Source organism: Spermophilus citellus (genome assembly GCF_964194105.1).
Source record: "Spermophilus citellus genome assembly, chromosome: 10".
NCBI lineage: Eukaryota > Metazoa > Chordata > Mammalia > Rodentia > Sciuridae > Spermophilus > Spermophilus citellus.
The window spans coordinates 8513197-8657375 of NC_138197.1; the positions used below are offsets into that span (position 1 = coordinate 8513197).

A 144179-nucleotide genomic window follows, 5' to 3' on the forward strand; every position below is an offset into this window, starting at 1 on the left:
GGAATTTCTTTCATGTGCTTTCAACTAACAGAATTTAACTAAACCAAACCTTCAGACTTGTCTGCTAATATTGATTGTGTTAATCAACCAAACCCAAAAGTTTGGGGAAGGAGAGGTCACACGTAGTACTTACTATTAAAATCAAATGAGGGAAAGAAAAGTCCAAGTAACAAGGAAATGGAATTAAAAGGATTTTTTATACTAGTAAAAGCAAACATTCTGCACTTCTGTAACCAAATTCATTTCCAGAAATTTCATTACCACGGAATAGGTAGGACATGAAAGTGTTTCAAAATACAAAATACCTTTATATCATACCTTTTCCTTCGTTTCTTTGTCTCCTGCTGGGCTGAGTGGTGCTGGAGTTCCCACCTTGGGTCTCTCAGGAGGTAGGCAAGCATTTTACCACTAAGCTACACCCTACCCTTCAGGGAGGGCCCTTCCTCTCACCTAGCTTACCTTTGAAGTGGCCTGCAGCTCACCTGTGTGAGAGGCACAGCCTCTCCCAGGATGACTGATGAATACAGGGCCCTCCCACAGCTGCTGCTCCTTTGAGACACTTGTTTCCCACTCCTGTCTTTCCTCTGCTTCTGTTTTAGCCCAGACCTTGGAGACAGCTTCATGCCCTTCCTGGAGGAAAGGTGCCATTTAACCAGCCATGGCTAATGACCACCTTAATACTGGGTCCACACAGATCCATCCTTATGTAGGAAAAGCCCCTCTCCTGAACCAGAGGAGTCCCAGATTCACCAGAGTGATCTCATCATTTCCCTCTGAACAGAAGTATGTGAACAGAACTACCATCTTCTCAGTGGCCCAGAACAGAACCTGGCTTATAAGTGTTGTCTGCCCTTCCTCCCCTGTGCTATGATTTCCAATCAATTATTCATTCTGATTTCATCCAGCAATCTCGTTTGCCTGTAGTTGGCCAAATTTTCTCAGACTCATGTTGGAGTGCCAGGATTTTTGCCGTATCTTTTTAACTGGGTCTCCTTTTCATTTCTTTTTAAAGACCCTCTATAATTAGTTCATTTCTGAAGGCAGATTGACCTTGAAAAATTATAATGCTGGTGGTGTTCATTTGCTAAAAACCTTCAAATGTTTCCCGTGTTCTTAAGATAAAATTTAAGTCCTGCATGACTTGCCCTGCTAACATGAGCCTAGATTATATTTATTTTATATTACACAATATTGTGTGTGTGTGTGTGTGTGTGTGTGTGTGTGTGTGTGTATATAAAACTATGGCAACTTAATAATAAGAAATATTAATTGAATTTCAACTATGGGCAAAAGACTTAGACATTTCTCAAAGAAAAAATATAAATGGCCAATTAACACAGGTAAATGTGTTCCAGAACTTTATTTATCAGGGAAATGCAATTTATTATGAAATTGATCATTTAACTTCTCTATCACCCAGATATTCCAAGCCTAGGTAAATTTAACCAAGAGAAACACAAAATATATAAAACACAGTAGCAGACTAAAACTGAGTGAGATTTTGTACAAAAACGTGTCCACAAGAAAATGTATGTAAAAATCTTCATAGCAGTTTTTTTTTCATAGCAACCAAAACTTGTGAATGGATAAATGAGTTTTTTTAAAAAATAATGGGTTAATATTCAGTAGGAAAAAAAAACTAATAATTCCTTGTAACATTATGTAAGAATCTTATAAATATTTTGCTGTGTCAAATAAGTCAGGAACAAAGGAGTATATATTGAAAGATTTCCCTTACATGAAGTCTGGGCAAGAGAACTAACTAAGCAATGCTGAGTGTTTGGTGTGTGCAGAGGTAGTGACAGAAATCACTTGGGTATGTTTGAAATGTTTTACATATTGACCCAGTGTGAATGATATACATGTATCAAACTGCAAATCACACATTTTAAAATCCACACATTTCACAACATATTAGTTATGCTTCAATTATTTTTCTTTTCTTTGTATTATCCAAAATATATTATTACAAAGTTCAATGTATTTATTTCTATCACTCACCAAATTAAATACAAATATCCATAAAAATTTTTTAAATAAAATAATTTATTGTCTTACTTTTTAAGCAAATTTCAGTTATCAGTTTATATTAATACACTTCAGTTAATTCTTATTAATTTGGGGGAGGTAGTGAGAATTTAACCCCAGGTCTTGTGCATGCTAGACAATCTCTCTACCTCTGAGTTACATTCCTAGGCCTATTATGTTATTTTAATAAGTTTATTACATCTTAACTGAGTAAAAACAAACCAACTCTGGTAAGCCCAGAGGTTATTACTTTCTACATGACTTTGAAGAAGCCTCCAAAGAGCAGGTAATATCACCTGCCTTGGCTCAACAACTAGTTCTGATCCTTTCCCTTTCCCTTCCTGATTGACAGAAGCTGACAGAAAAGATTAGCCTCATGCTGCATAAAAGGACCCACACAGGAAACTTCTGCCAGTTAGAGATTTCTTCCAAATTTTTTTACTGTTTACTACAAAATGGGATTGGCTGCCCCAGCCTCAGCCCTCTGATTCCTTAGGAGGCTTCTAAAATAAACTCAACTTGAAGCCCAAAAGCACTTTTCATCTGCGGCCCTGAAGAGCAAATTTAACAACCTGCAGCTCTTAAGAAATTGTTTTCTGATGCAGGCGCCTCCTGAAATAGCTGGTGTCTCTTATCACAGATGATTACCTTTGGAAGAACAGTAGCAAACTAAAACTGAGTGAGATTTAAAACAATATGAAGTGGTTTCACATAAAAAAAATGTTATATTGATTATTCAAAGAAAATAAAGCTTTTCATGCTTGCCTGAATCCAGAGCCTCAAAAACACCATATCTTTTGTTCCATCTTACATACACCAGGATACAGACATCTTCACAACCTTTTAAAATTCCATTCTCCATAATAATAGGCTTTTCATCCAAGACTGACATGGAAATTCCAATAGAAGGTTGGAAATTGAATATTTCCACTTTTCAGTCTCAATAGGGGAAGAAGAGAAATGTGAGCCCACATCTGTTCATAAATTTTGATATTTGGATGATTTCATGATGAAACAAACATGGCATCAAAACTTACTATCTAGAAATGGAATTCTTCCTCACAAATGCAGAGCATATTAGCTTTTCATAAATGTAGGCTTTCACACACACACACATACACACACAAAAACAGGAAACAGATGAACTATGTAAATCATTTAAATAAAAATATACCACGGTGTATGCACAGTTCCTTATGATAGTGTCCATAAAACATTCTCCGGAAAGTGCAGTTGATCTCTCAATAACACAAGCCAGATGCTGGTCAGATGCTAGATATATCCGGACTTACCCCAAATGTGACAGTGCTGTTACTGTGGGCAAGCTCGAATTACTGCCCTCTACACTGTATTTAACCTAGGCTTATACATTTACAAGTAATGGCACTCTGTGTTTTCAAAAATGCATGGATAGAAAACCTCAGCATACTTTGCTTGGCACAGCCCACTGGCACATGTGGGCTGATGAGTTTCTCCAGGGATAAGCAGTGGTAAACTGAGGCCACAATTAGAACGAGATTATAATGTGATAAAATGTGTAATGATTACCTTTTCAAAAGTGGATTCTGGGTCAAAGTTCAAGACTTGTGAATATAAACGTTCTCTTCTTGTTTACTACCTTTTACAAGATCAAGATCAAGACATCAAAAATCCTGTGACTCTTTCCTAGAATCATTACCCTATTTTAGTGAATCTGAGATTCTAAACTAATTTGGAAGCCAGGTTTATACTTTATGTTCAAGATCAAAGTCTTCATTGTCTGAAGTTAGATCGTTTTTATTTTTTAAGGAATACATATTTTGCCTTGCAGTTTATGTTAATACAAACTTATTAACCAAAAGTCTAAAGGGAAAGAGATGATTTTTTTTTAATTATGTCAATTTTAACAATTAACACTGGGAAGTAATTAAGAGTCCAACCAGTAAAATGAGGTTACATACATGAGACATTGTTGTTTGCCCCCAAATTACAAAAAAAAAAAAACAAAAAAAACTACCACGCGGCCTGCGCAGTGGTTTCATTAATGAGGTTCTAGGCATTAAGTTAGTTAGAAGAGATCGAAATAAAACACACAAACCAGTTACCTTATTTATATTGCTAGGTCCCAGACGGCTCGCCTCCCTGGTTCCCGCCTCTAGCCGCCCAGCAGGGCAGTGAGGGTTACTCTGGGCTAGCAGGAGAGAGAGAGAGAGCGAACACGCCTGGGAGTAGCTTTTTATTTGGGGAACAAGAGATTCAGGGGAGAATTCCATCCAATGAAGGTTGAGGGGGGGGCTGCACTCCAAGGTCAGGGTCAGTGATTGGGTCTCCGGGGTCAGTGGTCAGGCACACCCCCACACGGATGGGCTCTCTCATCAGGAAAGGGTTGGGAAAGCTCTGACACAGCCAGAGCGCCTCAGGCCCTTAACGGGAGTCACCCAATCACGTGTCAGAATGGCTCTCCACAAAAACTGTTTTCTTACTAAAAGAAAGAAGAAGTGTAAATAAATGAGGATTCAGATAACACTTTTCTAAAGACAGAAGTTACATTTCTAGTTATAAGCAAAGCACAAGGACATAGCCAGGATTCTCACTGCAATTCCAGATTGTAAGAATCACAACGACTCCTCACTAATGGACCATACTTTGAAAAAATGAAGCCATAGAACATTTTTACTGGAGTGAAACTTCAAAAAAGATGTCTCATTGTGTAATGTTTTGTTTTTCATCTGTTTCTTTATAACCCCAGATTCTCCCAAAATGCCTCTTCTTTTCATAACCACATGTCTAAGAGCAAATCTTGAGGATTTGTCTCAAAGGAGGAGAAAAGGTTAGACCAACTTTACAATAATATGATTCATGTTGAAGATGCCACAGAAAAGAATCTTCTAAAATGCTTCTGGAATAATAATTCTACATTTATTTCTGTTTTAAAAACTAGCGTCAAGTAAAACAGCTGACAGATAAGTCCCTCAATCTGTTCAATCATCCCTTGGGAAATCCGAGTACATGAACCTATCAGAGGTTTTAGGAAGTCCTGCAGCACAAGAACATTTAGTATGCCAAGCATTTAGCACGGAGTCTCCCAACTCTCCAGACACTGGAGCACTTAGAGATGTGGCAGTGTACTTGAGGAATTGCTGAGAACGATAAAGTGGAAATGGGAAAAAAAAAAAAAAAACTTTTCCGATGAAGTCTCTGTGTTAAAATGTCAGTGTGTCATGGCCACCACACAATCATGAACTCCACCAAAACCTTTCAAATTTACTGTTTCATAAACATCTGTGGACTACAAAGGGCACACAGTGAGCTCACCCATTTTCAAGAATAAGCAACTTACATCCTCTAAACTGAAGTGAGGGTTCCTGATCCGGGCAGAGTGATGTGAACAACTCCAGGGTCACTCAGACCCACCATGTGTGGACCAGCTGCACGAGGACTCTGAAAATAAATGGTGGCAGGTGGCTCAGGGAAGAAGAGCAGAACCCAAAGCAGTCAGGGGGGAGCTTCTTTTTCTTCCCTTTTTCTTGCCTTTGAATCAGCCCATGTTTTAGGGCAGGGCACCCGGTATGCACAGGAAGAATTCCAAGAGAAATCCCTCCTTTTTGTCTCTGTACTGGGAAGTGAAGGCTCTACAAGGCAGAGAAGAAGGGGGGAAGGCATTGACCTTTTCTGGTTTCTCTCTCAGCTTTGACCCCAGCAAGCCCCACTCCCAAATCTGTAACCTGTGGTGGCTGGGACAGTGGCAGCCAGGCAAGGGCCTAAAGCTCTGAGAAAGAGCTTTGTGCATCTGAAGAGAACTGTGCATCCAAAATCCATGGAGGAAAATGCCCCTTTTCTTCTCTTATCCTCCTGCCACTTGCTTCTGGAGGCAGAAAGAGTCTCAGGACATACAGGGTACAGTGAGGACACCAACCAGAAAGCCAAGAAGGAGGGACCCTAGAAGTAAGACAGTCTGAAGGAGATTATGGGGAAGAGAGAACTCAAGAAAGGAGATCCCCCAAAGTTTTATATGAACCTCTAAGTTCATTTTTCTTAGGGAACACCTCTAAGAAAAATGGTAGATTGGACCCTAAAGAGTGTTCCTGAATTGTTCTGAGCACTGACCCATTAGGGAGGCCACCACCCAAGTCTGAGACTGTTCACCAAGTGTCCAGCATTGCCAGGGTGAGCTGAACAACACAGCAGAGGATTGGAAAACCACACTGACCTTTGACCCACAGTCCACACAAGACAAGTCAGAAACTGCACCCAGAACTAACTGGGTCAGTGGCCTACCAAAACAAATAGACTAGGAACAAAGCAATCTCCACAAGAATTACTCCAGACTCAGACTCATAACTCAATATTTAAAATGTCTAGCATTCAATCCAAAATTAGTCAACATATAAAAGACCCAGGGAATTCTGACCAAAAAAAAAGGGGAGAAAATAAATACCAGTAATACCAGTAGACATCATGAACCCAATTTGAACCAGATGTTGAATTTCCAAAGTCTTTAAAGAAGCTACTATATATATATATATATATATATATATATATATATATATATATATTGCTCAAAAAGGTAACAATAAACAATCTTAAAGCAAATGGAAAGATATAAAGCCTCATCAGAGACAGAGGTGTTATGAGGAGAACCAAATATAACTGAAAAACAAAACTGCTAATTCTGAAGTCTAATTTAAAAAAAAAATGAATGGGCTTCACAGCAGAATGGAGACATGAAATGAAAGAGTGAACTTGGAGCTAACTCAATAGAATTATCAATTTGAACAAGAGAGAAAAAGTTTGAAAAAAATAAATAAATAGAGTCTCAGGAGCCTGTGGATACTACCAGAAGCACTATCATTTATATGGTTGGAGTTCTAGAAAGGTATGAGGAAGATTATGGGGCAATTGACAATTTTTTACACTGGTATGGAAGTCAGGCCCTGAACTCCTGGGCTCAGAGATCCTCCTGCCTCAACTTCCCTCTCTAATCACTATTTTTTTCATTTATTTATTTTTCTTAGGTGATGCCTCAAACATTCTAGGCAAGGGCTCTGCCTCTGAGCCACACCTTAGTCCTGATGTATTTTAAGTAACATTTTATACCTTTCAACAATATTCCTTGTTTCAATAATTTTTAGCCAAGTGAATGCACTTTCTCTTACTGAAGGTTCCAAGTTTATTTCTCCAACCCTTTACTTGCATTGGGCTGTATTACTTGCTTTGGCAAGTAATTGTTCCAAGCCGAGACCCAAAGAGGCCTTTTATGTTTCCACTTGTGCTCACTTTTCCTGTAGGAAAACATTGCCAGGGTTATTCAACCAGGCCTGAGATGGAGATGAGGGGCATACAGAAGAGAAAATCCCACAGAACTAAGCCCAGTGGACCACCGACCCATGAGGTTAAATTAATGGAACTTAAAGGCATTGTGATTTTTATGTCATCTTTTATATGAGAGTGCCTGGGTTTTTTTTTTTGGGGAGGAGGGTGTTGTTGTAAAGCACAAGTTGATTGACCTCTCAACCCTAATAGGACCTAGTCTTAGAGTAACAGTTATGAGAATCAGGACACCTCATATGGTGATCCAACAAAAGGGATGAAAGAAATCAAATTCCAGTAAGTGAAGCACAGAGAGACAAGATGATAGGTGACTGGGAGGGAGAGAGGAACGGCTTTGGGGCAGTGGAAAGGGGCCTCCAGAGAGATGACCCGCTGTTTCTCTTGAGTTGGCCATCTAGGGAGCTCAGTGATAAGTGTTATGGTAAAGTTACAGTAAGGTTTTCATCATTTCCTCTAAGTGCTTTCTGACATTTCTTATCTTCATTTTCATACTATTAACATCATTCCTTTGGACTATCTAACTCATCTGAAGTGGATGTGACCTACCATACACATATCAGTGTATACTTTTAGATCCTGAAATATTGCCTTTAGGATTGTACTTCATGATCATGATCAACATACTCACTTGGGTATTCCAATAACAGGGGTGCCATATGTGGGCTGCTCCTTGCCTTTTTTATAAATGGCTAATGGCATCAATTTTTATGAAATTTTATTCACTGTACTGCAGATTATCTTAACAACTCTGGAAAAAAAAGTGACTCCCAAGTGATGCCCAATGACTAAGGGGTGAAAATTTGAACCTCTGTGGTTGTTCCTGTTAAGTCTTATGCAATACCATGATTGATTTTTAGATATGACAGATGGAAAGTTTTCTGCCAAACTTCCTAAAACACTCCTTTAACAGCTGAAGGATATCAGAAGTTGAAGTAATAAAAAAATGTTTATTTTTATTATGCTTTATAACTCTGGGTCTTAAGTAAAAAGTGAACCAAGTTTCATTGTTTTATTTGGAAAGATCTTGAATTTGTAAAAGTCACTTTTCTATCCAGTGTATACTAGGCTAAATCATCATTGCCAATCATTCCAGCTTGTTCTCAGTGTGATCTTAAAATACTATTATTTACAGTACATAGTATCCAGATTATATTATACATAGACTAAACAATATTTAAAAAATGTTAAGTTAATCCTCATACTCTTTCAAAATTCTTTCAAAACTTTTCAAAGTTACTATTAGAAAGTAACTTAAGTTTTAACTTTGTCAGAGTTTGACCTTAAAAAAGAAAATTGTATTTGGATTGGGCCAAGGGTACATTCCTGTAATCCCAGTGGCTTGGGAAGCTGAGGCAGGAGGAATTGAAAATTCAAGGCCAGCCTCAACAACTAAGTGAAGCCGTAAGCAATTTAGCAAGACCCTGTCTCAAAACAATAAAAATAAAAAGAGTTGGGTATGTGGCTCAGTGGTTAAGCATCCCTGGGTTCGATCTGGAAATACTGGAAATACTTTCATCAGACATAATTATATTGGAAAAGAAAGTTTCATATTTATATTAAATTTAACCAAAAATTATATTTACATACACTTTGAGAGTAACCTCATTTAAGAGGAAAACTCATTTGGTTGCACATTAGAATCACTGAAGTAATAGTAGACTGAATTGGACATTACTTTCCTATGTTCATATGCGGACACACTACCAGTGTAACTTCACACCATGTACAACCCCAAGAATGAGAAGTTATACTAAAAAAAAATACTGAAGCACTTTTAAAAATATCTTTTCCTAGGCCCTACCCTGAGAGATTCTGGCTTAATTGGTCAAGACTAGAAAAGGGTGTCAATATAGATATTTTTAAAAACCTCTCCAGGAGATTTTAATGTGCAGTCTGATTTGAAAACCCTTGATCTTATAAATCAATGTGGTATGACACCTAGGTAAGATGATGAAGTCGTAACTTTATCTCTACAAATATAATGATCATATCAAAGGAGGCCACCAAGGCCACTGCAGTAGCCAGGTGCTTCTGTGTCCTACTCAGGTGGCACCCTGTCAAGTATGATACTGACTGAGGAGAGAGAAGCAGGGAGACCTAAGGACATGGTGGTGACATGGTTGCAAAAGCCAGAAATGTTTATCTTGAAGAGTAGATTTAGGAAAATTATAATCCATGCAAAAGCCAGAAATGTTTATCTTGAAGAGTAGATTTAGGAAAATTATAATCCATGGCTAACAGAAGAAAAGGAACTGAATTTGGTCTATGTTCCTTTATGAGGCAAAACTTGGGACCCAATGGAAGTTAGGAAGGCACCTGATACTGGCAAGAGCATTCTGAGAAGAAAAGCCTTCTAAGCTCAGATGAGAAATCGTCAAAATACTCACGCTGAGATCAAGTGTTCTGAGATGGACATGGAGAGGGAGGCTGGACTACATGATCTTTTTCTTTAACATTGCAAAAATAATCTGAAAGAGCATTTTTAAGCTTTACAGAACTTGGTAAATCATCAACTTAGGGTTGGTCTTGCTGAACAGGTTTGTAAATTAAAGAAGTACCATTATGAAAAGCTTGCTCATCACATAGGGAACATGAGCCAGGAGGATACTGACAAAATTATGCTTAGTAAAAATTTAGAGTCAGCTTTTACAAAAATTGCAACAGCCTAAAACTATCATTTAAAGACAATAAGGTAAAATTTAATTTAATAGCTTTTTATACTTGACTCAACAAAAACAAAAAAGTAAGTACTGTAAAGTCAAGTTCTGGCTACCCAGCTTCTAATATTAAGCATAACGAGATTTTCCCTGATAAACTGCAAATTGTGCGAAGTAAAATAAAGTTGCCCATCCTCCACCAAAAGTAATTGGATATGAGATTGTATTAAAAATATGAAACATGAGTAACCCTTCTCTTTGTTTCTGGACCACTTACATCTAGCTTTAGATGCCATGTTGAATTCAGATCTGACCACACCCCCATGGACCCATTGACAAAGCTATGTGTCTGATGTTAGCACTGTAAATTCAGCAAGCCATGCCTAGGCACAAGGAGTGTCCAAGGTGTGCAGACAAAGACTAGCAAGGAGTATGAAGTTTCTAAGTGTGGAAAAGATGATGGGGTGAGGCATAGGAGGATAAAGGGAAGAAGGGAATGACTATGACTTCTGCTGTTAAGTACTTCTAATCCCATATTGAAAGGCTTTCATTTTTTATATGATTTCCCCAATGCACAATTATAAACTTTAAGTAGAAGTCACAAAAGACAGATTTCAACAGTTACCCCCAAACAAATAGAGTTTCCTATTGGACATAAGACTCATATGTTCATATATGGATACATTACCAGGGAAACTCTGTATCATGTACAACCACAAGAATGAGAACCTAATTAGAATAAGTTATACTACATGTATGTACACTATGTCAAAATACACTCTACTATCCTGTATATCTAAAAAGAACAAATTTTAAAAATAAATTTAAAAAAGAGTTTTCTGCTTGCCTGTCTCTCTCTCTGGATTGGAATATAAGATGGCGTCCAAGTCATGTTTAAAACTTCAGGTACAATGATGGGAACCTACCAAGCACTTGATAAGCATTTGCTAAAGGAAGTTTTCAAGAGGAATCTGAACAGCCAATAACAAGGGATAGTGAAAGGGGATTTGTTTAAGGGCAGGGCAGGACAGAGCTTGGACTACCTAGCTTTTTTAATGTAATTTTTCATTTATATATGACAGCAGAATGCATTTCAATTCTTATTACATATATACAGCTCAATTTTTCATATATCTGGTTGTATAACAGTATATTCACACCAATTCATGTCTTCATACCTGTACCTTGAATAGTAATGATCATCACATTCCACCATCATTAATTACCCCATGCCCCCTCCCTTCCTCTCCAACCCCTCAGCCCTATCTAGAGTTCATCTATTCCTCCCATGCTCCAGCTCCCTACCTCACTATGAATCAGCCTCCTTATATCAAAGAAAACATTTGGCATTAGGTTTTTGGGGATTGGCTAACTTCACTTAGCATTATCTTCTCTAATTCCATCCATTTTCCTGTAAATGCCATGATTTTATTCTCTTTTATTGCTGAGTAATATTCCATTGTGTATATATGCCACATGTTTTTTATCCATTCATTTATTGAAGGGCATCTAGGTTGGTTCCACAGTTTTGCTATTGTGAATTGTGCTTCTATAAACTTTGATGTGGCTGTATTCCTGTAGCATGCTGTTTTTAAGTCCTTTGGGTATAGATTGACGAGAGGGACAGCTGGGAGGACCACTTCAATCCTCAGATTCTCTAGTTGATAATACAAATTAAATCATGAAATCCTAAGAACCCTAAGATTTTATTATTTGAATATGAATGTGTTTCTCAATCTATCTTCTATGAAAAGCTCAGATGTTCCTCAAATATTGACAGAGTTGCATCCCAATAAACCCATCACAAATTGAAATCCTAAGTTGAAAACACATTCAGTTCGGCTAACCTACTTAGGATCATAGTTTGCAAGCACAACCTCTGGAAAGGATTTGTTCTTTACCCTTGAGATGCTGGCTAGGAGTTGTGGCTTCCTGCTGCTGCTCAACAGAGCATATCGCACTGCTTGTCATTAGCCTGGCAAAAGAAAAAAATTCAAAGTTCAAAGTAGAGTTCAATGTATATTACTGAATGCATATTGCTTTTCTACATCAGAAAGTTAAAGAAATATCATTAAGTTGAATTATCTTCAGCTGTGGACTGTCCCTATGTGTCTTCTTATATCTGTAATTGTTATATTAGCTTAAAATAAGTTAAAATAACAAGCTTATGGCTTAACCTAAAACTTCATTTTTCACACAAATCTGTGTGGGCCTGGAAACTCTGAAGGGAAACATCTTCCAAATAGCGACTCAGAGATCCGGGCCTCTCAAGATACGGGCTTTAAGGGTCTGTGAAATGGGCTTTTAAGTGGTTGACTTCATGAATGATGAATATCACTTCTGTTCATTGGCCACTGGTCAAAGGAAGTCAGATGGCCCCCACCTTACTGAGCTGGTCAGGAAATGTGAAGCACATGTAAATCTCACCTAAGATTAAGATCCACGGTTATAAGCATCCAAGAGTGGATACCAAGTAATTATGTCACAGAGACAAGCACTGCTTTTGTAATTCTTGTTCTTTCCTAACCATAAAAAGAAAAAAGTGTAATCCTTGGTTAATATTTGCAAGAAAGTCTGTTGGAGGATGAAACTGTCTGAAATGTAGTGTAGACACTCTGACGTCCAAAAATAATAACCTGACGTTGAAGCCAAAACAAATGCCCCAAATTAGTAGATGAAACCCTTCTCACCTATGCCAACGTGGATGTAGGTGTACCTCCATTCTTCATGTTTTTACTTGAAATTATAAAATTTAAACCCTGTCATTTATCCAATTTCTAAGATTCTACAGAACAGGTGTTAAAAAGAGGTTTGGTGGAAATCCACAGGCCACACCCAGTGAGCAACGCAATCTGTAACCAGGGAGCTACCAAGCGCCAGTGTAAACACAAGACAGGGCCACACCTTCCCTGGCATTTGAAAACCCACACTCTTTCCATATTACTGTTTGAGAAATGTTTTCTAGTTTAAAGCTAAGATAAAATACAGAATGTTGTTTTTAACTCACTGTGTAGACATAACATAAACAATGTGGTGTGTTAAGCACTCAGAGAAAGAGGACCCATTAGAGATGCAGTGAAGACAAGGATTTCTGTTCAGTTACTGATTGCTGTGTAACAGCACATGGAAGCTTGCTGACTTCAAACTATGCTGTCCTTATCTCTCATAGCTCTATGGGCTCACTGGGCTCAGCTGGGTGGCTCGCGTTTGGGTCTCATGTTTGAGGGTGGGCAGACTATATTCACCAGAAGGTTAGATCAGGTCATTATCTACTTACTTCATCCAGATGGTGGGCCCGAGTGTGGGAGCTCCTCTTTAGTGGCTGGACCCTTGGGTGTGGCCCTCCCATGCTGCAGGGGCTCATAGCAGCACAGCAGCTGGGTTCAGAGGGAGTGCCCAAGAGATGTTCCAAGAGCTCAGAGCCAGGAAGCCTCCGTTAGTGAAGGAGGAGGTTATACAGAGTCGTTTTGACTGCAGTATTTAATTCCAGAGGGCCCACAGGGAACTAGACACTGGAGGAAGCTTGGGAGGTGTGGTTCCTGGAAGACGGTGTTTGGACACTTGCTGTTCCTGACACCAAATCATTTCACTAAAACATAATTTCCATTTCCTCTCCTCTGGGCTTATAGAAGATCAATAGGGAATCTGACCTGGGACCACATGAAAAAGGAGGATTCAGTCAAGCAGCCAGAGCACAAGATGCCCCATGGAAAGGGAAGAGTGGGTCAGGGAGAATGTGTGCTGAACGTCTGAATTTTTAAAAGCTGGCAAAAATTAGAACTACCTTAGTGAACTTCCTGTTCCTGTTTCCTGATGGTCAATAACATCAGGAGAAACACATTTCACTAATCCTGAAAAAGTCAATAACAGAAATTATAACATTCAGTATCCGAATCACCCCCCCCCCTTTTTTTTTGGCCACAGGATTCTTGTCCTCAGTGAGCAATCACCAGTCCTGTGCTGATTCTGAAGTAAAAAATGATTGTGATTTTTTCCCCCTGACTCATGGCAATTAAAAGGTAATTGTTTTTATGATAGAACCTGTGGAAGTGTTCTAGTACTTTGTAAGTTGTTTGGTCTACTGCAAACCAATTGCTTTTTGGGTTATAATTAGACCTACCTGTATGTTTATTTCATTATTAGATATGTTTGTATCTTACATTTACATGAAACAAGCCATTTCATCAGAATTAACTGGAAATATGCTAGCTACTGCTTATTTCAGAACAAGGGGTTACGATTCCTCCTTCTAAAATGTATGATACTGCACGAATTTTAAAAAGAATTTCTAAAACTATCCAATCTTTATCCTTTTTACAGGTACTAGCCTTTAAGAAAATTTTTAAAAGCATTATTTGAAAAAAATAAATATCCTGCATTTTGTTTAAAATTTAGACTCTATTAGTATCCATTTTGACCACAAGGTGGGGCTATGATGTCACAATTTGGCAATATTTATAAAATATATTAATTATGCAAAGAGATAAAAATAATTTAATTTAAAAAGATAATTTAGTATAGAAAGACAATTTTTGAAATATGCATTATTGTGAATTATTTAATTGTCTAATCATTAATTATCAGCAGCAAAAAATGCTTTCAACGTGTCCATTTCTCATTAAGCTTTGTCATACACAAAACTGTAGTGAGCAAGTATGGAATTATGTATCACCCTGTGATGTCCTTAGGGATTACATTCCCAAAAGAAGCCACCAAATTTCAGACCAATATTAATAAGAATGTCTTTAGAAATCATTTTTCTAAAATTATTGGATGATTAAACACATAGGTTCATTATTCCCACAATACATAAATTTTTATCTTCCTAGTTGCCTTAATTCTGTTTTGTAATCTAATATTTACATTCATATACATTCACATCTTACACTTACATGAAACAAGCCATTTCATCAGAAATAACTGGAAATATGCCAGCTACTCCTTATTTGGAGGAGAATTTGAAACAAACTGTTTCTTTGTTTATGTCATGATCTTTCTCATTTCATTTGTTACAATCATTTTGAAGGTGACTACTTGTGTGTTTTACATTGTGAAGTATGCAGAAATCCATTTCTAATTTTGAAAAGAATCTAGCATTCAGATTTTTAGCCATACACTTTACAGTGAAGACAGATCAGCTTGCCAAACTAATCACTGTCAAATTATTTTCAAATAAATGCATATTATCACCACCTTAGTCACACCTGTCATCAATGAAACCACTTTCAGAAATAACTGTTTTCTAATCTAGGTAACTCTATTAAGAAGGAAACAAATATATTAAAGCTAACTCTTAAATTTTTTTAAATAAAAAGTTGTCAGGGAAATTTAAGATTTTGAAGTCCACAAATCCTAAGTCTATATTTTCACCCTTACAATCATTCTATTCATTTTGTCAAAATAATTTACACAGTACTTTGCATTTTAAAAACGTATCCACATGTATAGTTTTCTATTCTCTTCATTACTTATTCTTCATCTTATTCTAAAATTCATTGCTTTTGTTAAAAACTTTCATACGTTTCTATTTTTCACCCCAATGGCCTTTTTTCTTAACAGTTATTGTAACAGAAGCCTGTAATTGCTATTTTCTAAGAGAACTGGAAAGCTGGTATTTGACAAAGCTAGTGTTCACAAAGTCTTGAAGACATTAATTTTCCGAACAGTCAACACCGGATCCAAGAGAGGGATTTACAGAATCTCAACTGTGAATAGAATTTTAAAATTCTATGTGACTTTTCTGCAACTTGAAAAGATCTGCTGTATAAATTATTCCATATTCCAGATGAATGGCAGTTCCCCCGAATACCATATAACATGGGAATTAGGACTAAGGTAGCAGGAAAACTGGTAAGTGCATAAGGAGGCAGGAAAACAGGAGGAGGGCATACAGAGTCATCACTAAGATGGATAGCTGGGTTCACACATGTAGAGCTTCCCGTGTTTTTATTCCATAGGGGGCATTCACCTCCTAGGGAAATTACCAATAAATGACTATGTTTTTCAAAGATAAAGCAAAATGGAGAAGAGACTGGATTATTACTGGAGTATCCACGCTAGGAAAAAAATATTCATGTGGATTCCTTTTTATTAAGAATTAGAAAGATGGGGCTGGGATTATGGCTCAGCGGTAGAGCACTCGCCTAGCATAGGCAGGACCCGGGTTCCATCCCCAGCACCACATAAAAATAAAGGCATTGTGTTGTGTCCATGGACACCTAAAAGATAAATATTAAAAAAAAAGAATTAGCAAGAAAATGGGGCTGGAGGTGTAGTTCAAGTTCAACGGCAGGCTCTGTGGAGGTCCTGGGTTCAATTCTAAGCACCAAGGATGAAAAAAGGTACGATTAGGAAAAGTGCCAGAATGGTGAGTACATACAGCCCTCTCTGCTCATGTAACCCCCCCAAAAATGAATGATTACTAATGACATTCATAAACTTCCACTTTTTCAAACCTAATTGTGCAACTTCCTCCATTTTCTTTTTCCTGTTTTTCCTTCATGGAACAATTAATACCCAAACACATTTCCATAATAAAAAATTTCAATGATACAGAAATACAAAATGAAAAAAAGCATAAATGCTACTTCCTCCTCTATGATCTCACACTACTATTCAGAATATGTCCTTTTCTAGAAAAGATTCTTTCCTAGAGATATCTGAGTGTGGGTTACATACATATAATTTTTTTGGAAGGTTTTGTTTTAATACCCTGCAAAGTGAGTGAATCTTACCATAGAAATGGTTCCTGCTAGAGTCATCTACTGTTTCCAGAAGCTACAGTTTTCTCTTTCCAAACCTACTAGTTTCCCATTTTTCAAATTCTCTGATCTACTGATAGGAGTTTTCCTCATTGTCCTTCACTAACTATGAATCTTCCTTTTGTAAAAAGTACTTTTTTAAAATATTATTTCAGGGAATCTGTGGTAAGAGCAAAGATAGAAAAATGTGCTCAGTCCACAGCCCTGATCCAATTTCTGGAAACAGGGCATGAGATGACAATAATTACAGTAGGTGGCCACCCACCACACCCCTCCTGAAAAGCACCTGGTAGGCATCTCTCCTCGAAATGCACCCAAAGACATGAGGGCTTGTGCTTAAGGGACTCCACCTGCTTTGCCTCTAGGGTCACTAGTGACTGCTTGGGGTCCATGACACATCATTTGCTATCCTGGAAGTACAATTATGTAATTCACAAAGTATCATGCAAATCATTACCTAAATGTTTCCTCACCTTGTTGATGGGTGGGGATTTACTTTAGGTATTAAGGGACACCAAAGAAGAGAACAGAGATAGACCACAGCTTGCTGATTTCCCAAGTCCATCTCCCAGCAACAAAAGCATTCAGGTGATCCCTTTATGTGTGCTCAGTGCCTGGAACACAAATGAGCCCACAGGAGACACAAAAGCACCACCAAATAAATACTTAAATATGGAACAATCATGTGGCCTTTATTTCCTCACTTGTAAAATGAGTCACATCCAATCCCTAGTTACTATGATACCAAGATTTTACAATTAATTTATAATCCAATTAATAGAATCTTGATGTTTATATTTTCAAAGCTACAAAACAAACTGAAAAAAATGACAGTCTTTGTATCCAGATATTATTTCAGACTATTCCATCATTTATTCACTTCTAAAGATAAATCACCAATAATAAAGAAAACAACAAATTCTCATTTTAAATAATTTTATTTTTCAAAATTTTCTAACACATGGTGTTAGAAAACTGAATTTTGGCACCATGATTAAAAACTTCAAGTTTAACCTTTAAATTAAAAACAGTAGCTACAAGAAGGACATTTACACCTCACTCAGAGAAATGGTAATAAATGAAGTCAACAAATTTGGAAGGGGGTTAGAGTAAGGTAGAGAAGAACTCACAGATTAAAAAGGATAAAACAGAGATCACAGTTAGAAGGAAAAAAATGAATAACCCTCCCCAAAAAGATTAAGAAGAGAGACAAAGGGAAAAAGGGAAGAAGCCAGGCTCACTAACTTTATTTTCCTGATAAAAAATTCAAGTACTTAAAAAGTTTTATAAAAATCATAAAATGCGACTAGTCTCAAAAATTTTTTTTCTTTTTCTTTACCATTTTCTACATTAAAAAAATGAAACTAACAAAAACTCTGTTTTGACATAAGGACACTTGCGGATTTTAGATCTGGTGTCTACTTAATATTGCCCACTTTAGATGGTCCATGGGAAGGAATATGGGGTTTAATTTCTAATACAAATGTAAAATCATCTAATGCTCTAGAAAAAAAATGTTTCTAATGGATTTGCTCTTTGGTTGTATTTCCACTGTTTTTTGAGAAAAACATTGTTATTTTCTTTGTATCATCCCATAACTACTAGAGCAAGGACCTGAATAGGTGGTCAAGAAAGAACTTACATAATTGCACCCAAATTTAGTTAGAATCAGTTTCCCCAGGTTTCAAAACCCAGGTTTTCAAAACTTTCCATTCATATCCATTCGTTCTACATTTCCCTTACATGTTGATAAATAAAATTCTTCTCAGGCTCCTCTTAAATAAGAAAACATTATTAGGATTATTTGTTACTTGTACATTTGTACCTGAATATTTTATCAACTTGAAACACAAATCCAGAAAATTGTCATTATTCTCAGAGACAGTAAAGCATAGAAATAAATATTTTCTTTTACTTTTTTTTCTTTTTTTTTCTTCTTCAATCTGTGTTTTAAGGCTCAGAGCAGACATTAAGAAACATCAAACAACTCTTTACAAAAAGTGTTTTGAATGTTTGGCCCAAAGTGAAGTTGTTCTGTTGAAGTTATTTAAATATTCCTCTCATCTTCTCAAGCACAACTTCAAAGATGTGTTCGTGCCAGTCATCCATTCCAGAAGAAAATTCAATTCAATAAAAAGTAAATAACTTAGGGATCTATAAATGACACTGCAATGTATCTTGTTCCATTTTTAACAGGAAGTCCTTCATGCAAATGGGTAAGTCTCCCAGGGTGCATGAAGCTCCAACCCTTTCGAGGTGATTCAATAGAACAGTTGTATCTTAGAAATTTGCATCCACCTCCCTGAAATGTAAAAAAAAAAAAAGAAGTATCTGCTTATTATTTTCAATTTTTAACCAGCGTTAAAATTTCAAATTATGCCATCTTAGCAGAATCTTAAAAAGAAACAGGTAAATCCCTCTTGATAACACCATATGTAGTTAGAAAACTCTACAGATGAGTCATACTTGCCTGAAAATCTTCTCCCACATTATTGAGAGCAATATTGATAGTAAACGTTGAAGCGTCATGGTGGGGACGTAGAGACCGCTGTCTATCCGGGGAGAATTTTACTACGAAATTCAATAGTGCAAACCCCTAAAAAAGCAAAGTCAGTCAGGAGATATGTTTAACAATAAAAACATAAAAAAAGCTTATTCATGTAGAATGTGGCAGGGAGCATGCAGGAGGCGTGGGAGGATAACTACCTTTGTATAATAGCCTGCAAAGACCTTCAGTGTAACAGGTGCAATAAACTCCCGGATAAAATGAAGCCATACATTCTCCAGATCAATTTGCTTCATGTGGATATCATCAGTCGGGACATTTTCATAACCGCCAGATATACGGCTATCCTGGAAACAGCATTGACGCACACCATAAAGGGGAGCCCGTGTGTAATTCACATTACCATTATCTTGGTATTTTTTTATAAACACAGCTCATAATAGACAATAAAAATAACAGTTGCTCAGTTGTAGTGTACCATCTGCTTTAATTATAAAATGGTCAAAATTACTCAGATAATACAGCTTTGCAAATGTATTGGTGATGAAGCAAATTATTGCAGAGTCACTAGACCCCTTTCCTACCATATTAAATGTATACGTGAGGTTTAATGATACAATTACTAAAACAGACTTTTCAAAGCCTCAAATTGGCTCTAAAAAATGACTTTGTATTATGACTCTCTGAGGTCCTAGCTGCCTGATGGGCATGCATTCCGCATATATGTGTCCCCTGGATTATAAACTACCGGAAAACAGGTTTTCCCCGCTGTGACCCTTGCTTTCGTTTTATGAAATCCCAAATCTTTCAGTGATTTTCTTCCATTATCCCTCAACACACTGACTTCAAGTTCCTCCTAATATTTCAGACTTTTCTCTCCCTCATCAAGTAAGTAGCTGGGGTGATGTTAACTGGGTGGAGGTAGTGATATTCCAGAGTAACTCATTACAATCCCTGGCCTCTGAGGGTTTTCAGGGGAAAAGCAACACATGGAACCCACACCCGTAAAATTCACTGCCAAGTCTTCACACATGAACATAAATGCAAAGCAGGATTACACTGAGGGCATTCAAAACAATCCTCCTTTCCATGTTTACCAACCAAAAAAAAAAAAGTTTGCATTAGCATTTTCACTGCAGGGAATAAAAGGTGATCTTAGAGAAGAAAGACACCAGTCATTACAGACATGTCTTACCTAATGCAACTCCAGCATAGGGACACTGGCCCTTACAGACCACACTCTGCAATTACATGCATAAATGAGAAACTGGGGCCCAGACAGATAACTGACTTCTTAGGTGTTAAAGGATCAGCTGTCCTCAAGACAGACTGAAAAGAGCATTCTCCTGATGGCCTGGCCCGCTCAGTTAGGCCAAGGACACAGTTAGAATATATCCCTTCTGAACTTGAATATCTACCCCGACCTTCCCCAAACAGACACACATTCTAGCTCTTTGTGTGAAACAGTAACTTACATGATGTTTCCCCCCAGACCACTGGCCATAGTGCTCCATTTCTTCCACCAATTCATCACAGGCTTTTTCAGAAAATATGGGGAACCAAAAGACATCTGGACAAGGCTATAAAACATGGCGCCACCATTAGAAGACATAATAATATCTGTGTCTTAAAACGTTTAAACAACTCTTTGATATGTATAAAATTTTAAGCATTTAAATGACAAGAAAATATCGTCATAGTTTAATTTTTCTTTCTCTAGATACATAAGATAATGGCATATCTCGGAAATGAGGATAGCTTATACTTGGAGAATAAGGTATGAGCAATAATTTTGAACACATCTAAAAGAGAGTTCATCTTTAAAAAGTTCTCTCAGAGAAAAATCTCTTAGAAAGAGAGCCCAATGTCTTTCAAAGTTAAACGTTTATTGAAAGAATTCCATACCAGAGATCTTTCAATGATTCCTTATTTTGAGAGGTATCATAAAGCCAGAAAATTTAGGACCATTTTTTTTCCAAAAGTGTTATCTTAAAATATATTGTTAAATCTCAATTTTCACATCTGTAGGATTCCAAGGCTGCAGAGCTGCCAATAAGCTATGTGAATTTTACCCAAAGGCCAGTTTCTCTAATTTCACAATTTCCACTAAAGTAATATTACACTAGAAATGCTTTCTTCTGGAAAATACAGCAAAATGCTCTATACGTCATAGTAGCTATTAATACAAACCTGTTCAACTATGTTTTCTGTGAAAATTTTTGGATAATCACGGTTTATATACTTTTCCTTCCAGTCCTATCAAAAAAAGAATTGTACATATTAACACAAATATCTTTTTCACAAATACTTCACTGGCAAATAAAAATTATGTACTTTTTATAAATTAAACAACTTAGAAATGGCTGTGTATATTCAACAGAACAGGAATTTTCAGAAACTAAGTTTATATTTCAATTTTTGCCTAATTCTGTATGTGCTCACATCATTCCAGGAAACTTTTTTTTTTAACTTATTAGTTTCATGCTTCAGAATATTAAGACTTTAATAATTTTACAATGACTAGTTTTAGGAATGATTAAATGTGTGGCATTTAAAAATTAAAAATAGGGCTAGAGGTTCAGCTCTATGGTTGAGCACATGCTTAGCATGCTTAAGGCCTGGGGTTCAATCCTCAGGACCAAAAAAAAAGGATAAAATAAGGAACAAAATTGTACCAATAAATAATAGCAAAAAACCATTAGTGAATTAATTAACTAGGGTCTCATTCAACTAACAAGGTTAAGAATTAGGTCCTTATATTGAAAATGGTTCCTCTTCATCTAATTCAGAAATTTTATTCTCTTTGACCAATCTCTGGCATAATTGAGAAAGTTTATGATGAAATATGGAGTGAATTAGGTAACTCCTCAATATCTTCTTAAATGCATTTAGACACTTGAAAAATTTTTAATTTTCTTTTTTATAAAGTACAAATATGGGAAGTCACAGCATAAGCAGAGACTCTAAATAATTCTAATAAAAACATGTTTCCAAAAATATTTATATTAAATATATCTCTGAGGCTGGATTTTGGCAGAGCAGATGATTTATATCATGCTAATTTTATATGCCATTCTTCATTTTGTATGTTTATATGGAGCCTGTTTTTGATGTGGAGAAGCCAAAGCTATCTTCAAATTCTTTAAGGAATGTCATTTATACATAGTGTAAAAATATGATGATCTATTTTCTGTATTATTTCATTATTTCTCTAATATTTATTCATTTTTTAATTCTAAAATTTGAGAAAAATTAAATATAAATAGTCAAACATGAAATTTAAATTTTGTTCCTATGCATCATTTTTTTAAAAATTTCTTTAAAGTTTATGGAAAACAAAATCCCCAAGAATTTTACATTTGGGCATTAATAATAACGTTTCGTTTTAGGCAAACTTTCAAGTCATTGAACAAATTGTGATTGTACTAATTTCTTAGGAATTCTGATGATGGGTCAATCACTAATTATTTTGTCATGAGACAGCACTCAGCATATCCACAATTAGACTAATGTTTCAAAAAAACAAAGAAAGCCATAGAAAGAAAAGTCATTGCTGTTCAGTTCTGACATTTTCATCCTATCCTCTCCAGAGACTGGAACTCTTACACAGAGGTGCAATTCAGGATATAATTTAGGGCATCTTACCAGGAAGCTAACCTGCTATCTGAGGAGCCAAATAATTCTACACTCAAAACATTAAGAGATTCAATAAAATATGAATTCTACCCTCACATAAAATAGACCTCTTTTCAATTCTATTCCCATGAATGATAAAGACATACAGCTAAAACGGGGCAAAAGTACTTTAAAAATACCAAAATGTCAAAAAACATTCTTTCTCTATTCAGGAGAGTATAAATTTACCATTTCTGGAACTCTCCCACAAAATAAAAGACAGTTTTCATCAGGTGAAGTGAGTCTTGGTAACTGAAAACTTTTACTATTGCCAGGAGGAAAATCTTCAAAACAGCAGAGTAAGAGAACATGTCCCTTGAATAAATGTGTGGAGCTTACGAAAAGAAAGAAATCATTATAAAGCAAAAACAGAAGCTTTTTACTATCTGATGAAATCTTTAAGAAAACAAGAACAGACTTTAGAAAGTAAATCCTTTCTTCAACTTAAGACTTTCTTTTACGTTGAAAGAGCTTACTCCTCAATTTTCTCTGGCTCTCTCAGGTGTACATTCACAAAACTGTCAAAACGGATTAACAAAATCATGAGATACTGTGTATTTTCCTTAGCTAATTCTTGAATTTTCTTCCTGAAAATCAGAATATTATACAGAAACTATTTGTCAACTTTTCTCTGAAATGGTGATTAAAGATTGTATAGAACTTTTGAATATATAAAACAGAAAATATGAGAAACCAAAGAAACTGATAATTAAATTCCTCAAGCCTAAAATAGATCTTTATGACACAAGTTCTTGGTAAAGTTTAGATCTACTCTATAGATCATTAAATAAAATTAACTATTTCATTTTTTAAACGCCTCTTATCACATTTTCGTATTATTAGCCAACTAGTTTATGTCCAGTTAGACTTACAGGAGAATAAGTAATAAAAGAAGTTGAATATGAAACACATACCACAGGATTTTCAAACATCTGCCAGAGGTCATTGTTATAATGGGAAGTGTTGTAATTAGCAGTGGATAGTAGTCATCCAAATTCAAGTCTATTAGAAATGTACATAAACACACCCTATATGCCAAAAAATAGGAGTGTTAATCTTAGAGGAAGGAACAAAATATAAGTTTAACCATAGAAAAATATATAGTATGGTATATTAATTTCAACTTTTATAATTTCATTCATAAACATGCATTTTATTTTTCAAGTAAAACGTGCATGATTTAAAATAAAAGAAAGAAAATTTGGATTATAATTCAGACACCACACAAAACTAACAGATAGCACTGACACTCAACTGAAAAAAGGAAGATGAATGGATTGTTTTTATGCCTTTCTCTTTGATCCTAGATGGAGACATCGGGGAAAAAAATTCCTGTTTGAAAGCAGAAATATTTTTGAGACAACAAAATGCAATGGGTTAGACCTTCTTTTGGCTTCTTTCCCTTTCAAAGAAGACAGTGTTACATTTTTAAACAAGAATTAAAAATGTCATTAGTGCATCAGTGTATTTCATTCTTTTGTTGTTCTAATGTTTAAAGACAGAACACAAAACTTAGTCATGCATTATAAAGGCAGCTAAAAAAAAAGGGCGTTTCATATCCTTGCCATAAACCAAATAAACATGGCAAACACAACTTATGCAAGGACATTGATTTTTATACCTGTTTTAGTGGTAAAAGGGTTAGCGATCAATAAAATAAATCAAGAAGAGCTCCCAAGTCTCATTTCTTTAATCAAGATGCACTGTATATCCACCTCTACCTCTTCTCCCTGTCACCCACCAAAATAAAACCCAAAAGAACGAGTGCAAAAAACTTGGGTTTAACTTTTTCAACTGTCAACTATAAAATATAAATCAGCTCAAAGATCCAAGTGTTAACTTCCAATATCCTGCTCAAAATCACACAGATCATACACACACACACACACACACACACACACACACACACACACATTCAGATTAGTAACCCATGAACACCAACATTATATAAAGCTAAATGCAAAGAAGGTTCTTAAATAAACTTTAATTCTATGCAATTTACCATATTTAATATTAATTACATAAACAAAAAAATAAATAAAAATAACACCTTTGGGGGGCTGAGCATTTGGAATGTTTCCGGAGTAGGGGAGTCTTTTTCCCTTTGTAAAGTCTAAGATGAAGAGAAACATTGGGTAAGTTGACTGCACACCCACTTTCTTGGGTATTCTTTGGTTAAAAAAAAAAAAAAAAAGCGGCTCTTGATGAAAAGCTGACATTCTGACATGTCCTTCACAGACAACATGCAGAACAAGCAAAGCTTATAGCGCACACAAAGAAACATGTCCAGCCTTTTCTTTCCATTTTTTGGGGGGCGGGGAGTCAAACACACATCCAAGCTCATTTCTAAGCAAAATTCATTAGAGACATATTTAAGACAAAGGAAAAAATAAATAAGATGCCATTCCGGGATGCGCTGTTGAGTGAAACCAGCCAAATGTGAGCACAAAATACAATCACAGGTACTGAGAATATTCAATAATAACAAGGCACATAGATTTTTAGGAAAAACAAACAAATTCAAACAAATCATGCTTTGTTAAAATAAGAAAAAAATACTTGCCAACTTTTCTGATTTTTCTTAAACCACAAATACTTATATAAATTAGGGACTAAGGTATATCTCGATCATTTCTAAAATAGGAAATTATATAAATTCATTTTTAAATGTCCTGAAAAGGCAAGCTATTACATATAATTGTTTAATATTTATACTGACATTGTATTTGTAGAACAGCAATGTATCATTAATTTTTGACATCAGATTAAATATTCTACTTATTTCGACCTTTTTTCTAATTCTGTGATAAGGAACCTCTTTTGTTGATGTTGTTCTTTTTAATTATACATGACAATGGAGTCTATTTTGATATGTTTGCACAAATATGAAATACATCTTATTCTAATCGAGATCCAGTTTTGGTTTGTACATGGTGTGGAGTTTCACTGTGGTGTATTCATGTATGTACAAAGGACACTTATGTCAGATTCATTCCACTGTCTTTCGAAGAATATGAGGTTGAGAACTACAGAATACACCCAGCTAGAAAAAAATGCAGGCACCACCTTCTAAACATCTTAAATATGTAATGATTATTTCATCTAATAAACCTTATTTAACTAATTTTAACTAGGATGAATGAAAGCTATAAAACTTCAATTACAAGAGAAGATGTATTCTTAAGACCAAAGCTGATCCATAAAAATTCCATCTTCATTATTAAATCTTGCTGTGATGGGTATGAGTTAGCCTCAATTAAAATTTTCAAACCACTTCTACAGGTTAATGTTTAAAAATAATACCTCCAAACTACTCTCAACTTTTTCAATGCAGTACCAAAAAAATTGGCTAGTACTTACAAATTAGAGAGGGAAAAAAGGTATGAAAACACAACTGGCCAAGCAAGTTGTCTCATGAAAACATTCAAGCAAGCAGCCACTTGTGCATCTTACCATTTCTCTAGCATTTCGGCAAAGAGCCATAACAGGATCTAGTTTATCACGAACAAAATAATTCCTTTCATTCATCTCTGAACGGAGCGTTTTTCCTTTAATTAAGTACACATTAGCCATGTATGGGACATTCCATATTCCTCTGAAAGTAAAAAAGACACTCCAAAATACCAGATACAAAAATATTTACATTTTTCTTATGTTTTTAAAACAAATGCTTTGTGTGCATTTAGATTTTGCATATATAAGTTATACAATCAACACACAAACACATTTATTGATACTTAACATACATTAAAGATTACTTGGTAGACATACGTTTTATGAGATTGAAGAGACAAATGACTCTCTAACTTCAATTTAAATAGGGTGATATCTGCTTGGCATTTTTGTCTGTTGGGTCACAGCTATGGCAGTAGGATCATAATATTTTGTTTTATAGAATGTTTCTATTTGTGATTGAAAAGTTTGATAGAGAAACAGACACAAAGAGCAGTGGTGTGCTAGAGCTTGCTCACACTGGCCCCTAGAGCTGACCGTTAGTTCCAAGTCAATGGTTTGTGATTTCACTTCGCAAACTTGACATCAGACAGGACAGTAGTATTTATACCATGGAAATGGAAAACACTAACATTGGGTAATTCCCCCATTCCCGAGAGCCAGCTGTTACTGACACACCATGGAGTAGAGCCTAAAATTCCCCTAAATTATATTCTCTTGAAGAATAGTAAACTGTGTCAAATCTTTTGAGAAAAAGGAAGATGTGAAGAAATACAGCTGAAGTCTGTGAGTGTTGGGAGTCTCTCCCATGTCATTCTTTCCAACACCTACCTCCTCACCCTGGACATGACTCATTTCCTAGGAATGAAATAAGAATAGTTTTGCCTGAAGGACTCTGCCTGCTGCTTTTAGAAAAGAGAAAGGGAAGATCTTGACCCAGAAGATGGAATTGGACATTCAAGAAATAGAATTTGTCTTATTAGATCAGCCTGAAATAAAATGATCTCAAGAGGTATGCAATATGTTAGCTGAATTCAGAAATTAACCATGGCTGGAGTGTGCAGTGTCTCTGTCTGAAGGGAAAGTGCAAATACACATATGTACATCCTGAGTCATCATTCCTTCTCCCAGTTCCTAGACAGGAAGTACCCTATAACATGAACTGGATCAAATACCTCTGCCAGATTCTTACACTTGAGACCACAATGACAGGAAGATGACACAGAAAATCACCAGTGTCTGCAGCAAAAACAATGGCATACAACCAGAAACCACTGACATGAACTCTCTACTCTGTGTCTGTTTCCCTTCAGCTGTCCCCATGAGTCATATCAGACACATGCATATAGATCATCTCAGAGTCAGTATAAGTACTTTGAAGCAATAAACTATGATCTTAATACAGTTTTCTTAACATTTTCATGCTTTTTAATTACAGCAAGCAAAAGCCTTTATATCATCCAAAATTAAAGTTTTTATACCAATTAATATTTTCACAAGCAAAACATCTTTTCATACAAATCTTTCCAAACAAAAAGGTAGCCTTTTTAAAAATAGCTCTTCTTTTTAATTATGAAAATGTTTCTCCTTTTCATTTGGTCTGACATGTTTAAAAGTAAGGCAAAATGCAAAACATCTCAGTCCACCGTCTGTATGGAAAAAAAAAATATGGCATTCTTCTCTGTATTGGTTTAAACCCATTTCAATTGTGATAATTTTTAGTTAAAAAAAATATCAACCAGCGTCCCTGAAATAAATACCATTCATGGAAACATTCTGCAGCATGTATATTCTTGCCAGTACTTAGAAATGGAAATTAGATATTGGTGAAGAAGGCTGGTAGAAGATGAACTATTTCACATTAATCTCTCTCTCTCTGTGTGTGTGTGTGTGTGTGTGTAGGAGTATTAGAAAGTTTTGGTTTTCTGTGTTCTTGTTGTGTGCTTATATATAAAATTTAGAAGCTTATATATGAATTTTTAAAAGTTGTGTAAAAGTCAAAGAAACTCTTAATCACAATTATTAAATAAATCAACTAAACTAAATTCCCTTTCCAATACTAAAGAGTATTACTCTGATATCTATCATAAGATACACACATTAACCATACATTGTCTCTTAGTATATCTTTAATAATGACTCTGTTCCTTTAAAGATTCAGAAATTCTAAAACAACTTTTTAAGATATTAAGTTTTACATGAATATTTCAGAATCCCAAGTGGTCCTCAAATTTCCATTAAACAAACAGCAAAAAAAAATGATACGTAAAAAATCTGAAGTACGTTAACACGTCCATATTTCTAGACTATAGTATTATACGATAGAAGAGTAAATCAAGTAACATACACTCTGTTCCCTTGAACGATGTCCACGTAATCCTCAGATCGGGCGTAATAGCCATCAGGACTCAAAGCTCCCCAGAAGTTGGACCACAGCTTTCCATGACGTGTGACAAGGGGAGCGATGATCTTTCTAAAGGGAGATCAATCAATATCATTACCTATTGTTAAATTGCCACGGGTTACATGTTCTGAGCTTAACATGACACATAACACAATAAAGACCATTTAACATACATGTGGCTCACCTGAAATAAAAAATAAAATAAAAAGAGAAATTTCTTCCCAATATCTTTTCTTACATGGGTACCTGCTAGTTTTCAAACACAGTTTATCAAAAAGTGCAGCAAAAAAGGAAAATGTCATTTAAAATGTTGATAAAAATAATAAAAATTACTTTTAAAGGACTTTACATCCTAGAAACTACCTTATTCATATGGCTATTATTATATTTTTATTCCAGCATTTCAGAAATCATACTAATTGAGGTCAAATATTTTCCTTCTTATTAGGCAGACAGAGAAGCCCCTGGGGCATTCAGGTATCCAATAAATATTTGTTGAATAAAAAAAAGGAGGATGGGCTGAGACATTTGTACATAGTCCAGTTTTCCTAAAATTAAGTCCCAAATTACTTTTAGGTATGTTTCCATTTTTCGTGACTTTTAAAATGGGTTGTGGTTATTATAAGGCAACTCTGGCAACATGGAACATTTTTTCTGGTCCTTTATTTCAGAAAATAAAATAGAGGGTGACTGCCTGCAAAGGCCTGAGCATCCCCCTACAAAACTCATGCTGAAACTTAACCAGCACTGTGATGATGGTGCTCAGAGGAGGACTTTAAGAAGTAGTGAGGTCAAGGGTGCACCACTCCATGAATGAATGAAGGCCCTGGTCTTGGGAGTGCATTAGCTATAAATGGGGAGGGGGGGGAAGTCTGTGCTCTGTGTCCTCCCTCTCTCTCTCTCTCCCTCTCAAGCTCCTTCACCATGGGATGTCTTCTATCATGTTACAAAGGAGCAAGAAGGTCCTCAACAGATATAGCCCCTATGTCTTGGACTTCACAGCTCCAAGGCTGTGAGCCAAATAAACATGCATTATTTATAATTCGCCTAGTCTCTGGTATTTTGTTACAGCAGCAGGAAATGAATTAAAACACTACCCTAGTGTTCCCTTTCTCTACATAACAGGAAAGTGGTCCCTTTGAGACAAGTACACTTTAGGAGTTTAAAATGTACAAGCTTTTCATCTAGGGAAACTTAATTACAATGTTAATGTTTCCCAAAAAAGAAAACAAAACCTGAAGTTCCTCTAGAATTACTATCTATTTATTTAGTTATTTACTTTGGTACTGGTGAATAAACCCAGGAGTGCTCTACTACTGAGCTTTATCCCCAGTCCTTTTTTAAAGTTTATTTGGAGACAGAGTGTAGCTAAATTGCCCAGGGTGGCCCCAAACTGGCAATCCTCCTTCCCCAGCCTCCTGAGCTGTTGAGATTACAGCTGAGGACCATCAAATCCAGCCCCAATTACTTGTTAAATGCAGTGGTGCTTTATAAGAAAAGCTCACACAACTCCTCCAAGAAATTTTGGGGGCAACCATTCCCCACATAAAACCTCTTTCACAATACTCCAACCTTGTGATGATTAGTTGGGCTCTTTCTCTTACATGCACAAAAGTGAAATAAAATAAACATACACTGCTCAGTGTGGTGGCACAGGTCTTTCTGTAATTCCCATTACTCTGAAGGCTGAGGCAGGAGGGTTGCAAATTCAAGGCCAGTTGCAGCAACTTAGCAAAGTAAAATTTTTAAATTTTAAACAAGGATGGGAGATATAATTCAGTGATAGAGCACTTGCCTAGCATGTGAGAGGCCCTGGATTCAAATCCCATTATGACAAGCAATAATAATATTAAAATAATAAATTGTACATAATCACACAAAACAAAAATGTTGTTTTATTTTTCCCAGTTTTTTTTAATATTTAATTTTTAGTTGTAGTTATTTACATGTGGTGCTGAGGATCAAACCCAGGGCTCTACTGCTGAGCCACAAACCCAGCCCCAAATTTGTACAATCTTAATTTGTCAAATATACATCAATAAAATTAGGAAAAAGAAAAAAAAGAAGTTTATGGTGTATAGAAAACAATGTGATTTTCTCAGTCTACTAAACACAATCAGGCACATCCACAGTGATGGGGAATATTATCATTTTAATAATATAGTGATATCAAATCTTAGTACCTGTTTTGTTCAATCAAAACTTTTAAAGTCTTTGGATTTGTCAAGACGACATCTGCATCCAAACTAAAATAATAATCACACTTTTCATCCTGACGGCAAAAATCCCTGAAGTTGAAAATGAAAAGAGAGTTAGATAAAATAAATGTCTCTTGGTTGAAATATGTTAACATTGCATTTACACACAACATAAGGCTTCTCCAACACATTTTCCAATCAGAATTTAATTTTAAAATGGCCAACTTATTAACACAGACATTCACAGGTGAGTAAAAACTAAAACTGTAGGTCTGGCAAAATACATTTTAAGCCACTGAATTTTTTAAGGCATAAAACATCCAGTCCCAATGGTAATGTGCAGTTTAGTATCTAATGCTTTCTAATATTAGAGAAAATAATTTACCCCAATGGGTTTATCCTTATAATATTCTTTTCTCACCAATCAAAATATGTTCAGCATGTTCATGCACACACACACACACATGCACGCATACACACATGCACATATGAAATTTTGCATCACCCAGTTTTAAGTGAATCTTGTGATTTAAGTGTACGACACTTTAGTTATCAATACTTTTTAAACTTGATCTTCATGGAATTCTTTCTATGATGGTTACTCCCTATGTGCTTATCAGGAGGCCCTGAATGTGCTATCTGATTTTCTAGCTGGTCTCTAGTGTTATCAGCAGGAATTCCAAAGAACAAACTGCTCATGATACTACCAACACATGTGAATTCCCCATGTGATGGCTTTGGCATTTGGGGTTATCTCCTTCTTAGTTCTCAGTTCTGCCCCCTTACTGCTGGTCCCTCTTATCTGCTCTTAATGCTGTGTATCTCCATACTAGATTTTTTTTCTAAACAATTATCAGCCAGGACACCAGACAAGAAGATCTGTATTAATTATGAGAGAGAGAAAAAGAGAGAAAAAGAATAAGTTCCCAATGTGTATGCCAGACATTCTCCAATGGATGAACCATTAGTACTAGCATCTCTCTGTTTTTTTTTGTTTTGTTTTGTTTTGTTTTTTTTAGGGTTCTCTTTTCCTGCCTTTCCTGTCACCTCAAGCCTAGACAGAATCCATAACTCTGCCCCTGAGCTTCCACAGCATAAAGCCTAAGGGCCAGTATCAGACAGGAATATCTCCTGATGGGAAGGCGCCATGTCTTCATCTTATTATATTTGAGAATTCCTGATTCAGTAATTTTCACTGAATAAATGGTTGCTCTTACTCTGCCAGAGTAAGTATTAAAAGAAGTATTGAAAGAGCTAAAGAAAGGACCTATGATAGGTCTACTGAGGACTCTACTCCTGTCTAGATCATGAGCAATTGGAAAGTGGGACCCTCCTTTTCCCCCACAATTGAAAACATGGTTTTATCACATACAACCTTCATTGTCAAATGCAACAGGCATTGCCAAACAATTCATACTCTTCATTTATCTGAGCTTTTTCCTTTTTAATCTTGATCTGAAGTTCAGTTCATAGCTTAATTAAATATGTCAGCTCCTGTCATTAGAAGAAAACTGCCAGTAGCTCTGGTGGCTTTTTACACATAAATACACTCAAACTCAGAAGTCTAATAGGAGACTCCTGCTACTGTGTCCGTAGCACATGCACAAATATCTGACACTCCCATGGTTAGAAGATTAATTTGGAGAAACAATTGATTTTTCTTAAAGTTTCTTTAGTAAAATAATTTTACTTTTTAACGTAAATGTAATAAGACATACATTCCCATGTTTCTGGCTTCAGCTTGACTCAGATTTTCTTCTGGTCCTACTATTTTTATAGTGCTGATTTCATGTTTTGCTTTATCAAAAAACACTTTGATATCCTTTTCATGGTAAACTTCCTGTAACATATTTTAAAAATGAAAAATCAGAAAATAAGACAAGAAGATGGCTGAACTATGCATATGTAGAGAATGCTTCCAGAGTCATATATTCTAATAACTCACAATTCAGTTGCACAAGTTGATAACCATATTAAATATGCTATACTTCCTTATCCCCTAAATATCATATGAAGAATCTAAAATATTTATATATCAATATTCTCAAAGAAGAAGATACTTAAAAGATTTTAAGTGTCTACTCCCAAACAAGTCCTTACATAAATATTTAAATTCCCACACTGCATAAATACCTTAATCTTGTGTAATAAAAAATGTTTTTAACTCAAGAAGGAAAAAATAGCTTGCAGCCAGAAAATCGTAGATGTGTGTTCTAAAATATTCAGAAATGTCATTTAAATCTAATGATATTAATCTATCATATAATTACATTTTATAAAATAAAATGTTATAATATTCTTTGAAGCAGAGATAATAATTGTCTCAGCAAAACCTTATTGAAAATATAAATAATGGGAAAACCACTAATTTAGAAGTTATTTATTTAGTGTGATGCAAACATGCTAAAATTTGGATAAGAATATCTATATCCCTACAAAATTTTATTTTGTGGAAAGCTGATATTTTTCACAGCTTGTTAAAATCACTTATCACATAAAATCTACAATGTTCATCTTAAATAAAAGATTAAAAACTCCTGCCATCAAGGACTTTAAAAGCCCTATGAAAGCAGAGAAAATATACCAATACCTAAAAATAAAACATTTTCATGTAAGAACATACATTATAACACACGTCACAAGCAAATATTCAATCTTGCACACTTTTAAACTCATTGAAGCTGGCTTTCTGACAATTTAAAATTTTCTCTGGAAAAAATAAATGGATGGCTGACATGTAAATTGGGAAGAAAGACCAATGATAAACAAAAAGCATTGTGATAGAGAGGGAAATGGATTACTTCACAGCTATTGAGTTTTTCTACATGATGTTCAATACTGACTTTTAATAGGAAGGAGATAAATACATGGGACAATAACTGACAAAAATGTCTTTAAGCTTAGATTATATGTGGGAGGTATTTGGGAGGCTCTGGATATTTTTGAAGGAAATGACAATATCAACATCCCTTGGGAAAGAGCAGGCCATTGTGAGATTAATCAAAACCATACTCTATCTAGAATCTGTTTTGAGTTCTGATGTTAGGTAGTATCCCATGTTAAAAGTTAATTCTATAAAAGCAAGCAACAGAATTAATCAAAATGCAAAGCAACGTAAGGCCTTCTGACATATTCTTCATTATATATTAAGCTCAGCCACACAAAAATGGAATAACAATCAGCCATTTTCTCAAACATTGGCAGTTTTCTGTAGCTCAGTACTTTAAAATCCTTAGGTCCTAAAGAGAGAGAGCAGTAACTACTGCGGGGGGCGGGGGGGGGAAGAATTCCAATTTATTTAGAGCAATAAATTTTGTTAGACACACATAACAAATACTTCCCAAATAATTTCAAAATAAAATATCTATTCATCAAATACTTACTTTGTTATGAATGAAGAGTTTAAGTGCCTCTTTTGGGAAATCTAGTGTCAACAGTGTGTCCAGAAATCGAGGTAGAAAAGGGGTTGGTTGCTCGATAAAGACACCTATTGTTACATTTGGATAGACCTTTGTTTTACAGCAAACAAAAACAAATAGTTATTAATGTGGTTTTATTTTAAACTTTATTAAAATCTTATTCAGTAACACAGAAAAAATACTAGAATTTCAGTTCAAGATAATGTGCTAACTTTGAACTGCCCTGGGTGCTGGGGTTGTGGCTCAGTGGTAGAGCACTTGCCTTACACATGTGAGGCACTGGGATGATCCTCAGCACCACATATAAATAAATAAAGGTATTATGTCCATCTACAACTAAAAGAACTATAAATAAAAATAATTGCCTTATGGTAGTTCTCTCTCACTGGGGAAAAAGTCTCTGTCAAAATAATTTATCTGAAGCACATGCTGTATTTAAAGAGGAGACTATCCTATCTGCTGCACACATACAATTATGGATACAGTCTACTCTTCTGGTCAGTAATGGCCCTTCAAGAAACTTCTTCATATCTGAAGCTATTTTGATTCTGCATCTAAGCAGCCAGAATGGGGATTGCATTTTCCGTTTTGTTCACATGGCTCAAAATCAGACACTTAATCTGTAGCTCAAATAAATCAATCATGGAGGGCTTTATTTCTAACCTCGAATGTTCCCTTTTGTTTCATTCCACTAACAGGTTTTTACATTCTTTCATTGTTATATTAAATATGAGGAAAGCTATTTTTCTTTCATTAGTATATTTTATCTTAATGCATTCTATTTTAAACATTTTCTTAGATCCTCTTTAGGTATGTTTTAGTATACTGTTTATCCTTCATTCATCATACGAAAATTTCTCAAGTACCTATTGTATATGTTAGTATTTGTGATGGGCAACATTTAGAAAAAGGAACAAAAGTTCCTGGTTTGAAAAACTTACATCTAGATGGGGAAAGAGGAACCCAGTCAATCACCATGTACCGGTGCTAATACCAGAATGGTACGAAGGCTTCTTTATAACATCTTTTAAAAACTATGTCTTAAAGTTGGAAGTTAAGCATTACAGGATTTTTATTTCCATTTTTATTATTTTCTCCTGTCTTGGGGATTGAGCCCAGGGACTCAGGGACGCTAGGCAAGTGCTCTAGAACTGACTTACTTACCCAGCCTAAAGAATACAGATTTTCTTTTAATACCATATGTGTTGTGTCCTTATATGCATGTCTGTATTATAACAATATTTGCTGGCACAGAAGTACCTTGTACACTTTAGACTTCTTTTGTCTATTAACTTGTTAACTCATCAAACCTTTAATCCAGTGATTTATCAACACACCAAGATATTTATTATTAAATGAATAAATACAGAAAAACTAAAAACATCTACCCTCTAAGAGTTCTCTATATAATGAGGGGAATAAGTAAAATGTAGATCCCAACCCTCTCATCAAAAGTAGATCATACCTCTCTCATGCATTTTGTTCAATTTCATAACGGCCTTCGAGGTTATTTATTATCCCAAATTTACACGAGGAAAATGGGATTTGGAAAAGTTAAATATTCAGAACACATAAATTAGTAAAGAGCTGAGCTTCTACACATTACAGCTCAATTAATCTGTTTATTTTTATATAATAATGATGACAATAGTTCAGTTTATTAAAATTATATAAAATGTACACTTAAAATGTTATTTTATATATTTCTCATATAGATGCATCATAAATTTGTGTAAAATTTCATTTAACCTTCTTACCAACCCTCTGGGATGACCACAATTACTTTTACATACAAAGAAATTGCCTGTGGCTCGTACTTAAAATTATGCTACACTTGGGAACTTAGCTTCCCACACACAATTTTAATTTGTATACACTACTGTATAATACTACACATAAAATGCACAGATTTTTTGTTTTGCATTTAGAAATAGTTTTTCCTTCTAGTATATTTAAACAGGCTGTCAGAAACAACAGCATAAGAATCAAGTGACCTACTTCTACATGAAAAAAAATTAAAAATAAAAATATTAATATAAATATTTTCTGTCTTTGCACCAGAAACTGTACACAAAAGGAAACAAAACAGATAAAAAGCATTAATTCTTCTTCCAAAGAACATTACTTTCTGCAAAATAGATCAAGACAAATTTTTAAACATCTTCATGATGCAGCCTCATTCAGAAATATCCTGGCAGTCTTTCCAGATAGGAAACATTCAGTTTGTGATTTGAAAGACTGGCCAAAAAGTTTTATTTTCAAGTAAAACAGGGTTTTATTCAGAAGCTCCTAAATGTAGACAAGTTAGTCTTTATCCTCCCTTCAGACGGTGAATTAAATAGAAATTATTTAATTCAGAAGCCTGAGTACATTAAACTGAAAATATTCTGTGTTTGCACAGACCCATGAAGTATCAGAAGTATATTCCCGGGAGTTTTCTATTGGCTTATATTGCTTTTACTTAGTGGGCATGCTGGAGATGGTCAATAAACCTAGGTTGAATGAAGGGGAAAATCAGCCTTAATGGTAAAATCACTCTGTAGAATCCAATTGTTCATGCTCATAATATTCTTCCAAGTTACTAGAGCAATTTTGTGAAAGAATAATGTTAGTACAGGATGTTCTAAAATTGCTCTGTCAAATGATAGAACAAGGGATAAAAATGTGTTATGGTCAAATAATAAACTTTTTCCAATTGCTTGGATATAAGCAATAAATTATAGCTACAATTCACTGTGAAATATCCACAAGTAACACCAAGCTTGGTGTATAGTATGACATCCAGGTAAAACTGTGCATGATATTCGGGGCATGGTGGCACACGCCTACAATCCCAGAGTTCAGAAGGCTGAGGTAGGAGGACAGCAAGTTCAAGGACAGCACCAGCAACTAAGCAAGGCCCTCAGAAACTTAGTGAGGGCCTGTCTTAAAATAAAAAAATAAAAAGGTCTGGGGTGTGGCTCACCGGTAAAATGCCTCTGTGTTCAATCCTCGGTACCAAACAACCAAAACAAAAAAACAAACACAAAAACTATGAAGCATCAGTAGCACAGAGCCTAGAGCTCCGTTACCTAAATTCACATCCATGCTTCATATTTGTCCCTATGCAAGTTACTTGTTACTTTTATGTACTTCAATTTTCTCATCTGTAAAAATGAATCACTAGTACTACTTTAGGCATTTACGGTGTTTAAATGAGTTAGTTTGTAAAATACCTAGAACAGTCCTTAGTTAGATAATCATGTTATTTTTGACATGATCAAATCTAAAACTCATGCACAGATAGAATTAATCAATAAAAATTCCAAAGCAGTGTAACTCAATGCTTTGACCATACCAACAAACTAAAATAACACAAGAGCAACTAATCATTAGTTTAGGTATTAAAAATCAAGTCCCTTTTGCTGAGTTCAGCTATTACCTGACTTTGTCTTCAAAAACAGTTCAGGAACACTAATCAAGAAATTTTCTGAATCACTGTGGCTTAACATTATAAGCCCATTACCTACTATACAATCAAAACTACATAATAATTTGCCTTTTTTCCCCTACAAATCACTGCATTTTCGCACAATGCACTTTTTATTACTCCTTTTCACAGTCCATTCTACTTACGTCAACTGCAGATAAGTCAATTGTATCAAATTCACAATGAGTGCAGCCACTATCCTGTGTCCATGAATTAGGCACATAGTTTCCAAAATAATTCAGGAGAATCTAGTAAAGGATAGGAAATGAGATGAAAAAAGTTAAGTCTTACCCATCAAAGTGCTTTCATTCTATAGTCATCTAACTTCAAAGAGTGTTTTCTGCACTAGGTACATGTCTTTAGTTACTCTATCAATATTTATCACTTAGCGTGCACAATAAACAGTAATTTTGTCAGACTGAACCATTAGGCAGGGCAGGCTATGTCTAGAAATGTCAAGATATGGTACAAATCATGAAGGTCATTTTAGTTCATATAAGGAACAATAATGGAAAAGATAAAATAAAAATATGTCAAACAATGAAATATGGCTTTAAATAACAAATTAAACTTATTAGCAAAAACACAATGAGTCATGTGAATGGTAAGTTAGTAAAAAGGTAAATATGTTTAAAGAGCTAGCACAGAAACCCATTCACAGGGGCAAAGGGACCTCTTACCAGACTTCTGGGCACTGTTTCAGAAAAAAATTAAAACAGATCATATCAACATGTACAATCAGAACAATGTGAAATTATACCCCATCTATGTATGATATATCAAAGTGCATAAATGCATTCTACTGTCATGTATAACTAATTAAAACAAATTTAAAAATTTTTAAAATAGATCCTATCAACAAATCCCATCAACAATAAAGTAAGGCACTGTGGATTAAAAGAGATCAGTCAACAAGTCCTATCAATAATAAATTAAATTATGGCTTCCTGTATTGACATCATTTTACCTGTAAAATCTGTGATTTTGTGTTTGTATGCAATTTTTTTTTTCTGGGGAGGTGGGACTGAGGGAAGTGAATGGGGTAGAGAAGGAAACAGACTAAAAGATGTTTTTAGGGCTCAGAGAAAATCTTTTAGGGGAAATTATGATAATACATAAATAATAAACAAAGTTACTTCTCCTTATATAATTTCATACCAGTAGTGGCAGAATTTTTTATAAATTTATAGATTTTTTTTTTACCTCCAGCCAGTGAAGCTATGATAGAACTCTGGCTGTAATTTCATACTACTGTTAAAACATCTAAATCCTCATTATGTTTGTATGATAATTAATTTTTCATTTGAAAAGCAACATAAAATCAAATGAAAAATATCTATGTATTAAACACAAAGGCTAAAAAAAAACCCAGAGCAATGCCAACTAGATTTTTCTAACTTCCTGAGATCCTAAAAGTGATCCTAGTTGAAGTAATGAGTCCAGAGCCAATTTCACAGATTCCTCCCAAATATTTGGGATTCTGTCCAAACACTTCTATTGAACTGAACCTTCGACATAAATGCTGCTAAAGTAAATACACTGTGAATAAAAAGGGGAAAATCTTTGTGCTGTAGATTACTATAGATACAGCCTCAATTAATCTCTGCAGTAAAATCAGAAGACATGGACAAGTAACTCATTCACATTTCTTTGGGATTACACGATAATTTGGAAAACAAATTACCAAGCAGGAAATATGTAGTCATTCACTAATGACATTTCAAGAGTTAGTGTGGTCATTCTACTATGTTTCTCTAACAAAAACAGAAAGAAAAGTGTACTGTTGACTGTCAATGACAAATGGAAACATTAGTTTAACTACTCGTGTCCTATAAAATATGATGGTTTGGGAGAAAGACAACAGATTTATGTGAAGATAGGTCTATTATTGAGCATTATTTTCAAAAGAGATTTTAAAAAGCAAGCATGAAATATATAGTTTTATTAAAATATCCGGGGACAGAATTTTTTATGGGAAGGACCCCATATATACTTGGATATATTTAAAATCCCTGTCACATATAAAGAATGACACTTTCCCTATCTCAGACACTTCAGAAAAACTTTTATGCACACATTATTGATCAGCCTGCTGGAATCCCTATGTGAATATGAAATGATCAATAGTTTTTAAGAGATGAGAGCATAAAAAGGCACTGCCTTGAGTTTTCTGAATTAAAATTTGATTTTGTAACTTGTCTATTCTCTGCTGGGTACTTTATCTTGTTTCACAGGTAATTAAGATTTCTAGAAGCAGTCTTTTTGAATGGAAACCTCCCTCTTTCGGGTCTCTCGCCACACAGGCTGAGGTTACCCACCATCAATTCAGCCACCCTAATTCACATCTGTTTTCTTCATAAAAACTGCAGACATTTCTGCTGGCAGCTCTGAGGGGCAGACAACTGTTTATGCACTTGGGCTGCTCTGGGCACTCCCGGCTACGAGGTGGTAGTATTTTACTGGCTCTTCTTTCACAATACCAAAATATTTCCAGGCGCATGATGTCATGGTCATTGGCAGAGAGACTTTTCCAGACAAGTTCTTTCCTTTTTTGCTTCTTTGCTTTCTTCTTCTTAAAAAGCCATGCATTATTCAAGGTCACAGTGGTCCAAGCACTGTGGTTTTTATTCATAAAATTAAGTTCACTATCTTTATTGCACATCAAATTAGTTGCAGAAATGACTTGCTGTCATGTGCAAAGCAGGTGATTTGATCTTGCCCTGTTTACCTCATCTGTATGTAAATGTACTACCCACTTCATGATGATTACCTTTAGATGTGTATTATCTGATTTTAGATGGCAAGTCTTAAACATCGTATGGCATCTTATTAACAATATATGAGCTTCAGGGAAAAAAATGTAAAGTTTCAAACTAAAGTCATCAATTTGAGAAACATCAATTTATATTTGATTGTACCTAGAAAGGCACAAACCTATTTAGAATAAATACATAAATGTGTTTCAAATAAAATCTAAATTTAAAAAGCCACAAAATTGTTTAGACACTATTATAAAAAACGAATAAAAACATGAACACTCATGCATAGCCACCAAGAGGGCACAGAAAGCAACTACATCTGAAAATAGTTGGAGCGTAGTAGATTACAGGTGATTTTTAAAATTACTTATAATTTTTAAATTATTTTTAAAACATCAGATTTAGAGAAAGAAAGAAAAAATTCATTTTCATATACATTGGTACTATCTCATTTATAGAATACATTTTTAAATTAAATATGGCTTAAATTATTATTTAGTTCAATATTATGGATCAAACTATTGACACCATAATCATACTTTACTAAAAAGTAAAGCCAACATAAAAATTCAATGAAAAATTCTTTCACCTTTTGTGACAGTGAAATAAAGTTTTCAGTAGCCTGTTTGTACCTGCATTTTATTTTTAACACACTTGTATGAAATAAAATATTGTTTGTCAAATGCTTATTTATGCAACTTTTTGTCAAGTTTCTATATTATACCAAACATAGTTTTTAAATGAAACCTAGTTCATGTTTTGTTGTCAAGTAGAATTATTAGAAAATATACTGGACAGGCTGGGTGTGGGGTGCACCCCTTCAACCCCAGGTACTGGGCAGCTGGGGCAGGAGGACCACTAGTGCAGAGCCAGCCTGGAAACTCATCAAAACCCTGTCTCAAAGGAAACAATAGGGAAGGGCTGTGGGTATGACTCCAGGACAGGGCATTTGCCCAGTGTGCACGAGGCCCCAGGTTCTACACCCAGTACCCAAAACTAGATGAGTTGATGACAGAGAAAATACAATAGGATCCCCCACAGAGCTTGAAATGCTGGAAATACTAATCACCCAAACTGAAACTGTTTCCAGAATTCCTAAAAAATCTTGGTCATAGATCTTTCTAAACAATGGAGAAGCACTGTTCCTGTGCTTGTGACAAGCCACTTTTATATAGCTTTTGACTGGTAGCACCTTTCTGGAAATTTTGAAGGAATTGAGACACACCAAAATCATTGAGCATCAGGTCTTGAGCATAATCACTAAATTCTGAGGACCGAGTTTACTCTTTAAAGACACTTAAATCTGACTAAGATATCACTTCCCCAAGAAGGAACAGAACGCTCATCATGGGAAAGGGTGGGTTGTAACAGCCCTTTCCTAACTGGCCCTGAAGTTACAATGAAGATTCCAACAGACATTACACAGACAGTAAAGGACTCCGTAAACAGAATTTATCCCATTTGTCAAATTTTCTCAAATTTTATGACATTTTTGCCTGGGTGGGGGGAACTTTCTTATCACCCCCAAGAATAATGCTAGGCCATTGAGATGGTTTATTGACTCCATCATTCAGTCAAAATCTGCAGAAAGGCTTAATATATGTTACTTGTGGCTGGACCTGGGAGAGACAAAAGTGAATGGCTAATATGATTTCTGTGATTCCTAGGCTAAAGGCCCCATAAGAACAAGAGACAGGAACACTGTTAAATCCCATGTCTGTCCAGTGTCTGGTGTACACTGTGATGAAAGAAGCAGTGTCGGGTGTTTCAGAAGCACACAGCAAGCATGGAGAGCTGAGACCAAGCTGACACCTAATGAATGAACAGGAGGATGTCACAAGTAGGGAGTCAGGAGCAGAGGATTCCGGAATAGGTGGGAGAATGGATTTGGTGGCCTCCTAAGCAGGAGAACAAGAAAGGGCCTACTATGACAAGATCAGATATGCTACTCAGACCTACATCCACAAAAGAGCCCTCTGCAGAGAGGGATGTGGTGGGGCTTCTGCTTCAGCAGAATGTTCTAGTTTCAGGTTGTTGGGGTCAGGAGGCATTGTACAACTAGTTGCTCCAGGTTGCCAATGGCCTGAACCAGGGAAGTTGCTATGGGCACTGAGAAAATAAGATAAAAACACTATGTGCAAGAATTCGACCAGGGAGCTCCAGGCATGGGAATCAACACAAAAACCAGATTCTGATTCTGGTTGACCAGCCCAGATGAAAGGAGGCTTGAGCTCTGAGTATACATGGAATCTACCAATGAGCATTCAGACCAGAGCCCTGGAAGAACAGGAGGGGGAGTGAGGATTGAAAAACTGTCAGCATTAAGAGAGAATTTGCTGACGGGGAGGGAAGCAAAATACTCAGGAACATGTATAGAGCAGAAAAGGAAAATCTTGGACTGACACCTATGGGCATCGACTAAAGGAGCACAGGGAAAGAATTCACACCCCCACACACATATGTGCACGCACACACTCACACACATGTGCTTGCACTCACACACACTCACACTCACCCATTCATGCACACGCACACACACACTCACACTCACACGATGTAAAACTGTCATAATGTACATTAGAAAAAGAAAGCGACTAAAGAGGAAAGAACAGGAAATTAGTAGACAGAGCAGAGCATCATGGGAAAGTGCTTCAGGTTGGACCCAAGAGGATCCACATTCTCAGAGGCTGACTTCCGGTGAAGAGAGCTCCAGGACTCAATGGCTTGCCACAGCCGACCAGGACAGGAGCATTTCCCCTTGTGGTGTGATGGGAACAGGGCAGAGGGGACAGTGGTCATGTGCTTCTAAGAAGTCTAGAGGAGAGGAGAGAAGAAGGAGAGGAAGAAGAGGAGGAGAGAAGATGCCAGGAGCAGGGTGGAAGGCAGTGTATGTTACGTGGGGTAGGGGGGTGGGGGGTTACTTCAACTTGGTTTTCTTTCCCCCATTTATTTGTTTTATTTATAGGAAGGAAAGATTTGAGGGTGATTAAAACTGAGGACTAGAGAACAGAGCTTCGAAAACTTATTATGAAACAGAAAAGAGAGTCCACAGGGAAGACTGCTCCATAGGACAGTGGAATGGACAAAGGGCAGAGGGGAATCGTCAACTAGAGGAGCAGATCCACACCTTCCATTCTGAGGGAAGAGAAGCTTCCTTCAATTTCCTGCCACTTGTGTAGCTGCTGTGGGCATTGGGCCCCTCCCTCCTCTGAAAAGGCAGGCTACACCCCACCTCTCTTCCCACAAGGCAAATCAACCTGTGGATCTCTTTTCCAGGTATTGTGAGTAAGCCAGGACCTCAGCATGTCCAGCACTACATTTAGTACAGAATTTATATGTTTTTCTCAGAGCAATTGATGTTCCACTTTGGTTGGACACATGCAAACTTTTCACCCATATATTTTGTGGTCAATAACATTTTCAGCAAGCTCAATTATATGTATTTGAAAAAGAAAAACATGCTAAGTTTCATTAGCCAAATTATATCTGTCATTAACTTTGGTATAAAATGAGTGCAAGAGGAAACTTCCAAGTTACATCTCGATCTTAACAGTGTTATTAACTTTAAAAATATTAAATCATGGGAAACAAATGATCCTCAATGGCCTGAGCAATTCCTGATCAGAGGATATGGAATGATGGAGAGATGGAACTCCTCTAGAGCTAGCTCTTCCAGCATTATTAAACAGAACACTTTCATTCAATGTGCTGTAGATAGAATAAAAGGTTGTCACCCTGTTGAGGAGAAACCTTCCATTTAGTTGATTAAATCAGATAATATACTGTATAAAAGACAAAGCCAATCAATTGTTAACATCAAAATACAGTTTTTGATTTTTTTTTAAAGATGATGACATACCACATACATCTCCATAGTCCACCTCCTAAAAACTACAGAGCAATCACCGCAACTCACCTTGGTGGGTCCATTTCCATTAATCACTGCTGGTAATGTTTCATAAAATGTATTCTTAACTCTGGTTTTTCTATCTTCAAATTTTAAAACAACTTCATCTGAGTTAAAAAGAGAACAGAGGTTTAGTGACATTCAATGTGTGCGCTTGTGTGTGTTACAAAACTTGCTGTAGATAAGACACACCATATGTTGTGACGCTTAGAAATGGTGCCCACCCCATGTCAGCAGATCCCCACAAAGAAGGAGGATGATGACAGAGATGCACACCCGTTCCAGGGCACCTCACTCCCTCTGACAAAATGAGCGTGGTGCTAAGCCTTGGGCTGTGCAGAGGAAACAAAGCATCTTCACAGTGCTCCCCCAAATGACCCTTTGATAAGAAAGGGAGCAGCCCATTCATCTGCAGAACGGGCCCCATGCCTACTTTGTAGGGTTACTGCAAAGAAACGATAAAGTGTGTGGAGACTAGAAAGCTTCCTGCCTTAAGTAAGGTTTTCACTGGCCAGCATTGGTAGTTTTTCCAGTTTTTGAAAAATCAGATTTCATACAATCATCCAGAGAGACACAAGAAACAGAGGAAGGGAAGCTAGGTTTTGGTTTCAGGTTCCTTTTGTGTTTCAGATTCCCATCTCCTGAGAATGCCAAACTCAGGCTTTCCATTCCCAGAATCGTTTTACAGTATGAACTGTGCTGAATTACAATCTATTTTTAATTTTTTAAAGTATGAATGAATCAATGGATTGAGATACTTTGATTTTAAAAGGTATTCATTAATTATTTTAATGTGTTAATGTATTTTTATCAAGACATATCTCCAGGTAAACACACACAGGTAGATTTGCATGAGCAAGTGTGTACATGGGTACGTACACACACACATACACACACACACACACACACACACACACACACATGCACACACTCTTCCACAGCCTAGTTATATAGGTTTCACTGGTTACCCAGCAGCTCAGTCCAAAGGAGCTACTCTAATACTTCCAAGTAGTTCACAGTACAAAGAATTTAAACTGAAAAATGTGTGATAATGAGGTGTAATTAATTCATAAATATATTTGCAATTCCCAGAGGGTAAGAGATTAAATTTCAAGTTATCTAGGACCAGAAGCTTATATTTTCACACTAGTTTTAGGAAATGATTTCAATGGAATGTTTCGAACTTTATCCAGCTAAGTTCAAATTAAATATTTTTTAAAGGTTGTAATATGTACACCGCAGACCTTAGTCCCCACCCCAAAATGGATATCACAAAGGGAAGGCAGTGCAAAATATAGGTGTCTGTTTTCAGACGTAGGAATCCAGCATTTAGAAAGCATACCTACGGCTCCATTTAAGGTCTGGAAAATTCTGCACTTATGATCCAACGTGATGTTAATAGCTTCCTAAAAATTAAGAATAGAAATATTATTGAAAATCACAAGAAAAACAGCAAATACTCTCATGTTAGTATAGTTTGCTCTTTGGGGAATTTATGTCTTAAAATGCTCATGCTGACTGTCTAATGAAAATGTTGAAATGACTGAACCATTTAGCTGAGACAGAGAGTACTAAGTGCAAATCACTGGTATACAGTTTTAAATCAAATTCGTTTCCCAATGACAACACCACAGATACATAATTCCAGAAATGTTAAAAAATTATATTCATTACATATATATATATATATATATATATATATATATATATATATAAATTATGAAACATTAGCTTGTGTTATGTACATATGGGAAAGCATATTCTTGAATCAGTTTGCATCAAACTGTAATTTAAGTCGATTTCCAGAGTGGCAAAAGCCCACAGAAGATTAACTATTGTCCCAGTGATCTCCCCAACAGCAGACTCAGAACACAGTGCGGCATTTTGCTTGAAATAAAGAGCAAAATTCCCTTCCTGTGTCATGAGCAGCTACATAAATATGTTCTGATCATAGAAAAGTATGAGAAAGTATTTTGTGGGACTTCTAAAAGGCTACTAGGAGAGTTGATGAAACTGAAATTACCCGTATTTTACTCTTCTGCCTTTTCACTGCCCAGAATATGGATGCGATGGCTGGTGCTCCACTTGGCATTTTGGATAAGGAGGTTACATTGAAAAATCAGAGATAAAGGCTCCCAGTTGAGCAGCAAAGAGCTACCTTGACACCATAAAGGCACCCAGACAGTCTTGTGCTCCCTACCTTTTAATTTTTTTAATATGACAGAGGGAAAAATATCAACACATAGATAAAACATTTATCTTATTTAGGCCACTGCTAATTTAAATTGTTTTCTTTGTGACAGTTATTCTTTTTTTTTAAGGTACTGAAGATTGAGCCCAAGGGCATTTAACCACTGAGCCACATCCCCAATGCTTTTTATGTTTTATTTAGAGACACGGTGTCACTAAATTGCTTAGGGCCTCACTAAATTGATCAGGCTGGCCTTGAACTTGTGATCCTCCTGCCTCAGCTTCCTGAGCTGCTGGGATTATAGGCGTGCCCCACCATGCCCAGTGTGACAATTATTTTTACTAAAAAAGGGCATAAGACTCTGTCTACACCATAGCCTTGTGGATGCTCAGGCCCTAACCTTTCTGGGACTTCACTTTTATCTCTTTATTCAAGGTTCCATAGTCTCAAAAATTCTACAGACTGAAATTGGCTATAAAGCTCCCTGGGGTTGCAGCCAAAGGATCACACCAATCAACCATATCTGTGGGGACAACCCACTCTGGACCACCAACCGCTCAACATAGATTAGGGCTCTGTCTTCAGTGTTTCCCCTACACCCTCAATCTCCATGTTTCAAGTCTTGCAGGGAGGTCCCTGTCATTCCTAGTATCACAACTAACTATAAAATTAAAAACTGTCCTTTAAGTGGTTTTCTTCACATGCCATTTCAAAGCATTAAAAAAAAGTGTTATTTTACAAATTTAGTAAACTGAGTACATTAAGTCAATATTGCTATTAAATGAAAGAGAGAACAAATCTTGATTTTGGTATTCAGGAAACCCAAGATCCACTTCCTACAGTTACTCTGTGGCCTGTTTCTCCCTGGGTGAAGTGTGGATACACAGTCTGGCTTCTCACTGACTGAGGAACAAAGAAGCTCATAGGAATACAAAGAGACCTTTGAAAGGCTAAAAGATTGACAAACAAGAATGTACTATATTTTTTTAACATTTCAAAAGTACATTGGCATCCAATACCTTCAAAGTATCTGTGGCAAAAAAAAAAAAAATAGAGTACAGCTAAATATAAAAGAATAAAAGAATACACAGTCCTAATTCTTTGTGTAATAAATGACAGCTATCTGAAAATTTTACAAAAGCATTCTCCCAAGAGTCTCTGGAACTTTATTACTGCCTCTTTAAATCTCCAGCCTCAGAAGCTGTAATGACATAATTCACTCTGCTACTGAGAGGCAGCCAGGGACTTGGTAGGCCCCCAGTGGAGGGGCAGCTGTAATGCTGAGAGAGGCCTCCCTTTTGTTTCTTTTATCAGGTTGTTTCAATATGTGTTTCAATAAACTACACAGAAAAGCAAAAGTTTGTATTTTCACTTTTCTTCTCGGTGACCCACCCACATTGGACAAGGTTGCTGACTTGGCCTCAAAGGGGAGGCAAAAGGACAGCTTAGCTGGTACTTTTCCAGGTGGGAGGACCTGGAAAGGCTCAGGCACTAGTTGTTTGCTTCCTTGACTTTGTTTTTAAAATATGTAATTGGCAAGAACATGTTGCAATTCAGTTTTCCAATTGCCATTCTGTCCATAAAAGTCCTTTGTTTCTGACCACTCCATATTAACAAGGCAACCAAAGCAACAGGATGTAACGAACAATAAAATGCAATAGACATAGCAACCAAAACAATAAAAAGGGAATCAGGAAGAAAGGAACGGGTGGACGATTAGTTACCCTGTTCAGTGGATCAATGTATATTTTTGTGTAAAAGAGCTGATCATCGTCATTATCCTGGAGATTCCACTGTTGAACTATACGGTTGACGGATGGAGCATAGCCAATAAATCCTGCAACAGAGCAGAAACGGAGAATGGAGAACTGCAAGCCCAAAACCTATGCTGTGTTAATCCCACTGAACAGCTGCAAAGAACTGAAGCCCTGAGGTTTAACCTTAGGATGGAGGTTCACAGATCATCACAAAACAAACAGGAGTTCCTGAGTGTCCTTTGCTTATACATCAGTGACAAAAGCCAAGTTCCTGACCAGTTAAAGAACAGAAAATCATCAGACGCTTTATAAATAATCACATTCCCCATATTCATTGACACAAAAGGGGAACTAACTTTTTCCAGTGCTACTAAGGGAAAATGACAAAACTAGGAATAGAACGAGATGGAAAAATTTTCTCTGTGACCTTCTAAAATGCTCTTCTTAGAGCCCCTGCAGAGGACCCACTGTTTCTGAAAGAAGAAAGTCTCCAAGACAGTGGTTTTAATGTCCATGCCAGGGATGCTAATGCAATCAAAGGAATGTAGGACTTGTCACTGATTGCAAAAATCCCAAAGAAATTTTATATCTAGGAATTTGGGGTAATTTTTCCATTACTTGACCGACTCATTACTGTGCCTGCTAAAACATTTTCTGGCTAGGTTTTTATGTCATAGTCTGGAAAAAAGGAAGTCTAAAATTGGATTGTTCCCCTTGGCCCTTGAGCATGAGCATTAACTACTCCAATAACATTTGTCTGAAAAAGCCATAGACAACAGGATCAGCTTTCCCATTTGATCCACCCCTGAATTTCAGAACTGCAGCCAAGTTGCTGTGTTTTATTGACACACAATACTTTTTAAAAGGGACCGGTGCTACTCCTCTGAATCGAAAGGAGATGTAATTTTTATTATTAAAATTAAAATTCTCTCACAGGAATAAAGGAATTCAAAGAAATAGGTTCAGGAATATTACAGTTACCTAGAGAAGAAAAGGCAAAATGAAAAAGTGGCAAAACCACCACTGGTTTCTCGTTTTTTGTTATTCCTGCCAAATGAAAAAATTCTAAAATTTTTAGAATAGATAATGTGTGTTTTAATTTCTACAAGTCTGTGGAGAGAAGTATACCAAATAGGGGCACATAACATTTTCCAATGGTTTATATGGTTGATTTTGAAGCATCATGTTTCCTTATTATTTTTACAAAGCGGAATATCCTCAAATAAAAAGAAATAATATATATTTTCATAATATGTGCTATATACCTTATATGATTATATTTTATTATTAAAACTACTTTTATTAGAGGAGGAAATATTATTTACAAGAGGAGGAATTCCATCAAAATAGAAGATCAATGGAGTAGAGAAAGGGAATTGAGGAGAAGGAAGGGCAGGTGGGACAAGGAAAGACAAGGGCATGACCTAACTTTTTCATGTACATACATGAATATAGCAAAGAGAATCTCAACGATTATGTATACCCATAAGGCACAGGTTAAAAAAAACTATTAAAAATCTTATAAAAATAATTGACAAATCTACAAATATATCCCATATCCCTTAAATAACTCTCAATATATCACCCATGAAATGAGACAAACTTATTTAACATATTTATATTTTCTATCATCTAATAATTTTGACTACAAAAAGCTTAAGGCTGATTCTTTGGTATCCCTTAACAATGATTTTGTCACTTAAAAACTATGTCAGCAACACATATGCAAATCACCCAAAAAGTTCCCTTTTCTCAATATGGCTTGCAATTCACATCCAACTGAACTCTCCAAGAAGTCCTTGGTCCTATTTGGTATGTCTTCTGCCCATATATTTATATTAAACTCCATCTAAGAGAAACATATTTTAAAGTCAACATTATCTGAGGTCAATTTATTTTTATTTGTTAAGGGAGGGTGTGATAATGTGTGTTTTAATTCATGTTGGCATAGATAATACAACACTCTAAGTATACCCAGATGTTCAATGAAGAATCACATGATTACTGATTATAGGACAAATCACTTATTTACTCTGATATATTTCAAAAATAATCAAATTAAACAATGCCCACTTTTAAAAGCTACATGATGATTATAGATTGAAAATGAACCTTTTCCCAAGAAATGAAACTTACTAAACCTATTATACTAGAGCCAAAAAATTCTCAGTAAAATTAGAATCAGATTTGGATCTCTGTTGTTTTTTTTTTCTGAACAACCAAATGTCTTTAGGGAAAGTTCCTCAACTCATTAAGTTCCAAGTTGTTAATTCTGCAAACAAAATAACCATTCAAAAATTATTTCAACGTTCCCGTAGTGGTATACTTGTGGCTCAATTAAGTTTGTATAGGTGTTTCACATTTGCAATGATGGAAAAAATGGATTAAATTTGGACATAAGTTTCCTCACTTATGCAGAAATTGTAACATCTACACTGCCTAATATTGTCAAGAGTATCAAATATCATAATCTATGGGAAAAGCCTTTGTCAAGTCTAAAATGTGCTGTGGATTTTACACTGATATTTTTATAACAGTCATAAGATGACAGTTATTTAAAACTTCATGTCTACATTTTTTTTAAATGATGATACATCAGTACCTAAAATTTATTCAGATTGGCATTAAACATTTTCCCCAGGTGTCACCCACCTCCAGCATTCAGGTAGCGCTTCCCAAAGTGCACCACAGGATACTTGTCTGCCAGTCTCTTATCTGGCCAGAGAATTCCATCTGCTGCAAAGACTACTTTGTGGTTTGTCTTTTGAAACTTTTTTAGAACTTCTTCTGGACCACCAGCAAATACAACATCGAAGCTATTCAATGAAAGAAAAAATGAGTTTTAAAATACATATGCTGGAATTTAGGTATATAAACACCAAGAAAAGGTCCTTAATAAAAATCAGGATTTAGAATCCAACACAAGATTAATTAACCAGCTATTTACAGAGCACATCAAAAAATTTCCCCAGACTTAAACTACATGGATTGTATTGAATTTTAGTGTTTACTATATATTAGCCAAATAGAATTTCAAATAAAAGACAGTTTTTGCAGTGATAGTCTTGATATTATTTAATAATCACCACCAAAATAAAAAGCTCTAAAATGGTATTGAAATGTTAGAAATTATTACATGTTGTCTAAATTAATAATACAGACATAATCTTTTAACAACGTTGCTACTTTAACTACCTAATATTTCAATTCAATCTGTACTAATCCACTATCATTTATGAATAAATATCATGAATATACACTTAATATTTCAGTTATTATATATACTGCAATCTTAAAAAAATTGTTCTGACCAGCATATTTTTTACAGCTCAATAAACTTGAAAAAATGTGGTAATTGATAATATAATTTAACTTTTATTTATGAATGGATTTATTTCTCATCATTTATTCAAAGAATCACAATGATCAATGTAAAAGCCATTGTCTAAAATATTTCTGCTCTGTGGTATGTTCCCTATTCACTACAACCTCAAAACCTTTGCATTTTTTTAAATATCAGTGTATCACAAGGACACACATTTTCAAAGATTATAATTTAATGACTTATCCCAGGTGGCAAGAAATCCAAGGGAACAAATGCTCCCAAATCCAGCTCAAGGTCTTCCTCAGAGTCAATATTCCAGATGGATTCATTCTCAAGGAGCTAGCTAATATGCTTGGCTAATAGTTAGGAATGACATAATACTAAGTAAATTATAACATTACATATGAATAATTCTATCAAAATAAAACACACTATTGTTTATCTCTTGGATAAAAAAAAATTAAACACATTAGCGGGGAGTATTCCAAATGACCTCCATTATACATTCTCAGGCCCGTGTTTTAATAGTGGAATCTACCAAATGTAAGACATATGGCCATCCTGCTTAGAAGCTATGGTGAAGCTCCATGTGGCCTCATGACCTATTCAGTTCAAGGGAATACAGGTAGAACTTGGATAGACAGTCTCAGGTCCTATGTTTTAAAAAGGAAGTTGCTTGCTTCAACTTGCTGCCCTCCCCTCTTTGTGGAGAGCCAGAGTTCATAAGTGAAAAAAATACCCTGACCTATACACCCTCACTATATATTCAATTCTAACTCTAGGAAAAAAAAAGAAAGAGAAAAAGCAAGAAAGGGAGTTAAAAATGTAGAGAATATACAACTAAATTTTGTTGTTTTGTTGCTTCATTTACGTAATATTTAAAATAATAACAGCATTGGGATCAGAGGTACAGATTATTTCTTTTTATTTCAAACTATTCTGGAGGAATAAAGTTTATCATTTGTTTTTACTTTAGCTATGAAAATCATCATTTCAAAATTAAAATATCTACATATGAGTATGTAGAAACAGATAGATATATACACAGACACATTGGTACATACTTTTTTTTTTCCTTCCAGGATCAAGAGGCAAGAAAGTACATATTAAACAGCCTTATCACAACATCACTCACAGCACACAGTTTGAAGTCTGCCAGTTGAGTTTCTAAAGCCAGTGTTACCACTTGCTCTAAGAGTAACAGTGAATAACTTACTGAAACTCCCTATGATTTAGTTCCTTTATTTATAAAATGGAGCAGAAGTAGTATCGATCTCATCAATCACTTGTAAAAAGAGATTAAAAACTAACAACAAACCCTGGATGTTGTAAGCATCAATGTTATCCAAAACTAAGACCATTATTAACTAAAAAAGAATGTTCCTATCACAGGAGAGGCAGAGGATACCTAATTTTTAAGTTTATGCCAACCTGAAAGTTAAAATAATTTAATTTTTACCCAGAGGCAGGTATTTTTTAAAATATAAAGTTGTTCTGATTAAAACCTCAAAATAAGTATTCCATTCCCATTTATCAAAAAACAATAATAACAACTGAATTAATTTGATTTAAAAAAGAAAATAATAAATTTCTTCTCCTTTTCTTCTAAGCACAATGGATTTCTTCAGTTCTGTGTTTGTAAATACAGGTACTTTCCTCCAAACTACTAGCTGTTGATAACTCTTTTAAATATTGAATATTAAGACATAAGAGTAGTTTTTATTTTGGCTGTGAGTGCTGTCTCTCTGAGATAGACACTGCCATAGACCTCCAAAGAAAAGAGGAACCCAATCTATTTTTTGGAAATGGGGTGGAGCAGGTATGCTTAGAGAATCTTATGATCAAAGGCTTACACCAGATTAATTCAGAAAATTTTCAGGTAGCATCACTTATTTAAACACTATAAATGCAATTTTGGAAAGTGAATACTAAATCTTTGAAATCCCAGTAAACAGTACAGACCTATTCACACTGTATGGCAACTATAAAGGTCAACATCCTGTCATGGAGGAGTTGTGGCAATTTTCATATGAATAATTAATTCATAAGTATGAATTAATTTAAAACATGCAATTATTTTAAAGAAAACAGTGAAGGGAAAATTATTTTCATATAATTCAAGTAAATTTTGATTGTATAAAAATATAAAGTTGTTGAAATTTTTCCCTTTTCAATCTAGTAGCACTGTTCCTTTGTGTTTGAGTACTTTAGAAACTTTTTTTTTTTGGAATCTATTTAAAACTTCTCAAAGGGCAAGAAAGTTTTTCTACTTAAAATCATTTTGGCCACAAAAACTCAAATTTTGTTTTCAACAAAGAATGCACAAAGGTCATAAAAATAATTCTCATAGGAACTCAGTCCACTTAAATATGAATAAAATAAAACTTTCCACAGTTAACTATGGTAAATATTCCTGAGTCCTGCAAAAGCCATAGATTCCACATTACGTGGTCATATTGAGTCCCGCACCAGACATGTCAGAGCCCCATCTCCAACAGGTCATTGAGACTGACACGGGTTTGCCCTTCTGTGTTCCCTGGTTCTATGGTGCCATCAGCCACTGGATCCCCAGATTGAAAACGTTCATGTAGCCTTGACTCCTCCCTCTCTCAGCCTGTCATTAAATCTTCTGCCAAACACTAGTGATTCCATCTCCTTAATCTTTTTAACATTCAGATCCTCTACAGCATCACTAGAAGGCACTGGCCTAGACTCATTAAGACATCCTATGGGTTGCCACATCACCCATCTCCACATCACCCACTTCTAATTAGGACTGTCTGACATCCTCCCCACAGTGCCCGTCCCCAGACCCAATTAGTGGTTTTCAACTATGATCTAAGGCAGGAGTCAGCAAATATTCACTCCATCTCTCACCTTTTACAGAAAATAGTTTAGCTCTGAAGGCTACATGGTCTCCGTCAAACATGGTAACCCTGCGCTGTGGTGCAAGAGCAGCCACAGACTGTATGTAAATGAACAAGCAGGGCTGGGTTCCCAGAACACTGGTGTATAAAGCAGGCAATGAATTAATATGCAGAATATACCAAGAATCCAACAAACTTAACCACCCCCAATAACCCAATCAACAAATGTGCAAAAGAACTGAACATAGAACTTCTTAAAAGAATAAACACAAATGGCCAACAAATATATGAAAAAATGTTCAACATCTCTAGCAATCAGGGAAATGCAAAGCAAAACGACACTGAGATTTCATCTCACTCCCATCAGAATGGCAATGATCAAAAATACAAACAACAACAAATGCTGGCAAGGTTGTGGGGGAGAAAGGAACCCGTGTATGTTTTTGGGGGGCCTGCACACTAATACACCCACTCTGGAAAGCAGTATGGAGATTCCTCAAAGCACCAGGAATGGAACCACCATATAACCCAGGTATCCCACTCCTGGGTGTTTTCCCAAAAGATCTAAAATTGGCATTCTACAGCAATAGAGCCACATCAATATTTGTAGCAGCACAATTCACAATAGTTAGATTATGAAATGAACCCAGATGCCTGTCAATAGATGAATGGATTAAGAAATTGTGGTGTGTGTGTGTGTGTGTGTGTGTGTGTGTGTATGTGTAAATATATATAAACATATGGCTGAGTTCTATTCAACCATAAAAAAGAATGAAATTGTGGCGTTTGCTGGTAAATGGATGAAAATGGAAAGTGAAATTAGCCAAACTCAGAAACTTAAAAGTCAGATGTTTCCTCTCATATGCAGAAGCTAGAATAAAATAAAAGGGAAGATAAGGATAATAAATATCAATTAAAAGACAAGCAAAAGGAAGTCTAGCAGAACAGAGAAAGGAGAATGGGAGAGGGCAAAGAAGCTGGGAAGGAAAGGGGAGGATTATGAACTGAAATCAATTTCCATGCACGTGTGAGTTTGTCAGGATGAAGCCAACTATACAGCTCTAATTAAAAAAAAAAAGGCAATAGGATGAACCACAGTTTATTGACCCGTAGAGTGAAATCTAAGTGAATCATATGAGTCATATGATGTGTCACCTGCACCTTTCCTCATGATGGCACCTCCTCTTAGTACCTATTTTCTCAACTGGGTCCAAAGCAACACATTTCAGGGTCCTTTCCCAGGACACCTCCTCTACAAAGCTCTCCTTGATGACCATACTGGAAAACACCATTTCCCTCCTCTTAACACCCACAGCTCTTCTCCTCTCCGCCTTCACCACAGTTATTGTTTTCTGTTCTTCATGCTAAGAATGCTTACCTCAAATTAGACTACATGTTTCTCCTTCAAATGCTAGATCCATGTCTTTTTTATTCTATATATCTCCTTGGCCTTGGATTTTGAAGATAGTCAATAAATACTTGTTGTACAAATTAATGAATTAGTGAATGAATGAATCACTCCAAGTCTCAACAAGAAGCAAAACCTACCATGCAGCCGGAAAAACAAAGCAACAGAAGTCTCCCCTAATTGTGACTTATTCTTTCCCAATCCAATATTTTCATTATCATCACTAACATAAACTTAAATAAAAGTTATAATCATCCAAACTATTAGCAGTTAGTGTCTGAAAGCTTAAATAAAGTCTCATAAACTGAAGCTTTAGAAGGGGTAACAACAACAACAACAACAACAACAACAAAAAAATTCTGTTGTCACATCTTCACTTCAAATATGTGTCTGTATTTCCAGAGACAAAATTAACACCACAAACCAACACCAAGGTGCCACACTTTAACAGCCCCTAGGCACACACACACAATCAACCCATTTAAAATATCCACCCACAGGTACTTGCAGAATAAATTATGATCAAATCACAGTAGAAAATTATCACATAAATTTTAGCCACTTTGGAGATAAGAAAAGGGAGCTAGTTGGGGGAATATTTTAAAAACCAAATATTGTTTGGTAAATTTTCCTCCTAATGACATATAATTCCATTTACATTTCACTTCATGAGGTCGGGCAGAGGCAGGGTCAGTGAAGACTGCCTAGTTGGAAGGTCGCTTCCCACAAACCGTGTTTTGGAAAGTTGCAGCCAAGTGCTGGACAAACCTCTGGCAGGGAGAGAAGTCAGGGAGAGAGGAGTGACAAAGACGTTAGTGGGCTCGCTCCAGCGGCAGCTCTGGGGGGGGGGGGCACAAGGCTTCACTTGCTTCTGCACCAGTCTCTTTATTTGGGAAATGATGAGATTAATTAAAAGAAAACTCCCCTCCAGTTCTAAAATAATAACGAAGCTTATCTCTGAAACATTAACCTTTTGAATGCTGATATACATTTAGTGCATAAGTGTTCCATGAATCAATAAAGAAATAAATCTTTTTTTTTAATTCCTTACACTTAGTGTGACCCAGCTGGGATGTGCCAAATACAACACACACAAAACTGTTGAGCAAAGCATGTACCCAGAGGGTTGGATTCCATTTCAGTCGGTGCCCCCAGCCACAGCAGCTAGTACTATATTTTGCACATATAGGTGCTTAATGAATACATGTTTACTAAGAAGAGCAAAAATTGAAGGGTAGACCCACTCACTATTAGATAGAGTGGAGTGAAGGCAGGGGAGAGGATATAGGTGTAGGAAAGATAGCAGAATGAATGACATTATTGCCTTATGTACATATATAACTATACAACCAGTGGAATTCTACATCATGTATAACCAGAAGAATGAGAAGTTATACTTCAAAATGCATGATGTATCAAAGTGCATTCTACTGTCTTGTATAACTAATAAAAACAAATTTTTAAAAATTTAAAAATATGAAGAGTAGACAGTCTGCTTTGGGAATACATACAGAGCAATCACACGTGAGATGAGCTAGGACAATCAACCAAGACTGATATGATCACCAAAACCCCTTTGTGTTTTTAAGTGCTTCTTCCTCATTCCTACCTATGTGGCACTAATGCGCCCACTCAAACCTCAGCAGATATCATCAATAAAAACCCAGAATCACTCCTTTCCCACTTCATTCCTAAGCACATTGTACTCTCTCCCCAATGACCAAGAAGACGGTGTAATATATTTGAGTGACAGCTGACGATTTAAATCTGTCAAAAAAGAAAGAATGAAACAGTATAGAAACAGGAACCTCGACGTGTTTTGGCTTTCTTTCATGCTAACATAATGAAATATTGTCCCTCATTAATGACTGGTTTCTCAGTGCCTGCACACTCCACCTGCCTCACAGCCCAGGAGGAAGAGCCTGTTAAATAAATCTACCATTAAAATTATAGACATCATATTGGAAGGTTTTGCTTCTATATAAATTGTGTAACACAAAACAAAGGTGGAAATAGTAGGTACATATTAACTTGAATTATGAGAAGTATAAAATGTTACTAGAAAACAAATACAATAGATCTTGTTACTTTTAGAATAATATGCATAAATTACACTTCTATAACAATAACAACAGCTGGTTGCAGTGGCACACACCAGTAACCCCAGCAACTCTGGAGGCTGAGGCAGGAGGATCTCAAGGCCAGCCTCAGTAACTTAGTGAAGCTGTAAGCAACTTACTGAGTGTCTTCCTCAAAATAAAAATCAAAAGGGCTGGTAATGTAGTTCAGTGGTAAAGGACACCCCTAGGTTCATTTCCCAGTACCAAATAATAATAACAAGAAAATCAGAAAAATAATCTTCTAACAAACAATTCACCAACTTATCCGTTAAAACATGATCTTGGCATAATTTACTAAAGTAAATGATGCTAAAGTTAAGATGATGCCAACATTCAGGTTGTTTTAAAAACACACATCCTGAGGTTTGTTCGGTCTTGGTGGCTGAGGAGGTGTGACACAAGTGAGAACTCCCTGGGAATCTGCACATGGCTCTTTCTCTACAGTGCTATGGTCAATGCCCAGATCACATTTTGTGCTCAATACGTGCACACTGAGTGCCTAGAGAAAAAGTGGCTCCATGAACTCACTTTTTCTATAAATAATGCTCAGTGAGAAGCCAAAAGAAACAAACACTAGTTGACATAAGAAGGACCAGAAGAGGAAACAGCATCCTTTTCACAGTTTCTGTTTAATAGTCAATTTTTAATCACTTTAATCCTTACAAAGATTCAAATGTCTTTCTGACTTTAGAATTCACTTTATTTTTCCAATAAATAAAAGAAAAAAAGGTTGAAAAAAAGTTTGGAAATACTCATCATATTTCTCCCCTTCAAAAGGTCTGTTTCTCCTTGTGAAGCAACTCACTGTTATCCCTTGCTATGGTGCCCAGAAAATACATAAATACATAAATAAACCAGCTTCACAGTGTGGAGCAAACAACTAAATTCAGCCTAGAGGATCAGTGATAGGGCACAAGGTAGCACAGCACAGACTGGTGTGATTAGATTGCTCCTCCATTTTTTAGACACAGTTTATTTATCTTGGACCAACCTCCCATACCACAGCCACCAAGGAAACTACTAAAATAATGACTTCACTTTAGATCATTTTAATCATATATATCAGCATTCATGGTGTAGCACTGACTTCCATTCTACTTTTTTTTTTTTTTTGGTGGTGGTACCAGGGATTGACCCCAAAGGCCCTTAACTCCTGAGCCATGCCCTCAGGTAAGTTGCTTAGGGCATTGCTTAATTGTTGAGGCTGATTTTGAACTTTCCATCCTCCTGCCTCAGCCTCCAGAGCCAATGAGATTACAAGTGTGTGCCACTGTGCCCTACCCATTCAATTTTTCTTAAGTTTAGTTTGCCTTACATTCTCTTTAATTGGCAATAGCCAATCCCTTTATCTTATGTCAAAGGCTTAATCATGTTTAAACAAATACATGGATGAACTGGAAGGTTTCTACCTACCAAAATATTTTAAGCAAATGCTTTCACAAAAGAAAATACTCCTTTTTCATAAGGCCAATAACTACCACCAAATATATCTTGTGAATAATACATATACTGAGGGTCTTTAAAACCGAGCACATTTGAGTGCTGATTAATTGAGATATACACATTACTGCCCATGAAATTCTGCCCTGTCCCTAATTCAAACTCAAGTAACGGCATGGACGTTATTTCTAACTATTTTTCTTCAACATAATTTTCTTAGTTTAAAAGAAATTTTCTCAAGTCTATAAGAATAAAAGTGTCAACATTTTTACTAAATGACCTTATCTGACACTCAAAAATCTGGTAGAATGGTTCCACCATGTGCTTACATTAGGGCGTGGGATGCTGCTGGCTTCTAGTTCAGCACAGCAAGCATTATGTGAGGATATTCAGTGAGTATGAAAGTTACTCCCAAGAACACCACTTTTTGTTACAGTTTAGTTTATGCACTGTCTCTACGAAAGAAAGAAACAACATGTGGTCCCCATAGAAAAATTAAAGCTGCTCACCTGTCTTCATTGTGAACACAGTAAAAGAAATACATGCTTTATAAGGCAATTCTAAAAGTAACACAAAGTACCTTATCATAAATGCTCTTCCAGAGATATAAAGGTATTATAAAACCATCTAGGATAATTTCTCTTCCTAAGGGAATCTGCAGCTATCAAGTAACAATATTTATCCTCCAAATTTTCATTAGTTTGCTTCAAAAAAACAATTTTTGTCCTTTAAAAGCCACTAAATGCATTGCACATGTCCATAGTTGCTCTAACCAAGAGATCATCAAACCATACAAATTGCAAATAAACACATGTACTCACATACACACAGACACATACACACACACACACACACACAAAAAAAAACTTTAAATAACTTTTTAAAAAATATTGGAGGCAATTTCATATGTAGAGATCTTCAAGTTTAGTTTTCTTTTGAAAAGAATCCAAAACCTTGACAAATATTAATTTTTATCTAAATTAAATATGATAAATCTTATTCTGTAGAGTGAGTTTTTTAAAAGATCCAGCCTCTTATTTTAGATGTTCCAAAATTTAATTCAGAATATACATTCTCGTGACGCAACTTCATAAAACTGTTTCTAATTTAATGCATAAATGCTACCTAAATGAGGACAAGGGACCCTTATCACATATTAGAAATGTTCTAAAATTGAATAGTAATGATGATTATACAACTTTGTTAAGTATACCAAAATCACTAAATTTTACATTTAAAATACACAAGTCATGATATAAAGATTATTTTAAAGGCCTATGTAAACAAATAATTGCATCAATCTGTGCATTTTTATATAGTAGTGCCTTATGCTTTTACAAAACTAACTATTATAATTGAATCATCCTTTTAAAAAATCACATGAAAAATAGGTGTTTGTTTGCTTAAGATGAATGTATCTTGAATTCTGACCCTTCATCAAAAAATGAGCAATTTTTAAAAAATAGAATAGGCAATGGATTTAAAATAATTTATAAAGAGCTGAATTCAATTCTCCTGGGCCCAGTACACAATACCGACATAATGTTCAATTATATTCAACACATTGTATACAATGCTTTTTTAAAAGAGGAAAAATATACCCTAAAATGACAGCAGCTATTCCGCCCCTCTGTGCCCTCTTGGCTACTTTCCCCTGTACCCTTGGCTGAGCCACAAGATGGGTGATGGTGGAGAAAACCTTAATGACTCCTTTTGGACAAGGACTTAGCCGAGTTGGGCCTTGGTCTTTCCAGCTGGCTGGCTGTTCTCAGAGGTGTGAGACATGGCTTCCGTCTGGCTCACTGATCAATCTCAAACACTAAGAGTACCTTGAAGACACTGGCCTTCTATTAAAATACAACCATTCTTTCTGTCCAGCTGGGTTTAAATATCATCTAAATACACAAATCCAACATCCAGCTGGCTCTAGATCACAGGAGACCCAAGTCTCCTTAGAAACAAACTGGCCTCACTTCACCAGTTCCCCAAGGCAAAAGCTTGGATTGGCAGGAGAAGGAGGGGATGATAGGGGAGGGGAAGAGGATAGGATTCTTTTGAAAACCCATGAAGAGGTTGAGGATCTGAAATCATTATTGGCTCCTATGTGGAAGCTTTCACAAGGAGAATCTGCTTCACAGTCAAAACCCAAATGTACATTTGGAAACTTCAAGCTAACTGATCTAGTTATTGGAAATCTATGGTAATTTTAAACCAGAATATACCCAATATTTAATCTAAACAGTTTTTATGATGAATTACTTTATTTTATTTTTATTAGGGAAAAGTACATAACAACAGACAATGTAGAAAAATTCCCAGTACACAAGCTCAGCCCACAGGGTTTCCAAGGTATGCCATGCCAAAGCACATCTTGCCCAAAAAGGTAAACATGAGCAGAACGTAATTTCTTGCCTGGGAGACATCAGGAAAATTCCAAAGATACAAGTATTATGGATTCTTTCCAAGTTTTCAGGTGCTGATGGTATGGAAACTTCATTATTTCAACTTTCATGTTCACATTTGTGTCTCTTATTTACATCCTTATATTTTAAAAAGCTCTCTTATTTTCATCGGCAAATAAGAGTCCTTTTAACTTTTTTCAAAATAAAAGATATAAAAAGTCCTTTCTAAGTTAAAGAGGAAAATACAAAGGGATTTAAAAATGAGTGATCAGTAACCCAAAACATAAAAATAAAAATAAAAAAAACAAAGAATGTGAGAAAGAAAAGTGACAACTTGAAAGAGTCATGACAAGTTGATCTTTTTTTTTAATATAAGAAGAAGCTAAGAGAAGATTGCAGATACTCCAAATTATTCAGGACAGTGGATTATACAAAAAGCAGTACTTATGGGCTAGGGGGATACAGTATTTATACTCTAGGGGGATAGCTTGGTGTTAAAGCATCCTTTGAATGCAAACCGAGGGCTGATTCCCAGCACCAAAACAAAAAGATATTTATACATTGAGAAGGTTCTTCTCTCACAACAACACCGGCATTCTTGCATTTCACTTATGTTTATAACTTCACATCATATTTTTTCCACCCCAGGGTAATCAGAATCGGTTGAGCCACCCTTCTTAACAGAAAAGTTCAACATGACCTTTACTTCTTCACTAAAACATGAATTTCACAAAAGCATTAGCCTATACCATGTTTTCTCATTAGTGTCCATAGCAACTCTTTTTTTTTAAATGCTAAGGATTAAACCCTGAGCCTGTGCATGCTAGGAAAGCATTCTATCATTGAGCTGCATCCCCAGTCCTCTGTATTTTTCATTTTGAGATAGGATTTCACTAAGTCTCCCAGGATGGCCAAATTTATGCTCCTCCTGCTTCAGGCTCCCACGGTGCTGGGATTATAGGCGTGCGCCATTTCACCTAGTGTAAATCCTCACTTTAAACATATTACACGATTATGTCAGACCATGGTTTTATAACTATGAGAAAAATCTAGTTTTTAAAACAATGATTCCTCATCAATAAGATAATTTAATGCATAATAACACATAGATATAAATCTCAACCTTTTAAAAAAAATTTAATATAGACTGAAAAATCCACAGGGTGTGTCTCTTGCCATTCAGTGAACAGGATCACCAGATCATCTTGACTGGCATATTGTTCCATGACTTCTTTCATTAATCTCACTTTTTGGCCCCCTCCAATACTATTAATGCCATCTCCCCCTCTCCACTCTTCTCCTTGACCAAGGACCTATCAAAGAAATCAACACTTCAACCCTAAGCAAAACTCAGATTAAATTATGACAACACCATAAAAAACTTAAAATCATCGCCAACTTTACAGTCCTACACCATAACCCACTCTCCACGTGTCACATTAAATCATGATGCCAGAAAAAAAGAAATTAATGACTGGATCAGTCATACTTCTTTAATATTATCCACCCCAAAAATGCCATTCCCAATTTTATCATTTCAAAAGTTGAGTCTACTGCATTCAGCTGGACTGAGGAAATATTTCTTGTATCTTATTATTCTTTGTTCAGCATAAAATTAAAAAGAAAATGAAGAGACCTTCCATATCAGTTTTTTTCAATCTGGTAGGAAATGTGTAAGATCAAGACTGAAACCCTCTGAAGCCCAGGGTTCTCCTTGACTGGCCCTGAAGCAATTTCCTACCAAACCAAAATGGATTGTTCAGGGAAATGCAGAGGCCATCAAATAACCGGGCACTTTCTTTACCTTTTAAATCTTCAAATGTCTTCGTTCTTGTTAAGAATTTATCAATGCAAGAAACTGCCTGCACACAATTAACTGGAGCTACACCTGTACCCTTGATCTTCACTATGCACCTGTACCTTTGATCTTCACTGTATACCTGCACCCTTAGTGCTATACCTGTACCTCTGACATTCACTATACTCTGTACCCTTGATCTTCACTGTGCACCTGTACCCTTAGAACTACACCTGTACCCTTGACCTTCACTGGCACATGAGTCTCCACAGGGCCTCCTGAGTTGGAAACACACTGTTGACACACCTGGCCCTGAGGCAACAGGAGCATAAGATGTGTCCCTCCTGTCATACACAGTTTTATCTTTTGTTTCCTCAAAACAGTGTCTGAAGGTGCTAAAATATTGATGTATTAGGAGACTAGGGGAACATAACTGAGGAGAACATAACTAAAAATAAAGACAAATGAAAAAGGAAAACTAAAAATAAATAAATACCATGAGTTGTCACTGTCCTTAACACAAAGCCAAATATAAATCTGTTGGCAAAGCAAGCCAGTGGACTCCCAGCCTCAAATCATTTCATCATTTCATTTCATCTCTACCTATAATCAGGAATGGGAGGAATATTCCACCCATGAAAACTCAAACTCATGTGGATCTGGATTCAAATGATTTTTAATCTAGCAGAATTATTGTTTTTTACTTGATTGGTTTCACAACCCTTCTGGAGGCTCTGATGCTGCAATAGCAACTGCCCTGGCCACACCTGAGGGTCATACAGTGCAGTGTCAGGCCATGCAGCATGAGCCCGACCTCAGGGTGCTCCAGAATCGCACCAGAATCCGTGGACAGCTGGACAAAGCACAGAATTTGTTATTCAGCTGTTCTGAGGTGGCCTGAGTGTTTCCTTTCTAACTAGTTCCCAGGTGAGGAGGGTACTGTGGTTTGAAGTCCACACTTTGAAAATCACTGCATTACAAAATGGGAAGCCAGCAGAAAGGGCATGAACTCCAGAGCCAGTCAAATAGGGCTGTGGTCTAAGACCTCACAGGTTGTAGCTGTGGACCTTGGAGCAAGTTCTCTTTGCCCATAAATAAATATGTACCTTACATTGTTCATATAATGACTAAGAAGGTACCATATGGAAAGTTCCTGGCCAGGTGCCTTGCACATAACAGTCTATTTTGTCAGCCCAGTCTGAAGCCAAAAGATCCTCCTAAAAGACTTCAGAAATGTTTTATCCTAATTCTTCTTTGACTTCAGTGAATGTCACTATATTTCTCGTCTCTCTTAACATACTTTGAACATATTTTCATTGATCCTTTATTAAGCACCTGCACCTCTGACCTTCATTGTACTCTGTCCCCTTGTTACCACCCTGTCTCTTTCCCTGCAAATTCCACCTCTTGACTAGCTGCTGTGCATCACCATCAGTACCTTCTACTCCAGAGGCTGCCTAAGGAATACGACCTTTTATTGAATTACATGTAAGTATAGCTCAGTTTCTCCCCAGGCCAAAGCAATTTTTCCCCTCCTTTTATTTTTTTTTAATTTCCTGCCTAGATACTTGCTCATTCTCCTTTTATTTGGAGAAAATATCTGGCTAGCAGATCCTTCTATCAAATGAATAAATCAGTAAAAATACTAAGACCCTCCCTCCTCGGTTTAATAGTTCTATCAACCTCCTCAAGTCTCCTCTGATCACATATGAGTAAAATGTCCCCTAGAGATGTCTTCTAAATGTATTTAGTGTTCCCAAATTCCTCTAAAACAGATACAGAAACAAAACAAGAAAGGAAAAGTAACTCTTAGTGATGGACAAGACAGGTCTCCCCTCCCACAGCCATGCTTCCAATTCCCTGTAAAGAAACCACCTCTGTGGACAACCCATAAGAGAAAAAAATTATTCAGTCACCAAAGAACACTACTGTCTAATCTTTGCACAGCCCCGCAAAATAAATTATTTATATATGCATATATAGATACACATTTACATATTCTTTGTGTTTTTTAGAACATGCTTATATCAAATATTAGCAAATATTAACAAATTCATTGTCTGCATGGCAAATATTAGTAAGGCCAAAATATATCTTTCAATGTGCATAGAAATAGCAACGATGCAGACAAATTTCATCTTCCTTGAAGGGATTACAGATTTTGTTGTTGACATGAAAAATGTACTTTGGACACATATTCCACCACCTCTATAAAGTAAAAATATACTATACCTTCACAGTATAATTGAAATATTTGGCTGAGTGCATAAATCGGTGAAATCCATCACTTTCTTTTGTTGCTACAGTTATGACTAATAATTTATCTGCAAAGACAGAAGGAAATAATGTAAGTAGGTTTACCAAGAGTTTAAATGCTAACACTTTACAACTCAATATAGTGATTAGAAACTTCATTAACCAATGGGAATATTCTGGTATGTTATTCTACGTAAGATGAAACACAGGGCTATTGAAAACCAGGCAATTCAAATTCAATTCAAATGACTAGCCCCTCAATGACAAATTATATTAATGGTAAAGAAAAATTTCATTAGTGTTGGAGGAAAAGCATGTCCTCAATGGATTATTTAAACATTAAGAAGAAAACAAAAAGTCCACTATATGCACATTTAAAGAATCTGTTAACAGTAAGACCCTTAGATACTATCTAATCCCCCAGCTTCACTGTCACCTGTAAATCTTCCCAGATTTATGACACACATCACTGAGGTGCACCAGACAATTACAGTTTGCTATAGACATGTGGCAAACAAAGAAAAGATCTAATCATAAGACGGATCCAAGTCCACAACAAATCTGAAGTAAGTATTTAAAAACACAGTCTTAATTTTTCCTTCTTAACCATGAATTCTTTACAAGTCTCAAAAGGCACAAAATTTGCATCTTTTATTTATTGTTTATTTTTTTCCTTTAAAGAATTAGTAGATATGCAGTTTTGAGTTACTACGTTATAAAAGATTATTACTTTCAACCTAATATCTCTCCTTAGCAGAAGCAGGTAGATTTAAGGAGCTAGTTCTTAATATCTACAGAAGCCACTAAAAATAAGGCCTATCAGGAAAGGCATGTTGGGAATGCATAAAAGAAACAAAAACAACAGCAAATGCCAAATGGGCTGCGATACCATTTTTTTTCCCTCAGTCTAAAGATTTAGGAGGATCCCTGGACTAAGAAAGGCAAAGCTGCCGCATGCAATGGCATATGCCTGTAATTCCAGTTGCTCTGGAGGCTGAGGCAGGAGGAGCACAAGTTCAAGGTCAGCCTCAGCAACTTAATGAGATCCTGTCTCAAAATTTCAAAAAGTAAAAAGGGCTTAGGATTGAAGATGTAGCTCAGTGGTAGAGCATCCCTGGGATCATGCCCAGCCCTACAAATATTTAAAAGAAAAACAAAACTAATCTCTTCAATATTCTAAGCAGTGAGTTATACCCTTTGATTTTCCCCGTCCATTACGGAATATTCAGAAACTCTTACATAACCCCTAAGCAATAGAAAGTCATTGGTCAATATTAATTGCATCATATAGTCAGTTAAAATAATTATATAGGAACCAAGGTAATTCCTCAACAAGTTTTGAAAATAACTAAAACAATACAACATAAATAACTACAATATACATAAAGAAATAATAAATTCAGCTGGGCACAGTGGCACACGCCTATAATCCCAGTGACTCTGGAGGCTGAAGCAGAAGGACCTCAAGTTCAAAGCCAGCCAAAACAATTTAATGAGGCCCTAAGCAACTCAGTGAGACCCTGTCTCTAAATAAAACACAAAAAGGGCTAGGGATGTGGCTCAGTGGTTAGGCACCCAGGGTTCAATCCCTGGTAGCCAAAAAAAAAAAAAAAAGAAAAGAAAAGAAAAGGAATAGTAAATTCAAACATACACTTGTCAAACAAATAAGAAAAGCATTTCAATGAAAATAAATATCCACATTCTTAGGTTTCTTTCAAAAAAGAGGTGATCACTTAAATAATTTTCAACATAGGAAATAAATATTCCAAGAAAAATAAAGCCATTTTCATTGTCAAGTACATATTTTAAATACTTTCAAATAACCCATTGTTTTTACAAAAAAAATCAAATTATCCTTTATAGAGTTCCCAACAAGCCTTAACAGATTAAAAGAATTTGACATGGTACCAGTCATAATAATTTTAAATTAAGAAATACCATATTTTATGAGAGGAAGGAGCGTATTTTAAAGGTCTCTTTTCTCTGTAATAAAAGACTATTTAAAGATAACTTTTTATTTATTTTTTTCTACATAAATCATAAGAATTAACTACATGCTTAGATTTTTTTTACTGGATAGAGTTTTACATTAATCATTTCCAGTATAAAATTAATGGCAAGAATTTCATCATCCTTAATAGGAAAGTAATGTTGGCCAGACTGTGATATGACAAAAATGTCACCAAATTCAATGACTCAGAAGGCAAAGCTTAAACTTAAAGAGTCTGACAGTGTCTAGCAATCCTATGCCAAATAAGGGCTCTGTCACTTGAGAACTGTTGCTAATTACACACGAAGAACAAAACAAAAAGACTATGCAATTGTGTCAAAGAAAGGAACATTTAATGACACCGTATATGAGCTGACCCCTCGCCTGCATCTCTGCACATCATCTTTCTCATCTTCTCATGAGAAATAATCTTACTCAGCTGAAGAAGGTGCTGAGATGCTCCACTCTCAACTTCTTATCAGTCAATTCAGAGCCCACTTCTTTTAAAAACAAAATCAACCTAAACTTGAATCTTGCTTAGGTTCCAAAATAACTTACAATTCAAATTTACTAGAAATAAAGGGACAGACCATGATGAGTAACAGAAAAGAGATGCCACCAATAAAATCCAGAACATGAGAATTTCTACAGGATAAATGACATATAGAATCAATGGCCAAAGGGGAAAAGGGAAGGAAAACCTGTATTCACTTACAACTAAGAGACATTTCAGCTCTTTAAAAATCATGAACTGTAACTGAGCCCTGACTTGGGAAAACTTAAATATTTACTGATAACCTGAAATAATTTATTTTTAGTAGGCTGAAGGCATTTACATTTTTAAAAGTCATATTCAGACATGCATACTTAAGTATTTACCCAATGAAAAGGTATAGTAGCCGTGATCTGTTTTACAACTTCATGGCAAATAAGCAACAATGAAGGAAGAAAACAAAGATTAAACAAGATTGGCTGCACAGGATGACTGCTGGAACTGATTTAGTTTCGTGCATGTCTGCAAGTTCCTATAATTAAAAAGCAAAGAGTTCAACTTCTATGTGAAATTTCTCATCTTCCAAACATAAAATTGGAAGAAAAATATGTATTACAATTTTGTTAATAGTCTGAATCACCTAAGTAAAAGGAAAGATGAAATGCACAAAGAAATTGTTAGAACCAAACAAGATTATAATTTAAACAAGTATAATTAATACCTTACTGGATCCATCCTCTACAAAAGAAGATAAAGCAATGTGACCAACGAAAGAAAGGGGTTTCAGAGTAAGAACCTACCAACCTCTATTACCGTCATCTTAAGAATAATAGCTGTGGAGAATGGTGACTTGAGTCATGGTCTCTCTGCCTGCCTTGTGGCTGTGTTGTGCTGGGAACTTCCTGGGTGCAAAGGTGCAGGTAAAGCTGGCCCAGTTGCTAGAATGACACCCAGCCCAAGAAGGCTCCATGCAAAGGGCAGAGATGCATCAGTCTGGACCTTGAACTCAGGCACCAACTTGTGGGACGTAGAATTCTGAGCATAGCAAGAAAACCCAAATGTCTCACCAGTTCTGCATCCTTCAGATGGACTGCTTTGATGAAACCTTCCCCAAAATAACCTTTTGATGAAATCTATATACTAAATGTGCTGCACTAGTTCCTAGTCATTATCCTCCATCAGAGGTTAATGACCCACTTAACCCCAGCTTTTTCTATGTGTGTCTGTTTGTCTCTTCTCAAACCTGCTTCACCCCTTGTCTGGTGTTTTCCTTAATTAACAGCTGCAGCTGAGAGATGGGGCCATGGCAACCTGGCTCCTGGCCTCAAAGAACAGGCAAATGAAGCACAACTGTAATGGTTACCTCTGGCATTGCCTTTTGACTCTATGAGAAATGGATCAATATAGATTGCATGGGAAAGAAATACATGAAAACAGTGGAGTGGATTTGAAGAATTACTTACCAAATGCAAACCACTTCACAATGCACTATATCTTATTAACTCACTACAGGCTTCAGTGGAGATGGGCATGTGTTGTTAGAACCATTTCTTTTTCCTCCTCCAAACAGTTGCTGCTATTAGGGGAGAGTTTATCAATACCCAGTGGTGATCTAACTTCCCTTTTCATAAATGAACTATGAGTATAAAACACAAAGTCATTTTGCTGGCACATCCTGTCACCAGATGCTGAAATCCACTGTTTTAATGATGGCATCCCATTAAGTAGCTCAGCACTAGCCCACCTGCCTTTGATACCTATCTTTCTAAGTAGCTTTACACACAGACCTTGATTTTTAATTTGCAAAAATCAAGAATAATACTCCTATCACAGAGCTCCGAGAACACTGCTTTCACTTTACAACTAATTTATCTTGTATTAAGACACACCCTTCATCTGTAAAGGTTAATGGTTCTCAATTTTCTACTAAAGGAACATGCTTTCTGAGTAGTGATTACAAAGGGGTGGGGGGCAGCAAGATTTTGCTATAAAAGATCAAATAGTAACTATTTAGGCCTATGGGCAACATAGAGTTTCCATCACTTTTCTACTTACTTCTTTCTCTTTTTTATTCTTTACATGAGATAGTGAATGACACACTCTCCAGAATCTCATTATCTTTTTCTACTCAAAAGATGCACAAGTAAGATACTTTGTAGCTGATCTGAAAACTCCAGTAAGTTATAATTCCATCTCTTTCTTTAACAGAGATCCAACTAAGGTTTATTTTGGTTTGGGGTTTTTAAGCAGACTTAAGAGCTGAGCGGTAGAGCACCCCTTGGTTCAATCCCCAGTACCACAAGGAGGAGGAGGAGGAGGAGGAGGAGGAGGAGGAGGAGGAGGAGGAGGAGGAGGAGGAGGAGGATTTTTGCATTTCTCAGCAAGCCATAATTCTAAACCCATGACAATTATCACTTGCCTAGGCATCTACCATAACCTCCCAAGCCCATTTTGCCCACTCTAATCATATCTCTACAAAATTATCACAGAGGTCTTTTCAGAACACCTAAATATCTGGTCAAGGCACCCTGCTACTAAACACCCTCAAATGGATTTCCACTGATTGATCTTAGGACAGAAGCCAAAACTCCATTACCACAATGGGGTCCCTGATGACCTCTCTCCTCTCCAATCTCATCCACTTCCTCTTTTCCCTTTGCTCTCTCTGCTCCAACCACACTGAACTTTCTTTCTTTTTTTCTTTTCCCAACATTGTCTGCTTCTTTCCACCCAAGAGAAGAGTAAGCACAAGACCATCAACTAATGTCCCTCCCTCATCTCTGGACGGGAGCCACACATACTTGAAATTCTTAACCATAAACCAAATCTTAGACATCTGACCCTCCCCGACTTACAGGAATAGGTCATTACTCATTGCACAGTACTCTCTACCTCTCCTCCAGAGCATTTACCAGAAACTGTAATTACAAAGTAATCTGTACAGTTAATATTTAAGGCTAAAATTTCTATTTCCAACTAGATTTCAGAACGGCAGGATGCCTTTTTTCTCACTATTAGTTTTCCAGAGTACTTAGCATAGTTCTCACAGTATTCAGCACACAGTAATGTCTTTGCATTTTTTTCTTTTTAATTTTTAAAGTGATACATAAAAGCATAAAACTTTACATCTGGATGGGGTGTCATGCAATGTTTGGATATGAGCATATATTGTGTATGTTCAGGTTTTTCAATGATGAATTCAGGAACAAGTGATAATAAAATCTCATGTGTATGTGTGTATAAAACAAGGGAGTTTAAAAATTCATATAATTAGTATTTTTATCTTAGACTCAGTGATGAGGAGGTAAAGATTTAAATTAGTCAATAATTTAGCCAAAGTTATCTAACAAGCTACTAGCAGAACCAGTTGTTATCCTTCAAAGTGCATTTTTTCCCAATATATCAGGTGGACTTACTTCGTGGCAAAAGGTCAAGAGGCTAGAAACAAACTTTGAGATTTATTCTGTGTGTGAAGTACAAAGACAGCAAACCTGAGACTTCTGTCTTCAGAAAGACCTGCTCACAGGGTTGGTCCTTGGCTGGCATCTGGACAGTCAGATCTGAGATTCTTACCAGATGGCTCTCCAATGGGAAGAGCTTCCCCTTTTCTAAGATAAGAATGGCTCTCTGCGCCTTAACAGTACAAACAATGCAGTTCATGCTAAACAACTGCTTTTCTTCTGGGAGTTTGGCAATGGGGTACACAAGTTGCCTGTGTGGCCAATTCTCATTGAAAACTGTGGGCACCAATTCTCTACTGAGTTTCTCTGATAGACAGCATTTCACACATGTTGTCACAAGTAGTAACTGGGGAAATTAAGCACATGCTGTTCAACTCCACCAGGAAAGGACTATTGGCAGCTTATCTCTGGCTTTTCCAGACCTCTCTCATGTACCTTTTCCCTTGTCTGTTTTGCTTTGTATCCTTGTGCTGCAATATAGAGACAGGAGTACAATGAATGCTGAATTCTATCAGCCCCAGCACATCACTGAATCCAGGCATGTCTGGAGGATTCCTGATGTACTGTTAGCAACAGGCAGCAAGGTTCATCTCAAAGAGGCACTTCAGGGCTAACTGGATATGTACGTGATACAAGGTTGGGCACGAGTTCTGGACTCAGAAGCCATGCTAGAAAGATATAGAGAGGAATCAAACAGATTCAAGAAAAGGAATTTTTGACCCAGATGTAAATCACATTCTGCTCCTCCACTGAAGGCATCTCCTCCACTGAAAGCATCTCAACCCATTTTGTCCCTGTTGTCCTAGATGAGAAACACTTAGAAAGATTATATGATAAATTTTAAATAACATTTGAATATCTACATGTTTCCAGAGTTGAAATCTTGGTACCTAATGGGTTAAAGTGAATTATAACTCCTGGGAGAAAACAAGACTTGTCCAGGATCCTACAGCTAGATGGCAACCAATTTAGAATGAACTCGAGATTCACAACCACTAAAAAAATACGGTTTTCCTAGGGCTTTCTGTACAAATGTGTTGTTTTATTAAATGCTTTGAGTCACTCAAAGCATTCTGACAAATAAACTGAAACCATGCAGTCTAGGTGGCAAGGGAACAAATTTTATTTTGTGGAATTGTTGAAAGAAATTCAAGACAAAAATTCCTCAAGAGCAATTCATGTCATAATTTCACCAAGGAGAAACCCTATAAGGATGTGTCAGAGTGATTGCAGAGAAGTCCCTAGCATTTTTTAATGAAAGGGGGGAGAAAAGGGAAAGCTTAAAGAAACAAAAATAACAACTTCCTATGCACAGGGCACCTTTGCACTTGCTAATGTTCAACTGGATGCCTGGGCTTCCAGAGCTGGCTTTGGACAATGGACAGACAAACAGAACATGAAGAGAGATGATGGTGTGTCAGCAGGGAGACCAGCCTTCCCCGTGTGCCAGGGCTGAGCAGGTTCTCAGAACACTCAGTTTCATGACTAGGGGAGTCCTGGGCAGACCAGGGGGAGGTTGTCACAAAACGACACAGCAGTGGGCCTAGGGGACAAGAATCTCCAGTGTTTCCAGAAACGCTGCAGGATGAGGGATCCTGGAGGAGGCAAAGTTGAGCAACCAGCTCAACACCAGCTAACAAGGGAAACAGGGCCCAATTAAGGCTACAGAAGTGACAGACATCTAGAAGACCATGGAGACCATCTCCAACCTCACAAAAACTTCAAACTGTAAAACACTCCTAAAAACCTTTAAATAAAAACTGAACATACGCTAATATTAAAGACTTTGTTTTAGATTTCCTGATTTGGGGGGAGATGGTACCATATTTTCTGGTGTTATATGCACATGTTTATTCTGTCTATGGGCAACCACACACTGAATGGGAGACAAATTTCATGTCAGAGGTAAAAGCAAGGTTAATATTATGATCAAGAATTCCTAGTAGCTAGCAACCCTCACAGTGCTATGAAAGGCATTTAGGAGAAACATAAAAGTAGATCCTCGTATTACAAAAAGTCAGAAGGTATTTGTAACCAATAAAATTTGAATAATTATTAGGCAAAAGTGAAACTTCAAAATAAGAGATTCAGTTTCTCATAGTATAAGATATAATTTTTAACGTAAAATATCATGGGCTTTTTCACAACCATAGTAATCACAGCAAACATCTATAAAGGAAATTATAACATGAATACCCTGATAGAGTACAGTGACCAATTTAAATAAATTAAATAAATTTATTCTCTCCTCAATTCAAAAATTATCTACACACTTTAGAAAGTCATTAATATAGACATATAAACCATATAATTTAATCTTCAAAAAATATGCTTTATTCAGAAGCACCACGCAATAACTCTCTTCAGTAATGGCTCACTGTCCCTAGCCACCCCTCTTTGCTCTCAACAACTATGATACTTAACTATTAAGGACTCAATACAAACATCATAAACAAGACAGATGAGTACGAAAGAGACCCGTTCCTCCACCTCCATATCATCCCCTCCCAGAAACATAGAGATAAAACACAAAGACTGCACTGCAGCAAAGAACTGTCCACAAAGTTCCAGCAAATTCCTCCCAGAGTTCCAAAGCGGGACATAAGATCCAAGCAACCAAGAATGCTCATGCCAAGGAAGGTTTCAATGGGAGTCAGAAAAACCTGAGTTAAAATTTAACATATAATATGTATGGGCCTCACTTGAACACAAATTCAAAAACAAGCCAACACCTGAGACAGTTGTTGGTCTGCCAAACCAAAGGCAGAACCAAGCGATCCTAACAGGAGAGGTGGTTCCCACTGTCATCTCCATAGACTGTGAAAAGTATGGGAACCTGGCACACTATACTGAAGAGACATTTGACAATATGGAGTTTGGCCAGCACAGTAATAGATCTGGCAATCACATCATATACTGAATAGTTAAAGAAAATTTCTCTATGGGGTGTGTGGGCGGGGGGAGAGGGGAGCAGATATGCTACCTTCCAACCAACTCATCACATTTGAAGGAAAAAAAATGAGCTTTCCCATATGATTTTAGAAAAGAGAGTTGGCTGGGGTGTTGGGAGGGGAAATAATTAAGGGAAGGCAAATTTTGTATCCATACCAAGTACAATAAAAAAACAGCCAAGATGAATGGGATGTCCTGGCAAAAGCAGTATGTTTCCTTTTTCATAAACATTAAAGCACAGAAGACCACTTTCCAGAACTTATGACTTGGAGCACACATTTGATCCCTCCATATATTTTGAAATTTCTATACTAGATATAATTTTAATGTCAAAGGGAAAAAAAAAAGGATCTACCACCTTCACAGACAGAACGGAATTCATTCTGCTAAATTCCAAAGGTTCAAAGATGTCAGCCAATAGAAAGATGTATCAGTAATGAGAACCTTATTCCACCGAGATGGGGTAACCCATCTGTTGGCCAAATGCTTTATCAGAAACTGTGAACTCCCTGCCAGAAATCTGGTAGCAAGGTTATGTAGCTTGTTGAAGCACACTTGATCTATTACTGATTATTCTACATTTTGCACAGGCACTAAAGTACTTCCTATGCTCATATGCAAAGAGCACCACCAGTCACATTAGGAACCAGGACACCTGCCCTTTCACACACAGATAAGAAAAGTTGCTCTGCCACCTGCAGTAGGACTTATGCTGAGCAAGCTGCTTTCTAAGGGAAAGTTCTAGGGGTGATGGGCTTCAACCAAGATAACCTTCACTTCTCCTTAATGGAAAGAGAAAAATCTTTCTGTACAAGTCTACCTAACCTAAAGGAATGGAAAACAATGAATCTGAGAAGAAAAATCAAAAGCAGATGTAAAAAAAGTATAGTGTGGCTGAAATGGAATAAAAGAAAAGTCGTAGCTTGCATTTATCATCTTCAGTTATAGGGAAACACACTTTCTTACACTCCACACTGCCCTGAACACATCAGAAAATTGTTTTGTAAAAGGTGACATTGTTCATTTTTTCTACCTTGCATAAAATTTAAATTGGGTGGTAGTCCTTCCTAAGCTCAACTTAAAGCTTTATGGTGTCTGCTTGGGCAGCTCTGAATTCTCCCTCAACAATTTGGTAATTCTCCACATTGTTGTAGGGATTATAGGATTATAGTGGTCTGTGAAGACATTACTAAAAAACTGAATGGCCATATTAGATGATTTGGGGACTTAAAATTTAATGAAGATTGTATGAAGTCACTAATAGATATGGTCTTTTATGGAATTACTCTAAGACTGCACAAAATATCTCCTCATTCATTTTATGCTACAAACTGTCTTATACTCTCATCTTTATGTAAGAAGTTTTATCTTTTTTGGAGTGTATCCCAGAAAACATTAGAAATCTTCCAGCATCCATTGTGCCAAGCTAGAGATTAAAAATATATATTCATATACATGACTAATTTTTCCTTCTTTGTCATTTAAATTTTGAAGTAGATAATGAAGTAAAAAAATGATACTATTTTCCAGACATCTGGCTGACTTCCCCTCAGGAGATAACAAAGATATTGGTTCTGATTATGGTCAATGCATATACAAGCAAATATTTTATACTAGCATACAGTAGCATACTCTGTACACCAATCTATATCTTCCTTTTTAAATTTTATATATCTTTCAGCACAGGTGCACACTACTCTATTATACATAGGAACCATAATCGAATGAATTAACCATTATGCTAGCAACCTATTTAAGCTGTTTCATATCCATTAAAAAACTATAACTGAGGGGATTCCAACATGGCGGCGGGCGCAGAGAGATCAAGTCCCTGACCTCTTCAGCTGTGCAGGCATAGGGAGTCGTAAACAACCTAAATCTGTTTGCTCAGGATCACTAGGCAATGCTGAGCTGACGTGGATCTGGGGCGAACAGTCTGGGCCTCTTAGAACACACACTGAGCCTGGATCGGCTGAATTCAAGCTCCCGTTCGCCTGCTTCCCGCAGACAAACAGCTGTGACTCAGCACTAATCCATCCGGCTGAAACAACTGGTCAGCCCTTCTCATCCTATGGAGGTAAATGCCTACCGAGCCTTCACAGGTAGTGGCCACAGGTTTGAAACGGGGCTTGGGAGAGACAGTAAGGACCCACCCGTTGCATTGGTCGCTTGGCAAAGGGAAACGAACTGTCGCCATTTGCAAGAGATACCACCATGGCAGAGAACTGACATCATCAGACTGCGGAGGAGGAGATAACTTCATTGAAACCTGTGGCTAAAGGTGTGTAATCCCCTAGCCTTCCCTCTCCACACATCGGGGAAACCTTAAGAGCCCCTCCCAGCTCTCCCGTAAGGGCCCCTCCCAGCTCTCCCATGAGCGCGATAGCCAGACCGAGGGAATCAGAGGTGGTGCGGGACCCCCGGCCCGGAACTACTGCTCCCACCACTGCTGACAGCTGAGGTCTCTTGCTCCAGCTATTGGGGACGTGGCTACCGGAGGGCAAGTAAAATGCGCTGAGGATTCTCAGCCCCAAGCTCTACAAACTTAGGGTCTGAGGGAATGGCAAACTGGAAGAGTGTGCCCAGACGTTCATGAAAACAGGGCTCCCGGGAGCAGCAGACCTGGCGTGTAGCCAGTATTGTGGTGAGCGGCACCCGTGAGAGGGGCCTGGCTAGAGGAAAAGTGGGAAGTGACTAGACACAAGAGGAGGCCATAGGCACTCAGGATTGGAGACTCGCCCAGTCTGGGAGGAGCTGCTGCACACTGATTGGTTCCCGTGTATTGACAGGAGAAACTTGGCCTGGTGGGCACAGCACCACCTACTGGAAGAGAAGTTAATCAAACTCTAAGACTGCATTTATTAGTTTTTTTTTTCTTTTTTTCTTTTCTCTCTCTTTTTTTTTTGATTTGGGTTTTTCTTTCATTTTCATTTTTCTTTCTTGTTGTTGTTTTTTTTAAATTTTTTTTACAATTTTTTAAAAATTTTTTTTCTTCTAATTTTAATTTTAATTTTTTTATTTTTTTTTAATTTTTTTTCTTTTTTTATTTCCTATTTTTTCTTCTTTTGTCTTTTCATTTCTTTTCAATTATCTTATGCCCCCTTCCTTGAATTCTACCTGCTTACTCTCATTCTCTTTAGTGACTTCTTCCCTTCCCTTCTAATACCTTTTCTCGCAAGCATCAAATAAATTTATAGGAGCATGAGCAGCTTCAAAAATCAGGGAAGAAAAGGAGTACAAACAATGTAGGACAGCCTAAATATTCAGAAGGACCTAGAGTCATCAGAAAAATGGTCATATAAAGAACTCAAGGAACACCTTAGACAGATGGAATGGAACCTTAAAGAGGATACAAGACAGCAAATTCAAGCAGCGAAAGAACATATTGAGAATGAATTACATAAACAGATAAAAGAAGAAGTTAAGCATCTTTATCAGGAGATAGAGATTATAAAAAATAATCAAACAATAATTCTAGAAATGAAGGAAACGATAAACAAAATTAAAAACTCAATTGAGAGTATCACTAACAGAGTGGAGCAAGTAGAAGCCAGAACGTCAGATAATGAAGACAAAATATATCATCTTGAGAAGAGTCTAGCCAACTCCGAAAGGCTGGTAAAAAATCATGAGAAAAACATCCAAGAGTTATGGGATAACATAAAAAAAACAAACTTAGGAGTCATCGGGATAGAAGAAGGTACAGAGATTCAAACCAAGGGAATGAGTAACCTGCTGAATGAAATAATGACAGAAAACTTTCCAGAAATAAAAAAGGAAACAGATATACAAATTGAAGATGCATACAGGACACCGAGCACACAAAATCACAGTAGACCAACGCCAAGACACATTGTTATGAAGATATCCAATATACAGAACAAAGAGAAAATATTAAAAGCTACAAGAGAAAGGAGACAGATTACATTCAGAGGTAAACCAATAAGGTTAACAACGGATTTTTTATCACAGAAACTGAAAGCAAGAAGGTCATGGAACAATGTATTTCAAACACTGAAAGACAATGGATGCCAACCAAAAATTCTGTATCCAGCAAAATTAAGCTTCAGGTATGACAACGAAATAAAGATCTTTCATGATAAACAAAAGTTAAAAGAATTTGCAGCCAGAAAACCAGCATTGCAAAGCATTTTGAGCAAAACACTACACGAGGAAGAAATGAAAAACAATAACCAAAACCATCAGTGGGAAGTGCCTCAGTAAAGACAGAGGGTGAGGGGAAAGATGATCATGGAGAAACAAACTAAATTTTTTTTAAAAAAAGGATAAATAATCAAACATGGATGGAAGTACAAACCATATATCAATAGAAACTCTGAATGTTAATGGCTTAAACTCTCCTATAAAGCGACATAGGCTGGTATCATGAATTAAAAAAACAAATCCAACAATATGCTGCCTCCAGGAGACACATCTGATTGGAAAAGACATACACAGGCTGAAGGTGAAAGGATGGGAAAAACTGTACCACGCACACAGTCCTCGTAAGCAAGCAGGGGTGGCCATCCTCATATCGAATAAAATCGACTTCAAGACTAAGTTAATCAAAAGGGATAAAGAAGGACATTATATACTGTTAAAAGGAACCATTGACCAACAAGACATAACAATTATCAATATTTATGCACCAAATAATGGTGCTGCAACATTCATAAAACAAATTCTCCTCAAGTTCAAGAATCAAATAGACCACAACACAATAATCATGGGTGACTTCAACACACCTCTCTCACCATTGGACAGATCCTCCAAACAAAAGTTGAATAAAGAAACTATAGAACTCAATATCACAATCAATAACCTAGACTTAACTGACATATATAGAATATATCAACCATCATCAAATGGATATACTTTTTTCTCAGCAGCACATGGATCCTTCTCAAAAATAGACCATATATTATGCCATAGGGCAACCCTCAGTAAATATAAAGGGGTGGAGATAATACCATGCATTTTATCTGATCATAATGGAATAAAACTGGAAATCAATGATAAAAGAAGGAAGGAAAAATCCTACATCACATGGAAAATGAACAATATGTTACTGAATGTTCAATGGGTTACAGAAGACATAAAGGAGGAAATCAAAAAATTCTTAGAGATAAATGAAAATACAGACACAACATATCGGAATCTATGGGACACAATGAAAGCAGTTTTAAGAGGAAAATTCATCGCCTGGTGGTCATTCCTCAAAAAAAGAAAAAACCAACAAATAAATGAGCTCACACTTCATCTCAAAGCCCTAGAAAAGGAAGAGCAAAACAACAGCAAATGTAGCAGAAGGCAAGAAATAATTAAAATCAGAGTGGAAATCAATGAAATTGAAACAAAAGAAACTATTGAAAAAATTAACAAAACTAAAAGTTGGTTCTTCGAAAAAATAAATAAGATCGACAGACCTTTAGCCATGCTAACGAAGAGGAGAGAGAACTCAAATTACAAACATACGGGATGAAAAAGGCAATATCACAACAGATGCTACAGAAATACAGAAGACAATTAGAAATTATTTTGAAAACCTACATTCCAATAAAATAGAAGATAGTGAAGACATCGATAAATTTCTTAAGTCATATGATTTGCCCAGAATGAGTCAGGAGGATACACACAATTTGAACAGACCAATATCAATGGATGAAATTGAAGAAGCCATCAAAAGACTACCAACCAAGAAAAGCCCAGGACAGGATGGGTATACAGCGGAGTTTTACAAAACCTATAAAGAATAATTAATACCAATACTTTTCAAGTTATTTCAGGAAATAGAAAAAGAGGGAGCTCTTCCAAATTCATTCTATGAGGCCAACATCACCCTGATTCCGAAACCAGACAAAGACACCTCAAAGAAAGAAAACTACAAACCAATATCTCTAATGAACCTAGATGCAAAAATCCTCAATAAAATTCTGGCGAATCGAATACAAAAACACATCAAAAAAATTGTGCACCATGATCAAGTAGGATTCATCCCTGGGATGCAAGGATGGTTCAATATACGGAAATCAATAAATGTTATTCACCACATCAATAGACTTAAAGATAAGAACCATATGATCATCTCGATAGACGCAGAGAAAGCATTTGACAAAGTACAGCATCAAAACATTAGAAAAACTAGGGATAACAGGAACTTACCTTGACATTGTAAAAGCTATCTATGCTAAGCCTCAGGCTAGCATCATTCTGAATGGACAAAAGTTAAAGGCATTCCCTCTAAAATCTGGAACAAGACAGGGATGCCCTCTATCACCACTTCTATTCAATATCGTTCTCGAAACACTGGCCAGAGCAATTAGACAGACGAAAGAAATTAAAGGCATAAAAATAGGAAAAGAAGAACTTAAATTATCACTATTTGCAGATGACATGATCCTATACCTAGAAGACCCAAAAGGGTCTACAAAGAAACTACTAGAACTAATAAATGAATTCAGCAAAGTGGCAGGATATAAAATCAACACGCATAAATCAAAGGCATTTCTGTATATCAGCGACAAAACTTCTGAAACGGAAATGAGGAAAAACTCCATTCACGATATCCTCAAAAAAAAAAAAATAAAATAAAATACTTGGGAATCAACCTAACAAAAGAGGTGAAAGATTTATACAATGAAAACTACAGAACCCTATAGAGAGAAGTAGAAGAAGATCTTAGAAGATGGAAAAATATACCCTGTTCATGGATAGGCAGAACTAACATCATCAAAATGGCGATATTACCAAAAGTTCTCTATAGGTTTAATGCAATGCCAATCAAAATCCCAACAGCATTTCTTGTAGAAATAGATAAAGCAATCATGAAATTCATATGGAAAAATAAAAGACCCAGAATAGCAAAAGCAATTCTAAACAGGAAGTGTGAATCAGGCGGTATAGCAATACCAGATTTCAAACTATATTACAGAGCAATAGTGACAAAAACAGCATGGTACTGGTACCAAAACAGGCGGGTGGACCAATGGTATAGAATAGAGGACACAGAGACTAATCCACAAAGTTACAACTATCTTATATTTGATAAAGGGGCTAAAAGCATGCAATGGAGGAAGGATAGCATCTTCAACAAATGGTGTTGGGAAAACTGGAAATCCATATGCAACAAAATGAAACTGAATCCCTTTCTCTCGCCATGCACAAAAGTTAACTCAAAATGGATCAAGGAGCTTGGTATCAAATCAGAGACTCTGCGTCTGATAGAAGAAAAAGTTGGCTCCGATCTACATATTGTGGGGTCGGTCTCCAAATTCCTTAATAGGACACCCATAGCACAAGAGTTAATAACAAGAATCAACAAATGGGACTTACTTAAACTAAAAAGTGTTTTCTCAGCAAGACAAACAATAAGAGAGGTAAATAGGGAGCCTACATCCTGGGAGCAAATTTTTACTCTTCACAATTCAAATAGAGCCCTAATATCCAGAGTATACAAAGAACTCAAACAATTAGACAATAAGATAACAAATAACCCAATCAACAAATGGGCCAAGGACCTGAACAGACACTTCTCAGAGGAGGACATACAATCAATCAACAAGTACATGAAAAAATGCTCACCATCTCTAGCAGTCAGAGAAATGCAAATCAAAACCACCCTAAGATACCATCTCACTCCAGTAAGATTGGCAGCCACTATGAAGTCAAACAACAACAAGTGCTGGCGAGGATGTGGAGGAAAGGGTACACTTGTACATTGCTGGTGGGACTGCAAATTGGTGCAGCCAATTTGGAAAGCAGTTTGGAGATTCCTGGGACAGATGGGAATGGAACCACCATTTGACTCTGCTATTGCCCTTCTCAGACTATTCCCTGAAGACCTTAAAAGAGCATGCTACAGGGATACTGCCACATCGATGTTCATAGCAGCACAATTCACAATAGCTAGACTGTGGAACCAACCCAGGTGCCCTTCAATAGATGAATGGATAAAAAAAATGTGGCATCTATACACAATGGAGTACTATGCAGCAATAAAAAATGACAAAATCATAGAATTTGCAGGGAAACTGAGCAGATTATGCTTAGTGAAGCTAGCCAATCCCTAAAAAATAAATACCAAATGTCTTCTTTGATATAATGAGAGCAACTATGAACAGAGCAGGGAGGAAGAGCAGGAAGAAAAGATTAACATTAAACAGAGACATGAGATGGGAGGGAAAGGGAGAGAAAGGGAAATTGCATGGAAATGAAGGGAGACCCTCATTGCTATACAAAATTACATATAAGAGGTTGTGAGGGGAATGGGAAAATAAACAAGGAGAGAAATGAATTACAGTAGATGGGGTTGACAGGGAAGATGGGAGGGGAGGGGAGGGGGGATAGTAGGGGATAGGAAAGGTAGCAGAATACAACAATTACTAATAGGGCATTATGTAAAATTGTGGATGTGTAACGTGATTCTGCAATCTGCATTTGGGGTAAAATTGGGGGTTCATAACCCACTTCAATCTAATGTATGAAATATGATATGTCAAGAGATTTGTAATGTTGTGAACAACCAATAAAAAAAATTGGCTTATTTTTTCTTTCAAAAAAAACCTATAATTGATAATGGTATACATAAATAAATTCTTACATATAGGACAATATTTATACAATAAATTACTAGTAGAACTCCTAGGTAGAGTATCTGCCTCCCATTTACCATTTAGCTTTCGATTTTTTGTTCTACTGCACGAATTTCGCCAGAAAGAAATTTCTTTTTTTATAACATTGTTTTTAATCACTCAATGATTCTTACATCTTCTGGATTTTGTCCCTCATCTTTCAGAAAGACCTTCCACATGTTACAATTACAAAATGATTCTTCTGTATTTTTTTCTAGCATTTTTAGAGTTTCAGTCTTTTTGGCTAGATATTTTTTATTATATGTTTATACTGAAAAAACAAAATACTGAAACTACTCTGTCTTTATCTCATTCTAAACAACGAAGTGTTTTTATGAATTGCTAAACCTATGAAGAATTAATATGTCACAGTTTTAATATTATTCATTTCAACTCTGATTACAAGATACCCTGCATTTTTTTTTTAAACAATAGAATTTTTAAAAGATGTATTTTATGTGCCCAAGCATACCAACTCTGGAATTATTAAAAATAATAGAAGATAATATAACTCATTTATGTGTCAGTTTCTTTCTAAGAAAATGGATTTATAAAACTATTTTGATTGGGGAACAATCACCATTTGTCACATTTGCAAAAACTCCCCTAAGATGTAATACTCCCTGATTCAATCAGCTCCCTGTTGTCCAAGTGCCTGGTTTTCCCTTCCTATTTCTTCGATCAGTTTTCAATTGTGCCCTTGAATTCTGAGCCAGAGCACATGTGAAAAGACACAACATGAACTCTCACTGACAACTCTGCTCTGTGTCTGAATGATCTCAGAACTGTGAGAAAGTTACCCCCAACCCATAAGGCCTCCCTCACCCAGCATGATTCATCAGTCCTATGATGCTGGACACACTCCCAGATCTAGGCTAATTCCATGAGATGGGGATGGAGGGGAACAGGTAAGCTGCCCCTCAACGTGGACACAGAAGCATTGAGGAACAGCATCAAATGTAAGAAGAACAGTATTATTTAATTTATTAATTAGGAAGGAGAGAATCAAAGAGTCTGGACTATACAGTAAAAATATACATGTAATTAAAATGTGATTTATATCCATACACAGAAAATTACTAACATTTTTAAAATTTCAGACCATTATCTTCCAGGCACCAGAGAGATAGTAAGATCTCTAATGCGTACATGACCTTTTTTTCCAAGTAAAATATTTAAACTGATGTGCAGCTAACAAGATACTTTGGTGACCCTAATGACTTGCCCTTCTAATCTCTAATCACCACACCAGAGGCCATTTAACCTTAGTCAGGGGAACACATGGACCTTACTCTTAGTACATGTACTCTACCTATTCCATGCTCTTTTGCAGAGATGTATCCCATTCCTTAGTAAGTCGGTAGCCTTTCTTTTACTTTCTTCCATCAGGGTTCTGGTTTCTATCATGACATCATCTTTCGAGAGAGGACTGGAGTCTGGTTTTGTAACCTCTTCTTCAATGATTAGTTTCTGTGATCACATTCCAGTCTCTGAGCTGGTACCCCAGACATTCACCTCTCAGAAAAGGCCATTGGGCTGCCTCACTCTTAGGCTTACCATTCTCAAGACTTGCCCAATGCTAACCCTCAGATCTTCTAAAATCTACGCTAATTATTTACTTTCAACATTTACTCAAAACAAGAAAGTTGAAATCACAGATTTAGGCACCCAGTAATAGATTTCCATGACCCTGGATGCTCTTGATCCTGCAGCTGTATCTTCAGTTTCTGATGTATTTCAGTGAAATGTGATTGTGTTACTCAGTCTCTGAACTTTGTACCTCTGGCCCTCCTAATCTTTACATTCCTTCCATTCCTGGGGATTCCTGAACACTGACAAACCAACTGGACCTTTATCTCAGATATGCCCAGTCTCCTTCATCATGCAATGTCTTTGTTCAGTGGTTATCAAACCTGAGCAGGCATCATAACTACCCAAATCCTTGTTAAAACAGATTGCTGGGTCACAGCCCTAAAGCTTCTGACTCAGTATTTATGGGAAGTGCTGGGGCAAAAAATTCTGAAGACAAGCCTAAGCAATGTCTTATGCTGATGCTGAACTATCATCCTAGATACATGTGTAAATAAAGCATCCTAGATATGTCGATGAATGCCAGATGAGTCATCTTAAGGACTTTAGGATATATGAACCATCATCCTAAATATGCCAATGAATGACCACCATTAGGCATCTCTGATTCTAGATAACATCCCAGTGAGCAGGTTAAACAATGAGATGCAGTAACACAGAGAAAGAAGAAATCAACAACAGTTTGGGTTATACCACAGAAGAAATCAATTTTAGATTGGTTTCAAAGATAAGATAGATACTCAGAATTGGAGGGGGGATATTACCATCTTCAGTATTCAAAAAGCCAGAAAATGGTTAATTGCAAATCACCCTTTAGAACTGTGAGAAGAGCAGCTGGAAGCTGCGACAAGACAGGCCATGAAGGCCTCAGCTCAGAGAACTCATGGGCTCTGCAAGGGAAAGATGCTGCACATTGAGTTTTGGGCAAAGAATTAACATTCTGAGAGTGTCATAAGCTCATTAATTCCTTCCAGGTTTCTCTGCAAGGGAGGACTTATGTAGAGGAAGTGAGCTAAGCAGATCCTGGGGGAGAGCATCCAAGGAGGAGGAAACCATAAATTCTGGTTCTGGTCCAAGCCTCATCTATCAGTAAGAGAGAGAGGGGTGGACACCACAGGCACCCAAATGTCCAGAAGAGACTGAACAAGAGAAAATGAGATAAGTGCAAAACTCAAAGTGAATGGATGCATCTCTGCAAAGACTTCTGCCTTTACTCAACAAGCAACAGGAAGCTGTCAGAGGATTCCAAGAAAAGGAACAACATAACAGCTTCTAAAATAAGATTTGACAATAATAACGAAGTACAAATACTATTAACAAATTCATTCCAAGTATTGCCGGTTCTCCCAATTATACATTTGAATGTGTGGGCCAAAGGGGGCGTTCCTAGCAATATTCTCGGCTAGAGATCATGGTGCCATGGACCAAGAGCAGCAGTGAAGGAGGTAAAAAGTGACCAGTTTGATGACTGAAGGAGAGAAGTGACGAATGACTCACGAAGTATTTAAATGACTAACCTGAAAAGCTGAGCCTTCTGCTTGGATAAAGCATGAGAAAAAAATGTTTAAATCAGACGAACTTACTGTGAATTTGTAGAGAATAAGAAATCTAAATGCCATATCCTCTACCTGAAAGGGGACACAGTCTCTATCACTTCTCCCTTTGACACTTGTTTTCTCCTGGGAGAGTAGTGGACAACCTACGTGTATACTAAGAGTTTGATTATAATGCAAAAGCAAGACAATGATTGAGCTTATCCTAAAATGTAAAACTGTTCTGCACATCACAATATTTTACTTGTATTTTCTCTAAACTTAAGCAGAAATCAATATGCAGACGTTTTTGTCTTTTCTTCAAACAATGTGTAGAATAAGGGAACCCACAGTTGCACATCCTTGTCTAAACGCCATCACTTGAAGTCATTAGGAAGAAATTTCTTAAAAGGGTTACAACATGTACATTGAAACATAACTGAGGGAGAGAAAAACTATTTTGGCAAAGAGCACTGTGAGCAGAAGGTCACTGTGAAAAAGCTGGTTTATACCTCCCTGTCTTCATTCCTCCCCCCTTTCTTTGTGCCTGATCCAGTCACATTCAATTAATTCCTCACTGCAGCACATTAGAAATGAATGCCTCACCCGTTGTTTCTTCAAAACCTAGGACTGCTCCAGAAGAACATAGCAAGGCATTAATTAGTCATAAACAAAACACATATTTAAAGCAGATGGTTCATAAGATAGCTCTGCTTTGAATGCAAACTAATCTCACCAGTATAAATCCATACGGGGCAGGATGTTCCCCATGTGCTGGGTCAGGCTGCTCTGCATCTTATAAGGGAGAGAGAGAGTGAGCAGCTCCTTTAGGGAACTTGTGTAGCAGGAAGCGGGCAGCCCCTTGGTGGGAAGCTCAACTGATGTCAGAGGGGCAAGTTCCTAGCACAGCTCCTTAAACACCTACGCTCTGAAGACTTGGACACCAGAGAGTCAAATAAGCAAACAGTACCATTACTAAAAGGCTTCATGACCTCACTCACCAGATAACTGTTCCAAATGAAGTCTGGCTTCACTGTGACCTGGCAGGGGTAGCACTCGGTATTTCTTTAGCCTCAATGACCCCCCCCAATACATCTGGATCTCAGAATTTCTCAAAGTAGGAGGAAACACACAAGAATCTATGTGGAAATAATGTACATTATCAAGATTCAACTATATGGTGTGTATTCTTCAGAAATATGCAATATGGCTTAAAATAAGAATAGAAAAATCTCTCAAATTCACAAATTCCTCTGCACTTTTCATTCTAAAACATTCCAATCAGTTAAATCACAATACCCTTGACTTCCTTCTAAACAATCTTTAATAGGCATCATTTGGTGACAGGCCATAATTAAGCAAATCAATACAACCTCTTCCTGAGGTCTCATGATCATTTCTGACTACTTTTCAGTGCCACTGTAATTTCCCAGAATGCATCAAACCCTACAGGGTGCTTAGCCCCATAATAAGGCCCCAGACCGAAGCCTCTTCACCCGCTGCTTCAGACATTTAGTTTCTAGGTCTCCACTCTAGTGTCTCAAGGCCAGTGTGCTAGCAGGCTCCCTCGCTGCCCGCTTACAATGTTTACGATATATAATGGCCTCAGAGGCAGCAAGCTCGTTTGTTCACACTGTATATTAAATTAAGTCACTAAATAGCTTTCCTATCTTAGTCTTAAATAATGTTAAAAAGAGCTGATATGCAGTTGTGTGCAAAGCACAAAATTTTAACTATATTAAAATTAAAATTCCATGAATATTTACCAGTGATAAATAAATCACTTCCCTAAGGAGTCTTCAGAGATTTAATCCTGTGGCTTACTCAAACTGCATGCAAGTCCCAAACACTGTTTGTAGAAAAGATACAACCCAGGGAGGTCCTGGTTTAAATGGAAAGAAAAGTCACACTGACCTAAAACTCTTCCAGGATGAAGCAATGAGAAATCCCTCAGGCTTCCATGGCATTCGGTGAAAATTTGAGTGGCTTTGATAATTATTTTAATGGCATGGAAAAAAAATTCAGAACCCCTGTAGAAAGACACACACACACACACACACACAAAAAAAAAAAAAAAAAAAAAAAAAAAAAAAAAAAAAAAACAGTTCCTCTACCCAAACAAAACAAGTAGGTATCTGAAGAGAACCCGCACACATAAATGCCATCTTCTTCCCTTAGAATGCAGTTACGAACACTCACCCATAACACAGACTCCTACAAAAATGCTTTAAATGTACAGATGCCTAGGACCCACCCAGATGAGTTAATAATTCAGAATCTCTGGGATATTGTACTCTTTCCTTTTTCAGAAGAAAAGATCACCACCACGGTCAGGGAGAAAAACCATCTGCGCCCAAGTGGCACCCAAGGCAAGGCTATGAGGGGGCAAAGGAGTCCTCAGCCTCAGGGGAAGTTTGTTTTCCTCCACTGCATGCTTAACCCCTGACGCCACTCCACAGGCAGCCCGCAGAGGGTCCTCCATGGGCTCTCATTTCATTCTTGCAACAGTCACTCCAGCTCACTGTGAAGCAGCACTGCTTCATACTAGAGATGCAGAGCAAGACCTAGCACTTAGGAGAGGGTACACACCGAACGTCCTGAACACTGAATTCTCACAGCTGGGCACTCAGCATCTGTTTATGGAAGGCGCAATCCCTGCTTTCATGGATCTTCATCCACTGGGGATGGAACAGTGTAAGCAAATAAATGCTCAAGTAGAATTGGGAGTTGCAGTAAATAGTAAGGATACATTTAAAAAAAAGAGAGAGCACAATGAAACAGAGGTGGATGTTTAAGAACACTAGGAAAAAATTCTGAGGAATTCACAGTAAAAACCAAGACAGGAAGGAAAGATACAGACTCACCAGGTGAAAAAATATGTGTGCAGGGAAACAGGATTCAATACAAACCAGCAACACCAATGGCCTAGAGGCCCCCTCTTTGCTATTTATTCTGGATTTTTCCATTTCTGTCCCTAGAGTCCCTTACTATATGCTGTGAGAAAAGCATTTATAAAGTAATAATTCAACACCTTGAACCCAGGGCCTTGTGCAGGTAAGGCTAGCAGTCTACCACAGAGCTACATATATAGCCCAACACCTTTTTTTTAACTTTCAAAAAAAGGAAGAAAATATGGATACCTTTGAAAGTAGCTCTACATACTGTATTAAGAATTGTAATGCAAAAATAAATATTTAAAAACAGAAAGTAGTTCTACATAAACTACAACTGAAGTTGTTTTATTTAATGTCCTTTATTAAAAGGTAAAAAATGTTGTACATTCTTTGTTGCCAAGAAAAAATATTTCTTAAATCCATATAAAAAGGATTTTTCCCCTTTGTTGCAGTAAATAGAAAATTATGTAACCCAACAAATTTCCCTGTTTGATTAACTCAGCAAAGAAGTGTAGTGCCAAGTTCACTGTCCGGCTGAATTAACCTATTCCATCCTGGCCTATCTGTCTACTGTTTTATTTTCATTTCTGCCTATTCATTCTCAATAGAGAGGGTAGCACATATCAAAATGAGCAAGGTTCGTTTTCAACTGCAGGTAGCTGAATTTCTATGAGAAGGATGGTCAGTATAAGTACTGTGAATCCCAACCCTCCAGCATTGCAAGACTCATCTTCTCACTGAACTTAATGAAGAGTAGGGTGGGTGGGGCATTATTTTCCAGGAACTTGAGTCTCCTAGTGCTTGCCCTTAGGCACAGTTTAAACACATCAATCTTCCAGTGCCTGCCTTTAAACATAATTCAACCATAATAAATAACGAGAAATAGAAGCTGAATTCAAAATACAACTTTTTAATTAATATACTGCTTTAGATTATAAGAAAGGCGCAAGGTCAGCACATTCCCATCTCCCATCAACACGCTTGATGCTTCGGTACAAACCACAGCTGACTCAGGGGCTCCGCAGCACCACTGATCCTAGAGCCAGAGAGCCAGATAGCCCCCCTCGTCTGTTCCCCCTCTTTCTTGCTTTGATTATATGACAATTTCTATAAACTTAAAAGTCTGCTTCAAGGGACTGTGTAATTTTTCAGCGGTAGAACTAACATTTCACAGAATGCTGTCTCCCAAACTCTCAGTCCCATGAGTCACGGCAGCTGTGCTGGCCTTTTTCCTAGAGTTTAACACTCCAACTTCCCTTGCAGGATTTCTGTTTCAGAAGTCTGTTTTTCAACACTAGCACTCTACTAAATAAACACTTGGATAATATTGTATATACAAGAAAGTCTATAAATTTTAATAACACTGATTATTAAAATGACAGTAAAATAGTCACCAAAGTCCCTCAAAAATTTCCCATCTCTTGAGTGTGAGCCTAGAAAGAGCGGCAGGCAGTGTATGCTTTCCAGTTGGTGAGGATGTATTGAAGATTTAAACTTCTGACTGTGCTGTTCATGTACACAGTTTGGAGTCCTTGTTCTTACATCCCCATTCAATATGCTGGCAAAGTCTATCATTGCATTACAGAACCCAGTTGCTCCAGACCACCTTTTCTGGGCCGGGCCTAAATATGGCACCATCATCTCCTTCTGGTTTACTGAGACCGTCTCCTACGGGCTCTCCCTGAATTTATCCCTGCCCTAATCAGTCTACTCTTTACCATGCCACCAAAATGATATGGCTAACACTGTATCAATTCAGGGCTACAATGTATCCGGTTTAGCAACTGTAATGCACAAAGACACCTTCCAGAGGGGCCCAAGGAGAAGAGGTGTTGAAATCCAGCCCGTATTGTATTTACTGTCCGTATGTTCATAGATAATATTTTTATTTGCACTAATCTTGTCTCTTCTCTCCTCAGAATGTTCCAAGGGTTTCTGTCTTATTCTCCTTACCACAGTGTCCAAGTCCCTAGTGATCCAGTCCTGTCAATCTGATATCCTTTTCAAGTGACCCTCCCTGCCCCCACTGCAGGCACACTGGACTCCAGGCCATTCCACGGACAAAAAGAGCACACCCTGGGCTCAGTGAAGGTGGGGTTCCTGTAATCCTCTTCTCCAGGAAGCAATCCCTTTCTGCAAGCCTCTGTTCCAATATAAAGAAATAAGAAAACCTTTCCCTAAAAACTACTAGAATGATATTCCTGACCTCCTTGTCCCTGCCCCTTCTTCTGATTCATTTATTGAGCTTTCTCACCAGACTAGACTGCACACTCCCCTGAAATGCAGCTTTGGCATTCACAGAAGAGGCAAGGGGGAAAAAAGGAAGTTTTATTTTGGCAGGCAAAGATATGAATAAATCACTATAACTTTAACAAATAAAAAATCAAAATAAAGAGAATCCAATACTATTCTCCTCTAAAAACTGTAATAAAGTCTTTTGAAAAGTACTTCTGCCAAGAATTTCCATACAACACACCATCTCGTACACTGTGGCTTGGGACTACAATCCATGCAAGTTTCTGGAGAACAACTCAATAATACCTAGTGAGAGACATAAAAAAAAAGAGTTAATCCCACTTGCTTTCAATAGTTTTTTAATCAATCCTATGCAAATAAGTAAAAAGCAGAAACTCAAAGTTACAATCAATAATATCCCTACAATATCATGCCCATTAGTGCCAAATAGCCAATAGTGGGTTCACAGTTGTACAATCTATGTTATCATCCAGAGGTGGATGTCAAAATGTTACTTTAACATCATGGCTTAAAAAGTATTAAATGACATTTTTACATAATGCCATATTAGTGACTATGTAAAAATGTGAATATGTAACAGATGTGATTCTGCAATCTGTATTTGGGGTGAAAATGGGAGTTCAAAACCCAATTTGAGTCAAATGTATGAAAGATGATATATCATGAGCTATGTAATGTTTTAAATAATCAATAAAAAAGTATTAAATGATAGGAAAAATGTTACAATATTGTAATAAGACAGAGCACAAAATTGTTGTTAATGCTTATCCATGTGTGTGTATCCTATGCTTATAAAGACAGATGAAGATGTAGACATAGAAAAAATTATCACAACATTTTATGTTGTTTACAAGTTAATGGGAAGGCCGTTGACAGACTTATTCATTCTTGACTGCCTTTGTTTTCAGTTATAAGCATTCATTTTATTGCAATCAAAAGTATAATTTTTAACTAGGCATGGTAGCACATGCCTATAATCCAAATGGTGTAGGAGGCAGAGGCAGGAGGTTCACGAGTTCAAAACCAGCCTCAGCAAAAGGGAAGCACTAAGCAACTCAGTGAGACCCTGTCTCTAAATAAAATACAAAATGGGCTGGGGATGTGGCTCAGTGGTCCAGTGCCCCTGAGTTTAATTTCTAGTACAAAAAAAGGTACAATTTTTAAATAAAATTAGGCCATGATCATCAAGTCTGTTACATTCTTGTTTTCACTGATTCCTATCGGTGCATCGAGATTTCTTAGAACAGTCTTCACAGCAACTTAGAGATGAAAAGCCTACATACTGGACTCGTGTTATAGTATTAGGCACATCACAGAAATAAATTCACATTCACCCAAGATTTATTATCATGTTCATCAAAATGAAAGCAAACATTTTTGAGATGTACCATTTTAAATACACACATACACACACACACATACACACAATCACAAAGCTAATATGCTATATAGCAGCATTTTGAACCTACTTAGGTCTTACATTTAAGTCTTCAAATCACTTTGGGGAATAATGAAAATATGGCACACACATGCAATGGAATACTATTCAGCCACAGAAAGAATAAAATCCTGCTGCTTAGGACAACATGGACGGAACTGGAGATCACTGTGCCGAGTAAAATACTCAGGAAAAGAAAGACAAGCACACTGTGAGCCCACGCCCACATGGGATCCACAAAAGCCCATCTCCTAAAGTCAAGAATGGAATGGTGACTAGCAGTGGCTGGGGAGGTGGGGTGCTGATCTATGGGTGCTGTTTTAGTTGGAAACGACACATAATTCTGATGTGGTATTGTACCGTAGGCTGATCATAGATAACAATAATGACCTTTTTTTATGTCAAAAAGCTAGAAGAAAGAATGTTGAAAGTTTTTTGTCAAAACTAATTAATAAATGTTTGGAAAAAAGACATGTTTCAAGAATGTAAGCAACAGTAAATGTTGGCAAGGATGTGGGGAAAAGGAAAGACTCATACAGTACTGGTGGAGCTGCAAATTGGTGCAACCACTCTGGAAAGAAACATGAAGATTCCTCAAAAAAAAAAAAAAACAAACAAACTAGGAATGGAACCACCATTTGGTCCAGTTATTCCCCTCGTAGGTATATATCCAGAGGATTTAAAATAAGCATACTACAGTGATGCAGCTACAACAATGTTTATGCAAGGCCAATTCACAATAGCTATGGAACCAACTCAGTTGCCTTACAAATGATAAATGGATAAACTATGGTATGTATATGCAATAGAGTATTACTCAGCCATAAAGAAGAATGACTATGGCATTTGCCAGTATAAATGGATGGAACTGTAGACTACTATGCTAAGTGAAATATACCAATCCCCAAAAAATATCAAAGGTCAAATGTTCTTTCTGATATATGTAGGAGGGGGGAAATAGAAGTTCAGTGGATTAGACAAAAGGGAATAAAGTGAAAGGTGGGAAGTTAGGAATGGGAAAGACAGTGGAATGAATCTGCAATAACTTTCTTATGTACATATATCAATATACCACAGTGAATCTCAGCATCATGTACACAAGACTGGGATCCTAATTAAAATAAAATATACTCCATGTTTTTACAAATATGTCAAAATAGACTTTACTGTTATATATAAATAAATAGAGCAAATAAAAAAATTTTAAAAAGGAACTTATTTAACCTGATATAAACATTACTTACATGGCACTCCCTTAGTAGATACACTTTAAAGTTTTTATGCCTTAGTTTAAAAAAATTGAATATTATAAATTTAAAAAGCTATACAATTATTTTTTAATCAATCTCATACATCTGCTCCCAATGCAGTTTTGTTCAATCATTTATCACTGAGGCATATCTATTACCACCTGGAACTGTCACAAACAATAAGCAAAACAAATGAAATTTTAAAATAAATATGTGCACATGTAGTTAGGGTAACCTAGAAAAGTTGAGTGAGGTGAAATCGTGCTTGCATATCCCAATTCAAAGTAATATGAGGAAAACCAATTCTAATTGTAATGCAAAATCCTCCTCTGCAGATTTGTTCATTAGAAATTTTTTGCCACAAGCTTATTTATAGTATCTGTTATGAGCAAAGAAACTACAAAAATAAAACCAGTTACAGGAACACCAAACTTTCAAACAAAAATCATAAAACAAACTGATGATTACAAAGTGCCGCTTTGGTGATACTCAAGAGTTTTCCTTGGCACTTTTAATGTCACGTACTTAAGAGGCTGAGTCAAATTAATTCCTTCCCAAATGAGACAGAATTTTTCTGTTATCTCTTGACCTTCTCAAATTACAGAACCCTTAAACAAGCCCCGGTTGTTTCATCTCAGAAAAGTAACATTAGTCAGCTAAATATTTACCAAAAGTTAATAGGGTGCAGTATAAAGGCAAAGCACAAGAAAATAAGAAAATGAATAAATTACTAAAAGTCAAAAAGACACTATAAAATTGTAAACAGAGATAAGTCTCTCTACACTGTCCCTCATATAACTTGATCTCTGAGTCTAAAAACCAAAGTGAGGGAACATGAATCCCTATTATTTAGTTACTTTTATTTTAGAGTTTTATTTATTTTTCCCATCACTTTCTTCATCAATTTTTCTTAAAACCGACAAAATGCGAGGGTCTGGGGCTGTAGCTCAGTGACAGAGCACTTGCCTAGCATGTGTGAGGCACCGGGTTCAATCCTTAGCACCACATAAAAACAAACAAACAAAATAAAGGCATTCTGTCCATTTACAACTACAAAAAAAAAATGTTTTAAACTGACAAAGCGTGAAATAATCTTAGCACTTTGTCACAGATCTCCATGTCAATAAGATGAGTATTTATTTTGTATAATGCTAAGCCCGTTCCGAGGGGGACCCTATTGTCAAAAAGACTCATCCACATAATTCTAAAATTATTGACAGGTTTGTCAAATTTCAAGAAAAAAAAGTAATTACTGAAGAAATTTCCAGGAAAATCAAATGTTAACCAGGCATACACCTGTAATACCAGCAGCTCAGAAGGCTGAGGCAGGAGGATCATGGGTTCAAGGTCAGCCTCAGTAACTTAGGGAGGCCTTATGCAACTCACTGAAAAAAAAAGAAAATGAATAAGTAAAATTTTTTAAAAAGCTGGGGATGTGGCTCAGCGTTTAAGCATCCCTGGGTTCAATTCCCAGTACCAAAAAAGAAAGAAAGAAAATGTTAAAGGTGCATTTCCCCAATTCCTCTGAAGCTGAGTATCTAGATGAAAATTACTCCCTTCCTTTGATTCATTCCTCTGAGATTTGAAAGACACATGGTTTGGTCTACTACTTTCAGTCTTTTCTTTTAGTAAGCATGGCAGAAAGACTACCCTGTGTTTGTAGTTCAAGGTTGGCCTTTTATTTCATGGCAGCAGAGGAGGAAGGCAGAGAGAGGAAAAGAGAGGGAGAGAGACACACATACAAATAAATAGCAGAGGCAGTGGCTAATTCTGCATTCTAGAGTCTATCACCAACCTCATGGGTGTAAGGAGATGTGGAGGCAGCTTCCCAACCCTGGATTACATTTATAGCAGTGTATGCGTGAGCCACATGTTTCCAGGCAGCCTGCTGATCCCCTTCAACTGGAACAGAAGAAGCAACCTCCCCATCTGGTCAGCTCTCTCACGTTCTGGAAGTCACTTCTGCAGACCCAACCTAAAGTTCACTCTTCTTCCATGCTTTCCAAAAATTATGCAGTTTCATAACTACTTTGTTAGGCTGCCTCTGCTCAAGGTACCTAAAATGAACTGATTTTTTTTTCCTGAATGGAACCCTGACCAGTGCAGGTGTCTACTGTTTGCATTATTTATACAAAGAAGCTTCTGGATGCTTAGGTGCTAAGGCAGAGCAGTTCACAGATTTCATACCAACAATGGGGAGATGCTGTTTCTGTCTTCTTGCAGTTGAAATGCACCCAGGAATACAATGTTTTCACTTGAAAAGGTGAGAATAGCTCACTACATATCTAATTAAATAACAGATTATATTTTAGCAAGAATTCAGCATAGAAGAGAGAGCAAAGAACTGGGAGAAACCATGGATTTTGACTTAATATATCTAGGTTTAGTTTCTTGAACTAGAGAAGCCGTGATTGTAGTAAGGGAAAGTGTTAAAATAGATCTTTAAGGAATTTTCCATTTCTAAAGGAATTTTGGAGAACAGTATGATGAAATGTCATCATAATTTTTTCATCAGAGAACTAAAAATGGAGGCCTTAAAAATGATAGGTAGGGCTGGGATGTCACTCAAGCGGTAGCGCGTTCGCCTGGCATGTGCGGGGCGCTGGGTTCCATCCTCGGCACCATGTAAAAATAAAATAAAAATAAAGATGTTGTGTCCACCAAAAACTAAAAAATAAATTTAAAAAAATGATAGGTAGAATTTTCACAGTCCAGGGACCTAGAAATATTCCCAGAGGGGATTGGGGCTGGGCAAAAGCATAGCTTCCTGGCTGGAGAGTGAAGAATTCAGTCCAATCATAAATCCCATATAAATATCGAACTGGGAAACAATGACAGACACATTGGAAGCAGGGCCTGGAATCAGACAAGGGCCACCACACTGCAGCATTTCCAGCCCCAGCACTGCTGACAGTTAGGGGCATGTAGTCCTTTCTGGCAGGCAGACGTGCTGTGCACTGTAGAATGTTTTAGCAGCATGCCTGTCCTCTTCCCACAGGAGAGCACCCACTACTACTGATAAATGAAATGTCCACAGACTTTACCAAATATCCACAAGCTAAGAGCCACTGGACTCAACAATGACGACACAAGTTTAAAGCAATTTCAGAAGCACTATCATTAGCTCATTTGGTGATCTATGCCAAAACCAGAGATTGCAAAAGTCCATTAGTGAAGGAGCCAAGTGGGCATTGGGGACCGGGAGGGACAGAAGTGCACAAGCCACACCCGCAGGAGGGCTCTTCTCAGGCCAGCACTTGCTGCCTGGTGGGAAGGCAAGTCCAAGGTTCCTAACAGGCTTCCTTTTCTATTTTTCCACCAAGCAAAGAAAATCAGGTTTTTAAGTAAAATGTCCTGATTTTAAAAACATACGAATTAAGAGTTTTCTGAAATACAGTATGCAGACTGAATATGACTCTCAGGTTGCCAGGGTCCTGCCGCCTGCACTAAGGTAGTGATAGTTAGGAAGGGTATTTAAGAAGAGAATTTCATGAATCCTGATCAAACAAACTAACTACAAAAAGGCATTTTGGGACTGAAAAAGTGAAACTGAATGGATATTTGAGGCCAGTAAGGAATCTCTGTTGAGTGTGATAACAGCACTATGTTGGTTTTTTCTTAAGTCCTTATCTGTTTCAGATATATAATTACACAAACATACACATAAATGTACAGTTTCTATTATAGATTAAAGAAAATTTTAAAATGAGAGAGAGAACAGTGGGCACCATGACACTCCTGAATATCAAGAATAAATCATGGGAATGAGGAAAATTTAAAGCTTTGAATTTGAGTAAACCATCAAAGAACATCACCAAAGAGACTGATCTGCACTACTACATTCATGATTTATTTTCTTTGGGTTCCCCTGGAAAAAGTTGCTTTATATTTGAATTGTTAAAACTTATTTTTAGAATTCCCTGATAGCCTACGTTTTTCTCCCCGTTATCAGAACACAAGAATTAGCTCGGCTCATCCTAGGTTTCACTTTAAAAGAATGCTGATTATAATTATATTGTTTAGAATGAGAACAAGCCTTGGAGCACATAGCCAGCAATCTGTTTGAAGGCCTTGTGCCAAGCTTTTTATAGGTATTCTCACATTTTATTCTCAAATCAACCTTATGAAGGCCAGAAGAGGTAGCTCATGCCTGTAACCCCAGCAGCTTAGGAGACTGAAGAGGATTCCAAGTTCAAAGCCAGCCTCAGCAAGAGAGAGGCACTAAGCAACTCAGTGAGACCCTGTCTCTAAATAAGATAAAAACAGGGGTGAAGATGTGACTCAGTGGTTGAGTGCCCCTGAGTTCAATACACACTATCCAAAACAAACAGACAAAAAATCAACTTTATGAAGCAACTACTATTATAAAGAAACTATGACAATTTAGAGAAGTTAAGAAAATTGTTTCAAGAACAGCCCATGAATAGTTGCTTATTCTTAAATACCCCTCCAAACTGTCACCACCTTAGTGCAGGTGGCAGGACCCTGACAATAGAGGTAGAAATGGTATTTCAATTCATACGTCTGATTCTAAAACATCATCCTCTTAACTGCTACCTTACACTGTCTCCCATGGGGTGTCATTCGTGAGTATTTGACCTTAAAAGAAATCATGCAGCCCAGCAATCCAGGCAAAAGCATATGTACCTTTAATTTTCTCATCCCAGTCCTCTACAAAGGACCCTTTCTGGCCATATCCAGAAAGCACTCTCTTCTGTATTGCTTCTACATTTGTCCTAATATCTGAAAAGTGAAGTGACGTCATCTTGAATTCTTTGTCAAATGTTTAATCAGAATGAAAGTGGAACCCATCTTGAGGTCATTCAGATACAACAGACTTGTGCCTCTTTTTTTTATGGTGCTGGGATTGAACCCATGGCCTTGTGCATGCAAGGCAAGCACTCTACCAACTGAGCTATATCTTCAGCCCATGTGCCTCAATTTATCAGAAGTACCAAGAGATGTGAAGTGCCTTTGTTCATCATGGAGCTCATCCCTGCATGTTTGCTTGCTGCTGCTTGCCAAGGCAGCCAGCTGATCTTCTACAACCAAATGAGAAGCAAACACAGTACTATATACTGTCTCAGGGTGTATGTCCCACCAGGGCCCAACAATACCACACCACAGGCTGAGGGTCATGGAATGGCAAAAAGTAGCTGGGACCTTCCATTTGTTATGATTAATATAAGTGTTACAACATCAGATAAGATAAACCTGACAAATAAATCTCAAGGCCTAAACTTAACCAAATCATATTTCTGTACAATTTTATATAACCAAAATTTCCCATTGCTAGCATGGGGGCTTCGAATTCAGACTTTTCTTAAAAATCCCACACAATCCACTCAGTCATAAACCATGGAGCCATTGGTACTGGTGTAACAGAGCCACTCAATGACTTCTATAAAGAAGAGGAGGTTGGCTGCTGACAGACGGTCTACGCTATAAAAAATTGCTTTCCTTTGAGGGACATAAAACTATGAATTACATGATATTTGAGAGTAACACATAGAGGCTAGTTTATCATTTTAATAAACCAAGCTCTTTTTTAACCTAATACACAATACAGGAGCAATAACTACAGTTGTTTACTTGCTTACTCAATAAATCCTGGTTAATTCCCAAGACCAACACTCTAGCTAAATGCTCCTGTGGTTTCTGATGACCTCACTTGAAAAAGCAATAACTGTATCTGTTTTAAAAATTCAGTTACAGTCTTTCTCTTCCAGTTGTTCTATGGAACTACTTCCTTCAACTTACATCAAATTCTTTTGGTTACTGTAGGAAAAAGAGCCAGAAAAAAAAGAAAAGGCGCTGAACAAAACCATCTCCTCTGAGGAGCAGGTATTAGGCTATCACTCACAACATACTTTCCATTCCAGAGCTGCAAACACAGGACAAACAAACTCAGTGAGGACAAGGACCAAGCAGCATATCAAAGAAGGAAAGTCCAGATCAAAAGGCATTCATGCTTTCTGCTCTCGTCTTAGGGTTTAAGAGTAATCTCTGTGACTAGTAAATACATGGGTGTGTATTTTCTCCCATGAACAGACTTTCTTTTTTAGTTATCGTAGTTCTAGTTCACAAAATGCCATCATATTTTAAAGATATTCAACAAATCTAAAAGGTGCATGCAGGTGATCGGATTTCAGTAACAATTTGAAGAGCAAATATCATAAAAAGATGTTTTATAACTTCTAAAGTTCCCAGCACCATTTTTCTTAATCTATGTATAATTTTAATAGAAAGGAAGCAGGCGAATATGCAGTTATTTTTTTTTAAAACAGCTCAGTATATTTAAATATGATGAATAGTATAAGATTCCTCTCAGAAGACAGATAATAGTTTTCATATGAACATGGAACTGTTTTCCTCTCTCATATAAAAAACACTCAGAATATTTTATAATGCAAATTTAATTCTACTTAATCTTGGCTTTCCTTTCTTACCTCTAAATCAAAAGCTAATTAGCAAAAAAGTAACATCCCATTCTAGCCAAATCCAGCTCCTGCTACAACTAGAATCAAAAGCAGAATTGAAAACATAAAACCAAACATGTGCCTATGCTTCCTCTGGCCCAACAAGTAAACTAATCACAAGTTTCTTTGAAGCTGCTTTTCTGCTCCATGCAGGACTCTGTCTCTACCACACATCCTGATGCTTAGAACTCAAAATATTCCAAACAACAGAGACAGAAGATAACAAGTGACTAGTGGCATCTGGAGGGGCTCAGTAATGGGTCGAGATTGGTAGGTAGAAGACCTGGACCCTAGACCCAGGGTTCCTGATACCAACTTTGGACACTTTTCCTCGTGCTTCATCCTAAGCCCATTTCAGACTTCTTTACTTTTGCATGTGCATTACTTTCCTGTTAATAGTCTTAGAATTTCAATGTGGAAGGGGAACTGAGCCTGGTGTGTGTTTTGTTTGTTTGCTGTATTTTTTTTAAATTTTTCCTCCACACAAGGCAACAGAACACAGACTAGTCATTCAATAAATACTCAAAAGTTTAGATAGTAATTGTCACACTTCAGTATTATACAATGGAAATCATTTTTTGAATACATTTGCATCAAAATAGTTACCATACTATTAGATACCTCTTATAAAAATATATTAGGGAAGAATTTTTAAAGCTTAGTTAATTCAATAAGTAAATGTGAGTTTATTAAATTATATAGATTTATAAAGCAATTACAAATTCATACTCAGAACCAAGAATGAAAGCAATCCAAAAGGAGTTACGAAGTCAGATATGGTGATACATGCCTATAATCCTACTACTCAGGAGACTGTTGCAGGAGGATTCTAAGTTTTAGGCAGGCCTGGGCAGCTTAGTAAGACTCTGTCTTAAAACCAAAATAAATAAATAAAAAGGGCTGGGAATAGAGCTCCGCGATAGAGTACTTACCTAGGAGGTGCAAGCCCTGGGTTCAATGCCCAGTACCACCAACAACTAAAAAGTTGGGCAAAAACTTTCACCTACTCAGTGCTTAATGGTTAGAGTCATGCTATTGACCTCCAAGAAACTACAAAATACAATCCATCTAGTACCCCTTATCTATCCAGGGATCCCAATGGGATCCAACCATGGAGAAGAGCTATCTTTGTGTTAAAAAAAAAGAAAGAAAAAGAATAGAAAAAAAAAAGTCGGTCCTGGTGGCACAATCCTATAATCCCAGTGGCTTGGAAGGCTGAGGCAGGAGGATTGCAAGTTCAAAGCCAGCCTCAGCAACTTAGTGAGGCCCTAAGCAACTTAGAGAGACCCTTTCTCAAAATAAAATATAAAAAAGGGCTGGGGATGTGGCTCAGTGGTTAAGCACCCTTGGGTTGAATCCCTGGTACCAAAAAACAAAATTTGTGGGAAGAGTGAGGAGTGAGATGGAGGAGTGAAGAAGGAAAAGCTGGAAAAGGACACAAAATTTATGGACCTCCCAAGAATGTGCCAGGATTGTGCAGCTCTAACTGTATACTGAAGTCAGGAAGTTAGGAACTCGGTCTGTCTACTTGGTAAGTCTGTTCATTTCTTTGCTTTGGTGATTTTCCAGTTTGGGTTTTGTTTTGTTTTGCTCTTGGTTACCTAGTAAAGTCACTGTTTAAAAAATTCCAACCTCGTCTACACTGAAGTCAGAAGAAAAGGAGAACTGTCCTTCTCTAGACGTGGCTGAAAGGAATTTTGGAGGGCCTTGGATGAGTGGGGCAATCTGGTCACAGTGGTGGTGCCAGCTAAGGGCCAGGAAAGGACAGCATGGCTGGAGCTGGAGAAGGGACCTCTGAAGACCAGGGGCCTCACAGCTGGCTCAGGACAAACTGGAAAAATCCCATCAAAGCCCCATTTCCCTCTGCATAAGGCTCCGCCACACTTCACCAGGACACTGAATCAGGGAGGCCACTCCAGCTCACCTGCCAACTGCTGACCAGTCTCTTCTTTTTTTTTTTTAAGAAATGATTTACATTTTGTATTTGTAGATTTGTTTTTTGAAATGAAATAGCTGCTGGTATTCAGCTAGAACTCAGAAGGAAAGAGTCTGTTAGAGAATGCATTTAAAATACCTAAAGTTTGCAGCTACTTTAAGTAATTAGCACCCTAAAACCCCATAAATCATGGCTTCAAACCAATTAAAACCTAGTAGTCCATGACAGTCTTCCTGATGTCAGGAGGCGAGGACCTCAGGAGGCATCACAGACCTCTTCGACTTGTTGCTGAGCCTGTGGGAGGGTCAAGCTGGGTGGCAGGAGGCACAGCTAACATCTCTGGATTACACCTGACTGCCTGGGACTGACTGGGTATGATAACGAGAGAGATAAAGACCACATATGCTTCAAGATCCTTCAACCCATAAAGAATCTTAATCTGTCCAAGGCACAGGGCATAGGAATAGGACCATAGCATTAAAGTCAGAAGAAAAATCCTCTCTTCTTATGCCTTCTGGAAGGAACTCTGAAATAAGTCGACAGTAACTAGAAAGCAAACGGGGAATTCCTCTTAAACACTTGTGAATGTAACAAGCTAAAAAAAAAAAAAAGCCCACATTATAAACACCAGGAAGTCTTACGCATCCAAAATAACAAAAACAGTATTAAACCATCAATATAACAAATGAGTTTTAATTTTAACTCTGGCAGTTTAGAAACTCTCCCAGATTTGTTAGAAGCACTTTTCCGACCACCCCCACATTCAGCCCCTCACTGTGGCTGTATGTTTACTAAAAACCTTATTTGTATTAAAACTTTTTTTAGAGGATGTTTACAGTTATAATCATGGTTTTTGAATTGCATCCAAATTTTGTTTACTTAAATATCTATTTATTTATTTGCATTTCTAGTGAGGATTCTGATTATGGTTCTCCAGAAATAGAAGCCAACAACCCAAAAGGAGGAGGGTAGTGCAGCAGACTCCAAGCTCTGTCTTGGAGACGCTTCTGGGAGCCGTGTTACTCAGAAACTTGCATAAGAACTGATACTTTGTTGAGAAAAGTGATAATCAAAAAGAGCAGTAGGAAAAAAAATATTTAACTGTTGATTGCTCTTTTAAAAAGCAAAATAGTTTTTTATTCCTTGGTTGCACAGAATTTAACTCCAAACCTAAACAAACAAAATTTCATATAGCAGAATATAATACTAAACATGAGCTATATTTCTGAACTCACAAATGAAGCATTTTCTCAATTAATCACATCTTCTTTAAGCAAATTCAAGAAGGGGAGGGCACATATCCATAGGTCAAGCCAATATGAATAAGAAAGGATTTCCTAAAACTGCAATATGCTAATACTTGATTATATAACCAAGACTTGAAAAACTTCAAAGTCATCCGGTAAATAGAAATGCAAATGCTCTAACCTGAATTAAAGTTTTCTTTTTAAATAGGGAGATTTATATGTTATAAAAAACTAAAATTATTGAAAAAAGTATATATCCCTCTTTAACCCACAAGAAAATATGTAACAGAAATTTGTCCTTTTTCTATAATGTTCCTTCAATTGTAATTTTTAAAAAAATTATCCTGAATGAGAAATAGTCAACTTGCCTGAAGTTACTGTATTTTAAACTCATGAAGAGGATCCTAAGTATAAAAGCTCTCCTCACTATAAACATAGACTACACCTTGGCCTTCACCCGTTGTGGCCAATTGTCCTATAAAAACCTATGAAATGTTATAGGACACCTATAAAATTGCTCAGTTTAAGCTTTTGTCTGTGTCATATATAGAGAATGATAGACCATATGGGTTAAGGTTGTAATAAGGACAAGAAATAGGAGACCACAGTCTGTATTCTACCACCAAGAATAACTATTTTTTTTTGGAAACTACAATCTCAATAGCTAAGAAAATTAGTTTTGCTAAGTTTAGTTTTGTCAGATAAGCACTCCACAGAAAATGCAAAGAAAATTAAAAAGATTATGTCACTTGAAAAGCCACTAATTTCTCAATTTAGCCCAATGTATAGGGATAGTTAAAGAAGAATAAAAGTGCTCAATGATAAATGTGCTAATTATTTCCTCTGAGAAGGCAAGTCACAAACTCATAACCAAGTTTTGAGAACAAATTTGTAGAAAATACACAAACTCCGAAGAAATATGCATGGCCTTTCCAACTGGCTACAAGAGTCCTTTATTTATTTTTGACCATGTGAACACTATTACACTAAAGAACATATCTAGTTAGCTTCCAGTGCTGTTTAAAATGATGTAACAGAGAAGCTCTATGTTTGAATTCAGAACACCAAAGGAATCACTGGCAGAGTCTAAAATGAAAAACAGGCCTTGGACATGCCCAGAGCCAGCTGCTACTGTCCAAAGCCCAGCTCTTTCCAACAGAGCAGCAGATCTGCATTAGCCACAGCATAAAAGGGACCATCACCTCCTAAGGCAAGGTCAGCACAGCCCCCTGAACAGGGAGAAGGCAGCAAGTGTGCAGACTCAGTGGACTCCGCAGGCCACACACAGGACTCCTCCCACATGCACTCAAGCAGCCACACAGCAGGCGAGCCCCTGAGGGTGACTATGCCTCAGTAAGACGTTAATTCCACATGTCTTATAATTTCATATAATTGTCTTTTGATACTTCCCAACTATTTTTAAAATGTAAAAATCACTGTTAACCCATAGGCCATATAAAAATGGGTAGCTGCTAGGCACTATGATGTATGCCTGTAATTCCAGAGACTCCAGAGGCCCAGGCAAGAGAACTGCAATTTCAAGGACAGCCTTGACAACTTAGCAAGACCCTGTCTCAAAATTTTAAAAAAATTAATAAATAAAATAAAATGGGCTGCTGATGTAGCTCAGAGGTAAAGAAACTCTGAGTTCATTCCTGAGTTCAATATAAGAAGGGTTTAAAAATAAATAAATAAATACATACATACATACAGATTGCTGGCTTTGACCTCCTCGATTTGGCCCAAGGGTATAGTCTGTCTCCTGGCCCAGGGCCCTTTGATTTCCTACAGGCTGTGCTAACCTATTCCTTTCCCCTATATCTACATAAACCTACAAATTAGGTTGCTTTCCCTTTTAGCAAAGCATTCCTTTTGCTTCTCTCAGTTACTGAAGCCCTAACCCTCCTCTCCAGTCGGTCCTAAAAGTCCAACTGAACAACAGTGAAGACAGGGAGAAGAGGCTGCAGGAAGGTCACCAGCCCCTCTTCCACTGCTGTCCAGCTGTGTGATCTTGAGCAAGTGATGTGGCATTCCAAGGCTCCACATCACCAGCTACAAGAAAGGACTATGGCACTGAAGCTCCTGAAAGTAATAGTGCAGGAGCCACTTTCTATCAAGTAAGGCAGGTAGAAGGGAAACCTTAAGCTAGGGAGAAGAACTGCCAATTACAACTCAGAAACAAAAGCCTGCCTGGTCTTTCAGTTACGTTGCTAGGCCATGGCCGTATCTGGGTCCCTCAGGAAAGAAAAGAAGTTACTTAAAGTTGTGGAAAAGAGAGCAACTAGTCATCTCATGGACTGCATGCCATTTGCAGAATTCTCAGGGCGAGGCCTAGGTTCAACACACATGAACCCAGAATCTGTGCGTGGCAAAGAACAGGGCAGACACTGTGAAGAGCCTAAAAATGAATCAAAGAACTTACAACTTCTTAAAGAACACCCAGAATGCAAAGCAGGTTGGATTTGTAGAAACCAACTTTATTAAGAATTTAGAAAGAAAGAGGGCCAAACAAAAGTCAAGGGAAGAATTCTCTAGGAGTGAGACTTAAACAATGGATAGGATTTCAAGAACAGACAAAGAAAGTACCCTGGGAGCAGCCTTTCTCTCTTTTCCCTTCCAGCAATTTCTCCAGAGCATTGCCCTTTTCCTCTCCACCCTGTAAATTGCTGGTTTGCATCTGTAGATAGGGACAAAACTTTCCTGTCCTCCTCAAATGTACCAGAGCAAATTAAAGAGCTTATAAATGAACATGGTTGAAAAATACTAGTCTTGACAGAAAACATTTCCTTCATGTTTGCCCAAAACTTGGTGTTGACCCAATTTAGATCATAAAATAGTCAAGGTGCAGCAGAAAGCACAAACAAATCTTGATCCAGGTCTGGAATCCTGGTTGCAAGGAATTGGCCAGAATACATTCATCCCCTATTACTCTCATGTAGAACACAGAGTAGGGGAAATAAATCAGTGTCTCAACCTGATTTATTGACAGTGATGGAATCAAAGAGTTCTACCTGGGAAAGGTCTCATAAGGAAATATATTTCACACATGATTTCTATAAATGTCCCTATAAATGATTCTAGGAGAAGTTGGGGTGGTGGTGGCACATGCCTGTAATCCCAGCTATTTGGGAGGCTGAGGCAGGAGGATGGCAAGTTTTTAGGCCAGTGTCAGCAACTTAGGAAGGCCCTAAGGCACAGATCCTGTCTCTAAATGAAAAATCAAAAGGGCTGAGGATGTGTCTCAGTAGTAGAGCACCCTTAGGTTCAATTCCCAGTACAAAAAACAAACAAACAAACAAACAAAAACTTCTAGGTGAAAATGAGTTTTAAAACCGAAATCTTGTTCAGATTCTCTCCGTCTAAAAATAAAGCGACAACCAAAAGGGTACCAACACCGTTCACAGTCAAACTCTCAGTAGATGTGACACAAAGCAGAGTTCTTAACTCTGATCAACACATGGCACCAAAGCTGAGAAAAACTATATTCCAAAAATGGATAAACGTGATGCAAACACTATGTTCTCTAGTACAGTGGAAAAATGGAAAATGACTATAAATATATGCTCTTGAAAAAGAGTTGCTGCCCGGTTTGGTAGTGCTACTTGGGAAGCTGAGGCAGATGGTCACTTTAGCTCAGGAATTTGAGGCCAGCCTGGGCAACATAGGGAGACTGAGTCTCAAAAAACCAAGTTGTTGTTATTACTCCAGTAACACTATAATTCTGCATTGCTTCAGATACACATAGACTAATCTAGTCCAGCGATTCTCAAGCCTGGGCCATTTTGCTCCTCAGGACACATTTGTTCTTTTTTTTTTTTTGAGACATGTTTTGCTCTCACATTTATAAGTGGATACTATTGGCATCTAGTGGGCATAGAGCAAGGAGCCTTGCAAACATCCTACAATGCAAAGATCAGCCCCCAATATCTGGATCCAAATCTCAACAGGGCCAAGAAATTTTGATTTAGTCCATTTCTTAATGATTAGCTGGAACACACGGACATATACAGGGGGTTAGAGATGAGAAGCCATCTTTCTATATACCCACTATTAATCTAGGACCACTGAGAATCCTAAGGAAAAGCTTGATATTTGTATAGTAATTTCAATTGTAATGCCTAAGGGATAAAATAGACCACAGCCCATGATTCTGACCATGTACTCAAATAGTGTATCTTTTGCATTTAGGAGCTTACTACATAACCTATAAGAACCTCTAATACAATAGCTGGTAATCAAACTGGCTACTGCTGGCTCCATCTATCATAAATTAACATTTTCCCACAAATTAATTCCTAACTGAACTCCCTGTGCCCAGCTACTAAGTAACCATTCCTCAGATTGTATTTAGTCTTTTGCTGAGAGAAACATTCATATCTGAAATTCCCTTTCTCTGATATTACAAAACTTTAAAAGTTGAGTGTCCAATTTCATGAAAGTTAAAAGCCAGAATGGGGAAGAAGCCAATTTTGACTTTAAAGGCAACTACAAAAGGAAAGGTTGGTAATGAGGTGGAATAAAATAATACAAGGGCTGAAAGAAACCCTCAAAAAATAATAAAGTCCTCAGTGGTTATTTTATCTCCCTATAAAAGTTTCCTTGGGTGTTTCAACAACAACAAAAATCGTTTCTGGGAAAGTTTTTTAACTTTTTTAATTTTTATGTTTTGCCTCCATTTCTGTTTGCTAAAAGTACCATTGTCTGTTTTCTAGATGTTACACTAAGTGAATTATTTTTTTAAATTATGACAAAATTTAGTTCAAATTTAGAGAAATCATACATCTTCAAATACCCATTTCTAAACCATCAGCATTCCTTACACAAAGGAAAGCATTCTGTAACTGACAGAAATCCACCTGAATTCCCAGTTTCTGATGCTAACAAAGCAAGTACTGTTTCATAGGAATGTAGAAAGATAGGCAGATTAGACTGCTTGAGTTTTCCCAAACACCTGAAGATTAAGACAAAACCACTGCTCTTTGGATTGCCTGGTCTCTACACCAAATGTCACTTTCTAAACAACCCTGAAGTTAAAATGTCTGTCCTTAGGCTTATAGAAAACTCATGCCCCCAAAAAAGCACCCAATTAACTTAAGTGGGTAAAAACATGCCAAAATGATCTGCCCCCCAAAAAAAGGCATATCAGAAGGTCATTTAAATGCAATATCCAGTTTCAGAGAGTTGAGCAGAAAGGTACAAAAGTGAAAAACTCCAAGGATTTCTCCTTTGCAGCAAATGCAGCAGAAGAGTGTTTAGACAAGCATGTGCAGAGTCTCTCTTGGCTAAAAGTAAAATGTTTTGTTTTACATGAACATAACTGCACTATTCGCTGCTGCCGTTTCAGCTTCTGAACACAAGTAACAGCCAGGGCTGAGGATAAGGGTGGCAAAGAGGAGAAGCTATGTCCACAGTCTCCTCTCCAAATCCCAAAGGAGGAAAGCTGCCTCCTGGACGTGCTGGGTGGCCCGGGAAGCCTTTCAGAAAACAACCAAGGTTTTTGAGCATTGATTTTGGCAAAAGGTAGGTGTTACCAGCAGCTTCCTAGGGCACCGGAAGGAATGTGTCACCATCAATCAGAAAATACACTGAGTCCCGTGTTTAGGTCACAAAGGGAGTACTGCCTGGTCCAGATAAAGCATGCCAAGCAGCAGAAAGGAGAGCAGCAGCAGGAAAGGTGTTGGAGTGTCCAGGGATTCGTAAGACCAAAAGGAAACCCCAACTTAATTCCGAAGCAAAATCTGGGCGCGCTCAGTTTACAGAGAAACTCCCAGAGAAGACGAGGGTGAGTGTTCCCTCGCTTGCACGGGTTTCAGGTGCAGTTTCAGGTGCAGTTCTGGGGATGACTTCAGCTGTCCTGGGGCGGAGGGTCAGTCTACCCCACTCACCTCGGCGGTCCTGAGGAGGAGAGATAGGCTCTCCCCTACTCACCTGGCAACCTTATGAAAAGGGCAGGAGGATGAATGGTCCGTCCATCCCACCCGGCCTCTCAGGGCAGCGGCAGACTGCGGGGGTGCTCACCTGCCCGTATACTAGAGGGCTTCTCCGAGTTGGCACCAAGACAAGGATTCCAGAGGTGGAGGACGAGCGCTAGCAGCAGCAGCAGCTGGGACTTCACGGTGCACCTCCCCATCTTCCGCCCCTGAAGAGCCCGCGCCGGCTCCGGCACCCCCTCTGCCCAGCAGCGGCGCACTTCTCACGAGAACGCAGCGACCCCCTGGTCAGCCCGAGGCTGGCGATTGCGGACCCCAGCGATCCCGCAAGATGAGCCGCCGGTGGCTGCAGCCCCAGCGCGGAGAACGCAGACAGGGCCGGGCCAGGCGGAGACGAGCAGCCGGGCGCCGGGACCTTATAGACTCCCCGAGGGGGAGGTGACAGGGCGGGCCGCGCCCTGGCTATTGGCCGCCCGCTGACCCGCCGCCGCTGCGGTCGCCTGTGCTGGCCCCCCGGGCTCCACGTCTGGGATCGTTTGCTCAAGTCGGACCCTATTTAAAGCGCTGTCTGCGGCTACGTGTAGAGGCTCACGCAGCGCTGCTGGCTGGAACAGAGGACCTTGTACTTTGGTTTGCGAGTGGGCTGGGAGAGGGGGAGGAGTCCTCCGGAGCCGGGCTGGCGGGCAGCGCCCCCCTCTCCCACGCTCTCGGCTGCCTGCGCGCCAGAACCTTCCACCGCAGACCCAGAGGCTGAGGGTTTGCTCTTCTCGGACCTCGAGGCTCCCCCGCAGTCAGGGTGACAGCAGATCCGCTGCGATCTTAGCTGAACCGGGTCTTGCCAAGCCCTAAGCCATGGAAAGGGTCCCCCGACCCTTTAATACAGAGGGCCTGCTTCACCACCCTGTAAGGGGAAGACAGTGTTTTTATTTTACTCTGTTAAACAGAAACTTTATTGTCCAGTGAACCTCGTACACCGGTAGGGTCCTGAGAGCTGTAGACTCTTTCCAGCAACGAGGCTTGTAAATCCCGTGGATTCAGAGCCCAGCATGTGTAAGCTCGGGCTGTTTCCTACAAGATCTCCCTCCCGTCCACATGGAAAAATACTCCCTAAGACCTCGTCCAGCTCAGGCTCTGCGCTCCTGGGCGCTCCCACATTGCTTCCAGTTTTGACAAATGTCTAACTATGTTCCTTCTTTTCTCTCCTCTATCACATTTTAGCTAGCCCAGGGTTTAAACTATTGAGGTGAGCAGGGGCCAATGTACAGATGACAGCAAAAGTTTGATAACTTTGCTTCATACGTTCCCTGCCATGGGAGAAAAGAGAATCAGAGTCATTACTAGAATCTTCTACCTAAATCTTCCCGAAACTTGGAAAAATAGACTGAAACCAAAACCCATTCTAACTCAGAGCTTTTGAGATTAAAACAACAAAAAAATTATTTTAAAAGATATATTCCATTATGATCACATTTTGTCTGAAATCAACATAATATTATGATAAGATAAACATCAAAGGACAGATTTAAAATCAAATAGAGGTGTGGAGTTGTAGCTCAACAGTTGAGCACAGGCTAGGCAAACAGGAGGCCCAGTGTTCAACCCCATGTGCGGGGGGGGGGGGGGGGGGGCGGAGGCTGGAGAGGAAGGGAAGGCGAGGAAGAGGGGAAGAAAAAAGAAAAATATCAGAAAGTAAAACCTGTTAAGATACCTTGCCTAGGAGTGACATTTTAGAAGAAGAATCATTTCCTGTGCCCAGAACTGAGCCAGTTATTACTGTGTTTTGAAGTTCTGATTTTAGATTTTTAAAGGACAAGGAACACTGGAGAAAGTTCAGAGAAGAGTAGAAATAATTATAAGAAATGGAAATTATTACCTGTAACAGAAATGTAATCAGGTTTATTTAGTCTGAAGAAGAAAATGTGGAGAACGGATTCCTTAATAATATCCTTCACCGGGTAGCAAGGGCAGCTGAGAAAACTATCCTCAGAGTCCCAATATCTTACTAGGAATGGCTGTAGATTTGGCCAAATCTCCATAATTCTACATCTGTCTCCGCTGAATTCCTTGAACTTCACTTTTGATTCCTAAGTTCTTCAATATCTTGGAGAACATGCATGGCTAGAATCTGGAATTCTGCCCTCCCACACCTCCTCTTTCCCCATGCACAGGTGCACATGTTCTAACTGTAATGTGTGCCTGTCATTGCAGGTTACTATGACCTTCCTTTTTCTCTGTTAAGAATCACAAGCTCAAGCCTCCAAGGCTTGTGTAAAGCAAGTTCTTCTTTGGGATTTTTGAAATAGCCAGATGCTTCAATGATCCTCTGAAAGTGCCCAAATTCTGAAACCAAATTCTTCCTGCTTTCTTATAAAATTGCCTATCCAGCTGTCTGTGGAACATTTCTACTTGGATCTTCCATTGGCAGAACCACACTGTGTATTTAACTCACCAAACAAGAGCCGGTTCCCGGATTCTTCATCTCTGTTAATGATACTACTCTATCACTCATCTGACTTCCGACATTTTTTTTTTGTCTTTTTCTGCCCCCCACCCCCAGACATCTGTCAACTCATGCAGCTGGACTCTAAATCCTGTCATTTTTCCCCTTCACATTTTATCTCTATTTCTCCCTTTCCATTAACACTGTCACCTCATTAACTGATGCACTCGCAAATGTATCCCAGGGGTACCTCTTGGATTCTTCTGTAACTGGCAGCCCACCCTGTAGACTATCCCTTTCCCCAACACAGTACCACTGCATGAAACAGATAGATCAATTACATGGATCATATTCAGTTATCCTTTTGATTACTTCACCTCCAAACTCAAAGGTTTCATTAAGTATTTAGAAACAATTCGAATTCCTACAACTCAAATTCTTTCACTATGAAACTAAAATCATCTTTTTCTATATTCTAGACCCAACCAATCTGGTTTACTTTATTGTCTCTCTAATTGTTCACTGTCATTATTCTCCAGAATCTGGGTAGGAATCAATCTCTTTATATGACTTCCTCCAGAGGCCAATCCAGAGCCAAGATTCAAGGAACAGCAGTTTGTGGGATTTTAAAGGAAATCATGTTATCAAGGTAGAGTGGCACAGGAAAGGGAAGACAGCCAGGACTGGAGGCATGTGTAAATCAAATGCAGTGGACACCTACAGAATTGATGTATAGATTGTCCCTCAAAAGTAGCTTGCCCAGGGAGCAAGAGAACTGGAATGAATGAATGAATGAATAAATAATATATATATATATATCCCCCCTAAGACCATTTGGTCGTTGATTTAAGGGCTCAGGTGCACTTGTTACTTCCCAGGCATTCCCAGCCTTCTCTGCTCAAAGGTGTAGCAGCCCTTCTGTAATGTTGCACATCTTGACCATGAGAAGCCAGATTGGCTTGCTGGAAGTGAGGAGGAGGGTAGAGAAACGAGAGTAGCACCAGCAGCAGCTGCTGAGTCCCCAGGCCTTTGTCCACTCTACTCCTCTTTATAAGAAAGGCCCAAGGGCCTCTCCTCCTCCCTTCCTCAGACCAGCATCTCCCAAGCTCAGGCGTCACCTGCTATACCACGCCTTATTAGAGGATCTTGCCTGACCATAGAGAGGTTAAGTGTTCTCCATTATGCTTTCTAAATCCTTTAGCAAATCTGTCTCCTCTGTGAAAGTTTATTAGATACTTCCTTAAATATCAGAGAAAAAGAGGGAAAAAAAAAACCAAAATTCTCTTTATGGAGTATTTACTCGCCAGTGAGGAAAGAGATGATAAAGCTATATGGTAATGAGTTATACCCAGAAAGTGAATCAGGCAATGTAAACAGAAAGGACCAAGAAAGAGGGGGTAGGCTGAAACCTTAAGGGCCCTGGGAGGCCCCATAGAGAAGATGGTACTCAAGCAAGGACACAGTGAGAAAAGAGGTGGCTGCACTCTGTGGGGGAGCTATGATCCAAGCAGAAGAAACAGGGATAGGCAAGGACCCTGAAGCCAGAATATATCTGAAATGTTGTAAAAAGGCAAGAGGGCAAGGAGGGTCCAGGGACTGTGGGTAAGAAGAGCAAGGCATGAAGCCCAAGAGGTCAAAGCAGGACAGAGGCAGACAGGAGCAGAGATAGTCCTTTACTAACTTTGTCCTTTTCTCTGAATGAACTGAAAACTGTTTGGATAATTGTGAACAGAGTAGGAGCCAACTCTGAAGGAGGGTCTGAAAGGGATCAGATCGCATCTGCCAGGTTAGAGGAGGGATGGAAAAATGATACCCAAAGCCTGGAGACCAATCTGAAAGCTAGTGCCATGGCCCAGCCAAGAGATGGTGACATTAACCAGGTTGTAGCCATTTCTAGGGAAGTTTGAATGTACAGCCAACAAAATTTGGTGGTTCGAAAGTGGGTGTATAAGGGAAAAAAAGAATATTTATTCAATGAACATCTGTCAGAGAATGAGCAATTATCCTTAGAGAACACATGTAATAACTATGGGGGTGGACAGGGAGGAAAAAGCTAAATGAAATAGATGAGATGGAAAAACAACTAGACAGGCCAGAATGGACACTCAGAAATAGCAAACCAATTTGGGGGGAGAGAAAAAAAAAGTCATGAAAGGAGTTTGACAAAGTCAGAAGCCTGGGAGAAGCTCATTGATCTCTAGCATTAGGAACACAAGCTGAACATCCAAACTTTGGGTAGGAACAGATCTAGAGATGAGGCAGGGTGCGTCCTGTGAAGCACAGCTTTCACTCAGTGACTCTACAGTCTAAATCCTGTGTGCGTCAGGGTGCGGCCATTCTAATTTTAGGGCGATCAAGTTGCCACAAAGCTGAAGCTGCCCTTTATATATGAGAGGTTTGTAGCATCCTCCGTGGGCCCCAGCAATTTCCTTTTTAAATTCCTCAAGCTGTAATTTCAAGGGAATAATTTACCAGGTGACTATTTCTAGATTGGACATCCTTTCAAACAAATCCAGTATGAACATGTTAACACAAGAACAGCCAAATAGATTTCTTCATCAAGGAATTCAGTTACTTCTCACAGGAGCATAGGTTTTCCTCTAAGATATTTTACTGCTGTGATTCCCGATTTGTCTTTGGGAAAAAATAAGCACCCTTTAAACACACACACACACACACACACACACACACACACACACACACATCCTGGTTTCTCATTCAACACTTCTAAATATAGCTTTTTTAACCTTGATTATATGTTTTAGCCATCTTAGCATGGTCATCTGGAATTTTTCCTACATAGACATGAGTTGTGTACCAAGGAAAATGATGTCAGCTGTAAAACAAAACTCAGCCAAGTTCAAATAAAATGTGCAGGCCAGGATCACACTGAGAGCCAGTTAGTGCACAAGGACTCTAAAGATGATCCTAGCAGACATTTTGCAATGAGTTGAGAGGACTGGGACAGAACCGTCTGGGATGTCACTCATCCTCCAGGGTCAGGGGCAGACGTTTGTGGTGTCTGCATTCAGTCTTTCAAACATGTTTCACTGAAGTTCCACGCTGCCACATATTTGTTGACATAGATAACACCAGAATGGCACTCATTTCGATGAACCACAGCATTCTGTCCACATTTCCTTGTTCAATAATAGTTTCTAATGATTTCTTCTTGGCTCTTTGCTTTAGCAATTTGTCATTGTCCTGTTTGAGTACTGCCTGGAGGGGTGTTCACCCTGAAACTAATGAAGCTCAAGTGTCAGTTAGCGCCCTCTGACTATTAGGAATGGTTAGGAGTTGTACAATACCCTGGGTTGAGAAGGAAGCCAAGTTGTGATCAGGAAGAATCATTAAGAATCATTTCTCAAACCACCAATAGAGATCTTATTAAAAAGAAAAAGGCGGGGACCTGAGTTCCAGGGAGCCAGTCAATTATTACGTTTTTTTTTTCTTGTGATAAATAACTCACTTCCTCACTATGTTTTATAACTCTTTTATATATATTCTTTATCTCTAAAATAGTATACAAATAAAAGCCTATTTAAACTTTGGTTGTCCAACTTCTAGAATCTAGAACCAATCCTCCCCATTAGTATTGAGAATATAAGGAGTCTCTGATAAATAATTCTGGACACAGCCTAGAACTGGACCTTTATTTCTAATAAAGGGAGTGCTACTTAATTCCCCTGTGACTCAGCACTTTCTTACACATCTTAGCTGAAGTATCTAAGTCACTGTCTTGGATCCCTGTCTGATAGCTTAATTCATCTCAGTCTGAGACCTTTCCTTACATCTCTGAATTTCCAGAGAATGGAATCCTATATTTCTCTGAACCTTTGAACCCTCTCAGGGCCTCCTGTTTTTACCATATCTTACCACCTGCTATTGGGTGTCTCTGGGGCTGATGGGCTACTGGTTCAGGTCATCCTTATTCTGGCAAAGCTGGTTATGGCCAACCTGAATTTAAGGAACATTGGTTACTAGTATTTGAATTTAACCAGAACACTTTTGAGTTTTAAATAATAGTATATAATGCCACTTGGTGATTTCTCCAAAGGCACAGCCTAGCTGGGAAAATACAGAAATCCATTACGTTAAAAAAACATAAATAACTATAATATTTTTTTAGAAAACAAGGGAGGATAAAATAATAACTTGTAAAGCTTTGGTCTTATGAAAGTGGACATGTTTTTGAATATATACCATTAAAGTGCTAACCCTCTTTTCATCCATCATTCCTAAAATCTGGGATGTGCATTCTATGGCATACACTGAAGGAAATACTTTTGCAATAGTCGAAAGGGAAGGGAATTTACTTTAAAGGGTATGCCAAAAGAGAAAATCGGGGCATTGGCTAACCCGCTGTGCCTTGCCAAGTCTGCATGAACCACCTCAGCAGTCTGTGTGGCCTCCCTGGAGTATTCCAGGGTTCCAGAGGCTTGCTTTGCCTCAGGTGTAATTTTCTACGTTGCAGGCACAGATCACAATGCACAGAGCTGCTTACTCCTTTTTGAAGTTGGCCCTAATGATCATTCTTTTGCTTACTGCATGTGAACTGGGCTGTGGACTCCCTGTGGGCATTGTATTTCCTAAATTATCTGACATTATCACCCCACCATGCTCGAGTCAGAGGGTAGTCATTTGGTGACTGCCCTCTAATTCATCTTTTACTTAATCACAGTGTTTTTCTTAATCACTGTTGTGGTGTTACTTTTTTAATGTGTGTGGGCTATCTTATCTTTTTCCAGACATTAATATAATTCTTTAAAAAAAATCACAATTTAGAGATAATTAACATCAATTTTATCCCAAAATTAAAAAAAAAAAAAACTGTTTAGGTGCGAAGTTTAATTACTACAAACTAAAAAAAAAAAAAAAAAAAAAAAAAGATTAGGTATAGACTATAAAAGGCAAAATAATTATTTAAGTACAAGTATTTAAAAACTACTTTTTAAATTTTTAAATCTGCAAATAAAATATATTATGAAATCAATTACTTTAATGCCTCCTTTGAATTCTTCAGTTTGAAAAATTAAAAATGACATATATTATACTAAATGATTGAAATATTGAAAAAAATCACATTGCCTCATTCAAAACAAATCAGTTATAATTAGTCTTCATACAGTGAGATTGTCCAAAATCAATCAACAGTTACCATGCGACACTATATTGGAGACATTCTCGTGATCCCAAGAGGAGTTAGACTCCTCCTTGAAAACCTACATGCACAAGCAAATCACTCTTCTAGATGATGAATTAAATCAAATTGAGTTTTCTAAATCTATAGTATATCTAAATAAAATTTATTAAAGAAAAAAGTAAATGCTGTAAATTTCGCCTACTAGAAGAATTCGAAGATAATTAAAATAATAATTCAAATTATTATTTCAAGATAATGTTTTTTGTCACTTATTGCTTATAATGATAACACTTGTTTGATATTGCTATATAATTAAATAATAAAAGTTGTGGAACTTCTGTTCTTTTGTGTCTTTTTTTTTGTCTATGTTAATTCTGAGTATCCATCTCTTCAAAAACATATAAAACAGACCACTTCAGTTACCTAAAAGAAAAAAAAAGTACCAAAAATGTTATTATTTATTGCAAGAATAAAGTATTAAAAGGTCATTTATTAGGGGTTTTGGGGGAAGGGCATTGGTCTTTACTGTTGACCAATAGGGTGTGTCACCTAACTTTCATATGCCTCAATTTCTCTCTTACCAACTTGATTTGCCTTCCTAAAGGATCTCTGAAGATACTTCAGCAATTGCAATATGCCATTGTGTTCATCTCAAATCTTTGACTCAGGCCAACTAGGGTTCCAATCCCTCTACTCTCACTTAGTATCTGTCCCCATGGGCTGGTTTCTCAGCCTCCTGATTTGACTGAAATTAAATAAAACTTGTTGTGCATGACTACGTGTCCAGGGGTAGGAAAGGCCTCACACATAGTATGTTAGGTCTCTCTCTATCTCTATTTTTCTTTGGTGCCACTGGCTCTTCCCTGTAATGATTTTTAGACCGGTACAAAAACGTTTGTAGCAGTTCTGACATGATGCTGACAGAAAGTTATCCAGAAAAATAAAAGAAACAGGAATAAACCTGTCTTTACCCAGAAGGTACCCAAAAGACTTGCCCTTGCATTATTGGCCAGAATTAGGTTTCATGGTTTTTCTTAACCCAATCATACCGGGGGAAATGATTGCCACTCATGTTTTGCTCTTTGGGATCTATTCTTGACCTGTGAATGGGGGTCAGCTTTCTCTGAATCACATGGAACAGAGTCTGTTTTGGAAACTCGAAAAAATCCCTTCAGTCCACTCTCATGCTTTAAATATCAATTTTGAAGGATAGTAGAATGAAATAGACATTATTATTACTGTGTGTATATAAGTGACTGCATGACCAATGTGATTCTGCAACCTGTACACTCAGAAAAATGAGAAATTATATCCATCTGAATCAAATGTATTATATGTCAAGGTCATTGTACTGTAATGTGTAACTAATTAAAACAAAAAATTTAAAAAATAAATTAAAAATAAATAAATATAAATTTTGGGTTGAATGTTATTTTCATCTGGAACTTTGGATCACTTGTTTCATTGTCACAATGACTTCTGAGTAAGTACATATTTTCTTTCTCTCCTTCCCCCATCAAAATCTTCTATGTTCTAAAATTCACAGAGACATTATGATACACCTTGAATTAAGTAAATACTATTGTGCATTCCTAGGTGTCCAGGGATGGAAAAGTCCCCACGAATCACGAGTTAGGTCTCTATATCTATTTTCGTCTGATGCTATTGGCTCTTGGCTCTTCTCTGCTGATTCCTTGGCTTTACCAAAATGCTTGCAGCATTTCTAGAATTTTTTTTTAAAGTTGTTCCACTCTTTTTTGTCTACTCTCCCTAATGCCTTGATTCACTAATTTCCTTTTCTTTTATTCTCCTGTTTTCCATTTCTTTGCCTTTTTGTTTATCTTTCTTAGTAATTATTTTTTTGTTTTCTTTTTTTTTTTTTTTTTGCATAGGGTTGGGGATTAAACTTGCTAAGCAAGTGAGCTAACACTGAGCTACAACCCCAAATCTTTTAGAAAAGTCTATAAATTTATCTTCCACTCCAAATGTATGGTGACATAATTTATATCTTAGGGGCTCTATCTTACTTCTGAATATTTATCTTCAAAAGCACCCCATTTATCTTTTCCTTTCTTAAAGGTAGTGTTTGTGTGTGAAGGAATATCTATTATTTCATGAGTACTCCTTCATTTGCTTTGGCCACTGTATTTATGTGGAGCTCTATCCCCTGGATATCCTTGACATTTTGTTCATACATGAATGAGGTGCTCAGAAGATCACAGAGAGAGAGCTTAGAGTGCACTGGTGGTTTTGGTCAACTAGTGATGGAAGTTGGGAAGACCTGAACATTTTGCTTGGGAAAAGTTCCAAATGTCAGTGTCCTTCTTTCCTCTGAAAGCCTTTCATCTCCTGAGTATTAGAGAGGTATAGCTTTCTCTGGCTGGGGTAGCTGGCTCCTAAGGAGGGTGAGGTTGAAGAATAGCATGAGCCTTACTACTCAGTGTGTAGAGATTTGTTTAAGGGTCACATTTTCTGTTTGTTGCCCTCTATTGCACTGGTTTGATGTGAGGTCCTTAGTCCCATATTCTACCCCATCTTCTATACAGAATAAATATCTGGGGTTTGGATTCAAAGCAGGGAGAGGTTGCTGTCCAAGCCAGGTGGGACAAGGGACACACCTTCCTATGCAGATTATAAAGCTATCCTTTTCCTTATAGCCCTATTACTTAATCTCACATTCCAAAGAATTTGATAGGGCCAAATCTTGAGCCCTTTGCTTAATAAGGGTTGCTTTGTTTAGCTTTGTAAAAACTGTGTATAAATTTGAGTGATCAACATTTTATATATACATTTTTAAAAAACTATATCATTGAAATGAACTTAGTCACTTGGAGGCATTAAATGATGAGCTTGGAGGCTTGGAGGCATTCCAAAAGAAAAAGGGAAGCAGTTAATAATTTTATTTATTCAAGGGACCTCCCTTCCCCCCCCCATCGCTGAATCTGTGAAAGACCCCTCCATGTCTGCCCTGCCTGGCATTTTTTGTGTCTCCTTGCTTGGCACTTGCAATTTCAGAGTGTACTTAGCTCCTCATGTAAGGTTGTATTTTCGTTTGAGGGAATGACATACCTGATTCATGTTTGTATCCCTCAAGGCGCTGGCACTGTGCCTTGACAATCACAGATCTGCATTAACTACCCAATGAATGAATGAGAGCATTTACCTTTTCCTCCCTTTTCTGTTACGTATAAAGACCTCATTCACTGGTTCCCTTTCCTAAACCAGGTTTCGGCAATTGACACATACCTATTTTACGTACTATACAGTGATTAATAAAATGCAATATTGACACTCCTTGTGTAATTTTGAACCCAAACGCAAAATTATTATATTATAATTGCATTTTCTGTTTTTAATTGCTACTCTCTTTCACTTTGTTATTTTCGAATCTCTACTTCTACATTTCTTTTGGGCTTTAATGGTGGGAAGCTGGCGTTAGGACAATAATAAAATCTTGATTGTCATAAAGCAGTATTATTCAGGGAAGAGTGACTATTTAGATTTTCATTCCAGTGAGAGCGTTGAGCTGAGCTGTAATTTTTTTTTTCCAGAAGTCTCTCATTATTTTAAGTGAAAAATGTCACTTGGTATTTTTATGTTGAGACTTATAAATCTTATACTCCCCCGAACTGGCATTTTCAAAATTATTATTTAAGAATAAATTTGATGTATTATCAAATTTGAAACAATATATAAGAAGAAGCAAAATGGTTTTTATTGAAATAATTCTGTCATTTGGTAATAGAAGTCAATAGGAAACAGGAGGACTTGACTTTCACAAAATCGCCTTACAGCAAGTATGAAGCCAGCTCTTGAAATTGCAACTGTTTTATAAAATTGTTTGTTTTCTAATTTTAATAAAATGCATATCAGTATTTGGCAAAGTCAACTAATTTTTATAAAGATCATTCATAACATGATTCTTGATGAATTCCTCAGAAGACATTCATTTTCTTAGAAATTGCTTATTACACAATGAAATATTTGCTATTTCTCCAAGACGCTGAGTTGTGAGGGTTTTTGTTTTGGGTTTTTGTTTGTTTAGTTTTTTTTTTTTTTTTTTTTTTTTTTTTTTTTTTTTTTTTAATAATAGGTGGTGTGCCTGAAGGTTCAAAGGCACCTAAAACTTTGTTTTAAACATCTGCTTGTTTTTCATTTTGTAAACAAGTAATTTTTGTGTGCCTCTAGCAATCACTATACAATTGACCTAGAAAAAATAAAAAATGAGTCCACTATGTTGGATGAAATTTGGAGAATAAGAAGTATTTGAAGAAATAAACTTTAAGTCAATCAACTCTTTTGTATTTTTCAAATAATGCATTTTAAATATCCGTCCATTTTCATTTGACCTCACATTTTTTATATTCATCTAAAGTATGTGCTGATAAGTAACACTCCATTGGGAGTTGAAATCAGAACGGGGCTTCTGCTGGGGTATGGAGGGAAAGGAGGGGGCTTACCTGGAAAGGATAAGAGGAAGTTTTCCCTGGGAATGGAAGTATTCTCAGTCTTCATTGGTGTGGTGTTCATGTAAGTGTATATATTTGATAACTTGAAAGATCTGTTCATTTTAATGCATTGATGTAATTAAACCAAAATAAAATTTCAACTTAGTTTGTGAGGAGGAAGTGATCCAAGGAGAAATGTTTTTAAAAGATCTTTATATATAGCCTGTATTTATCTGTTAGCAAGGACAGATTTGTGGTTCTGACTAAACTACCCTGGACTATTCATGCTGCCCTTTAAAGAAATGCAATGCATTCTGGGTTTTTTAAGTCAATAGATGCAGGTCTCAGGAACTGGATGAAAATATCCTTTATTAAAGCATTTTGATGCTTTATTGAATGCCAAATACATTAATTACTTCTCTGTAAAGCTTTGTGCACTGTGTGTATCCTGAATCCTGGGAACAGAAGGTGTGTTTTCAGTCCTGCTTGGAATGTCCAATCTATCAGAGAGGACAAAGGTGGAAAAAGGATCCCAAGTGTGTCTAACGAATGTGATGAAACAAGAAACAGAGAAGCCACGGAGGGCCTGGGCGTGGGCAGGTGTAGAGGGTGACTTAAGGGAAGGCTTTGAGTAAAGATGTTTAAACAAAGGCCTGAAGTGTAAGTAAGATTTACTGGATGAAGGGGGAATTAGGGAGAGGGTGTTCCTGGGATTTGGAGGTCCTAAAGCAGGACAGCAAACACGTACATCAGACTCTTGGTAAGCAAGGGGCTGTGGGGGAGGAGATGGCACTAAAGGGGCAGGATGGATGAGGTAGGCAGAAGAGACCTGCCTTTATATAAATGTCAATTGGAAGTCACCAAAGATTTTGAAATAAGGCAGGGACATGATCAGATTGACTGTTGAAAAATTACCTCCCAACTTCCCTGTAGAGAATGAATTGAAGGGATGCTTCCTTTGGATACAAAGACAGTACAGAGGCATTTATTTTACTTCTTTCCATAAAAGGGAATAGAAAAATGAGAAATTATATCTATAAATAAATAACCCAATAAACATGTATTAAACTTAAAAAGGGGGAGGGATAGTATTAAAATAGGATTCTCTTTGTTTTTCTCATGGTAGAAAATGCTTTTAAGGAATAATCTCTTTTCAGTAAACTATGCAGCAACCCAACACATGTTCCCTTAAAATATTCAGAGAATATTTTAGGGAATATTTAGAATATTTTAAGGAATAATTACATAACTGCCCTGAGAATGTTTATTATAATTGGAGAGTACCAAAATGTGTCTATAAATAAAATGTTACATGTGGTATATAAAAATCTATTAAAAATAATATAGAATGCATACAAGTTAGGAAAGAAAAATAAAAACCAAGTACCGTTTGTTTTAAATGAAGTTTCACATTCAGTATTGATGGACTGAGTCCTTAACTTTTGAAGGAGAATGCATCCTTTATTTATTATTGCAAAAACCACTTTAATAAAAAGGATTTTAAAAAATCTATTTTATAGTTGTAGATAGACAGCATGCCTTTATTTTATTTGTTTATTTTTATGTGGTGCTGAGGATCAAACCCAGGACCTCACACTGAGCTACAGCCCCAGTCCTGTAAAAAGGACTTTATAGCATAATTTTTTTCCATTTATATTTAAAATGATCTGCACACACAATACCAAGTCAATTTATAGACAATAAAGCAACATAGCACATATTATAAAAAACCCTTTAAGACTTCTTAGAAGCAAAGACTTTGTGGATGCCAAATAAAAATAAATAAATTTTAAGCACATTAAAAGTAGAAAGGGAAAAATTCTAAGTTAAAAAATAGCTTTGTTAAAAGCTTTTTTAATAAGACTCAAATTTAAGATATATAGAGTAAAATTTCAAAACATGGTTATTAAATAATTTAATCATTTTGAAAATTTTCATAAAAGATGTAATATGAAAACTGTAGGTTTTAAAATCCCAACAGTTTGATATTAAGGGCTATTTTAGTCTATGGGGCTAGTATTGATATGTAAGTTTGCATTATTCATCTCTAGTCAGAGAGAATTACCAAAATCTGCCCAGTTGCACTGTTTACTTTTGGTATTATGAAGGACAGGGCAGGATAAGAAATTCTACATGTACGGTTCTCCTTGTAAAGACATCCCCAGATTTTGAAATTCCATTACCTAAAACAGCCTGACTAGCAAGTTGTCCAGACAGTGCATGATTTGTGATGGTGTTTGTGTATTTAGAAAACTTCTCAGTATATTTAAATTATTTTAAACCTAAATTTTATTTACCATTAAGTCAAAAAATGATGCTACCACTAGTCACTTGTGCATTTTAGCAATAAAAAACAGCTGATTGTGAAAGCTAACATGATTTCATAATGATGTATTGAGTCTCCTTTCAGCCTTGGGAAGTCCTGCTTCTGCAGGGAGTTCTCATCAGAACCATCCCCTCTTACCCCTGGGCCTTTGACCCACTACAGACCCAAAGCTGCACCAAAATATTTCACCTGCCTCAGATTCTGAACAGCTCCCAGCCAACTTCCTCCAAGGATGCACGTTAGTCAAACTGAACCGTGAATTAAGTTGGTAGAACATTATATGACATTTTCATGGAATTTCTTGGGAGGGATATGACATCTTTGGATGAGGCAGAAAAGAGTAGAATCTAACACATAATCTTAGTTTTATCAATGCAATTCTTTTTTTTTTTTGAGTTTTGGATTCTAATTTTAAAGAGGTTTTTTTTTTTTTGATTATCTGTGGGTTTTCAACCTCACAACTGGTATGACATTCGCTCTATACTTCTAGGCATGTGCTGACTCAGAAATAGTCACATTGCTTTTAATCTGTAGTGAACGTGAAAAAGAATGTGTTAGTGGATTTTCTAGGGTAAAAAATATTTAATTTCTGTTCAGTGTAAGATTCATTTGTCTAAACCCAAGTTGTTGTTGTTGTTATTATTATTACAATATGTGTTATTAGGAATAGAACCCAGGGTGCTCTGCCATGGATCTACATCCTCAGCCCTTTTTGTTTTATATTTTGATACAAAGTCTTGCTTACTTTCCCAGGCTGGCCTGGATCTTGTAATCCTCCTACCTCAGCTTCCCGAATGGCTGGGATTATAAGTGTGTGCTACCATGTGGCCTGTGAAGGGAAGGTCAACACTTACCAGGAGGAATCTCTGTCTCTAGAACCTCCTGGCACATCTCTGTAACAGTGTTAGGCTGTTAGTCCTGCACCCTGTCTGAGCTCCTCTTGTGAGAATCTATGAACTTAAAAAAGTGGTATGGTATTTTGTACCACCAAGTAATTTCTTCCTGGAGCTGCTGAAATACTTGGGAAAAACCTGGGGAAATGGGTAACCTATTTGATTCCTGGGTCATAAAGGAAGAAGGTTGCAAGAAGGTTGGCTCAAGGACTGGGGTTGTGGTGCAGTGGCAAAGCACATGCCTCACACAGGTGAGGCACTGGGTTCGATCTTCAGCACCACATAAAAAATAAATAAAAAACCAAAATAATTATATTGTGTCTATTTATAACTAAAAAAATATTTTAAAGAAGGAGGAAGAGGAGGAAGAGGAGGAGGAGGAGGAGGAGGAGGAGGAGGAGGAGGAGGAGGAAAGGCTGACTTAAGTTCTGTTTTGGTTACTACTGCTGTGTAATAAAATATCTCAGATTTGGTGGTACAATTTACCACACCACTTCTGGGGCATCAGGTAGGAAGAGTCCAAAGCTGAGGGACACCCACAGAGTGGGCTCTTGGCTCTGATTGTTGGGCTGAGCACTCACGCATCATCCCTCCATTGGCCTTGATCCTGTGACCTGCATAGAGCCTCAGGGACTCAGATTTGCACAGCAGCTTAAGGATGCCAGCAGGAGCCTTCCTGAAAAGAAGCTGAAAGGCCACTGCCTTTCATTGTAGCTTCATAAGCCCTGTGTTGTCACTCCAGCCACACCCACCTGGTTTGAAACAGAGAGTCACAAGACTGCCATATTCAAGGGGAGGGGACATGGACCCCACCGCTTGATAGGAGTAATGTCACAGTTTTGTGTTCCTGTTCCAGACAAGGAAACAATTCTTCAGAGCTTAAGGTAAAGAGCAGTCTACTCCTATCAACTGGGCCTCGGGAATGGAGAATGAGCAGGAGAACCCATAGAAGGCTTGGGGAGTCAGAGGTGAAGTGGGATACTTTGGGACATGGCTGGATTAGACTTCAGAAGGATCCAGGGGACCATGGAGGCAAACATGGGAATGTATGAAGAGACCGAATGAGAAGAATTGGCAGGGGGGAGAAAAAAAGGAAAATACAGTAGAAATTAAGAAAATAAAATCACTTATAACCCAGCTACCTCAGAGTTACCCGAGTTTCCATTTTGATGCGTTTCTTACTAAAAGAATCACGTAAGCTGGAGCTGCACATATGTGACAGAGAATGCTGATGATTTATGTGTAGTGTGTGTGAGAGACAGCATGCACATGTAACAGCATTGCAATCTTGTGATATAATCAGCTGTATATCCCATCTTTCAGCTCAAGAATTAGCTGGCTTCTCCTGGGCATCCCACTCAAAAGAGATTTACATTTCAGTTTTATTCACTTTTGCCAAGTTGGCTAAGTTAGTCTTGACTGAATCCCTTTGTGCCTAAGTTTCTCTGTCTGGTGCCAGGAAACTGCCACTGAGTTTTCATCATTATTTTTTTTAAGTATTTACCAATTGGAAAATGACATTTTAGCTCAGAAAAGTACAAAGTCACCAGCCACTCCTGTCCATAAACCTAAGATTCAAAGGCTCAAAAAGCCCATCATAGTTCACCTGTACTCGGTGACATGTGTTCAACATAAATGAATTTTATTTCTTTTCATTTTGAAACATGAAATATTCTGTTCAATTATTCTTTTAATTCTTCAAAAAAATGTAACAGTGTTTTTTAGTTTAGGGCTTGTTCAAATGGTCACATACTCAAACTTAGATGAGCTCAAAGAGAACATTCTCCTTGAACTCTAAAAAAGGAAATGATTCTGTTTCATAAAAAGAACTTTAGACTAGCTAACCTAGACATATGGAAATATAGTAGCCATCCACATTTTTTTTCCATTTCATTTACTTTACCACTCAGACTTTGGTGATCTTCCCGTAAGTTTGTGACTCAACTTCACTTCCAGCTGACTTAATGCTTCCATTTAACCAAGGGAAAGGAACAGGATTACTTAACAAATCCACGATCCCCAGTTAGCACACCAGGAGCCTCAGAAGAGGCTAATCTTGTGGCTTGGCACTTTTCATCTTTTCTTTTCCCTTAAAAAAATCAGTTCTTAAGAGTTGGCCTGCTAACCAGACATTTCTTTTACCCCTTGATGGTATTTCTGGGTCAGTTTGCTTTGATGGCTCATGAAAGACTACCCAAGAGACTGATTATGTTGCTTGTGTGAGGCAAAACAAGCTTGGTATCTGGGTTTCCTTTGTTTCTTTTACCTAGTTAAATGGTTCAGATTTGTAAAACCCAATCTCATCCACATGTATCATTTTATTCGAATTCTTGTAATAATACTGTTATCCAAGCAATTCAGACATTCTGGTTTTAATTTTACAGATGCCATAGTGGAAGAGCACAGAGCTCTTCATGTCCAGCCCAAGTCACTTAGCAAGAGTGGCTGCTGGGTTGGAGCCAAGGTCGAAAGCCCACACAGTCTAATGCACGAGTTCTAATGCCTTACAATGGCAAAAAAGAACACTTATCAGATATGTGCTTCCTAACCCCAATTGAATGTTAGACACTTACGATTTAAGTATTTGTTATTCTCTTATCATGTATTTGTTGTCTCTAATGGCAATTTGTGAGGCTAATGGAAATGTTCAGAAAATGGAGCTGAAATGGAGTTGATGGCAATAAAATCCTTCTTTCCCTTCAGTAAACCATTTATAGGAGTAGACAATATAGTTTATATTTGAAATTGATCCTAAAATCAGTAGTCCAGGAGGTAAGTTTACCCAAATTCCTAGTTTAACAGTGATACCTGGCTCACATTTCCACAAGAATAATTAGCAGGATGATATGCGGATAAAAGGTCCTAATAATTGCACATACACAGTTACACACACACACACACACACACACACACACACACACACACACCCTTTGGCCAGCCCATTTATGCATTGTCTTAATATAGAACCTTATTTGTGTGATTCAGAATAAAGGATTTGCAAAATTGAAGTAGGTTTAATTGATCAAAAGGAGGAAGAATGGAGGGTGGAGTGGAAATTATAGGAGTGAAGTTGGGGGGTTATTTCCTTTTATTGAATTGGGTGAAGGGTGCACAGCAAAGACACTGAGCCGACTGTTAACAGTTTTGAACTGTTAGGGAAGGGAGATGAATAAATAAGAGTGACAAGAGTTCTTACAGGGCATGTGCAAGTTGATTCTTCTTTTTCTCCTCGAGTACTTAATCTTTTAAATGTTTCTTTACAGAGAAAATTTGAATTGCTGGTCAGTGATTTTTTAGAATATCATTGTGTTTTGTTTGAAGGCTTGCCAGATTTCAGAAATAGAAATTATCAGAAAACAGAAGGATTCTCTCCCACCAATTAAATTTGATTTTATTCAGGAACATTCAGTTAACAATGAATATTTTCCTGTGAGTATAATTAAATGTCAATATGTCATAGGACATATTTTTTTTAAAAAATTTGATGTCTGAAATTGACATTTAACTGGGCATCTTCTATTTGATATGGAAATAGAGATGTAAAAGTTTAATTTTACTGGCTTTTCTGAAAATTGGAGAAAAGTTGTATGGACACTTTTAGGCATTAGCAGATTTGCCCAAACTTGGCTGCACATTAGACTCACCCAAACCACTTTGAAATTTGAACAGGGTGTGGAGTTTGTTAAAGCATTCTGGATGAGTTCTGTGTCTCATAGCAAGGAGCTGGTGGTTCCTGTCCAGAGGTTCTTAACCTGCTCTACTCATAACACCCAGGGGATGTTAAATAGTACTCATGCCTGGATCTCATCCTGGACAAAGAAACCAACATCAAAGGGCAGGACCCTTGAAGTAATGCAGCAGCATCTAAAATAAATATGGATACTCTCTATTCTTTCCAGAACTATCCAAGGTTACAACTTTGATCTATATGTTTTTTTTTCTGTAAAACTTAGTATAATTTAGCTTACTATACAACTTTCAAGTGTTAAGTTATGGAAATTTGAATAATAAATACATCTGAACTCTGGATTCATCTTCATCAACAGCCATTAAAAAACATACAGGCAAAGTAATTGAGAAGTAACACACAGCGAGTACACCAATCTTAAATGAGCAGTTCAATTCTTTTCTTCAGTATTTTATGCACACCTGCGTGTCCACTAGCAGAGGAACATAGATTTCTATAGCTTTAGGAAGTTCCCTCTCATGATGTCATCCCAGTCAGTTGCTCCTCCAAAAAGTGACTGCTCTTCTATCACCATAGATTTGCTTCTCTTGATCTCAAATTTCATAGCAATGCAGTCATCCAGTAGGTATTGTGTTCACTTTGGCTTGTTTCATTCAAGATGATCTTTAATTCCATTTTGGGGTCTCTAATGAGCACAGCTGCTTGAACATTATTGCACATGTTTGGTAAATATAAATCCTTCTCTTTGAGTGTATACCTGAGTGGGATTTCTCGGTTGCAGAATAAGGATATATTTAGTTTTACTAGATATTTTTTCAAAGAGGTTGAAACAATTTATGAGATTGCCAGTTGTTCTGTAGCCTCACAAACAGTTGGTCAGTCTCCACATTACACTAGGGAAAACGCCTGCAGCTTTCCCACGAAACACAGGAAGGAGGAACTTCTAGGTGCATTCAACTCACCTGTGTGTTATTTCCATTGTCTTCCCCCACAGAAGCATCCAACGTTACAACTTTGCAGGAGTATCTGCTAGTCCCTAAATATGTCACTGCTTTTACTCAGCTGCCAATTAAATCCTCAGTGTGAGTTGGTAAACATAATGTGATAAGTAAGAAGGTGGAAAGCAAAATTCCACAGACATGTTTTAAATATATACCTGGTAACCAAAAAGAAGAGAAAAAAGAAGAAAAACCCCATACTGAACATAAACAAGGTATTTTATTTTAAAACTATTTTCTCATCTTCTGGGAACATGGTAAGATTGCATTCTCTGCCCATTTGAAGTCAATTGCATCTTTATGATTTGCGTGGCCAATAAAACGTAGCTGTAGGTAAAGTAGAATACTTCTGGGAAGAGCATCTGAGTCTGTGAGCTGTGTTGCCCCCTCTCCTCTGAATTAGTACAGATCAAGATGGAGTCTCTCCCAGGGTTGGTCCTTGAGAGTGCTAAACAGACACATTCTACTGATGGAACATCAGACATACAGTGCAAGCAAAGGACAAATTTTTGTTCTTATGGGCCATTAAATCTTTGGGGCTGTTTGTCACCACAGCATTACCTAGCCTACCCTGACTGACAATCTTTCCTTGTAAGTCTCAAAATGCTCCATTGGGAAAATCTGCTGGTGCTGAATCCCAGCGTGTCCCTTTACATGCCACATGTGCTCTCCAGGTTGCAGTAGTATCTGTTAGTCCTAACTCACTCATTGTCATTTGCCTGGACTCTGCAGGTAAGGGAGTTTGTGATATGACACTGTATTCTGAACTAGGGACAACTTCTTGTTAATGGGAAAATCAGGTAGCCTGAAGATTCTATTGGGAAAAAGAAAAAACCAACTAATTTTAAATAAGGGAGTCTGTTCAGTGATCTCTTGTGTCATTCAAGTGAAAAATGATTTTACATCTATTTCTTTATTGAGGTGGGGGTCTAATTACAAAACTTTGGAAGTTCTATTACATTTTGGGAAAAATGAATAGAAGAAGTTGTTTTATTTGAGGAGAGACAGAGATAGAAACATAAGACTGGAAACTTCCAGTGTGAGGGATACTTTTTCCTCCTTATAGTCAAGTTCAATTTCAGCAATTTGTCCAATTTTAAGAAGGCACTTGCAAATAATCTAGTATGCTTATACTCTGACAGTAATATGTCCTGGAGAAAAAAAAACATTTAAAATTTAAAATTAACAGAAGATGGCTGCTGCATAAGGGGGTAGCTGAAGTGCTGAGCCTGGTGCTCAGAACAGCGGCGTTAATAGAGACTTCGCCCAAAGAGATTGAAAAAGAGACGCTTGGCTCCCGGACGCTTTCCTGCTCAAAACCGCGGGTGCTTTGCGCCCATCTGCTTCCTCTTTCACTTCGCTCCCGGCAGAGAAGCTGAAGGGGCAATCAGCAGTGGATTGTAAGTACCTGAGGCAAAGAAAGCTCAGTACACCCCGCCCTTTTTTTTTTTTTTTTTGAATATTGTCTATACAGGGAGTTAGTGGATTGGAATTGTTGGCAGGGCTGTAGTTTCGGGGCCGAAAATCCACTCCGCGGGAGCCACCATTTGCTTTCTGCACGCTGTCTTGATGGCCCTGTCTACATAGTCCAGCTGCTGCAGCTAGAGACTGGAACTGGGCTGCGTGCCGAACCCTGTCCTCCGAAGGCTGGACCACGGCCTCAAGTGCCTCGGTCGCCTGTTCCCTGCTGCACCTTGGGGCATAGCCTGCTCTGGGGTCATTCGGCATCCCTCTGCAAGGGGACAGGCGTGGCGGCAGCCGCTTGGGCCCCCTGCGGCGCCAGCCGCTTGGGCCCTCCGCGGCGGTGCTGCTAAGGTCGCAGACAAGCGCGACGCCAAAGAGCGCGGACCAGAGGTGGAGGCAACGGCAGCAGGATTTCAGTTCTAGAAAACTGGACTGCAAACAGAAGCAGCAGTTTGTATAACCCCAAGATCTTGCTTATGCCAGGAAACTGTAAGGGTAACATGAATATCATTGAGGAGGTCTATCATGACGGCAGACGTGGAGGGATCAAGTCTCTGACCTCTTCAACTGCGAGGGCATAGGGAGATGTAAATTATCTAAAGCCTATTTGCTCAGGATTACTAGACAATGCTGAGCTGACGTGGAGCTAGGGCGTACACTTTGGGCCCCTCAGAAAACACACACTGAGCACGAATTTGCTGCATTTAAGCCCCGGATCGCCTGCTTCTCGTGACTCAGCACTAACGATCCTGCTGAAAAAACTAGTCGGCCCACCTGATCTCACAGAGGTAAAAGCCAACTGAGCACCATAGCCAGACCCAGGGAATCAGGAGTGAAGTGGGACTAGCAGCACCGAATCCCCGGCTATCGCTCCCACCAGGGCTGACAACAGAGGTCCCTTGCACCAGCTACCAGGGGAGTTGCTACCTAAGGGCAAACAAATTTGCTGGGGGTCCTCAGCCCCAAGACCTACAAACTTAGGGTATGAGGGAGGCAAACAGAAAGGGTGTGCCCAGGCATCCGTGAAAACAGGGCTCCCAGGAGCAGCAGACCCGGCGTGTAGCCAGTAATGTGGTAAGCGTCACAGGTGAGTGGGGCCTGGATTGAGGAACCACAAGAGAAGGACCTAGACACTCAGGACTGGAGACTCGCACAGTCTGGGAAGAAGAGCTGAGGCACAGTGATTGGTTCCCACCTATCACGAGGAGAAGCCTGGCCCAGTGGGCATAGCTCCACCTACTGGAAGAGAAGTTAATCGAGCTCTATGACTGCATTTATTATTATTACTATTTTTTTAATGATTATTATTAGTATTTTTTTATTCTCACTTTTTGTAGTTGATGTTGTTGTTCTTTAACTTTCTTATTAATGGTTTCAATTTTTTTAATTCTTTTTATTCTATTATTATTATTATTTTTTAAACTCCAATTTCCATTTTTCTATTATCAGTATAATTTTTTTGTTTGTTTTAAAATTTTTATTTTTTCGTTTTTTCTTTCTTTCTTTTCACTTTCTTTTCTTTTGTCTTTTCATTTCTTTTCAATTTTCTTATTCCCCCTCTCTTGAATTCCACCTGCCTACACTCACTGTCTTTAGTGACTTCTTCCCTTCCCTTCTAATACCTCTCCTCCCAAGCATCAAATAAATTTATAAGAGTAAACAGTAACTCAGCAGTCAAACAGAACAAGAAGTATCATGAGCATAAAAAAGCAAGGAAGAAAAGGAGTACAAACAATGAAAGACAGCCTAAATATTCAGGAGGACCTGGAGTCATCAGAAAAATGGCCATATAAAGAACTCAAGGAACACCTTAGACAGATGGAAAGGAACCTTAAAGAGCACATTGAAAAGGAATTACATAAACAGATAAAAGAAGAAGTTAAGCATCTTTATCAGGAGATAGAGATTATAAAAAAAATCAAACAATAATTCTAGAAATGAAGGAAACGATAAACCAAATTAAAAACTCAATCGAGAGTATCACTAACAGAGTGGAGCAAGTAGAAGCCAGAACGTCAGATAATGAAGACAAAATATATCATCTTGAAAAGAGTCTAGCCAACTCAGATAGACTGGTAAAAAATCACGAGAAAAACATCCAAGAGATTTGGGATAATTTAAAAAAAATCAAACTTACGAGTCATCGGGATAGAGGAAGGCACAGAGATTCATGCCAAGGGAATGAGTAACATGCTGAAGGAAATAATTACAGAAAACTTCCCAGAAATAAAAAAGGAAACAGATATACAAATTGTAGATGCATACAGGACACCAAGCACACAAAATCACAGTAGACCAACGCCAAGACACATTGTTATGAAGCTATCCAATATACAGAACAAAGAGATAATATTAAAAGCTACAAGAGAAAAGAGGCAGATTACATTTAGGGGTAAACCAATAAGGTTGACAACGGATTTTTCATCACAGACGCTAAAAGCGAGAAGATCCTGGAACAACGTATTTCAAACACTGAAAGACAATGGATGCCAACCAAGAATTCTGTATCCAGCAAAATTAAGCTTCAGATACGACAACGAAATAAAAATCTTTCATGACAAACAAAAGCTAAAAGAATTTGTAGCCAGAAAACCAGCATTGCAAGGCGTCTTGAGCAAAACTCTACACGAGGAAGAAATGGAAAACGATAACCAAAACCATCAGCGGGAAGTGCCTCGGTAAAGACAGAGGACGGGGGGACAGCTAACCATGGAGAAACAAACTAAATTAGGGGGAAAAAAAGAGATAAATATTCAAACATGGCAGGAAGTACAAACCATATATCAATCGTAACTCTAAACGTTAATGGCTTAAACTCTCCAATAAAGCGACATAGGCTGGTAACATGGATTAAAAAAACAAATCCAACAATATGCTGCCTCCAGGAGACACATCTGATTGGAAAAGACATACACAGGCTCAAGGTAAAAGGTTGGGAAAAAATATACCACGCACATGCTCCTCGTAAGCAAGCAGGGGTGGCCATTCTCATATCGAATAAAATCGACTTCAAGACTAAGTTAATCAAAAGGGATAAGGAAGGACATTATATACTGTTAAAAGGAACCATTGACCAACAAGACATAACAATTATCAATATTTATGCACCAAATAATGGCGCTGCGACGTTCATAAAACAAACTCTCCTCAAGTTCAAGAATCGAATAGACCACAACACAATAATTATGGGTGACTTCAACACACCTCTCTCACCATTGGACAGATCCTCCAAACAAAAGTTGAATAAAGAAACTATTGACCTCAATATCACAATCAATAACCTAGACTTAACTGACATATATAGAATATATCAATCTTCATCAAGTGGATATACTTTTTTCTCAGCAGCACATGGAACCTTCTCAAAAATAGATCATATATTATGCCATAGGGCAACCCTCAGTAAATATAAAGGGGTTGAGATAATACCATGCACTTTATCAGATCATAATGGAATGAAACTGGAAATCAATGATAAAAGAAGGAAGGAAAAATCCTACATCACATGGACAATGAACAATACGTTACTGAATGATCAATGGGTTACAGAAGACATAAAGGAGGAAATCAAAAAATCCTTAGAGATAAATGAAAATACAGACACAAAATATCGGAATCTATGGGACACAATGAAAGCAGTTTTGAGAGGGAAATTCATTACCTGGAGGTCATTCCTCAAAAAAAGGAAAAACCAACAAATAAATGAGCTCACACTTCATCTCAAAGCCCTAGAAAAGGAAGAGCAAAACAATAGCAAATGTAGCAGAAGGCAAGAATTAATTAAAATCAGAGCAGAAATCAATGAAATTGAAACAAAAGAAACTATTGAAAAAATTAACAAAACAAAAAGTTGGTTCTTTGAAAAAATAAATAAGATCGACAGACCCCTAGCCATACTAACAAAGAGAAGAAGAGAGAGAACTCAAATTACTAACATACGGGATGAAAAAGGCAATATTACAACAGATGCTTCAGAAATACAGAAAACAATTAGAAATTATTTTGAAAACCTATATTCCAATAAAATAGAAGATAGTGAAGACATCGATAAATTTCTTAAGTCATATGATTTGCCCAGAATGAGTCAGGAGGAAACTCACAACTTAAACAGACCAATATCAATAGACGAAATAGAAGAAGCAATCAAAAGACTTCCTACCAAGAAAAGCCCAGGACCGGATGGGTATACAGCGGAGTTCTACAAAACCTTTAAAGAAGAATTAATACCAATACTTTTCAAATTATTTCAGGAAATAGAAAAAGAGGGAGCTCTTCCAAATTCATTCTATGAGGCCAACATCACCCTGATTCCGAAACCAGACAAAGACACCTCAAAGAAAGAAAACTACAGACCAATATCTCTAATGAACCTAGATGCAAAAATCCTCAATAAAATTCTGGCGAATCGGATACAAAGGCACATCAAAAAAATTGTGCACCATGCTCAAGTAGGATTCATCCCTGGGATGCAAGGATGGTTCAATATATGGAAATCAATAAATGTTATTCACCACATCAATAGACTTAAAGATAAGAACCATATGATCATCTCGATAGATGCAGAAAAAGCATTTGACAAAGTACAGCATCCCTTTATGTTCAAAACATTAGAAAAACTAGGGATAACAGGAACTTACCTTGACATTGTAAAAGCTATCTATGCTAAGCCTCAGGCTAGCATCATTCTGAATGGAGAAAAATTGAAGGCATTCCCTCTAAAATCTGGAACAAGACAGGGATGCCCCCTATCACCACTTCTATTCAATATAGTTCTCGAAACACTGGCCAGAGCAATTAGACAGACGAAAGAAATTAAATGCATAAAAATAGGAAAAGAAGAACTTAAATTATCACTATTTGCATATGACATGATTCTATACCTAGAAGACCCAAAAGGGTCTACAAAAAAACTACTAGAACTAATAAATGAATTCAGCAAAGTGGCAGGATATAAAATCAACACACATAAATCAAAGGCATTTCTGTATATCAGTGACAAAACTTCTGAAATGGAAATGATGAAAAACACTCCATTCACAATATCCTCAAAAAAAATAAAATACTTGGGAATCAACCTAACAAAAGAGGTGAAAGACCTATACAATGAAAACTACAGAACCCTAAAGAAAGAAATAGAAGAGGATCTTAGAAGATGGAAAAATATACCTTGTTCATGGATAGGCAGAACTAACATCATCAAAATGGTGATATTACCAAAAGTTCTCTATAGGTTCAATGCAATGCCAATCAAAATCCCAATGGCATTTCTTGTAGAAATAGATAAAGCAATCATGAAATTCATATGGAAAAATAAAAGACCCAGAATAGCAAAAACAATTCTAAGCAGGAAGTGTGAATCAGGTGGTATAGCGATACCAGATTTCAAACTATATTACAGAGCAATAGTAATAAAAACAGCATGGTACTGGTACCAGAACAGGAGGGTGGATCAATGGTAAAGAATAGAGGACACAGAGACTAATCCACAAAGCTACAACTATCTTATATTTGATAAAGGAGCTAAAAACATGCAATGGAGAAAGGATAGCATCTTCAACAAATGGTGTTGGGAAAACTGGAAATCCATATGCAACAAAATGAAACTGAATCCCCTACTCTCGCCATGCACAAAAGTCAACTCAAAGTGGATAAAGGAGCTAGATATCAAATCAGAGACTCTCCGTCTGATAGAAGAAAAAGTTGGCTCCGATCTGCAGATTGTGGGGACGGGCTCAAAATTCCTTAACAGGACACCCATAGCACAAGAGTTAATAACAAGAATCAACAAATGGGACTTTCTTAAACTGAAAAGTTTTTTCTCAGCAAGAGAAACAATAAGAGAGGTAAATAGGGAGCCTACATCCTGGGAACAAATTTTTACTCCTCACACTTCAGATAGAGCCCTAATATCCAGAGTATACAAAGAACTCAAAAAATTAGACAATAAGAAAACAAACAACCCAATCAACAAATGGGCCAAGGACATGAACAAACACTTCACAGAGGAGGACATACAATCAATCAACAAGTACATGAAAAAATGCTCACCATCTCTAGCAGTCAAGGAAATGCAAATCAAAACCACCCTAAGATACCACCTCACCCCAGTAAGATTGGCAGCCATGACGAAGTCAAACAACAACGAGTGCTGGCGAGGATGTGGGGAAAAGGGTACTCTTGTACACTGCTGGTGGGACTGCAAACGGGTGCGGCCAATTTGGAAAGCAGTATGGAGATTCCTGGGAAAGCTGGGAATGGAACCACCATTTGACCCAGCTATTGCCCTTCTCGGACTATTTCCTGAAGACCTTAAAAGAGCACACTACAGGGATACTGCCACATCGATGTTCATAGCAGCACAATTCACAATTGCCAGACTGTGGAATCAACCCAGATGCCCTTCAATAGATGAATGGATAAAAAAATGTGGCATTTATACACCATGGAGTATTACGCAGCACTAAAAAATGACAAAATCACGGAATTTGCAGGGAAATGGATGGCACTAGAGCAGACTATTCTTAGTGAAGCTAGCCAATCCCTAAAAAACAAATACCAAATGTCTTCTTTGATATAATGAGAGCAACTAAGAAAAGAACAGGGAGGAAGAGCAGGAAGAAAAGTTTAACATTAAACAGAGACATGAGGTGGGAGGGAAAGGGAAAAAAAAAGGGAAATCACATGGAAATGGAGGGAGACCCTCATTGTTTTACAAAATTATATATAAGAGATTATGAGGGGAATGGGATAACAAACATGGAGGGAAATGAATTACAGTAGATGGGGTAGAGAGAGAAGATGGGAGGGGAGGGGAGGGGGGATAGTAGAGGATAGGAAAGGTAGCAGAATACAACAGTCACTAATATGGCAGTATGTAAAAATGTGATGTGTAACCGATGTGATTCTGCAATCTGTATTTGGGGTAAAAATGGGAGTTCATAACCCACTTGATTCTAATGTATGAAATATGATTTGTCAAGAGCTTTGTAATGTTGTGAACATCCAATAAAAAAAAAATTAAAATTAGCTTACTATGTTTAAATAAATTTATCCACTCTTGAATGAATGTCTGGCTTATGGTTTGTATGTTTTTTAAATGAATGCCTGGATTATGGTTTGTATATTTAAAAAGCACATGTGCTGGGGGATCATTCTTTTATTACTGAGCTTAGTTAGATGCAGGTAATGTTCAAGAAGATACATATGTTATTTCTTACATAAAAGTTTGTCATTGGACAGTCTGGGAATCTAGTTACAACTATGTGGCAGTACCACTTTATCTAAGAAGTCTGCAACAGGCCACGTGTTCTCTGTCTTGTTCCACCACTCATGGTTTCCATTTTTAAGATCAGCTTCTGCTTCAAGAAAGGTGCTCTAGTGCCAGCCATCATTATGACAGTTGAGTCCTCAGGAAAGAAGACAATAAATCAGAGCAAAAAGATATGTCAGTTATCTGTGTGTGCGTGTGTGTGTGTGTTGTGTGTGTGGTACTGGGGATTGAACCCAGGGGCACTTGACTGCTAAGCTACCCTGCAGTCCTTTTATTTATTTTTTGTTTGGGGACAAGGTCTCAGTAAGTGGCTAAAGCTGCCTTTGAGGTTACAATCCTCCCACCTCAGCTTCCTGAGTCACCAGTGAATCTTTGAAAGAAGTCGCTACACTTCATTTCTACTGGGCCAGCACACTGCGTGTCTCCACACACAGCTGCAAGGAAACACCATATCTATACCAGGCTTCATGGAGAGTCAGGGCGGTCGGAAGGTACAGTGTTAGGGAAGAAAGGGGAACAGTGTGGAGTAGGCATGCACAACCCCTGCACCATCACTGCCCATGATGATTCCTCGTAGAGACAGTGGCATTAGAGAAACCTCCTAGCCACTATCTGGTCCTCATAGGGAGCAAGGATGACGTTTATAAAACTAATGAACCTGAAAGAAGAAATTGGGCCTGAGTAGCTCAGTCTCTCTCTTTTGCTTCTCTCTGGGGAGGTAGCCTGTCTGCAGGGAATCAATATTCCTTGAACATCCGTGCGACAAAGCTGGAAACCAGCCTCCAGTTCTGGTTTCCCACCTCTGCCTGAAACACAAAGAATAACTCTGATCCTATACAGTTCTATAAACCAGGGGATATGGCATGTCCTTGAAACATCCTGTTATAGTTTGGATATGAGGTGTCTCCTGAAGTTCTTGTATTAATACAGGAATGTTCAGAGGTGAAAAGTTTAGATGATGAGAACTGTAACCTAAGCAGTCCATCCTAGTTGGAATGAAATGACTGAGTGGTAACTGTCAGCAGGAGAGGTGGGGCTGGAGGAGGAGGGAAACTTGGGGGCTGTTCTTCAGCCTTTCCCTGAAGCCTCTTCCCACTTCCCTCTCTCTCTGCTTCCTGGCTGCTGTGAATGGAACATCTTCCACCAAACCCTTCCTCCCTGCCTCATCTTGTGCCTGGAGCAATGGACTCAGCCAATCTCTGGAGCTGTGTGCCAAAATAAACTTCTTCCTCCTCTAAGTTGTTCTTATCAGGTATTTTGGTCACAGTGACACAAAGCTGATGAACACACAACCTAGTCAGGATAAAAATGACTTTAGCTTCCCTCCCGTGTCTATCTCTCAAATGCTGTTTTTCACACCAACAATAAAGACACATTTTCTCTGAAATTTACAGAGCTATCAGTGAAGACAACAGCTTCATTTCTTCCCTGATTTCCATGTCTGGACAGGTCCTTTGTCCATATCTCAAATATGTAGCTGTAACACTCCCTGAATAGAAACCCACAAAGCATTGTGGAATGGACAGAGATATAAAGACACAGGAGACACAAAGGAAAATGGAACTACTTTAAGTACTAGGAAAAATAATCATAATAAATTCAAGGCGATAAAAGAGATGCTGACCATGGTTAGGAATATTTTCCTAGCTGATTGTCATCTGATTTGCCAGACTTCTGATTAACCATTTCCACGTCCCCAGACATCTTCTTTCCCTATCTTCTGTCAGGCCTTCAGGTGGCAGGCTAGTTCTCTCTGGGAAGAATAATATTTAATGGCCATGAACCATAGTTCTCTTTCTCTGTTCAGGTGATGACTTGATTCTGTTTCTGTTCATCTGATATTCCTTTTTGAACAGACAACATAGTGGAGAATGTGCGAATATTATTTATTTATATTTTTTTCTGTGAAAGACACTCCTAGATTTTCCTGTTTTGAAAAAAAAAATAACTGCCTTTCACACAAAACACCTAAACATATATATTTTAAATTTTGCATTCTTATGATGAAAAGTCATCATTTGCCCTAATAGTTATCTGAAATCAACACTCCTGAGTCTTAAAAACCATCTCAAAGTTTGAAAAAAAGTTTGCCTCTTTTTTGAAAAACTTGTTCACTTTCTCTCCACTAAACGAGGTGCTCTGCATAGCCTGGAGCCACAATGTGAGCCACAGAGTCAAAGCACTGGTTCATGAGAGCCGCGACTGTTGATCCCAGCCAAGGGAAAAACAGATGCAAAGACTTCTTTCCTTTGAAGGAACAATATGTTCTTTCACGCTACTTAGAATCCATGTTCAGCTAAGTCTATCAAATCACAGGAAAAATATATTTCATAATTTTTTTTCCAGAAATTGGGATGGACCATTTCTTCCTAAGTGTCTTCATCCAATGATTAAAAAATTAATTTCCCACTTGGTCGTAGGGTAGCTGCATTACCTTTGTTGATATTTGCATTACTTGTCCATGATTGGCAGGAACCCTGTAATACTTGCCATGCATCTCTACAAGATGCTGGCGTTTTGAGGCATACTGTGTGACCATGTGCTTTAGAATAGTTTTGAAATTTAAAATAACTTGGAACCTGGTTTTAATTTTTTTATTGTTTAACATATCAATGTTATAAAAGAGGTTGCATTAAATGTTTTAGTCTCTTTTAAATTCTTAGTATGGTGGCAAGGAAATGAATAAAAATTGGAGACCCGCACTTGGGGGCTAGTTCTACTAATTCACAATGTAACTTTGGACACATAACCTGGCTCTCTCTCTCAGCTTCTACCTTTATAGATTACGATGTAGAGCAAGTAGTCTTTAAAGTGTCTTCTGACTCTAAAATCGGTTCTATTCATTAAAATTTACAGATTAAGATGATAAATTCTTGGCTGAAACAAATACCATTTACTAAAGAAATTCATAGGCTGGTGCTGCCCCCTATCGTTCATGGATTTTCTTCTTTCCCACTGGGGTGGTGACTTGGCTGCATATTGATAAATATTTTGTTATTCTAATTGTCTCTTTGACATCATAAAAAAATCAAGAGTCTTAAAAACTTGTGTTATCTATGTTTTCATATATTATAATAAAAAACTAAAGACTCTAATAAGTTATTTTTAATGACTGTTAGCTAAGACAATTTAAGCAAACATGTCTTTTGAAACTATGGAAAGACTATAAAATTTCCTAAAATAAATTTATCTAAACCTGGGTTATAAAAGAGCTGGCATCATTATCAACAAATATCTTTGACCTAACACCAGTATTAGAAATACCAAATATTTTATGGTAATTTGGAAGTTAATAATGTAGGGATAAACAATGTGTCATCTCAAATAGAAAAGCAAGATTTGAGTTCTAAAATAAAGCAACAATCTGCAAAGTCAGAATTATTTTAACAGTTATATTTTCATTAAATAATTTGCCCTACATATTTCTCCCTAAAATTTTTGTATTGTTTGTAAAACTAGGTCACTTCCATTGGAAGCTACATTGCAAACTGGATATTTCTAAAACTCTCTTGCAGTGGAAGACCTAGGAAACCTAGCTGAAGTATAGTCAAAAGACATTCACATGCAAGTGCAGATATTAGGAGAATGAAGGAATTTAGAAGAAGTTAAAAAATAATGAACAATCAGAAATAGCTGAGTATTTATCAGAAGCTGACACTTTCTTTGGATTCCCAGAGGGAGGGAATCACCAGTCTTCATTAGTGAGGCTCTTTGATTTCACAGACCACAAGGAAGCAGGAGGTGAGACCTGGGGCTGAAAGGTCTAACAATGACACAAAGACCCAGTAAAAGGAGAACCTTCAAAGGAACACACTCAAATGGAAAGGGTAAACTGAAAAAAATTCATCAACGCTGGCACAAGGAGATTAAGAGAAATCTTGATTTTTTTTGACCCATGGTACAGGTACAGACAAAAATATTCTCTGAATTCATAAACAAGAGTTGTTGACGTTTTCTAGGGAGTCACATTTAAAATGAACTTGACTTTGAGAAGAGCAGAGTGGGGGAATAACATAAAAAGTGGGCTTCAGTTGCTACCACTGCTGGAGCACCAGAAGCAGCAAACAGAAACCTCTTCAGAGAGAATGTGCCCCAGGCAGGATCTCCTTGGAGCCTCATGGATTTCCAGCCATAATCCTGAACTTCAAAACACATGACATGACAAGCCACCACTGTTCTCTATTTCTATTCCTCTGTATTTGTTAATACTGATATTATCAAATATCCACAAAGAACAGGGGACAGTGGTTTAGCATGTAGCCTCTGAAGCTCCTGCCAACGGGTTTGTGGATGTACAGATTGCTGTGTGACCTTGTGCAGAATACTCAACTTCAGTTTTCCCATCTCTAAAATGGGAGTTATCCCCTTCAGTAGATGAATGGATTAAAAAATGTGGTATATATACACAATAGAATTTTACTCAGCAATAAAAGAGAATAAAATCATGGCATTTGCAGGTAAATGGATGCAGTTGGAGAAGATAATGCTGAGTGAAGTTAGCCAATCCCCAAAAGCAAATGGCAAATGTTTTCTCTGATATAAGCTGACTGACTCATAGTAGGGTAGGGAGAGGGAACATAGGAGGAATAGACGAACTCTAGATAGGGCAGAGGGATGGGAGGGGAAGGGAGAGGGCAGGGGGTTAGCAAGGAAGGTGGAATGTGATGGACATCATTATCCAAAGTATATGTATCAAAACACGAATTGGTGTGAACATACTTTATATACAGAGATATGAAAAATTATGTTCTACATGTGTAATAAGAATAGTGATGCATTTCACTGTCTTGTATTTTAAAAATAAAAGCAATTTAAAAAGAAAGAAAATAATTAAAATGGTAGTTATCATAGTAAGCTGTATCATAGGCTTGCCATGAGAATTAAATAGATTAATATATTTCATGCAGAGCCATACATGGAATATACAAAGCACTAGAAAGTGGTGTCTGCTCTCATCATTATCAGCATTACAGTTATCATTGTTATTACAGGCAATGGGTCATATTATCCCACCTATCTCCTGCTTAGCTTGGCTTTTCACCAGAGGTGCCCAAGAGCTTATTCACCTGGCCTGGAATAAGATCTTGAGCTAAACCTAGCAGCTCTGTTTTAAAGATTTATTTGCTTTGTTGTCACCGTGGAGATATTATAGGCAGAGGCACAGTCCTCACTCTGGCCCAAGGATCTCCCTGACTTTATCATCCACCAGGGAACACTCACCTCCCACCTACTCTGGGCAACTGGGAACATAGGGTTAGGACCACAGGACTTGCCACATTCTGGTTCCATCTAGACCAGCAGCTTTTCTATCAGCTGCAATT

The 144179-nt window shown here is 37.4% G+C and overlaps 1 protein-coding gene across 1 annotated transcript; it reads right to left on the reverse strand.

The window, feature by feature from the left end:
* Positions 1–17599: 17599 nt before the first annotated feature.
* Positions 17600–110565, reverse strand: LOC308658983 (procollagen-lysine,2-oxoglutarate 5-dioxygenase 2-like). The gene is given in 21 exon segments (XM_081311942.1): positions 17600–19058; positions 19227–19352; positions 19463–19609; positions 20738–20842; positions 21453–21518; positions 23852–23923; positions 23927–23965; positions 24988–25050; positions 26391–26532; positions 28738–28863; positions 30978–31082; positions 32711–32832; positions 34376–34501; positions 38027–38128; positions 44556–44653; positions 45889–45952; positions 48462–48574; positions 51147–51310; positions 63233–63369; positions 66087–66178; positions 110277–110565. Coding segments are annotated over 21 exon segments (2277 nt in total). The 5' UTR covers positions 110389–110565; the 3' UTR covers positions 17600–18902.
* Positions 110566–144179: the final 33614 nt, after the last annotated feature.